We start from the raw sequence: 144,179 nt of genomic DNA on the forward strand, positions 1-144,179 counted from the left end.
TATGTTTAATGAATATGATATTTCTAGCCTCCCAAGTTTTGATATTCTCCTACAAAGGAAGCAAGACTAGGACTCCACTTGTAATAGAGTAATCCTAATCCTAATAGTACAGGTCATGTAACCCGCCCCTTCAACATATATAAGGAGGGGCAGGGCATCCCAAGAGGGGGAGAAAAATAATCTTAAGGCTAGACACAACTAGGAGAGTCGGTTTACGGCGACTTCCTCATGAGCATAATGAGACCTAGCCACAAACAGCATGTAGGGTTATTACCGGATGATGTTTCCTGGGGCCCGAAGCTGTCTAAATCCTTGTCTTGTGTGTTGCGTCTCTCGACTCCGATCAACCCCTCTCAAGCTACCACATAGATGCGTTGGTCTCACGACTAAGTTCTCACACTAGGACATCTGCCGTGACAATTCCACAACAATCTCCAAATTCAAGAACGAGAACCCCGCCAAGAAACAACACAGTGCCTTTGTAAAAAGAAAATGATATTGTGGCGTTGTCGCCGTCCGGTCCAACAAGCCGGACCTAGGGCTCCCCGGATGATGGAAAACGGCACAGATATGGGTCATGATAGCGCCTCCAAGAAGGGGACGACACCCCTAGGTTTCGCTGTTGCAAGCATCCAACACACTCGCGCGCATTCATCTCAGCATGCATACTTTCCTCTCAAGAGGCGCGCAAGTGTCTTTTCCTCACGAGAGCTTCCCGCAAGCGAGGGCTGGGACTGTGTATGTGTATGGGTCGCTACTGTACAATGTACACAACACCTCGCCAAGTCCTTTGGCGTAGGTCTCCTCACGAGATGCTCATGTAGGAACAGACAAACGCGCTCCGTTGTAAAAAATACGAATGATTGCAGGCGAGTACATCCCTCCGGAGCAAGTACATAACCCTCCACGAGGAAACCAAGGAGATCCTCCACAAGAATCCTGAAAGATTCCCCCAAGGAGCAACAAGAAGTCCTCCACGAGGGACATAAGCAAAGTTTCTCGAGAGATCCCCCACAGGCACTACCTCGGCTAGATTTGAACTCTCATCAGTTTGCATATTAACTAGATTTGGACTGTCATCTACAAGAGGTTGCTCCTCCCCATATTCTTTTGCATTTTCAGCAATAGATTCAGCAGTAATTTCAGCGCTTAAAGTTGAACCGATCCGCTTGAAAAAGAATTCCATTTCCCTTTTCCTATCTCTTCATTCTTTTAGCACGTCAAATTGATAAAAGATAGAAATTAATAACTAATCCATTCATTTGCCGAACACCAACGCACACAGCAGTAGGGAGGCAGAATTACCTTCATGAGTTCAGGTGTCCCGGAGCAGACGACAGAACGACGGCGAGCAGCGAGCACCCTAGCCAGATGCTCAGATGAGGAGACCTGGAGACGAAGAGGCAGACAATGCGTAACTTCCAATCGATTAATTTGCCGCTTGGTCTACCTACTCCACGGTGCAAACCCTATTTATCGCCCGTTGCGAGTCGTAACTCGGACTCGCCCGCTTACGAGTTCGAAGCAGGTCGACCCATTAGTTTTTCTTTAAAGAGAAAAGATAAGAAAACATGATGGAAATGAGGGATTTGAACTTCGGATCTCGGCATCGAGGTCATAGGGGCACAGCGACTGGGCTACGATGCGTTCATGTCCAACTTTCTTTTTTAATCTTTTTATTGTCTACTTTTTTGTTTTCATTTTTTCCCATTTTCTTCTCTATTTATGTTTTTCTTTTCTGTTTTTCTTTTCCGTTTTATTCCTTCTTTTTTATTTCTTTTTCTGTTTTATTATTTATTTTTAGTTTTATTTTTTCTTTATGTGAAAATATTCGTTTTTAAAATCTTAAAAATCTGAATCATTTTTTCGTTTCTATTTAACTGAACTATTTTCAAATGTGGAACTATTTTAAAAATTGAACCATTTTCAGTTTGGAACCATTTTTAAAAATTCAACCATTTTCAGTTTGGAACCATTTTTAAAAATTCAACCATTTTCAGTTTGGAACCATTTTTAAAAATTAGAACCATTTTGGTTCACCGAAAATTTTGGTTCACTACTTTTTTTGGTTGATCGGCATTTTTGGTGCACCGAAAATTTTGGTTCACTATTATTTTTGGTTCACCAAATTTGTTTGGTTCACTATTAGTTCTGGTTTCCATAAATTTTGGTTCACTATTATTTGGTTCACCATTATTTTGGTGCATCCGCATTCTCTGTTCAGTATTATTTGTGATTGACCGAAAATTTTGGTTCGCTATTATTTTTGGTTCATCGACATTTGTGGGGCACTGATGGTTTCACTATATTTTTGGGGTTCACCAAAAATTTTGGTTCACTATTTTTTTGGTTCATCCGCATTTTTGGTTCACTATTAAATTTGTTTCACTATTTGTTTGGTCCGAAAGTTTTGGTTCGCTATGTTTTTGGTTCATCAGCATTTTTGGTTCACCGAGGATTTTGGGTCACTATTATTTTTGGTGCATCGGTATTTTTGGGTCACTATAATTTTTTGTATCTGAATTTTAGTTCATTTCGAAGTACCGACTCGCCCACAGGGATCAACTAGGTGGGTTGGCCCATCATCAGGTTCGTCCTTTTTTCTCCATTTCTTTTTCGTTCTATTTTTCTATTTCTTTTTACACCTTTTCTAAGTTCTTGTTGTCTTTCATCTTTTTTCTTTTTCCATATTTTGAAAATCTGAACCATTTTCGTTTTCAGTTTTTCCTAAACCTTTTTAAATGTGAACCATTTTCGATAAGGATAACTTTTTAAAAATCTGAACCATTTTGAAAAAATAAATCTATACATTTAAAAAATGGTAGAAAGGTCGGAATTATTTTTTCTCACGCACTGACTAGTTTTTTGTTTGAAGAAGGCACTAACTAGTGTGGCGATCTAACTTCCTTAATAAAAGTATGTGCATCGTTACATAGCTGTGGACGTGCACCAGAGAATGATGGGCCGAACCTTCCAGCTCGCAGAAGGCGATAGGTAGGGTATCCCCTCCACGGTGGCCTAAGCCTGGTACGTGGGCTTGTATGTAGTGTATTGGGCCTGTATGCAATGCCCAATGGGCCAATGGATTTTTTTCCAATGAAATAATTATTAACAATAGGCTAATTTAGTGACCTGCCTAGTATTACCTACTGAAAATTGTGTGGGTGGGTGGGTGTGTGTGTGTGTGGGGGGGGGGGGGGGGGGGGGGTGGGGGGGGGGGGGGGGGGGGGGGGGTCTGAACCAATAATGCTAAACATACAAAGAGTTACACATAATTACACGCTGACTAGAATTCTTTCTTTCTAACTAACCACTTCCCCCTGATTTTCATGGGGGTGGGGCCCTCCTCCCCCTTAACCTTCAATCACAACTCACCTGTTTGTAAAACCCATGTAAACTTATGTATATGTAGCATTACTCGGGTCTGACCCCTGCTAGCATCCCCGGATCCGCCCCTGGTTAATACGGTACCAGGATTATCCGAGACGCTAAAAGTCCACATGATTGTATATATCTCAAATAACTAAACTTCAGTGCATGTTGTGTTCCGTTAGTCATTAGTTCTTGCTAGTTGATGGCTGGTACCAGACAATTCTCAGTTTTTTTTAAAACAACAGTATTCCAATAATGAGGTATTTGAGTGATTGGGCAACGAATATTTCAATTTTATATAATACTTCAGTTTACAGAAAAAGTAGTCTGGATTGAAGTTTTTATTATGGCAAAAAAACTTCTGTTTTTATACCATACCTTAGTTTATAAAACACAATATTTATTGGATCCAAACGCTATGAAGTATTTCAATATTTTAAAGAAACTGAAGTATTACAAAGTTCTTGAAAAAAAGGGAGCTCCCAAACGGACCCTACAATGATACCGGAAAGGTGAGACAGCAGTCCAGTTTTTTAACATATGTACATTACAGGATATAAAATGTAGGCATAAGAATATACCTATCAAGTATCAACTAGCTTACAAACGAACAATCAAACCTATACAATATCAATTAACGGCTAGTCTATAGTAGTTTTCGGGCAAACGTACAGTGGCCGTCCATCGACTTAGTTTGTGTCGATCAAGGGTTATACGTAAGTATCAAGTTGATATTAGTACAACCGGCATCTGTAGTAACACAATATCAAATCAAAGTACGTCAAAACAATCGATACTTTACACAACTAAATTATTTAAAAAGAATAAAGACATGTTGAAAAAAAATCCATCTAACAAAAAGTATCGGCAGAAACCATCACTTAACAACACAATAACCGTGAGATGGTTTTTCAAAAGTAACGCATACAGAAAGAGAACGATGAGGAAGCGACATCATCGTTTGATGCAACCATGAAAGGCTAGAACTGTCGGCTGGTCTAGCTACCCACGGCTAGGGGTGGGCGTTCGGTTCCCCCGAACCGAAAGGTTCGGTACTTCGGTGATTTACATTTATCGGTTCCTGAAAAACGAGCACCAATCGGTCTTCAGGAATTAGTGGAACCGAGCCTTCGGTGGACCGATCGATCGGTTCGATACTCGGTTATGTACCGAAGAGACCAAAGTGGGCTCTGGGCTGGCACCTGGGCACAGCAGCGCTGCGTTGGGCTGTGTTGGCCGGCTGCTTGTCTGGGCTGGTTTGTGTGGGCTATAGAACAGGGCTTCTACAGACCAGGTTAGCGATCAAAGCTGCCTGGGCCGGTCGGGGTCAGGACGTCGCTAGCTGCCCTGTTCTGCGAGCTGTGAGATGTGGAAAGGAGGAGATAGTGGAGGGCCTCGACGGTTTTCGGTCTGTTCGGTTGACCGAGCATGGGGACCGAAACTACCGAAACAAATTCGGTTTCTACAAATCACTAACCGATCTCAGTACCGAAAAAATCGGTGTCGGTCACTTCAGCTTCGGTCCAGGTCAAAACGGTTCGGTCCTTCGGTTTCCGGTTTATATGCCCACCCCTACCCATGGCTTCTCCAGTGATCAACGTAAACATGAGCACACGATCGATGAGCCAACTCGTTTCAGTTTGTTGTATACATATAATAGCTAGGCGACAATGGATCAGTTACTCATTACTTAACCTACATTTTGGTGGATAATGAAGCAAGTAAAATTGGTCCTCTATTGTCTTTTGTGGAGGGCAAGAAAGAGTACAAAGGGGGGGGGGGGGGGGGTGTTGAGGAACGTAGTAATTTCAAAAAAAATCCTACGCACACGCAAGATCATGGTAATGCGTAGCAACGAGAGGGGAGAGTGTTGTCTACGTACCCTCATAGACCGGCAACGGAAGTGTTGACACAACGTAGAGGAAGTAGTCGTACGTCTTCCCGATCCGACCGATCCAAGTACCGAACGTACGGCACCTCCGAGTTCTGCACACGTTCAAATCGGTGACGTCCCTCGAGCTCCGATCCAGCCGAGTGTTGAGGGAGAGTTTCGTCAACACGACGGTGTGATGACGGTGATGATGTTCTACCGTCGCAGGGCTTCGCCTAAGCACCTCTACGATATGACTGAGATGGAATATGGTGGAAAGGGGCACCGCACACGGCTAAGGAACGATCACGAAGATCAACTTGTTTGTCATGGGGTGCCCCCTTGCCCCCGTATATAAAGGAGGGAGAGGGGGAGGTGCGGCCAGCCCTAGGGGTGCGCCTGGAGGAGTCCTACTCCCACCGGGAGTAGGACTCCCCCCTCTTGCCTTGTTGGAGAAGGAAAGGGGAAGGGGGAAAGAGGAAAGGGGGGCGCCCCCCCCCCCCTTCCTTGTCCTATTCGGACTAGGGGGGGGGGGGCGCGCGGCCTGCCCTGGCCGACCCTCCTCTTCTCCCTTAGGGCCCATGTAGGCCCATTAACCCCCCGGGGGGGTTCCGGTAACCCCCGGTATTCCGGTAAATTCTCGATTTCACCCGGAACGTTTCCGATATCCAAATATAGGCTTCCAATATATCAATATTTATGTCTCGACCATTTCGAGACTCCTCGTCATGTCCATGATCACATCCGGGACTCCGAACAACCTTCGGTACATCAAAACACAAAAACCCTAATTACGATCGTCACCGAACTTTAAGCGTGCGGACCCTACGGGTTCAAGAAGTATGTAGACATGACTGAGACACGTCTCCAGTCAATAACCAATAGCGGAACCTGGATGCTCATATTGGCTCCTACATATTCTACGAAGATCTTTATCGGTCAGACCGCATAACAACATGCGTTGTTCCCTTTGTCATCGGTATGTTACTTCCCGAGATTCGATCGTCGGTATATCAAATACCTAGTTCAATCTCGTTACCGGCAAGTCTCTTTACTCGTTCCGTAATACATCATCCCGCAACTAACTTATTAGTTGCAATGCTTGCAAGGCTTGAGTGATGTGCATTACCGAGAGGGCCCAGAGATACCTCTCCGACAACCGGAGTGACAAATCCTAATCTTGAAATACGCCAACCCAACAAGTACCTTTGGAGAAACCTTTAGAGCACCTTTATAATCACCCAGTTATGTTGTGACGTTTGGTAGCACACAAAGTGTTCCTCCAGTAAACGGGAGTTGCATAATCTCATAGTCATAGGAACATGTATAAGTTATGAAGAAAGCAATAGCAACAAACTAAACGATCAAGTGCTAAGCTAATGGAATGGGTCAAGTCAATCACATCATTCTCCTAATGATGTGATCCCGTTAATCAAAGGACAACTCATGTCTATGGCTAGGAAACATAACCATCTTTGATCAACGAGCTATTCAAGTAGAGGCATACTAGTGACACGCTGTTTGTCTATGTATTCACACATGTATTATGTTTTCGGTTAATACAATTCTAGCATGAATAATAAACATTTATCATGATATAAGGAAATAAATAATAACTTTTATTATTGCCTCTAGGGCATATTTCCTTCAGTCTCCCACTTGCACTAGAGTCAATAATCTAGATTACACAGTAATGATTCTAACACCCATGGAGCCTTGGTGTTGATCATGTTTTGCTCGTGGAAGAGGCTTAGTCAGCGGGTCTGCAACATTCAGATCCGTATGTATCTTGCAAATTTCTATGTCTCCCACTTGGACTAAATCCCGAATGGAATTGAAGCATCTCTTGATGTGCTTGGTTCTCTTGTGAAATCTGGATTCCTTTGCCAAGGCAATTGCACCAGTGTTGTCACAAAAAAATTCATTGAACCCGATGCACTAGGTATGACACCTAGATCGGATACGAACTCCTTGATCCAGACTCCTTCATTTGATGCTTCCGAAGCAGCTATGTACTCCGCTTCACATGTAGATCCCGCCACGATGCTTTATTTAGAACTGCACCAACTGACAACTCCACTATTCAATGTAAACACGTATCCGGTTTGCGATTTAGAATTGTCCGGATCAGTGTCAAAGCTTGCATCAACGTAACCATTTACGATGAGCTCTTTGTCACCTCCATATACGAGAAACATATCCTTAGCCCTTTTCAGGTATTTCAGGATGTTCTTGACCGCTGTCCAGTGATCCACTCCTGGATTACTTTGGTACCTCCCTGCTAGACTTATAGCAAGGCACACATCAGGTCTGGTGCACAGCATTGCATACATGATAGAGCCTATGGCTGAAGCATAGGGAACATCTTTCATTTTCTCTCTATCTTCTGCGGTGGTCGGACATTGAGTCTTACTCAACTTCACACCTTGTAACACAGGCAAGAACCCTTTCTTTGCTTGATCCATTTTGAACTTCTTCAAAATTTTGTCAAGGTATGTGCTTTGTGAAAGTCCAATTAAGCGTCTTGATCTATCTCTATAGATCTTAATGCCCAATATGTAAGCAGCTTCACCGAGGTATTTCATTGAAAAACTCTTATTCAAGTATCCCTTTATGCTATCCAGAAATTCTATATCATTTCCAATCAATAATATGTCATCCACATATAATATCAGAAATACTACAGAGCTCCTACTCACTTTCTTGTAAATACAGACTTCTCCAAAAGTCTTTACAAAACCAAATGCTTTGATCACACTATCAAAGCGTTTATTCCAACTCCGAGAGGCTTGCACCAGTCCATAAATGGATCGCTGGAGCTTGCACACTTTGTTAGCTCCCTTTGGATCGACAAAACCTTCTGGTTGCATCATATACAACTCTTCTTCCAGAAATCCATTCAGGAATGTAGTTTTGACATCCATCTACCAAATTTCATAATCATAAAATGCGGCAATCGCTAACATGATTCGGACAGACTTAAGCATCGCTATGGGTGAGAAGGTCTCATCGTAGCCAATCCCTTGAACTTGTCGAAAACCTTTCGCAACAAGTCGAGCTTTGTAGACAGTAACATTACCGTCAGCGTCAGTCTTCTTCTTGAAGATCCATTTATTCTCAATTGCTTGCCGATCAACGGGCAAGTCAACCAAAGTCCACACTTTGTTCTCATACATGGATCCCATCTCAGATTTCATGGCTTCTAGCCATTTTGCGGAATCTGGGCTCACCATCGCTTCTTCATAGTTCGTAGGTTCATCATGATCTAGTAGCATGACTTCTAGAACAGGATTACCATACCACTCTGGTGCGGATCTTACTCTGGTTGATCTACGAGGTTCAGTAGTAACTTGATCTGAAGTTTCATGATCATTATCATTAGCTTCCTTACTAATTGGTATAGGTGTCACAGAAACCGGTTTCTGTGATGTACTACTTTTCAATAAGGGAGCAGGTACAGTTACCTCATCTAGTTCTACTTTCCTCCCACTCACTTCTTTCGAGAGAAACTCCTTCTCTAGAAAAACTCCGAATTTAGCAACAAAAGTCTTGCCTTCGGATCTGTGATAGAAGGTGTACCCAACAGTCTCCTTTGGGTATCCTATGAAGACACATTTCTCTGATTTGGGTTCGAGCTTATCAGGTTGAAGATTTTTCACATAAGCATCGCAGCCCCAAACTTTCAGAAACAACAACTTTGGTTTCTTGCCAAACCACAGTTCATAAGGCGTCGTCTCAACGGATTTTGATGGTGCCCTATTTAACGTGAATGCGGCCATCTCTAAAGCATAACCCCAAAACGATAGCGGTAAATCTGTAAGAGACATCATAGATCGCACCATATCTAGTAAAGTACGATTATGACGTTCGGACACACCATTACGTTGTGGTGTTCCGGGTGGCGTGAGTTGCGAAACTATTCCGCTTTGTTTCAAATGTAGACCAAACTCGTAACTCAAATATTCTCCTCCACGATTAGATCGTAGAAACTTTATTTTCTTGTTACGATGATTTTCAAATTCACTCTGAAATTCTTTGAACTTTTCAAATGTTTCAGACTTATGCTTCATTAAGTAGATATACCCATATCTGCTTAAATCATCTGTGAAGGTGACAAAATAACGATATCCGCCACGAGCCTCAACATTCATTGGACCACATACATCTGTATGTATGATTTCCAACAAATCTGTTGCTCTCTCCATAGTACCGAATAACGGCGTTTTAGTCATCTTGCCCATGAGGTACGGTTCGCAAGTACCAAGTGATTCATAATCAAGTGGTTCCAAAAGTCCATCAGTATGGAGTTTCTTCATGCGCTTTACACCGATATGACCTAAACGGCAGTGCCACAAATAAGTTGCACTATCATTATCAACTCTACATCTTTTGTTTCAACATTATGAATATGTGTATCACTACTATCGATATTCATAAAAAATAGGCCACTCTTCAAGGGTGCATGACCATAAAATATATTACTCATATAAATAGAACAACCATTATTCTCTGATTTAAATGAATAACCGTCTCGCATCAAACAAGATCAAGACATAATGTTCATGCTCAACGCTGGCACCAACTAACAATTATTTAGGTCTAATACTAATCCCGAAGGTAGATGTAGAGGTAGCATGCCGACCACGATCACATCGACTTTGGAACCATTTCCCACACGCATCGTCACCTCGTCCTTAGCCAATCTTCGCTTAATCCGTAGCCCCTGTTTCGAGTTGCAAATGTTAGCAACAGAACCAGTATCAAATACCCAGGTGCTACTGCGAGCATTAGTAAGGTACACATCAATAACATGTATATCACATATACCTTTGTTCACTTTGCCATCCTTCTTATCCGCCAAATACTTGGGGCAGTTCCGCTTCCAGTGACCAGTTTGCTTGTAGTAGAAGCACTCAGTCTCACGCTTAGGTCCAGACTTGGGTTTCTTCTCCTGAGCAGCAGCTTGTTTGCTGTTCTTCTTGAAGTTCCCCTTCTTCTTCCCTTTGCCCTTTTTCTTGAAACTGGTGGTCTTATTGACCATCAACACTTGATGCTCCTTCTTGATTTCTACCTCCGCGGCTTTTAGCATCGCGAAGAGCTCGGGAATAGTCTTATTCATCCCTTGTATATTATAGTTCATCACGAAGCTTTTGTAGCTTGGTGGCAGTGATTGAAGAACTCTGTCAATGACACTATCAACAGGAAGATTAACTCCCAGTTGAGTCAAGTGATTATGATACCTAGACATTTTGAGTATATGTTCACTGACAGAACTATTCTCCTCCATCTTGCAGCTATAGAACTTATTGGAGACTTCATATCTCTCAATCTGGGCATTTGCTTGAAATATTAACTTCAACTCCTGAAACATCTCATATGCTCCATGACGTTCAAAACATCGTTGAAGACCCGGTTCTAAGCCGTAAAGCATGGCACACTGAACTATCGAGTAGTCATCAGCTTTGCTCTACCAGACGTTCATAACATCTGGTGTTGCTCCTGCAACAGGCTTGGCACTTAGCGGTGCTTCCAGGACGTAATTCTTTTGTGCAACAATGAGGATAATCCTCAAGTTACGGACCCAGTCCGTGTAATTGCTACCATCATCTTTCAACTTTGCTTTCTCAAGGAACGCATTAAAATTCAACGGAACAACAACACGGGCCATCTATCTACAATCAAACATAAACAAGAAAGATACTATCAGGTACTAAGTTCATGATAAATTTAAGTTCAATTAATCATATTACTTAAGAACTCCCACTTAGAAAGATATCCCTCTAATCCTCTAAGTGATCACGTGATCCAAATCAACTAAACCATGTCCGATCATCACGTGAGATGGAGTAGTATCAATGGTGAACATCACTATGTTGATCATATCTACTATATGATTCACGCTCGACCTTTCGGTCTCCGTGTTCCGAGGCTATATCTGTTATATGCTAGGCTCGTCAAGTTTTAACCTGAGTATTCCGCGTGTGCAACTGTTTTGCACCTGTTGTATTTGAACATAGAGCCTATCACACCCGATCATCACGTGGTGTCTCAGCGCGAAGAACTTTCACAACGGTGCATACTCAGAGAGAACACTTATACTTTGATAATTTAGTGAGGGATCATCTTATAATGCTACCGTCAATCAAAGCAAGATAAGATGCATAAAAGATAAACATCACATGCAATCAATATAAGTGATATGATATGGCCATCATCATCTTGTACTTGTGATCTCCATCTCCGAAGTACCGTTATGATCACCATCGTCACCGGCGCGACACCTTGATCTCCATCGTAGTATCGTTGTCATCTCGCCAATCTTATGCTTCCACGACTATCGCTATCGCTTAGTGATAAAGTAATGCATTACAGCGCGATTGCATTGCATACAATAAAGCAACAACCATATGGCTCCTGCCAGTTGCCGATAACTCGGTTACAAAACATGATCATCTCATACAATAAAATTTAGCATCATGTCTTGACCATATCACATCACAACATGCCCTGCAAAAACAAGTTAGACGTCCTCTACTTTGTTGTTGCAAGTTTTACGTGGCTGCTACGGGCTTAGAAAGAACCGTCTTTACCTACGCATCAAAACCACAACGATAGTTTGTCAAGTTGGTGCTATTTTAACCTTCGCAAGGACCGGGCGTAGCCACACTCGGTTCAACTAAAGTTGGAGAAACTGACACCCACCAGCCACCTGTGTGTAAAGCACGTCGATAGAACCAGTCTCGCGTAAGAGTACGCGTAATGTCGGTCCGGGCCGCTTCATCCAACAATACCGCCGAACCAAAGTATGACATGCTGGTAAGCAGTATGACTTATATTGCCCACAACTCGTGTTCTACTTGTGCATAACATCAACGCATAAAACCTGGCTCTGATACCACTGTTGGGGAACGTAGTAATTTCAAAAAAATCCTACGCACACGCAAGATCATGGTAATGCATAGCAACGAGAGGGGAGAGTGTTGTCTACGTACCCTCGTAGACCGGCAATAGAAGCGTTGACACAACGTAGAGGAAGTAGTCGTACGTCTTCCCGATCCGACCGATCCAAGTACCGAACGTACGACACCTCCGAGTTCTGCACACGTTCAACTCGGTGACGTCCCTCGAGCTCCGATCCAGCCGAGTGTTGAGGGAGAGTTTCGTCAACACGACGGTGTGATTATGGTGATGACGTTCTACCGTCGCAGGGCTTCGCCTAAGCACTGCTACGATATGACTGAGGTGGAATATGGTGGAAAGGGGCACCGCACACGGCTAAGGAACGATCATGAAGATCAACTTGTTTGTCATGGGGTGCCCCCTTGCCCCCGTATATAAAGAAGGGAGAGGGGAGGTGCTGCCGGCCCTAGGGGTGCGCCTGGAGGAGTCCTACTCCCACCGGGAGTAGGACTCCCCCCTCTTGCCTTGTTGGAGAAGGAAAGGGGAAGGGGGAAAGAGGAAAGGGGGGCGCCCCCCCCTTCCTTGTCCTATTCGGACTAGGGGGGAGGGGGCGCATGGCCTGCCCTGGCCGGCCCTCCTCTTCTCCCTTAGGGCCCAGGTAGGCCCATTAACCCCCGGGGGGGTCCAGTAACCCCCTATATTCCGGTAAATTCTCGATTTCACCCGGAACATTTCTGATATCCAAATATAGGCTTCCAATATATCAATCTTTATGTCTCGACCATTTCGAGACTCCTCGTCATATCCGTGATCACATCCGAGACTCCGAACAACCTTCGGTACATCAAAACACAAAAACCTTAATTACGATCGTCACCGAACTTTAAGCGTGCGGACCCTACGGGTTCGAGAAGTATGTAGACATGACCGAGACACGTCTCCGGTCAATAAACAATAGCGGAACCTGGATGCTCATATTGGTAGCATTCTATGGTGTTGTGCTTGAAGGACCTAGTGGTTCTGTTGCGACAGTAACAGAATACATCAAGGATGGTTCCCTTCGACAAGTTCTGCAAGGAAAGGGGAAGTAAGTTTCAAACACACCAACACTCAATTAGTTCAGACATCAATTTCATCTTGGATTTTTTTTGTCTGTAGGATGAATTAGCATAGACGGCTGCTTGTGGCAATGGCCATTGCAATCTCTATGGAATATCTGCACGCAAAAAAATCGTGCACTTTGATTTGAAGAGTGACAACCTTCTGCTCAATCTGAGAGACCCATTGTTAGGGATCGTTGCAGAAATTAAAATTTTCTACGCATCACCAAGATCAATCTATGGAGAGACTAGCAACGAGAGAGAGGGGAGTGTATCTTCATAACCTTGAAGATCGCAAAACGGAAGCTTTACAAGAACGCGGATGAGGGAGTCGTACTCGTGGCGATTTAGATCGCGGTTGATTCCGATCCAAGTGCCGAACAATGACAGCTCCGCCTTCAACACGCATGCAGCCCGATGGCGCCTCCCACGCCTTGATCCAGCAAGGAGAGAGGGAGAGGTTGGGGAAGACAACTCCAGCAGCAGCACGACGGCATGGTGGTGTTGGAGCAGCGTGGTACTCCGGCAGGGCTTCGCCAAGCATTGCGGGAGGAGGAGGAGGTGTTGGGGAGGGGGAGGGCTGCGCCTTGGATGTGGTGCGGCTGCCCTCCCACCTCCCCTCTATTTATAGGGGCAAGGGAGAGGGAGGCCGGCCCCCTCCAGATGGATCTAGAGGGGGGCAGCGGCCAAGGGGGGGATGCTTGCCCCCCAAGTCAAGGGGGGCGCCCCCTTTAGGGTTCCCCCAAACCCTAGGCGCATGTGCCCTAGGGGGTTTCACGCTCGGCCCACCTAGGGGCTGGTCCCCCTCCATATTCAGCCCATATGGCCCTCCGGGGCAGGTGGACCCTCTCGGTGGACCCCTGAAACCCTTTCGGTGGTCCCGGTACAATACTGATAAACCCCCGAACACTTCCGGCGACCGAATAAGGACTTCCAATATATAAATCTTTGTCTCCGGACCATTCCGAAACTCCTCGTTATGTCTGAGATCTCATCCGGGACTCCGAACAACATTCGGTAACCACTTACAGACTTTCCCTATAACCCTAGCATCATCGAACCTTAAGTGTGTAGACCCTACGGGTTCGGGAATCATGCACACATGACCGAGACATCTCTCCAGCCAATAACCAACAGCGGGATCTGGATACCCATGTTGGCTCCCACATGTTCAACGATGATCTCATCGGATGAACCATGATGTCGTGGATTCAATCAATCCCGTATAAAATTCCCTTTGTCAATCGGTATGTTACTTGCCCGAGATTCGATCATCGGTATCCCATACCTCATTCAATCTCGTTATCGGCAAGTCACTTTACTCGTTCTGTAACACATTGATGAACCACAAGTATAGGGGATCTATCATAGTCCTTTCGATAAGTAAGAGTGTCGAACCCAACAAGGAGCAGAAGGAAATGATAAGCGGTTTTCAGCAAGGTATTCTCTGCAAGCACTGAAATTATAGGTACCAGATAGTTTTGTGATAAGGTAATTTGTAACGAGAAACAAATGACAAAAGTAAATAAAGTGCAGCAAGGTGGCCCAATCCTTTTTGTAGCAAAGGACAAGCCTAGCCAAACTCTTATATAGGGAAAAGCGCTCCCGAGGACACATGGGAATTATCGTCAAGCTAGGTTTTATCACGATCATATGATTCGCGTTCGGTACTTTGATAATTTGATATGTGGGTGGACCGGTGCTTGGGTACTGCCCTTACTTGGACAAGTATCCCACTTATGATTAACCTCTATTGCAAGCATCCGCAACTACAACAAAAGTATTAAGGCAAACCTAACCATAGCATGAAACATGTGGATCCAAATTAACCCCTTACGAAGCAACGCATAAACTAGGGTTTAAGCTTCTGTCACTCTAGCAACCCATCATCTACTTAATACTTCTCAATGCCTTCCTCTAGGCCCAAATAATGGTGAAGTGTCATGTAGTCGACGTTCACATAACACCACTAGAGGAGAGACAACATACATCTCATCAAAATATCGAAAGAATACCAAATTCACATGACTACTAATAGCAAGACTTCTCCCATGTCCTCAGGAACAAACGTAACTACTCACAAAGCATATCCATGTTCATAATCATAGGGGTATTAATATGCATATAGGATTGATACGTCTCCAACGTATCTATAATTTTTGATTGCTCCATGCTATCTTATCTACTATTTTGGACATTATTGGGCTTTATTATCCACTTTTATATTATTTTTGGGACTAACCTATTAACCGGAGGCCCAGCCTAGAATTGCTGGTTTTTGCCCGTTTTAGGGTTTCAAAAAAAGGATTATCAAACGGAGTCCAAACAGAATGAAACCTTCGGGAACGTGATTTTCTCAACGAACAAGACCACGGAGACTTGGACCCTACATCAAGAAAGAAAAGAGGAGGCCACGAGGTAGGGGGCGCGCCTACCCCCCCCCCCCCCGACGCGCCCTCCACCCTCGTGGGCCCCATGTTGCTCCACCGACGTACTCCTTCCTCCTATATATACCTACGTACCCCCAAACGATCAGATACGGAGCCAAAACCCTAATTCCACCGCTGCAACTTTCTGTATCCACGAGATCCCATCTTGGGGCCTGTTCCGGAGCTCCGCCGGAGGGGGCATCGATCATGGAGGGCTTCTACATCAACACCATAGCCCCTTTGATGAAGTGCGAGTAGTTTACCTCAGACCTACGGGTCCATAGTTAGTAGCTAGATGGCTTCTTCTCTCTTTTTGGATCTCAATACAATGTTCTCCCCCTCTCTTGTGGAGAACTATTCGATGTAATCTCCTTTTTGCGGTGTGTTCGTTGAGACCGATGAATTGTGGGTTTATGATCAAGTCTATCTATGAATAATATTTGAATCTTCTCTGAATTCTTTTATGTATGATTGGTTATCTTTGCAAGTCTCTTCGAAATATCAGTTTGGTTTGGCCTACTAGATTGATCTTTCTTGCAATGGGAGAAGTGCTTAGTTTTGGGTTCAATCTTGCGGTGTCCTTTCCCAGTGACAGTAGGGGCAGCAAGGCACACATTGTATTGTTGCCATCGAGGATAACAAGATGGGGTTTTCTTCATATTGCATGAGTCTATCCCTCTACATCATGTCATCTTGCTTAAGGCGTTACTCTGTTTTTAACTTAATACTCTAGATGCATGCTGGATAGCGGTCGATGAGTGGAGTAATAGTAGTAGATGCAGGCAAGAGTCGGTCTACTTGTCTCGGACGTGATGCCTATATACATGATCATACCTAGATATTCTCATAACTATGCTCAATTCTGTCACTTGCTCAACAGTAATTTGTTCACCCACCGTAGAATACTTATGCTCTCGAGAGAAGCCACTAGTGAAACCTATGGCCCCCGGGTCTATCTTTATCATATTAATCTCCTACTACTTAGTTATTTCCTTTGCTATTTACTTTGCCTTTATTTTACTTTGCATCTTTATCATAAAAATACAAAAAATATTATCTTATCATATCTATCAAATCTCACTCTTGTAAGTGGCCTTATAGGGATTGACAACCCCTATTTGCATTGGTTGCGAGGATTTATTTGTTTTGTGCAGGTACGAGGGACTCAGGCGTAGCCTCCTACTGGATTGATACCTTGGTTCTCTAAAACTGAGGGAAATACTTACGCTACTTTGTTGCATCATCCCTTCCTCTTCGGGGAAAACCAACGCAGTGCTCAAGAGGTAGCAAGAAGGATTTCTGGCGCCGTTGCTGGGGAGGTCTACGCAAAAGTCAACATACCAAGTACACATCACATACCCTTATCTAATGCATTACATTATTTGCCATTTGCCTCTCGTTTCCCTCTCCCCTACTTCACCCTTGCCATTTTATTCGCCCTCTCTCTCTCTCTATCCTCCCTCTCTTTCTCTATTTGCCTCTTTTTTCCGCTTGCTTTTTGTTTGCTTGCTTGTCACGATGGCTTAAGATAATACTAAATTGTGTGACTTCACCAATACCAACAACAATGATTTTATTAGCACTCAGATTGCTCCTCTTACCGATGCTGAATCTTGTGAAATTAATACTGCTTTGCTGATCTTGTCATGAAAGGTCCGTTTTCCGGCCTTCCTAGTGAAGATGCCACTACCCATCTAAATAGCTTCATTGATTTGTGTGACATGCAAAAGAAGAAAGATGTGGATAATGATATTGTTAAATTGAAGCTATTTCCTTTTTCGCTTAGAGAGTGTGCTAAAGCTTGGTTTTCGTCTTTGCCTAAAAATAGTATTGATTCATGGAATAAGTGCAAAGATGATTTTATCTCTAAGTATTTTCCTCCCGCTAAGATCATCTCTCTTAGAAACGATATTATGAATTTTAAGCAACTTGATCATGAACATGTTGCACAAGCTTGGGAGAGAATGAAATTAATGATACGTAATTGACCTACTCATGGTTTAAATTTGTGGATGATTGTTCAGAATTTTTATGCCGGATTGAATTTTGCTTCTAGAAATCTTTTAGATTCGGCCGCGGGAGGCACTTTATGGAAATCATTTTAGGAGAAGCTACTAAACTCCTAGATAATATTATGGTTAATTATTCTTAATGTCACACTGAAAGATCTACTAATAAAAAGGTGCATGCGATAGAAGAAATTAATATTTTGAGTGGAAAGATGGATGAACTTATGAAATTATTTGCTAATAAGAGTGTTTCTTCTGATCCTAATGATATGCCCTTGTCTACTTTGATTGAGAATAATAATGAATCTATGGATGTGAATTTTGTTGGTAGGAACAATTTTGGTTACAACGCGTATAGAGGAAATTTTAGTCCTAGGCCTTATCCTAGTAATCCCTCTAATAATTATGGTAATTCCTACAACAATTCTTATGGAAATTATAATAAGATTCCCTCTGATTTTGAATCTAATATTAAAGAATTTATTACTTCGCAAAAGAATTTTAATGCTATGATTGAAGAAAAATTGCTTAAGATTGATGATTTGGCTAGGAATGTTGATAGAATTGCTCTTGATGTTGATTCTTTGAAACTTAGATCTATTCCACCTAAGCATGATATCAATGAGTCTCTCAAAGCCATGAGAATTTCCATTGATGAGTGCAAAGAAAGAACCGCTAGGATGCGTGCTAAGAAATATGCCTTTATAAGAGCGTGTTCTTCTAGTTCCTCTGAAAATAAAGATGAAGATCTAAAAGTTATTGATGTGTCCCCTATTGAATCTTTGTTTTGAAATATGAATCTTCATAATGATGGGACTGAATATGATCCACCTTTACCTAGAAGGCGTTCCAAGAATTCGGAATTTGTTGATCTTGATGCTAAAATTGATAAAAGTCGGATTGAAGAAATTAAAACCCTAGATGTTGCTAAACCCACTATTATGGATTTCAAGGAATTTAACTATGAAAATTGCTCTTTGATTGATTGTATTTCCTTGTTGCAATCCGTGCTAAATTCTCCTCACGCTTATAGTCAAAATAAAGCATTTTCTAAACATATCGTTGATGCCTTGATGCAATCTTATGAAGAAAAACTTGAATTGGAAGTTTCTATCCCTAGAAAACTTTATGATGAGTGGGAACCAACTATTAAAATTAAAATTAAAGATCATGAATGCTATGCTTTATGTGATTTGGGTGCTAGTGTTTCCACGATTCCAAAGACTTTGTGTGATTTGTTAGGTTTCCATGATTTTGATGATTGCTCTCTAAACTTGCACCTTGTGGATTCCACTATTAAGAAACCTATGGGCAGAATTAATGATATTCTTATTGTTGCAAATAGGAATTATGTGCTCGTAGATTTTATTGTTCTTGACATAGATTGCAATCCTTCATGTCCTATTATTCTGGGTAGACCTTTCCTTAGAACAATTGGTGCAATTATTGATATGAAGGAAGGAAATATTAGATTCCAATTTCCATTAAAGAAAGGCATGGAACACTTTCCTATAAAGAAAATTAAATTAGCTTATGAATCTATTATGAGAGCCACTTATGGATTGCCTACCAAAGATGGCAATACCTAGATCTATTCTTGCTTGTTATGCCTAGCTAGGGGCGTTAAACGATAGCGCTTGTTGGGAGGCAACCCAATTTTATTTTTATTCCTTGCTTTTTGCTCCTGTTTAGTAATAAATAATTTATCTAGCCTCTGTTTTGGTTGTGTTTTTTTGTGTTTAATTAGTGTTTGTGCCAAGTAGAACCGTTGGGAAGACTTGGGGAAAGTCTTGTTGAACTTGCTGTAAAAAACAGAAACTTTAGCGCTCGCGAGAACTGCTGTCATTTTTATTTGGAACGTGATATTTAGTTAATTCTTTTTGCAGATGATTAATAGATAAATTCCTCACGTCCAGAAATTTATTTTAGAATTTTTGGGGTTCCAGATCTTGCGCTAGCTACATATTACTACAGACTATTCTGTTTTTGACATATTCTATTTTCCGTGTGTTGTTTGCTTATTTTGATGAATCTATGGCTAGTAAAATAGTTTATAAACCATAGAGAAGTTGGAATACAGTATGTATAACACCAATATAAATAAATAATGAGTTCATTACAGTACCTTGAAGTGGTCTTTTATTTTCTTTCGCTAACGGTGCTCATGAGATTTTCTACTTTAAGTTTTGTGTTGTGAAGTTTTCAAGTTTTGGGTAAAGATTTGATGGATTATGGAGCAAGGAGTGGCAAGAGCCTAAGCTTGGGGATGCCCATTGTCGTGGTTCTAAGTCTGACAGTAATGTAGGGGGGTAGGTATGGAGAGGCAAGATCTTAGCTATGGAGAAGTTGTAAGCACACGAGGTTTACGAGTTCAGACCCTTCTTGGAGGAAGTAATAGCCCTACGTCTCGGAGCCCGGAGGCGGTCGACTAGATTATGCGTGTATGAATTACAGGGGTGCGAACCCTTTACACTGAGGAGGGGGGTGGCTTATATAGAGTTCGCCGGACCCCTCCGGCCCTCAGTTGTGCAGGGTTTTAAATACATTAAGGTCGGGCGTTACTGGTAACGCCTCTAATAAAGTGCTATGATGACCATAAAAGCTACTTAATAACCGACCGTTAGCATGCGGAGTGCCTTTAGGTCTCCTGGCCATCGAGTGGTTGGATCTTGGTCGAGTGATTGCTTCTTGGTCGAGTGTCTTCGAGTCTGCCGAGTGGAACACCTCCAAGTCGATTGAAAGGTGATTTCTTCTTGAGATGTCCTTGGGTAGGGCAGCTGGGACAGGTCCATGACCCTACCCTAGGTACATAGCTTCATCATTAGCCCCCGAATGGATCGAGTTTTGAGTGGGGAAGGAGTTGAGAACTTCTCCGACTCATTCTTCATGCCATGATCATATCTTGTTTCGGATCAATGAACCCGAGTGATGAGAGCAACTTCCTTTTCAATCGCCTTGATCCATTCTTAGTATTTTGTCGAGTGAGTTTCTTTACTTGAAAGGCTCCGAGTGACGGCGTGGAGGAGATCTTCGGTCTGACAAGTTGTTCTGCTGCCCGCAGATTTTGCGGGATCCGAATTTTGGGAAGCGCGCGAGACGGGGGAGGCCGCAGTAATCGGATGGGATAGGGCGGAGCCGCCTCGATCCCCGCGCCACCTTTTTCGCCATGTATCGCGCGCGTGATTGTTACGGGATTTGACAGGACCGCCCGGGCCTACCAGTCAGCCACTTGGAAGCGACCTCATATAAGGCGTCAGACCGGGGTCTCTTGAACAATGCGTTCCCATTCTCTCCTCTCCTCTTCAGGCTTCTTCGTCGCACTCGCTCTCGCCCCAGCGCCACCGCTCCATACGCGTCTCGCCGGTGACGATGGGGAAGGAGAAGACGGCGGCTCTGGAGCGGGCGAAGAAGGTGACGGCAAAGGCGAAGGGGAAGGCGACCAGTTGGGGTGGATCTTCCTCGTGAGCTGGCCTGCCGAAGGGCTGGATCCAGGGCGACTGGATCCGCTCGATGATCACCCAAGAAGACCTCGACGATCTAGCCGAAGGAGGGCTGATCCCCCATGGATCGGCGCGGCTTCTGGGGAAGGAATCTGAGCCGCAACCTCGGGAGGGTGAGCGCGTTCTCCTTGCCACCCACATTGACCGTGGATTTTCCTTGCCTCCTCACCCTTTCTTTCGGGGATTTCTGAATTTCTTTGGGGCACAACTCCACCACTTCACTCCCAACACAATCGTGTATCTCGCTGCTTTCGTGTCTTTGTGTGAGAATTTCCTGGGTTGTCGGCCTCACTGGGGTCTTTTCAAGCACATTTTCACCTGTCTTTCCCAGACGGTGAAAAAGGCCAGTCCGAGTGACGAGAGAACACAAGTGATTCAGATGTGTGGGGGTCTTGGTGTTCAGATGAGAGGAAAAAGTTCCTTTCCAGCCATGATTCTTCCCGACTCGGTTCGCGGATGGCAGTCGACCTGGTTTTACTGCAAAGACCAGTCGACGCCAGGACAGTCGACTGGCCTCCCTCTTTTTACCATGGACCGAGTGAGGAAACCCTCCTCTTTGAAGGTGCTCCCTGAGGAGAAGGCGCAGGTTAGGGTGCTGGTCGAACGAGTGGTCCAGCTTATCCGTGACGGGGTCACCGGTATGGATCTCTTGGAGGTTTTCCTTCAGCGGCGCATCCAGCCTCTTCAAGCCCGAGACTATCCGATGTGGATGTATTTGGGTCTTGACGACTCCACTCGGATTCACCCGGAGGAGGTCGATGACGACACACTGGAGAAGTGGCTGTCGGGCATGACCGGAAACAAGGACAACCCCAGGGGAGCCAGGAGAGTTCCTCCATTCGACCAGTCCCATGTGCCAGAGAAGGTCCGATTCTGAGCTTTGATTGTAATCTGAATTCACTCGCGCAACTGTCCATATTGTGTCGACTGACTTTATTCTTCCTGCTTTCTTTCAGGCCCTTATCGAAATGTATTCAATGCCCAATGGAGAGCAAGAGCAAGATCTGGAAGGAGAGGCGAGCGGCGGTGACAGTGGCGAATGGACTTCTGACGGTGAAGGGGACGAAGAAAGCGATGACCCAAGTGACGAAGAAGAAGTCGAGTCGCCTCCTCGCAGGGAGAGGCGATCCAAGCTTGACCAAGAACGACCGAGCGCCCGTGAAAAGGCGACTGCTCAGGCTGGTCAGTCTTCAAAGCGTCCTCGGACCTCTTCACCAACCCCGACCGAAAAAGCGTCAAAGCATCCCAAAGTTGCAGAGCCGAAGCCTCGAAAGGCATTGCCGAAGATTAAGATTGACATCCCCGTCGCTTCTGCGTGAGTGTCTCCCTTTGTATTCACTCGACGCCCTGTGCTGTTTATTTTTTCTTGATTTAACCGGACGAACTTTGGAACTGGCAGCGCTGCTACTTCCGAGACCTCAGCTTACAGGGACGATGATGAGGTAATGGAGGATGTGGTCACTTCCAATCTGGGTATGATTTCTGCCATTCTGTCTTTATTTGGTCGACTCAACTGCAATGTGTACCATTGGGTGATGTGATTTTGGCGATTGAACTTTGAACAACTCCTAACATTATTGACCTCCCCGATGATGATGATGAAGAGCTCGAGAGGCCTTTGATGAGGAAAAATAGGCAAGCTCCTACAAGCAAGGTGTCACAGTCGACGCCGAGGGCGGAACCAGTCGTTCAGGACGCTGGTGATGCCAATCAGGGTTCTGTTACCTTCGCCGTGCCATTGTCGAGTGCCTTGCCTTCTTCGTCGAATGCTCAGGCCCCTGTCGACCCACCTTCAATTTTTGCGACCCATCATGTCCCAGAGGACGAAGTGAATGCTGCCAAGGAAGCCATACGCTAGGCGGGCATTATGATGGAGAAGATGAAGACGGTGCAGGACGCCAGTCAGGCCGCCTACGACGCCAGCTCGGCTCTCCAAAGCAACATTCAGGTTAGTTGGTTGCCGCTTGTTCTGTTAGGATATGCTATTTGAAGTCTCTCTTTCCGAAAATCTTTGCATCTGTACACCCACTGGGTGCGTCGATTGAATTTTTGAACTAGTGGGGGCACGCTGAGTGCACCCACTGGGTGTAGTCCCCGAGACTACGGTGGACTGCGGGCAGTCGACTGTAGTCTTTGTATTTTGATTCTTTCGCTCGCTGTGGTTTGGCCGCGTCGAGTGTAAACCGAACTGGTAGTTTGTCTCTTCTGCTCGGTCTGGTCGAGTGGGATCAGAACCGGTGGGGGCACGCAAAGTGCACCCACTGGGTGTAGTCCCCGAGACCGCGGTCAGCTGCTGGCAGTCGACTGTGGTCTGAGTTCTATGGTCTGAGTTCTTCTTTCTCTCCCTTTTTTACTCCCTGCACTCGACTCCGGCGGGCCGGTCGAGTGGGATCATAACCGGTGGGGGCACGCAAAGTGCACCCACTGGGTGTAGTCCCCGAGACTATGGTGGACTGCGGGTAGTCGACCGTAGTCCTAGTATTTATTGTCTTTGTCGTTTTTCGCTGTAAAATAACTTCTCCTCCCTGATTGCAGAAATCTTGTGATCTTGGAGCTCGCTTTGCTGACTTGGAGAAACAGCAGATCCAGCTGAACCTTGACTCGGAATTGGCCAAGACAGAGCTGCAGAAGGCCAAGGATGACGCCAATGGTAAGACGAGTTTGTCGACTGGTTTGTCTTAGGCTTGAGTACCCTTCTGCTCTTTTTGAATCAAGCACCATTTCTTTGTAGAGAAACTGAGAGAAGCTCTGGAGAAGAAGGATCAGGATTTGGCTGCTGCTCAAAAGGAAGCTGACGACAGAACCGCTCTGGCTGAACAGAAACTGGCTTCGGTCGGCCAGTTGGAAGAAGAGAACACCAAGATGAAATCTACTCTGAACAAAGCCAACAAGGAGTGCACACGCTTGAAGAAGGACAATCTCACCCTGTACGAGAAGATGGAAGGCATCGCTCGCAGGAGGGACGATCCGGAGAGCTATCTGAGGAGCCTTGCCAAGAAGTTGTTCATCAAGCTTGAAGGTACACATTTTGTTCCGACTGATTTTTTTTTGTGTCGACTCAGCGTACGAAAATTGACTTATCCCTGGATCGTGAATGCAGAGCTTTGCCAGAACTTCGAGGAGGAGACTGGGCGGATTGAGCCAGGTTTGGACCCAATCAATTCTCCCATGAAAGATGAAACTGCCATGAATCTGCTCCGACTGGAATCCCGCATTGACGGTGTTGTGGACTACTTGGCTCGACTGAAGGTCGCCACGTCACGGATCGACCCGGCACTTTGGCCAGAGGCCACGCTCCGGAATGATCTTGAGTCCCAGATGACTCGACTTAACGAGATCCCTGATCGAGTGCAGGAGTGGAAGAAATCTTCTGCCCGGTGCGGTGCTGATGTGGTTCGTGTCCACTACAAGGAGGTGCGCCAAGATAAGCTGGCAGCAATCAAGGTCGCCAACACCCAGAAGCATGACTTCCGATCTTTTATGGAGACTTTCATTGCTGCAGCCACTCGGATCGCCGATGGCGTCGACCTGGACAAGTTCGTCGAGCCTGCCAGTCCTCCTCCTGTAGAGTGAACAAACTTTTATGCCCCACCTTAAATTTGCCTCGGAATGCCGAGTGGTTTTTGTAACCGTTAAACTCTTTCGGGCTGAATGCCCGAGCACTTCGATCTGTGGTCCGGAACCTTTAGGATTTATCTGAACTTGGTTTATCGTTGATTATCTTCATGAATCCTCCGTCGAGTGGAACTTGTTCTTCACTCGAGACAACTTTTGTATTTGTGGCGCAGCTCCGAAGGAGAAGGTAGCAGTCGACCTGCACCTCGTCGTCCTTGCGGGTCGGCGATGGAGCGCACGTTGTATTTGTGGCGAAGCTCCCAAGGAGAAGGTGGCAGTCGACCTGCACCTCGTCGTCCTTGCAGAGTGGGATGGAGCGCATGTTATATTTGTGGCGAAGCTCCCAAGGAGAAGGTAGCAGTCGACCTGCACCTCGTCGTCCTTGCAGAGTGGGATGGAGCGCACGATGTATTTGTGGCGAAGCTCCCAAGGAGAAGGTGGCAGTCGACCTGCACCTCGTCGTCCTTGAGGATTGAGACGTGTTTCGTACTTAGGCGAGTACTGGACTGCAGCTAAGCCCCCGAGTGGGAGGCTGGCCCACCACTCGGTAGGATTTTCAAATACTTAGGCGAGTACTGGACTGCAGCTAAGCCCCCGAGTGGGAGGGTCGCTCACCACTCGGTAGGATTTTCGAATACTTAGGCGAGTACTGGACTGCAGCTAAGCCCCCGAGTGGGAGGGTCGCTCACCACTCGGTAGGATTTTTCAAATACTTAGGCGAGTACTGGACTGCAGCTAAGCCCCCGAGTGGGAGGGTCGCTCACCACTCGATAGGATTTTTCAAATACTTAGGCGAGTACTGGACTGCAGCTAAGCCCCCGAGTGGGAGGGTCGCTCACCACTCAGTAGGATTTTCAAATACTTAGGCGAGTGCGGGACTGCAGCTAAGCCCCCGAGTGGGAGGGTCACTCACCACTCGGTAGGATTTTTCAAATACTTAGGCGAGTACTGGACTGCAGCTAAGCCCCCGAGTGGGAGGCTGGCTCACCACTCGGTAGGATTTTTCAAATACTTAGGCGAGTGCCGGACTGCAGCTAAGCCCCCGAGTGGGAGGGTCGCTCACCACTCGGTAGGATTTTTCAAATACTTAGGCGAGTACTGGACCGCAGCTAAGCCCCCAAGTGGGAGGGTCGCTCACCACTCGGTAGGTTTTTCAAATACTTAGGCGAGTACTGGACTGCAGCTAAGCCCCCGAGTGGGAGGCTGGCTCACCACTCGGTAGGATTTTCGAATACTTAGGCGAGTACTGGACTGGAGCTAAGCCCCCGAGTGGGAGGCTGACTCACCACTCGATAGGATTTTCAAATACTTAGGCGAGTACTGGACTGCAGCTAAGACCCCGAGTGGGAGGCTGGCTCACCACTCGGTAGGATTTTCAAATACTTAGGCGAGTACTGGACTGCAGCTAAGCCCCCGAGTGGGAGGCTGGCTCACCACTCAGTAGGATTTTCAAATACTTAGGCGAAACGGGTTCGCAGCTAAGCCCCCGAGTGGGAGGCTGACTCACCACTCGGTAGGATTTTCAAATACTTAGGCGAGTACTGGACTGCAGCTAAGCCCCCGAGTGGGAGGCTGGCTCACCACTCGGTAGGATTTTCAAATACTTAGGCGAGTACTGGACTGCAGCTAAGCCCCCGAGTGGGAGCCTGGCTCACCACTCAATAGGATTTTCAAATACTTAGGCGAAACGGGTTCGCAGCTAAGCCCCCGAGTGGAAGGCTGGCTCACCACTCAGTAGAAAATTATTTTTACAAACTTAGGCGAAACGGATTCGCAGCTAAGCCACCCACTGGGGGATTTCCCACGCAAACAAAAACAATAACAATCACTGGGAAAATTATAACGCTCTTGTCTTTGATAAATAAACTACAGAAGTTTTTCTTATTACATCTCATCCGAGTGAGAATTCAAGTATAAAAGGGGCAGAGCAGCTCCGCATTCCAAGCTCGTGGCTCATCAATCTGGCGATCGACATTATAAAGGTGGTATGCTCCATTGTGGAGGACTCTGGTGACTATGAAGGGACCTTCCCAAGTAGGAGCGAGTTTGTGTGGTTTCTGTTGATCCACTCGGAGGACCAAGTCTCCTTCTCGGAAGGCTCGACTCTTCACATTTCTGGCATGGAATCGACGCAAGTCTTGCTGATAGATGGTCGATCGGATCATGGCCATTTCTATTTCTTCTTCCAGGAGGTCGACTGCGTCCTGCCGGGCTTGTTCTGCTTCATCTTCAGAGTAGAGCTCGACTCGGGGTGCATTGTGAAGCAGGTCACTCGGCAAAACTGCTTTGGCCCCGTAGACCAGAAAGAATGGGGTTCTTCCAGTCGATCGGTTCGGGGTTGTCCTCAATCCCCAAAGAACTGATGGAAGCTCGTCGACCCATGCACCTGCCGCGTGCTTGAGATCGCGCATCAATCGAGGTTTCAGTCCTTTGAGAATTAAGCCGTTTGCTCTTTCCACTTGTCCATTCGACTGGGGGTGGGCGACCGAAGCGTAGTCGACTCGTGTGCCCTGAGAGGTGCAAAAGGCCCTGAATTTGTCGGAATCGAAGTTTGACCCATTGTCAGTGATGATGCTGTGCAGAACTCCATATCTGAATATCAACTCTCTGATGAAACTGATAGCAGTGCAAGCATTAAGATTCTTGATAGGCTTAGCTTCAATCCATTTGGTGAACTTGTCGGCTGCTACTAGCACATGAGTGAAGCCGCTCCTGCCCGTTCTCAGTGGTCCAACCATGTCCAGCTCCCAAACAATGAAGGGCCGGACGAGTGGAATGGTTTTCAGGGCTGACGCGGGCTTGTGCGACATATTGGAGTAATACTGACATCCTTCACATTTGTCGACTATCTCTTTCGCCATTTCATTCGCTCTTGGCTAGTAGAATCCCGCTCGGTATGCTTTAGCCACAATGGTCCGAGAGGACGCATGATGACCACAGGTCCCCGAGTGGATATCATCAAGGATCATCTGACCTTCTTCTGGTGTTATACACTTCTAACTGACCCCAGTCGCGCTTTCTTTATACAACTGTCCCTTTATGACTATAAAGGCCTTGGATCGACGGACGATCTGTCGAGCCTCTTCTTCGTCCTCTGGGAGTTCTTTCCTTAGGATGTACGCGATGTACGGTATTGTCCAGTCGGGAGTGATGACCAAGACTTCCATGACCAGGTCGACCACAGCTGGAACTTCAACTTCAGTCGGATCCATGGCACTTTTTGGCTGCGGGGCTTCTTCAGTGAAGGGATCCTCCTGAACTGATGGTGTGTGGATGTGTTCCAAAAACACATTGCTGGGAATGGCTTCTCTTTTGGAACCTATTTTCGCCAAATCATCGGCTGCTTGATTTTTCAGTCGGGGTATGTGATGAAGTTCTAACCCCTCGAATTTCTTCTCCAGCTTTCTCACTGCATTGCAATAACTAGTCATGGCTGGACTCCTGACGTCCCACTCCTTCATCACCTGATTAACCACCAAATCTGAGTCGCCATAGACCATGAGGCGACGGACGCCGAGTGAAATGGCCATGCGCAACCCATATAAAAGTGCTTCATATTCTACCTCGTTATTGGAGGAATCAAAGTGGATTTGAAGAACATATCTGAGATTATCTCCTCGGGGGGAGACCAACACCACCCCGGCACCGGAACCATTCAGCATTTTGGAACCGTCGAAGAACATGGTCCAATGCTCCGAGTGAACCTGAGTCGGCAGTTGCTGTTCAATCCACTCGGCGATGAAATCTGCTATTGCCTGGGACTTGATAGCTTTCTTTGTCTCAAACTTGATATCTAGAGGAAGGAGTTCAATCGCCCATTTTGCCACTCGACCAGTTGCATCTCTGTTATGCAGGATCTCTGACAATGGAGCATCGCTGACGACTGTAATGGAATGATCAGAGAAGTAGTGAGCAACCTTCTTTGTGGTCATATAAATCCCATATACAAGCTTCTGATAATGAGGATATCTTTGCTTCGATGGGGTCAAAACTTCAGAAATATAATATACAAGGCTCCTTGCTGATTGGGGCAGCAAGCACCGGCTGGGTGGAGAGCAGAGCTTTGAGCTCTGCAAACGTTGCATCAGCTTCAGGAGTCCACTCGAACTTGTCGGACTTCTTCATCAATTGGTAAAGAGGTAATGCCTTTTCACCGAGATGAGATATGAATCAACTTAAAGCGGCCAAGCAACCAGTAAGCTTCTGGACGTCGTGCACTCGCACAGGATTTTTCATTCGGAGTATAGTACCGACTTTTTCTGGATTGGCGTCGATTCCCCGTTCGGAAACGAGAAAACAGAGTAACTTTCCGCCAGGAACTCCAAATGTGCACTTTGATGGATTAAGCTTGATATCATACCTCCTGAGGTTGGCAAAGGTTTCAGCAAGGTCAGTCAGCAGGTCGGAACCCTTCCGTAACTTGACCACAATATCATCCATGTATGCTTCCACATTCCGACTGATTTGAGTGAGCAAACACTTCTGAATCATCCTCATGAATGTGGCTCCGGCATTCTTGAGGCCGAACGGCATGGTAACATAACAGAAGCACCCGAATGGAGTGATGAAAGCTGTTTTGATCTCGTCAGGTCCATACAGACGGATCTGATGGTACCCGGAATAGGCGTCTAAAAAAGACAGTCGCTCACATCCCGCAGTCGAGTCGACTATCTGGTCGATGCGGGGAGAGGAAAATGATCTTTCGGGATATGTTTAAAGTCAATGCACATGCGAAGTGACTTGTCCTTCTTGGGGACCATGACAACGTTGGCGAGCCACTCGGAGTGGTAGATCTCTCGGATGAACTCTGCTGCTAAGAGCCGAGCCACCTCCTCGCCAATAGCCTTTCTCTCCTGGACGGCGGACCGTCGAAGATGTTCTTTGACAGGTTTTACTTTTGAGTCGACTCTTAGGTGGTGCTCAACCAGCTCCCTGGGAACACCCGGCATGTCAGAAGGCTTCCATGCGAAAATGTCCCAGTTCTCACGGAGGAACTGGATGAGCGCTTCTTCCTATTTGGAGTCGAGTGTTGTTGAGATATGAGTCGGAGCAGCACTGGGATCGGTCGGGTGGATGTGAGCCGGTTTCGTTTCGCCAGACGACTGAAAAGCTGATTCTGTAGCGGGCTTCTTGGCTCGCAACAAATCACTCGGGTCTGCAGTCTTCTGGTATTCCTGCAGCTCCACCACTACCATTTGAGCATCAGCGATCTTTGAACCTTTCTGAAAACACTCTTCTGCTTTCTTCCGATTGCCTGTAACAGTGATCACACCTTTGGGGCCAGGCATCTTTAATTTGAGATACACATAACATGGTCGAGCCATGAAGCGTGCATAAGCCGGCCTGCCCAAAATAGCATGATACGCACTCTGGAAATCTACAACTTCAAACGTCAACTTTTCTTTGCGGTAATTCTAGGAATCACCGAAAACCACATCAAGAGCAATCTGGCCGAGTGACTCAGCCTTCTTTCCAGGAATGACTCCATGAAAACTCATGTTGCTGGCACTGAGTCTGGACATCGGAATGCCCATCCCTTTCAACGTCTCAGCATACAGTATGTTCAAACCACTGCCACCATCCATCAAGACTTTGGTCAGTCGAGTGCCTTCAACAACTGGGTCGACCACCAAAGCTTGCCTCCAGGGGTGGCAATGTGCGTTGGGTGATCGGGCTGGTCGAATGTGATGGAAGTCTGAGACCACTTCAGATAACTGGGTGTTGCCGGAGCAACCATATTCACCTCACGGTTGATAACTTCCAGTCGACTTTTGCTTTCAACATCAGCAAAAATCATCAGGGTGGAATTGACCTGGGGGTACCCATCATCGCTGTCTTCCTTGTCCTCGACTTTGTCTGACTCCTTTTCCTTATCTTTGGGCTGCTTGCCCTGGAACTGCTGGATCAAGAGCCGACACTGTCGAGTGGTATGTTTCGGGTAAATGAACTTACCCTCTTCATCTTTCTTGGTGTGGATGTGACATGGCAAATCCAACACATCATTTCCGTCTTGGTCTTTAACTTTCTTGGGGTTCCAAGGTCCTTTGGGTTTCCCCTTAAACTTTCCTTGAGTTACAGCCAACGCTTCCCCAGGAGCAGTTGGCTCGGCTTTCCGCTTCTGTTTCCGATTGGAATTTCCTTCGGTTTCTTGAGCGACTGGCTTGAGCTTGCCACTCCTGAGTCGATCCTCATCTTCACCATTGGCGTACTTGGTGGCAATCTCCATCATCCGATTCAGAGACATGTCTCCGGTTCGACCGAATTTCAGATTCAGTTCTCTGTACTTGACGCCTTCTTTGAAGGAACAGACTGCTTGGTGGTCAGGCACATTCTCTACCGTGTGATGTAACATGATCCATCTCTGGATGTAATCCCTCAAAGTTTCATTCGGCTTCTGCACGCAAGACCGCAGTTCCGTCAGCCCTGCCGGTCGCTTGCATGTTCCTTCAAATGTGGCGACAAACACTCGGGCGAGATCTTCCCAAGTGTAAATGCTACTGGGTGCTAACTGATTCAGCCACGCTCTGGCCGAGCCCTCCAACATGAGAGGCAGGTGCTTCATGGCCACTTCATCATTGCCACCGCCAATCTGGACGGCCACTCGGTAGTCTTCAAGCAAAGTATCAGGCTTGGACTCACCAGTGAACTTACTGACTCTAGTCGCCAACCTGAAGTTGGGAGGAATCTCAGCGGCCCTGATGGCTCTACTAAAGCACTCTGGCCCTGAAACATGTACTCTGCTGCTGGTAGGTGCATCTCTGTCGTGACCTTCTCGGCGAGCTCTGTTCCTGTCGACCAAACCTTGAACGAGAACGGATCTCGCATCAAAGCCTGGTTCCCTGGGGTCGACTGGAATCCTTCGCCCAACACTATGAGGGCGCCTGTCATCCTGCTGTCGAGGCACATACGACCCGCTCCTCGGGGGAGGGGTGGGCACTCGACGTCGATCGTCACGATCGAATCGGTGATCATACTGCTCACGGCTCCCGTACTGATTACGTCAGTCCCCACGTCCCTCACGCCTCGGGGGCGATCTTGGGCTATGAGCCGACTGGATTGTGTCTGTAGCAATGGATCTGCTATGAATCCTGTTCCGCGACTGAGAAACAGCAGAGTTCTGGTCTCCTACTGCCCGGAGTAACGCTCTGATCTGCAACAAGCCTCTGCTGGCCTCCGACTGGGAAGGCTGAATCGACTCTGCTATACGGGCTGCAGCTGCTAAATTCTGAATTGGAGTTCGATATACCTGTGGGGGCGGAAAGAGCTGCCGCCGACTGGATTCTGGAACCCGTTGTCGTGCACGCTCGTCGAGTGCTCGCTGGAGGTTCTCCAGTCGAGTGCGCTCGGCCAAGTTTGCCAGGCGCGCGTCCTCCAAGGCGCGAGCCTCGGGGGTTTCTCCAACAATAGGAGTGTGCAGTGCATCCATGTTTCGGCGATGAAGTTCTTCTTTCTGCAGTGACGTGAGAGGCTCGGGGAGATATTCCTCATGGGGACGCGATGGGTCGCCTCCACCCACGCCTCCGTCGGTGCGGGGAAAACCGGGAGGACTGGGCGGTCCATCGACCATCAGAACCTTCGCCGCCGGATCACTGCTGTCGCACTCAGATGCGATCTCCGCGGAGCCAGTCGAACAGGCCGTAGAGGGATTCGTCGGGCTCGGTCGCCGCGACTTGAGGGGTGGCCGACTGGCGTGCCACCGCATGTCTCACCCACCGCTGAAGTCTCGACCGACCGGAGCGCTTGCGCCGGCGGGAAACAGGAAGGGAGGACAACACAGGAACCGACCGATAGTGGGTCGACGGTTGCCGCAAGAGGACGCCGCGGACACACGCGCGAAAGTGCGTTGCCCCGCGGACAGGGAGTGTGTCCACGTCGAGCGGAGCCTCCTGAAGACAAGTGGAGTCGTCGGCGATGAACGTGAGCGCGCCGAGACGGATCTCGCGGCCCTCCACCAAAACTCCGCCAGAAACCATGATGATTTGGATCGAAAAAGATCGCAACTCCTCCAACAAATCGCTAAAACACCTGCCCCACGGTGGGCGCCAACTGTCGTGGTTCTAAGTCTGACAGTAATGTAGGGGGGTAAGTATGGAGAGGCAAGATCTTAGCTATGGAGAAGTTGTAAGCACATGAGGTTTACGAGTTCAGGCCCTTCTCGGAGGAAGTAATAGCCCTACGTCTCAGAGCCCGGAGGCGGTCGACTGGATTATGCGTGTATGAATTACAGGGGTGCGAACCCTTTACACTTAGGAGGGGGTGGCTTATATAGAGTTCGCCGGACCACTCCGGCCCTCAGTTGTGCAGGGTTTTAAATACATTAAGGTCGGGCGTTACTGGTAACGCCTCTAATAAAGTGCTATGATGACCATAAAAGCTACTTAATAACCGACCGTTAGCATGCGGAGTGCCTTTAGGTCTCCTGGCCGTTGAGTGGTTGGATCTTGGTGGAGTGATTGCTTCTTGGTCGAGTGTCTTCGAGTCTGCCGAGTGGAACACCTCCAAGTCGATTGAAAGGTGATTTCTTCTTGAGATGTCCTTGGGTAGGGCAGCTGGGACAGGTCCATGACCCTACCCTAGGTACATAGCTTCATCACCCATGGCACCGCCAAGATAATCTAAGGACACCTAAAAGCCAAAGCTTGGGGATGCCCCGGAAGGCATCCCCTCTTTCGTCTACTTCTATCGGTAACTTTACTTGGAGCTATATTTTTATTCGCCACATGATATGTGTTTTGCTTGGAGCGTCTTGTATTATTTGAGTCTTTGCTTGTTAGTTTACCACAATCATCCTTGCTGTACACACCTTTTGAGAGAGCCATACATGATTTGGAATTTGTTAGAATACTCTATGTGCTTCGCTTATATCTTTTTGAGTTATATAATTTTTCTCTAGTACTTCACTTATATATTTTAGATCACGGTGGTGGATTTGTTTTATAGAAACTATTGATCTCTCATGCTTCACTTAGATTATTTTGAGAGTCTTAATAGCATGGTAATTTGCTTAAAATCCTAATATGCTTGGTAATACTATGATAAGTTATATAAGATTAATAATAAAACTTTCTTATGAATGTGTTGAATACTATGATAAGTTTGATACTTGATAATTGTTTTGAGATATAAAGATGGTGATATTAAAGTCATGCTAGTTGAGTCGTTGTGAATTTGAGAAATACTTGTGCTGAAGTTTGTGATTCCTGTAGCATGCACGTATGGTGAACCGTTATGTGAAGAAGTCGGAGCATGATTTATTTATTGATTGTCTTCCTTATGAGTGGCGGTCAGGGACGAGCGATGGTCTTTTCCTACCAATCTATCCCCCTAGGAGCATGCACGTAATACTTTGCTTTGATAACTTGTAGATTTTTGCAATAATTATATGAGTTCTTTATGACTAATGTTGAGTCCATGGATTATACGCACTCTCACCCTTCCACTTCTGCTAGCCTCTCTAATACCGCGCACCTTTCGTCGGTATCATACACCCACCATATACCTTCCTCAAAACAGCCACCATACCTACCTATTATGGCATTTCCATAGCCATTCCGAGATATATTGCCATGCAACTTTCCACCTTTCCGTTTATTATGACACACTCCATCATTGTCATATTGCTTAGCATGATCATGTAGTTGACATCGTATTTGTGGCAAAGCCACCATTCATAATTCTTTCATACATGTCACTCATGCATCATTGCATATCCTGGTACACCGCTGGAGGCATTCACATAGAGTCATATTTTGTTCTAAGTATCGAGTTGTAAATGTTGAGTTGTAAGAAAAATAAAAGTGTGATGATCATCATTATTAGAGCATTGTCCCAGTGAGGAAAGGATGATGGAGACTATGATTCCCCCACAAGTCGGGATGAGACTCCGGATGAAAAATAAAAAAAGAGAAAGAAAAGAGGCCATAAAAAAAAGAGAAAAGGCCCAAATAAAAAAATAAAAAAATGAGAGAAAAAGCGAGAAGGGACAATGTTACTATCCTTTTACCACACTTGTGCTTCAAAGTAGCACCATGATCTTCATAGTAGAGAGTCTCACATGTTATCACTTTCATATACTAGTGGGAATCTTTCATTATAGAACTTGGCTTGTATATTCCAATGATGGGCTTCCTCCAAATGCCCTAGGTCTTCATGAGCAAGCAAGTTGGATGCACACCCACTTAGTTTCTTTTTGAGCTTTCATATACTCATAGCTCTAGTGCATCTGTTGCATGGCAATCCCTACTCACTCACATTGATATCTATTGATGGGCATCTCCATAGCCCGTTGATACGCCTAGTTGATGTGAGACTATCTTCTCCCTTTTTGTCTTCTCCACAACCACCACTCTATTCCACCTATAGTGCTGTATCCATGGCTCACGCTCATGTATTGCGTGAAGATTGAAAAGGTTTTGAGAATGTCAAAAGTATGAAACAATTGCTTGGCTTATCATCGGGGTTGTGCATGATTTAAATATTTTGTGTGGTGAAGATAGAGCATAGCCAGACCATATGATTTTGTAGGGATAACTTTCTTTAGCCATGTTATTTTGAGAAGACATAATTGCTTTGTTAGTATGCTTGAAATATTATTATTTTTATGTCAATATGAACTTTTGTCTTGAATCTTTCGGATCTGAATATTCATACCACAATTAAGAAGAATTACATTAAAATTATGCCAAGTAGCACTCCGCATCAAAAATTCTGTTTTTATCATTTACCTACTCGAGGACGAGTAGGAATTAAGCTTGGGGATGCTTGATACGTCTCCAACGTATCTATAATTTTTGATTGCTCCATGCTATATTATCTACTATTTTGGACATTATTGGGCTTTATTATCCACTTTTATATTATTTTTGGGACTAACCTATTAACCGGAGGCCCAGCCCAGAATTGTTGTTTTTTGCCTGTTTTAGGGTTTCGAAGAAAAGGAATATCAAAGGAGTCATAACGGAATGAAACCTTCGGGGGACGTGATTTTCTCAACGAACAAGACCAGGGAGACTTGGACCCTACGTCAAGAAAGAAAAGAGGAGGCCATGAGGTAGGGGGCGCGCCTACCCCCCCCCCCCCCGGCCCCCCCCCCCCCCCCCCGACGCGCCCTCCACCCTCGTGGGCCCCCTGTTGCTCCACTGACGTACTCCTTCCTCCTATATATACCTACGTACCCCCAAACGATCAGATACGGAGCCAAAACCCCAATTCCACTGCCGCAACTTTCTGTATCCACGAGATCCCATCTTGGGGCCTATTCCGAAGCTCCGCCGGAGGGGGCATCATCACGGAGGGCTTCTACATCAACACCATAGCCCCTCCGATGAAGTGTGAGTAGTTTACCTCAGACCTACGGGTCCATAGTTAGTAGCTAGATGGCTTCTTCTCTCTTTTTGGATCTCAATACAATGTTCTCCCCCTCTCTTGTGGAGAACTATTCGATGTAATCTCCTTTTTGCGGTGTGTTTGTTGAGACCGATGAATTGTGGGTTTATGAATCAAGTCTATCTATGAATAATATTTGAATCTTCTCTGAATTCTTTTATGTATGATTGGTTATCTTTGCAAGTCTCTTCGAATTATCAGTTTGGTTTGGCCTACTAGATTGATCTTTCTTGCAATGGGAGAAGTGCTTAGCTTTGGGTTCAATCTTGCGGTGTCCTTTCCCAGTGACAGTAGGGGCAGCAAGGCACGTATTGTATTGTTGCCATCGAGGATAACAAGATGGGGTTTTCTTCATATTGCATGAGTCTATCCCTCTACATCATGTCATCTTGCTTAAGGCGTTACTTTGTTTTTAACTTAATACTCTAGATGCATGCTGGATAGCGGTCGATGAGTGGAGTAATAGTAGTAGATGCAGGCAGGAGTCGGTCTACTTGTCTCGGACGTGATGCCTATATACATGATCATACCTAGATATTCTCATAACTATGCTCAATTCTGTCACTTGCTCAACAGTAATTTGTTCACCCACCGTAGAATACTTATGCTCTCGAGAGAAGCCACTAGTGAAACCTATGGCCCCCGGGTCTATCTTTATCATATTAATCTCCTACTACTTAGTTATTTCCTTTGCTATTTACTTTGCCTTTATTTTACTTTGCATCTTTATCATAAAAATACAAAAAATATTATCTTATCATATCTATCAAATCTCACTCTCGTAAGTGGCCTTATAGGGATTGACAACCCCTATTTGCGTTGGTTGTGAGGATTTATTTGTTTTGTGCAGGTATGAGGGACTCGCGCGTAGCCTCCTACTGGATTGATACCTTGGTTCTCAAAAACCGAGGGAAATACTTACGCTACTTTGCTGCATCATCCCTTCCTCTTCGGGGAAAACCAATGCGGTGCTCAAGAGGTAGCAAGGATCTGAACATATGATCTTCCACCAAATAAACCAACTAGCATCAACTACAAGGAGTAATCAACACTACTAGCAACCCATAGGTACCAATCCCACACTTGGAGACAAGAATTGGATACAAGAGACGAACTAGGGTTTGAGAGGAGATGGTGCTGGTGAAGATGTTGATGGAGATTGACCCCCTCCCGATGAGAGGATCGTTGGTGATGACGATGGCGATGATTTCCCCCTCCCGGAGGGAAGTTTCCCCAGCAGAACAGCTCCGCCGGAGCCCTAAATTGATTTCGCCAAGGTTCCGCCTCGTGGCGGCGGAGTCTCGTCCGAAAAGATGGCTTATGATTTTTTTCCTCATCGAAAGACTCCATATAGCAGAAGATGGACATCGGAGGGCCACCAGGGGGCCCACGAGGTAGGGGGCACGCCCATGGGGTAGGGCGCGCCCCCACCCTCGTGGGCAGGGTGTGGCCCCCCTTCGGAACTTCTTGCGCTCAGTATTTTTTATATATTCTGAAAATGACTTCCGTGAAGTTTCAGGACTTTTGGAGCTGTGCAGAATAGGTCTCTAATATTTGCTCCTTTTCCAGCCCAGAATCCCAGCTGTCGGCATTCTCCCTCTTTATGTAAACCTTGTAAAATAAGAGAGAATAGGCATACATATTGTGACATAATGTGTAATAACAACCCATAATGCAATAAATATCGATATAAAAGCATGATGCAAAATGGACGTATCAACTCCCCCAAGCTTAGACCTCGCTTGTCCTCAAGCGAAAGCCGAAATCGAAAAATATGTCCACATGCTTAGAGATAGAGGTGTCGATAAAAATAAAATACGGACATGAGGGCATCATGATCATTCTTAGAACAGCAACTTATATAATTCTTGTCATGTGATCTCTTATTCTAGAGTAACAATTCAATCACAATTTCAAGTATGAATCATAAACTTCATTGAAAACTAACAAACTATAATCTCAATCATTGGAGCAATTGCAATTTATCATAACATAGGAAAGAGTCAATATAAGAGCTTTTCAGCAAGTCCACATACTCAACTATCATATAGTCTTTCACAATTGCTGACACTCACGCAATACTTATGGGTATGGAGTTTTAATCGGACACAAAGAAATATGGGGGCTTATAATTTTGCCTCCCAACGTTTTACCTCAAGGGTAATGTCAACAATAATGGTTCATGAAAACTCACATCCAATTAGCCATATATACCAGGATCTTTCCAACATATTGTGCTGGCCAAAAGATAAAATGTAAAAAGGAGGGGTGAAGATAACCATGACTCTTTTTATAGATAGGATATAAAAGTAAATGATAGGCCCTTCGCAGAGGGAAGCAGAGGTTGTCATGTGCTTTTATGGTTGGATGCACAAAATCTTAATGCGAAAGAACATCACTTTATATTGCCACTTGTGATATGGACCTTTATTATGCAGTCCGTCGCTTTTATTTCTTCCATATCACACGATCGTATAAAGCTTATTTTCTCCCACACTAATAAGTCATACATATTTAGAGAGCAATTTTTATTGCTTGCACCGATGACAACTTACTTGGAGGATCTTACTCAATTCATAGGTAGGTATGGTGGACTCTCATGGCAAAACTGGTTTAAGGGTGTTTGGAAGCACAAGTAGTATCTCTACTTAGTGCAAAGAATTTGGCTAGCATGAGGGGGAAAGGCAAGCTCAATCATGTTGGATGATCCAAGACAATATAATTTATCTCAGATGCAAGAGAACATAACCCATTATGTTGTCTTCCTTGTCCAACGTCAACTATTTAGCATGTCATATTTTAATGAGTGCTCACAATTATAAAAGATGTACAAGATAGTATATTTATATGTGAAGACCTCTCTTTCTTTATTAGTTCCTATTAATTGCAACGATGACCAAAACTATGTTTGTCAACTCTCAACAACTTTTATTCATCATACTTTTTATATGTGAGCTCATTACTCTCCATAAGATCCATATGATCTCTTTTATTTCCTTTTTATTCTTTCTCTTTTCTTTTATTCCCTCAAGATCATAGCAAGATAATCAAGCCCTGGACTCAACACTAATCTTTATTATATATAGCTCACGGACTCGATTACATAGAAGGATCATAAAGCAAAACTCACAACTAGATCAAACTAAGAACTTTTATTCTACTAGATCAAAATATTATCAAAAGGATCAAACTAAGAAAAGCGGTAAAGATAAAAGTGATGGTGATACGATACCGGGGCACCTCCCCCAAGCTTGGCAGTTGCCAAGGGGAGTGCCCATACCAGATACTCAGTTCTTCTTTGGGTGAAGAAGGTGATGGTTTTGTTGATGGCGTAGGCTTCTTCCTTAATTTGCGCTTGAGGACAAAATTTTGGTCCCTTAGGTCCTCGATCTCCTGCTCCATGCTCAGTATCTTTTTGCATAGTTCCTGCTTGTTTTCCTGCAAGAGGCGAAAATGGATAAACTTGATCTTAGGTTTCTTTACTCTATCTGGGAGGCTTGATTTTTTGAACTCCACATGCATGTCCCCAGGTTGAGGTAATGTGACTTCATCTTCTTTTGAGCTCGTCTCCTCCCTTCCCTTGGGTTCATAGTCCTCTTCTTCTTCCATAGTCCAACCACCATGCTCCACATCCCCATAGACCTTAGGATTTGCAAGGTAGTCAGCCACATAGCTTTCTCCTTCCGAATCCTGGGATGACATGTTGCTCTAATCTGCAACAGGACAGCTCGAAACAAAGACAGGAGATTTTTGCGTGATACAGGAGTCAAAACCTCCGGGAGATTATATAATGAATTTTTACCGACCAAAATAGATATCGTGCAAGAAAACGGAGTCCGGAGAGCACACGAGGTGCCCACGAGGTAGGGGGCGCACCCAGGGGGGTAGGGCGCGCCCTCCACCCTCGTGGAACCCTCGTGTCCTTCCCGGACTGCTTCTTATTTTTCTATTTTTCTAAATATTCCAAAACGGAAGAAAATTGCCATTAGAACTGTTTTGGAGTCGGTTTACTTACCGTACCACATACCTATTCCTTTTTGGAGTCTGAAACGTTCCGGAAAGTGTCCCTTATGTATTCCTCTGGGGTTACGGTTTCAATAACATTGGTTTCAACATTTATAGGATTACCTGGGATATAATGTTTAATTCTTTGACCATTCACCACCTTTGGATTTGTGCCTTCGAAGTTGTTGATTTTTATGGCACCGGAATGATAGACCTCCTCGATAACGTAAGGACCTTCCCATTTAGAGAGAAGTTTTCCTGCAAAAAATCTTAAATGAGAGTTGTATAGCAATACATAATCACCTACATTAAACTCACGCTTTTGTATTCTTTTGTCATGCCATCTTTTAACTTTTTCTTTAAACAATTTGGCATTCTCATAGGCTTGGGTTCTCCATTCATCGAGTGAGCTAATGTCAAATAACATCTTCCCACCGGCAATTTTGAAATCATAATTGAGTTCTTTAATAGCCCAATAAGCCTTATGTTCTAGTTCGAGAGGTAAGTGACATGCTTTTCCATAAACCATTTTATACGGAGACATACCCATAGGATTTTTATATGCAGTTCTATAGGCCCATAATGCATCATCAAGTTTCTTGGACCAATTCTTTCTAGATCTATTAACAGTATTTTGCAAAATTAATTTGAGTTCTCTATTACTCAATTCTACTTGACCACTAGACTGTGGGTGATAAGGAGATGCAATTCTATGATTAACATCATACTTAGCAAGCATCTTACGAAAAGCACCATGAATAAAATGTGAACCACCATCAGTCATTAAATATCTAGGGACTCCAAACCTCGGAAAAACAACTTTTTAAGCATCTTAATAGAGGTGTTATGATCAGCACTACTAGTTGGAATAGCTTCTACCCACTTAGTAACGTAATCAACAGCAACTAAAATATGTGTGTATCCATTGGAGGCAGGAAAAGGTCCCATATAATCAAAGCCCCAAACATCAAATGGTTCAATAACAAGTGAATAATTCATAGGCCTTTCTTGACGTCTACTAATATTACCAAATCCTTAACATTCATCACAAGATACAACAAACTTACGGGCATCCTTAAAGAGAGTAGGCCAATAAAAACCGGATTGCAATATCTATCTCCAGCGTGGTGTCCTCCATAAGCTTCGGAGTGATGCTTTCTCCTTCGCGAGGCCAAAAATTATATATGTAATTACGATCACGATGAACAAGATGCATAGGATAAAACTTCTGATGAAATTCCAATTTCAATCGTTTGTAGTTCCATGATCCCATATCATCACATAGCCTATACCATGCCAATGCATCTCCCTTCAAAGATAAAGGGAAGACCTTCTTCTTAATAACATCATCGGGCACACCTGCAAGCTTAAATAATCCACAAACTTCATCCACATATATTAGGTGCTCATCAGGATGCATTGTTCCGTCTCCTGCAAAAGGATTAGCTAGCAGTTTTTCTATCATACCCGAAGGAATCTCAAAATAGACATTTTCATTTTCAGTAGGTTCAGTAGGTTGAGGAGCAACTCTTTGCTCTTCTGGTCGGGGTGAAGATACCCCGAACAAGCCCCTCAGAGGATTACTTTCCATAGCAACAAGTGACAGTAAATTTCATCACACTATATAAATTTTTCCTTACTAAATTCCACCTATCAAAGGCGCTTCACTCCCCGGCAACGGCGCCAGAAAAGAGTCTTGATGACCCACAAGTACAGTGGATCTATCATAGTCCTTTCGATAAGTAAGAGTGTCGAACCCAACGAGGAGCAGAAGGAAATGATAAGCGGTTTTCGGCAAGGTATTCTCTGCAAGCACTAAAATTATAGGTAACAGATATTTTTGTGATGAGGTAATTTGTAACGAGCAACAAATAACAAAAGTAAATAAAGTGCAGCAAGGTGGCCCAATCCTTTTTGTAGCAAAGGACAAGCCTGGACAAACTCTTATACAGAGAAAGCGCTCTCGAGGACACATGGGAATTATCGTCAAGCTAGGTTTCATCACGATCATATGATTCGCGTTCGGTACTTTGATAATTTGATATGTGGTGGACCGGTGCTTGGGTACTGCTCTTACTTGGACAAGTATCCCACTTATGATTAACCTCTATTGCAAGCATCCGCAACTACAACAAAAGTATTAAGGTAAACCTAACCATAGCATGAAACATGTGGATCCAAATTAGCCCCTTACGAAGCAACACATAAACTAGGGTTTAAGCTTCTGTCACTCTAGCAACCCATCATCTACTTATTACTTCCCAATGCCTTCCTCTAGGCCCAAATAATGGTGAAGTGTCATGTAGTCGAAGTTCACATAACACCACTAGAGGAGAGACAACATACATCTCATCAAAATATCGAACGAATACCAAATTCACATGACTACTAATAGCAAGACTTCTCCCATGTCCTCAGGAACAAACGTAACTACTCACAAAGCATATTCATGTTCATAATCAGAGGGGTATTAATATGCATATAGGATCTGAACATATGATCTTCCACCAAATAAACCAACTAGCATCAACTACAAGGAGTAATCAACACTACTAGCAACCCACAGGTACCAATCCCAGACTTGGAGAGAAGAATTGGATACAAGAGATGAACTAGGGTTTGAGAGGAGATGGTGCTGGTGAATATGTTGATGGAGATTGAACCCCTCCCGATGAGAGGGTCGTTGGTGATGACGATGGCGATGATTTCCCCCTCCCGGAGGGAAGTTTCCCCGACAGAACAGTTTCGCCGGAGCCCTAAATTGATTCCGCCAAGGTTCCGCCTCGTGGCGGCGGAGTCTCGTCCGGAAAGCTGGCTTATGATTTTTGTCCTCATCGAAAGACTCCATATAGCAGAAGATGGACATCGGAGGGCCACCAGGGGGCCCACGAGGTAGGGGGGCGCGCCCAGGGGGGTAGGACGTGCCCCCCACCCTCGTGGGCAGGGTGTGGCCCCCCTTCGGAACTTCTTGCGCTCAGTATTTTTTATATATTCTGAAAATGACTTCCATGAAGTTTCAGGACTTTTGGAGCTGTGCAGAATAGGTCTCTAATATTTGCTCCTTTTCCATCCCAGAATCCCAGCTGCCGGCATTCTCCCTCTTTATGTAAACCTTGTAAAATGAGAGAGAATAGGCATAAATATTGTGACATAATGTGTAATAACAGCCCATAATGTAATAAATATCGATATAAAAGCATGATGCAAAATGGACGTATCACACATCATCCCATGACCAACCCCTTAGTCACATTGAGCTCATTACGATGATGTCTTACCGAGTGGCCCAGAGATACCTCTCTGTCATACGGAGTGACAAATCCCAGTCTCGATTCGTGCCAACCCAACAAATACTTTCGGAGATACCCGTAGTGCACCTTTATAGCCACCCAGTTACGTTGTGACGTTTGGCACACCCGATGCATTCCTACGGTATCCGGGAGTTGCACAATCTCATGGTCTTAGGAAAAGATACTTGACATTAGAAAAGCTTTAGCAGACGAACTACACGATCTTGCGCTATGCTTAGGATTGGTTCTTGTCCATCACATCATTCTCCTAATGATGTGATCCCGTTATCAATTACATCCAATGCCCATGGTCAGGAAACCGTAACCATCTATTGATCAACGAGCTAGTCAACTAGAGGCTTACTAGGGACATGTTGTGGTCTATGTATTCACACATGTATTACGATTTCCGGATAACACAATTATAGCATGAATAATAGACAATTATCATGAACAAGGAAATATAATAATAACCATTTTATTATTGCCTCTAGGGCATATTTCCAACAGTCTCCACTTGCACTAGAGTCAATAATCTAGTTACATTGTGATGAATCGAACACCCATAGAGTTCTGGTGTTGATCATGTTTTGCTCGTGGAAGAGGTTTAGTCAACGGATCTGCGACATTCAGGTCCGTATGCACTTTACAAATATCTATGTCTCCATTTTGAATATTTTCACGAATGGAGTTGAAGCGACGCTTGATATGCCTGGTCTTGTTGTGAAACCTGGGCTCCTTGGCAAGGGCAATGGCTCCAGTGTTGTCACAGAAGAGAGTCATCGGCCCGGACACATTGGGAATAACTCCTAGGCCGGTAAGAGATATCATAGATCGCGCCATATCCAATAGAGTGTGATTGCGATGTTCGGACACACCATTATGCTGAGGTGTTCCAGGCGGCGTGAGTTGTGAAATAATTCCACATTTCCTTAAGTGCGTGCCAAATTCGTGACTCAAATATTCTCCCCCATGATCTGATCATAAGAACTTTATTTTCCTGTCACGTTGATTCTCAACCTCACTCTGAAATTCCTTGAATTTTTCAAAGGTCTCAGACTTGTGTTTCATTAAATAGACATACATATATCTACTTAAGTCATCAGTGAGGGTGAGAACATAAGGATAACCACCGCGAGACTCAACGCTCATTGAACCGCACACATCAGTATGTATGATTTCCAATAAGTTGGTTGCTCGCTCCATTGTTCTGGAGAATGGAGTCTTGGTCATTTTGCCCATGAGGCATGGTTCGCATGTGTCAAATGATTCATAATCAAGAGACTCCAAAAGTCCATCTTCATGGAGTTTCTTCATGCATTTGACACCAATGTGACCAAGGCGGCAGTGCCACAAGTATGTGGGACTATCATTATTAACCTTACATCTTTTGGCATTCACACTATGAATATGTGTACCATTACGTTCGAGATTAAATAAGAATAAACCATTGACCAGTGGGGCATGACCATAAAACATATCTCTCATATAAATAGAACAACCATTATTCTCAGATTTAAATGAGTAGCCATATCGCATTAAGCGAGATCCATATACAATGTTCATGCTCAAAGCTGGCACTAAATAACAATTATTGAGGTTTAAAACTAATCCCGTAGGTAAATGTAGAGGTAGCGTGCCGACGGCGATCACATTGACCTTGGAACCATTCCCGACGCGCATCGTCACCTCGTCCTTCGCCAGTCTCCGCTTATTCCACAGCTCCTGTTTTGAGTTACAAATATGAGCAACCGCACCGGTATCTAATACCCAGGAGCTACTACGAGCGCTGGTTAGGTACACATCAATAACATGTATATCACATATACCTTTGGTATTGCCAGCCTTCTTATCCGCTAAGCACTTGGGGTAGTTCCGCTTCCAGTGACCATTTCCCTTGCAATAAAAGCACTCAGTCTCAGGCTTGGGTCCATTCTTTGGCTTCTTTCCGGCAGCTTGCTTACCGGGCGTGGCAACTCCCTTGCCGTCCTTCTTAAAGTTCTTTTTACCCTTGCCTTTCTTGAACTTAGTGGTTTTATTCACCATCAACACTTGATGTTCCTTTTTGATCTCCACCTCCGCTGATTTCAGCATTGAATATACCTCAGGGATGGTCGTTTCCATCCCCTGCATATTGAAGTTCATCACAAAGCTCTTGTAGCTAGGTGGAAGCGACTGAAGGATTATGTCAACGACCGCGTCATCCGGGAGATTGACTCCCAGCTGAGACAAGCGGTTGTGCAACCCAGACATTTTGAGTATGTGCTCGCTGACAGAACTGTTCTCCTCCATCTTACAACTGTAGAACTTGTCGGAGACTTCATATCTCTGAACTCGGGCATGAGCTTGGAAAACCATTTTCAGCTCTTGGAACATCTCATATGCTCCGTGTTCCTCAAAACGCTTTTGGAGCCCCGGTTCTAAGCTGTAAAGCATGCCGCACTGAACCAGGGAGTAATCATCACTACGCGACTGCCATGCGTTCATAACGTCTTGAGTTGCTGGGAAAACAGGTGCGTCACCTAGCGGTGCTTCAAGGACATATTCTTTCTTGGTAGCTATGAGGATAATCCTCAGGTTACGGACCCAGTCCGTGTAGTTGCTGCCATCGTCTTTCAGCTTGGTTTTCTCTAGGAACGCGTTGAAGTTGAGGGCAACATTAGCATGGGCCATTTGATCTACAAGACATATTGCAAAGTTCTAGACTATGTTCATGATAATTAAGTTCATCTAATCAAATTATTTAATGAACTCCCACTCAGATTGACATCCCTCTAGTCATCTAAGTGATACATGATCCGAGTCAACTAGGCCGTGTCCGATCATCATGTGTGACGGACTAGTCATCATCGGTGAACATCTTCATGTTGATCGTATCTTCTACACGACTCATGTTCGACCTTTCGGTCTTCCGTGTTCCGAGGCCATGTCTGTACATGCTAGGCTCATCAAGTCAACCTAAGTGTATTGCGTGTGTAAATCTAGCTTACACCCGTTGTATGCGAATGTTAGAACCTATCACACCTGATCATCACGTGGTGCTTCGGAACAACGGACCTTAGCAACGGTGCACAGTTAGGGGGAACACTTTCTTGAAATTATTGCGAGGGATCATCTTATTTATGCTACCGTCGTTCTAAGCAAATAAGATGTAAAACATGATAAACATCACATGCAATCAAATAGTGACATGATATGGCCAATATCATTTTGCTCCTTTTGATCTCCATCTTCGGGGCACCATGATCATCACTGTTACCGGCATGACACCATGATCTCCATCATCGTGTCTTCATGAAGTTGTCTCGCCAACTATTACTTCTACTACTATGGCTAATGGTTAGCAATAAAGTAAAGTAATTACAAGGCGTTTTCAGTGACACGCAGGTCATAAATAATTTAGACAACTCCTATGGCTCCTGCTGGTTGTCATACTCATCAACATGCAAGTCGTGATTCCTATTACAAGAACATGATCAATCTCATACATCACATATATCATTCATCACATTCTTTTGGCCATATCACATCACATAGCATACCCTGCAAAAACAAGTTAGACGTCCTCTAATTGTTGTTGCATGTTTTTACGTGGTTGCTATGGGTTTCTAGCAAGAAAGTTTCTTACCTACGCAAAACCACAACGTGATATGCCAATTTCTATTTACCCTTCATAAGGACCCTTTTCATAGAATCCGATCCGACTAAAGTGGGAGAGACAGACACCCGCTAGCCACCTTATGCAACTAGTGCATGTCAGTCGGTGGAACCTGTCTCACGTAAGCGTACGTGTAAGGTCGGTCCGGGCCGCTTCATCCCACGATGCCGCCGAATCAAGATAAGACTAGTAACGACAAGTAAATTGACAAAATCAACGCCCACAACGACTTGTGTTCTACTCATGCATAGAAACTACGCATAGACCTGACTCATGATGCCACTGTTGGGGATCGTTGCAGGAATTAAAATTTTCTACGCATCACCAAGATCAATCTATGGAGAGACTAGCAACAAGAGAGAGGGGAGTGTATCTTCATACCCTTGAAGATCGCAAAATGGAAGCGTTACAAGAACACGGATGAGGGAATCGTACTCGTGGCGATTCAGATCGCGGTTGATTCCGATCCAAGCGCCGAACAACGGCGCCTCCGCGTTCAACACACGTGCAGCCCGATGACGTCTCCCACGCCTTGATCCAACAAGGAGAGAGGGAGAGGTTGGGGAAGACAACTCCAGCAGCAGCACGACGACATGGTGGTGTTGGAGCAGCGTGGTACTCCGGCAGGGCTTCGCCAAGCGTTGCGGGAGGAGGGGGAGGGCTGTGCCTTGGATGTGGTGCGGCTGCCCTCCCACCTCCCCTCTATTTATAGGGGCAAGGGAGAGCCCCCCCCCCTCCAGATGGATCTAGAGGGGGGCAACAGCCAAGGGGGGGATGCTTGCCCCCCCCCCCCCCCCCCCAAGTTAAGGGGGCGCCCCCTTTAGGGTTCCCCCAAACCCTAGCCACATGGGCCCTAGGGGGTTTCGCCCTCAGCCCACCTAGGGGCTGGTTCCCCCTCCATATTCAACCCATATGGCCCTCCGGGGCAGGTGGACCCTCCCGGTGGACCCCCGGAACCCTTTCGGTGGTCCTGGTACAATACCGATAAACCCCCGAACACTTCCGGCGACCGAATAAGGACTTCCCATATATAAATCTTTGTCTCCGGACCATTCTGGAACTCCTCGTTATGTCCAGGATCTCATCCGGGACTCCGAACAACATTTGGTAACCACTTACAAACTTTCCCTATAACCCTAGCGTCATCGAACCTTAAGTGTGTAGACCCTACGGGCTCGGGAATCATGCAGACATGACCGAGACATCTCTCTAGCCAATAAACAACCGCGGGATCTGGATACCCATGTTGGCTCCCACATGTTCCACGATGATCTCATCGGATGAACCACGATGTCGAGGATTCAATCAATCCCGTATACAATTCCCTTTGTCAATCGGTATGTTACTTGCCCGAGATTTGATCATCGGTATCCCAATACCTCGTTCAATCTCGTTACCGGCAAGTCACTTTACTCATTCCGTAACACATCATCCCGTGACCAACCCCTTAGTCACATTGAGCTCATTACGATGATGTCTTACCAAGTGGGCCCAGAGATACCTCTCCGTCATACAGAGTGACAAATCCCAATCTCGATTCGTGCCAATCCAACAAATACTTTCGGAGATACCCGTAGTGCACCTTTATAGCCACCCAGTTATGTTGTGACGTTTGGCACACCCAAAGCATTCCTACGGTACCCGGGAGTTGCACAATCTCATGGTCTAAGGAAAAGATACTTGACATTAGAAAAGCTTTAGCAGACGAACTACACGATCTTGAGCTATGCTTAGGATTGGGTCTTGTCCATCACATCATTCTCCTAATGATGTGATCCCGTTATCAATGACATCCAATGCCCATGGTCAGGAAACCGTAACCATCTATTGATCAACGAGCTAGTCAACTAGAGGCTTACTAGGGACATGTTGTGGTGTATGTATTTACACATGTATTACGATTTCCGCATAACACAATTATAGCATGAACAATAGACAATTATCATGAACAAAGAAATATAATAATAACCATTTTATTATTGCCTCTAGGGCATATTTCCAACACCCACGACGCCCCATATGCAAGGTATGCGATCTGGGCCTCGCAAAGGTAAAATGTCGAACATTTGTTTCAGGGGGGGTGCATGGCACCCGAGCTCATGGATGGGAGCAAAGTTTCAGAGAAGGTTTGTTTGGTTCCTCACTTTGGAAATGTGATGTGGTTCCCCTCTCTGAAAAACCTCCATCTATTATGATTCATGTTTTTTAATCAAAGAAGGGCTTTCCCCTTCCGATTTTCATTACTGATGTTGTGATTCATGTAGGTGGATGTGTACTCGTTCGGCATCGTCATGTGGGAGCTTATAACAGGGAAAGAGTCGTATTCTGATTTGCACTACATGCAGATCATAGGTTAGTTCTTCTCAGTATACACGCAAGAATTAGAATACCTATTTTCTGTATACTGTTTAGTTCTGTACACTAATCATTTTTTTCCAGCCAGCAGGAGTACACACGCGGCAGGCCCTGGGACGAACTTCACCAATGGGCACAACAAAGAAAAATCCGATTCTATACATGAATGAAAATCTAAATAAAGATATAAACGGTGAGACCCCTTGGAGGCTCCTTAGCGATTTGGGCTTTCTGGCCGTCCAATTCTCCCCGCTCCGTGCCTCCGCTCGCTGCCGGCTCCTCGAGTCGGAATGAACAGGGATTCGCAAAGTCGCTAATTGTACCAGCCTTATTGCACCCACTCTCGCTGGCATCCTACGTGGATCGTCCTTGTAGCCCGAGGGCCCGCCCGTCAGCCTCACAGTTCGTGTTTAATAAGTGTGGCGGACTGTCTAGATTCGCACAACGTTCCTCCCATTGGTCGATTTTGTTCATTTACCGTAGTGGGTACGTATTATGGAATGCGTTGCATGCCCCTCTGAGAGACCTTTCTTCATACGTCCTTTCAGCCCCCTCCTTCTCGCTAACGATGGGCCCCGTCCCTTACGTGGCCCGCATGTCGGTTGCTCAGGACCCGATGTTTCCCTTCGACGTGTCGCTGTTGCGTATTTTCTACAGTATGTCAGGGCAAGCTGGGTATTTCACTCGATCGTCGGGTACGTTGCACTGTTCTTGATGTCAGGGAGAATTCGGGCCCGATTTCTCCATTCGAGCTGGCCTCTCTCCATTCGTCGGCAGGTACGTTGCAATGTGCCGGTCGTCAGAAGGCATGATTTCGTTGTTGCTGGCGGCTCACCATTGGTTCATTAAGACGATAGCGGGTACGTTGCACTATGCTGGTAGTTAGAACGAATTTGGGCCCGATTTCGGTGTTGCTGGTGGCTCGCCATTGGTTCCGAGTGGTTATCGACTTAATGGAGTTGTCGTGTACACCATGCTGGGGAACGGGGAGTTCTGGATCAGATGGTTATTGCAGCTCTCATTTCCCCTCTTTTCTTCTTCCTCTTTGTTCTTGCTCCACCGTGTTTTCTCGAGCTCTGGCCCCTGTTATTTCTTCCTCGGTGTTCTTGCTCCGTCGGCCGGTTAGCTCCGGGTTGGGTTGTTTTTGGGTTCTTTTGTTTGTTCTTCACTGTGCTTTCTGGTTTGCTGCTGTTCTGTTCGATTTGTTTGTTTCTTGTTTTCGTTTTTGTTTTCAACGTGCTATTGTTTGATTTTTTTGTTTTTAATGGGTTTTGTTGTCCATGTGCTTACTCTCATGTTGTTTTTTGTGTTCCTTTTCTATTTACATGTCATTCTTTTACTTCGTTCCTAGTTTTTCAATCGTTTCCGAGTTTTGCTTAAAAAGGGTTTCTAATGTTATTCTCCATTTTTATCTGTGCAGGTCGTCATATTGCTCGATCTCTCTTGGTTGGGCACGCGTTATTCGACGTGTTCTGTTTGGGCAGGTGTGCTTCCGGTGAGTTTTGGTGCTATGTATTTCGTATGGTTAATCGTTTACTATTTTCCTTGGTTTTCTTTAGAGTTTTGTTTGTTTTCTTTTTTGATTTTCTTATTCAAGTCGATATCTTTGTACAGATCTACGATCTTGGTGTTTAGGCGTGTTTTTTCTGTGTCTACAATCTTCCCCATTATTTGTGAGTTTTAACGTTTCATGTTTTTTCTATGGTTTTATTATCCTCGGGTTTTTTAGTGGGTTTATTATGTGTGTTTATATTTTTAATATTCATATGCGTCGTTGTTTTCGTGTTTTGGTTTGTTTGATTCTGTTTATTTTTCATGTTTTTATATGTTGTTAATCATTGGGGTTTAAGGTACGGCTCTTTTTACGATGTGTCTGACTTTCGTGTATACATGTATTGTTTTTTCCCGTGAATTTGATTTTTAATTGTCTGGTGATTCCTCATGCATATGTTTCTTACGTGTTCCTCTTCTATTTTTTTCATTTATGGATTATTTGTTTTTTGTGGATGTGTATGCTCTTGGTTTTTTTGGTTTGATGACCCTGTATTTTTCGTTCTTTATCGTTCTTGCCTTTCGATTGTTTTGGGCTTTGATCCTTTTCTTTTGTATCCTCGCTGTGTTTGTAATTTGTCCGGTTCAATTTTCGTATGCTTTCTATTGTTGTTCGTTGTATTGATCTTTATCTATTTTCTTGTGTTCGATTCATTTTTCACCCGGCTGTGAAAGCGTGTTGGAGTCGATCACCTGAGCCGTCCGAGAGTATCTTTACTTGTTGCTGGCTTAGTTTTTTAGATCATCTTCTCCCGTACAATAGGGTTGTTTCGGCTGTTACAATAGGTTTGATTGATTACACGGTTTTGGCTGTGATGATGGGCTAGTCGTTCAGTAGTGGTGTTGTTGATTAGCTTTACTTTTGTGTACATTAGGCTCTGTAGGCTGTTATTAGTGTCCATGTCCTTTTGTGGGTCTGATGTGCTAAGTAGATCTGCGAGTGACAAGATTGGTTTTTTTCTTTTGAATCGCGTGTGTTCTATAGTCGTGTGTCACGTCGTACCGCATTAGTTTGTGCTTCTGTTATGGTATTCCTTCACGTGTTCGTCAGGTTGTGCTTTCTTCTTTTAGCCATGATAGTGTTTTCAACCTTGAGCCTTGTTTTGACGACACGCCTTACCCATTGCCGACTCCCTAGAGTCGGTTTCAACTTACATCCATTTACCCATCCATCGCCGCCTCACCCTCCATTAGCATCGGCGTGGCCGCCACGACCGCGTCTGGATCCGCCTGCCATGGATCTACCATCGACAACGAAAAAGAAGAGGGGAGGCGCAGCTAATTGCTCGCCAGAGTGCTTTAAACCTAGTGGCGGAGGAGACGTTTCACAATGGAGGGGATCCGATTTGCTAACCCCAAAAGCCCCCTGACCCCATACATATAGCAACGGAGAGGCGCATATGCGGGTCGCCTCATAAATTTTTATGGGCCGTCAACTTTTAGTAGATTTGTCCGGGCCGAAAAAAGCCAAAACCCGCATGACAGATGGAATTTTACACGTCGACGAGCTATTAGCGAATCTGCTAGAGATGCTTTTATGCCCCAACTCATCGGTAGAGTGGGGGAGATGAAGGAGGGGGCGGGGTGTTCGAGAGAAGAGAGCAGCACAACATGACTATGGGAGTTGATATCATTGACTGAGGTGATGTATGAAAAAAGAGATTTTTTTGCTACATGAACATGACCTCAATGGCGAGATGTAGTGCAATGGAATAAGGCGAAGTATTAGATGAAAATAGGTGCTCACTGAAAATCTGGATTTTCGCATGGTCTATCAGATCTATAATGAACAACACTGATCAAAAGGTGGGATCACTAATGATCCACTTAAACACAATTAGCAGAAAAACCCCTGACTCGTTCACCATTAAGGATGAAAAATCTTATACGCCTCAATCTTATATGCCGCCACGTTTCATGGGCCATGATGGAATTTTCAGGTTTTCACTGAATACCTATTTTCACTGGATACTTTGCCAGGAAATAAAGTTATCCATATCCCAAAAATATGTTACTCCTAATTTATTCCTTGAATTCACCCGCAAAATAATAATAATAATAATTTCTTGATTTTTTTGTTTGATTTTAAGTCGGTTCACTCCGTCCTAAAAAAAAGCCGGTCATATTCCGTGCCCCAGAAAAGAAGGCGGTTCCTTTTTTTGCCAGATCAATCAACGGCCCAGAGGCCAGACTTCTCTGCGATCTACTCGTACTTTGCCAGATCCCAAACTTCCCAAGTCCAAACCATCCCTTCCACCCAATCCCCCCCCGCGTCCCCCCACCCCTCTCTCGCGAAACCCTAGCCCCGCGCCGCCGCCATGGACGGGATCGACGCGGAGCTCGCGCGCGCGCAGGACGAGCGCCGGAAGCTGGAGGAGGCCCTGGCGGCCGGCGCGCCCATGGCCGTCTCCTCCGTCACCTTCGACAAGGACCTCTACGGCGGGGGCGGCTCCGGCTCCGACCGCTTCGCCGGCTACGACACCTCCATCCCGGCCTCCGAGGACGACGCGCCCGAGGACGACAGCGCCGAGCCCTCCGCCGCCAACCCCGCGGTGCGCCGCCTCGCGTCCTACACGGGCCACGCCGTCGCCGCCGCCGACATCCCCCGCTCGGAGGACGACGACGGGATGCCCGCCAAGAGGTCCCAGCGCATCATCGACCGCGAGGACGACTACCGCCGCCGCCGCCTCGACCGCATCATCTCGCCCGAGCGCCACGACGCCTTCGCGTCCGGGGAGGCCACCCCGGACCCCTCCGTCCGAACCTACGCCGATGCCATGCGCGAGAGCAAGGTGCAGCAGGAGAAGGAGCACGTGCTGCGGGAAATCGCCAAGAAGAAGAAGGAGGAGGAGGAGAAGGCCAAGGAGAAGAAGGCTGCGCCTCAGCCACAGCCAGCCGCGACCAAACGGCGCAATAGGTGGGATCAGTCGCAGGACGGCGATGCTGCTGCTGGGGCCAAGAAGTCCAAGACCTCAGACTGGGATGCCCCTGATGCAACTCCTGGGATTGGGCGCTGGGACGCCACTCCTGGCCGTGTTGGAGATGCAACGCCCTCTGTGAGGAGGAATAGGTGGGATGAGACTCCAACTCCAGGGAGGATGGCTGACGCAGATGCAACTCCTGCAGCCGGTGGCATTACTCCAGGAGCCACCCCTTCTGGGGCATGGGATGCTACTCCTAAGCTGCCTGGTGGGCTTGTCACACCAACACCCAAGAAGCAGAGATCTAGGTGGGATGAGACACCAGCAAGTATGGGGAGTGCAACACCTGGTGGTACAGCAGCGACACCTGCTGGGTTCAACACTCCTGGGCAAACACCATTCGGAGCAGAGAACCTTGCCACGCCAACACCTGGTCACCTTGCTGCTCGTGGCCCGATGACTCCGGAGCAGTACCAGCTCTTGCGGTGGGAGCGGGACATTGAGGAGCGGAACAGGCCTCTCACTGATGAGGAGCTTGACTCCATGTTCCCGCAGGAGGGATACAAGATTCTTGAGCCTCCAGCTTCATACCAGCCCATACGTACCCCAGCAAGGAAGCTGCTTGCTACGCCAACACCTCTGGGCACACCAATGTATGCTATTCCAGAGGAGAACCGTGGACAGCATTTTGATGTGCCCAAGGACTTGGGTCCTGGTTTGCCCCTCATGAAGCCAGAGGACTACCAGTACTTTGGGACGTTGCTGAATGAGGACGAGGAGGAGCAGCTAACGCCAGAGGAGCAGAAGGAGAGAAAAATCATGAAGCTCCTGCTCAAGGTAAAGAACGGCACACCCCCACAGCGGAAGACAGCACTCCGGCAGCTCACGGACAAAGCACGCGAGTTTGGTGCTGGCCCATTGTTCAACAAAATCCTGCCATTGCTCATGCAGCCAACACTTGAGGACCAGGAGCGGCATCTCCTGGTGAAGGTCATTGATAGGGTGCTGTATAAGCTGGATGAGCTGGTCCGTCCATTTGTGCACAAGATTCTTGTTGTTATCGAGCCACTTTTGATTGATGAGGATTACTATGCTCGTGTTGAGGGCAGGGAGATTATCTCAAATCTTAGCAAAGCTGCCGGTCTTGCTACTATGATTGCTGCCATGAGACCGGATATTGATAACATTGACGAGTATGTGAGGAATACGACTGCTAGGGCATTCAGTGTGGTGGCTTCTGCTTTGGGTATCCCGGCCCTCCTCCCATTTTTGAAGGCTGTTTGTCAGAGTAAGAAGTCCTGGCAAGCTCGGCACACTGGTATCAAGATTGTTCAGCAGATTGCTATTCTCATGGGCTGCGCTGTTCTGCCTCACCTTAAGAACCTAGTTGAGATCATTGAGCATGGTCTAAGCGACGAGAACCAGAAAGTGCGGACAATCACTGCCCTATCTCTTGCTGCACTTGCTGAAGCTGCCGCACCCTACGGTATTGAAAGTTTTGATAGTGTGTTGAAACCTCTCTGGAAGGGTATCAGATCTCACCGTGGAAAGGTCCTTGCTGCCTTCTTGAAGGCTATTGGTTTCATCATCCCTCTTATGGATGCTCTGTATGCCAGTTACTACACGAAGGAGGTGATGCAAGTCCTGATTAGAGAGTTCCAGTCACCAGATGAAGAGATGAAGAAGATTGTCCTGAAGGTTGTTAAGCAGTGTGTCAGTACAGAGGGTGTGGAGGCTGATTATATCCGGAGTGACATCCTTCCAGACTTCTTCAAACACTTCTGGGTTAGGAGAATGGCCCTAGATCGTAGGAACTATAAGCAACTTGTGGAAACAACAGTAGAGATGGCAAACAAGGTGGGAGTTACTGGTATCGTTGGGAAGATTGTTGAGGATCTGAAAGATGAAAGTGAGCCTTATAGGAGAATGGTGATGGAAACAATTGAGAAGGTGGTGGCCAACTTGGGTGCCTCGGATATTGATCCTCGTCTGGAGGAGCTGCTTATTGATGGCATCCTGTATGCTTTCCAAGAGCAGACAAGTGATGATGCAAATGTCATGCTTAATGGTTTTGGAGCTGTTGTGAATGCGCTCGGCCAGAGGGTCAAGCCTTACCTTCCTCAGATATGTGGTACCATTAAGTGGCGGTTGAACAACAAGAGTGCGAAAGTTAGGCAGCAAGCTGCTGATCTGATCTCAAGGATAGCTATTGTTATGAAGCAGTGCCAGGAGGAGCAGCTTATGGGTCACCTGGGTGTTGTGCTATATGAGTACCTGGGAGAGGAGTATCCTGAGGTGCTGGGTTCAATTCTCGGAGCATTGAAGGCTATCGTGAATGTTATTGGTATGACTAAGATGACGCCTCCGATCAAGGATCTCCTTCCTCGTCTGACTCCCATCTTGAAGAATAGGCATGAGAAGGTCCAAGAGAACTGCATTGATCTAGTTGGTAGGATTGCTGATCGTGGAGCAGAATTTGTTCCAGCTAGGGAGTGGATGAGGATTTGTTTTGAGTTGTTAGAAATGTTGAAGGCTCACAAGAAGGGTATCAGAAGAGCCACTGTGAACACATTTGGTTATATTGCCAAGGCAATTGGGCCACAGGATGTGTTGGCCACTCTGTTGAATAACTTGAAGGTGCAGGAGCGACAGAACCGTGTCTGCACCACTGTAGCAATTGCTATTGTTGCTGAAACTTGCTCGCCTTTCACAGTTTTGCCCGCCCTCATGAATGAGTACCGAGTTCCGGAGCTAAATGTTCAGAATGGTGTATTGAAGTCTCTCTCTTTCCTCTTTGAGTATATTGGCGAGATGGGCAAAGATTACATATATGCTGTCACTCCCTTGCTCGAAGATGCCCTAATGGACAGGGATCTGGTTCACAGGCAGACTGCTGCATCTGCTGTTAAGCATATGGCTCTGGGAGTTGCTGGCTTGGGTTGTGAGGATGCTCTTGTCCATTTGCTTAACTATATCTGGCCCAACATATTCGAGACATCTCCCCATGTTATAAATGCCGTCATGGAGGCTATTGAGGGGATGCGAGTTGCTCTAGGTGCAGCTGTGGTTCTGAATTATTGCCTCCAAGGCCTTTTCCATCCAGCAAGGAAAGTACGTGAAGTATATTGGAAGATCTATAACTCGCTGTATATTGGTGCACAAGATGCACTTGTTGCCTCTTATCCTGCACTAGGCGATGATGGAGACAATATCTTCAGCCGTCCAGAGCTAGCCATGTTTGTGTGATCAATGTGAGTCTTATTTCTTATTTTGTATTTCTCACTGTAATATCTGTAATGTTTGAGTAGCTACTGAAAAATTCTGCCAAGATATGAAATAAGTTTGTAATATTGGTTGATGCATTTTATGTTTACTAGTTTTGGGTGCTTAATTCAGCAATTCCTTTTGATCCAGACTATACTTGTAGGAGTTAGCTGTTCTTAAGCTTTTGGAGTAATGTTTACTCCAATACGGACAACAACTTTTAACCTGCAGTTATTGAACACTATGCTCAGTAGGTCTCTCCCTAGTATTTCAAGAGAAAAAAAAACTCAGCCAGAAATGGATCGAAACTCTGATAATAGGTTATTATTTAATTTCATTCAGCTCCCTCAGAATTTGCAACTATAGTTTGAAGTGCAAAATCTAGAACAGGAACACATTCAGATCGATTTTACATTGTCAAGACTTGAGCATGAAAATCTTTAAACTCCAAACATGTATGTTGTCCTGTTTAACAAAAGGTGGATGCAGGTAGTAAAACAAATTCTGTTAGTGGGTAGTTGTTTCTTTTCCTCTTCTTTCACATCTACTTTCTTGCCTTTGTATTCAACTGGTGTCAAGATTCTTTGTTTCATGCTCATTTATCTATTTGCGTAGATTCTTAAAATATTACACAGTCTTCTATTGTATTACTTTCAGTTTTACATTAGTCCCGAACTCTTAATAAATATCTAAGATTGGTGTCATTTTGTTGTGTTGTCCTGTAGATTTACATATCCTGCTTTGTGAAGACTTCACATTTTGAGGAGTATCTTATGTCCAGGTAACGAATCTGTATATGATGCTGTACATTCTGCTTGCAGTTCATCATGGACATGTATTTTTGTATGGCATATGCATGTTTTCTGCTAAAATGTATAAATTCTGTCAAGGCAGTAAATTGCTGCTCGGTTAAAGTAGAATCAGCTGTACAGGGAGTAGCACTCTGACCCATTGAGTGTATGTTTAAATAAATAGCTGCTCAGTTTAAGTAGAATCAGCTGTACATGTCATTTTAGCATGTGAGCAGTAGCAGAAGTGGTGTTTAATTTGTGTCGTCGTGTTTCCTTTTGCATTTTCTGTATGTTGTATTTTGTTGCTCTATTACAAATAATACAAAAGCAAGAATCTGATATACAAACGCATTGACAGGCAGGATGTGCATGTCCATGTATCGTCATCCACATGCATCAATGCAGATGCATGTGAAACTTGAACTGGGGTGGTATTTGATTTAGTGCTCACATTTATTTGAACTGGTGCTGTTTGTTCTTGCGAAGTCTGTTTTTATGAAGCTGCATTTTTGTATTTGCAGGCTTGTTGCTTCCTGAAGGGGGTGCAATCTTTAAGAAATACATTTTTTTGTCCTGGTTTACTGTACTGCTTTAACCTACTGCTGGAGTCCTATGGACTAACTGTTGCAGAACTGTTTTGTTTTCAGGGTACTTCTTTCCAAGTGTTACGCCGAAGAGTCTTCTTATCTGGATCTGCGGCCAGGCGACGTAAGGGCAGAACAGCATGTTAATTTCGCCGCAGCTGATAATATGTGAAATCAAGTCGTTAGTAGTGAAGACAATAAAATCACAGTAGCACCAATATCATCTTATTTATCATGTATATTTGGTTATGATGGCCAGCCTCTGCTGTCAAAACTCTGTTTTAGCGATGTTTTGTAACGCTGTAAACCATCAAGCTCTGTACTATGTGTGCTGTGGCATGATTATGTCTGGAATGCTTGCCTAGCTTGCGCTGTTTTACTGTTGATCACCTTTTGTGTTAAACACCTCTGCTGAATCCATGTTTCTCACGGAGTATTCTTGGACTGATGTTCAATTTGCTTGAACCATAGCAAAATGCATCGTGTGTGTATTTATCACTCTTCTGACGATTTCTCAAGCAGTAGTTTAGTTATGATACTCCTTTCGTTCCAAAATAAATGACTCAACTAGTACAATCACTTATTTTGGGACGGAGGGAGTACATTTTAGATAATTTCACCGGATATGTGTGTAGCCCATGCAGTGCCACCACCAGCAAATTCGCGATCTTCAGCGACGCAAACGCCGATATGTCGTGTTTGAGCGGCATGCTGTTGTGGTGGGAAGGAGCGAGCGGCCGTGGTGACCTGGTCTCGCCGACCGCCAATTCTGACCGAGACCGAACCGTGACCCACCGCACCACCCAAAACCAAGCGTCCCAGCCAAACCAAACCAAGCTACCCAGAAACCACGCGCACGCGGCGCGCGAGCGCAACCAACTGCTGGCCAGCCCGCCCATCACCGGCCGTGTCTCCGACGCCACTTCCCTCCCCGCCCGGATCGGGCTCGCCGGCACCGCCCATGGCGTCCTCCTCTGCGCTGCTCACGGGGGAGCGCCTCGTCGTCTTCCTCTTCGCCGCGCGCGTCGCGCTCGCTGCCCCGGCCCGCCTCGCGGCCCCGCTCGCGCTCCTCGCGGGGGCCGCCCTCGCCGTCGAGCTCGCGGTGGACCGCTCCGCCGCGGCCCCTTCCTCCCCGCTCCGCCGGTTCAGGACAAGGTGCGGCCGCTCTCCCTCGCCTCGTTCCTATCCCATCCCACGGGATTAAACAAAATCATCGCGATTCGGCCACCCAGGCGGATTTCCCAGAGTGTAAATTTCGTCTCGTTCGGTTCCTCCGCCAGAAGAATGTGTGCGTATAGATGAGCTCGAATTGCTGGCAGGCGCATGCGGTTCTCCTGCAAAAAAAAAATAAAAAAATCTCTAGTGCGAATTGGTCAAGACGAGCCTCATTTCAATGGGTTGCCAACACGATTGGGGAATAATCGGTGGTGTGGTTAGGGCATTGGCAGATGCGCTGGGGATGATGGTGGTGCAGATAGGAGCTTAATCCTCGGTCGATTCGAGTCATTGATTTAGCATACGCAGTAGAAATGCGGCTTGCCCTTGGCTTAGCGACCATCCCTGAGTAGAATGTAAAAGTTCAGGGGTCTGTTGAAATTTAGTCTAGATCTTATGATGCGCAATCCCAATTGTGCACCTTCACTCTACATCGTGTTTGAGTTATGTGGCTATTTCATTTTATCGCCTCTTTTGTGGCAAGCTACAAAATAAAATTGCACCTAGCGCTTGTTGTCTGATGCATATACCCTCCAGGCCAGGTGCTTCATCAGGCATTCTTCTTGGCGCAACTACTTTGCCTTGTGTTATGCTTGCACGGTTAATCCAGCTTTCGAGGATCTTACCGACAGATCCTAATGGAGCACAAGGTATGTTCCTAAATTTATTGTTTTCATCAACAATTCACAAGTCAGATGCCTTGTGAAGTGCAGTTATCCTCTATTTTATCCATGTGTATTGAACACCTTTTTTTCGTGATGCATACAGTTCACTAACCACATATATTTTGGTTTATGTGGCCAGAATTTGCATACCTCGAAATGCAGTATTGGGCAGTATCCATCAGCTGTGTCAGTGTGCTGGCTTTCTTCCTTTGGCATCTATGTCAGTCTGCCAACAATGAGATTTCTAAAACTTTGAAATATGGTTCATTGATGGTAGTTTTATATCTAGTGACATTCTTGCTGTTCTTCCTAGTGAAGACTGATGGAGGTAACGTGCAAGTATTTATCTGCATTCAATGATAATTACATTGTGTTTTTTAAATCTAATTCAAGTCGAAAGATGAGAAGGATTTGACAAAATAATTGTGTTGAATTTATTGTAGGTCTGTTAGCGATGACCAAAAATGGGTATCTGCTCTGCCATGGCGTGGCTGCTGTGATCTTGATCAAGCACATTCTAGAGAAGTTCCCTTCATGTTCATCTTTTGGTTTGTACCTGAAGTCTAAGATGTAATTAGATCTTTATTTCTATTCTTCTGTTTATATCTGATTGCATATCCTTACATGCATTTATACATTTTTCCAAGATACCTTATGGATTAAGATGAATCCCATGCAGAAATATATATGCACATAAGAACGATTGCAATTGCCCTCACTTTGTTTAGTATCTTTTGCATGTAAGGCCAACTATTTTGTATGGATCTTGTTTAGTAGTGCAATTTATTAGTATATCTCCTCTTCATTTTGACTTGGAAGTGCAACCTTTTTCTTATTCACACTCTTCTGTTTATTCCAGGGGAGGGACTTCTGGTGTCAAGTGGTCTCGTTGTTTACTTCGGTGATATTCTGGCTCGTACTCTTTCAAAGGTGTGAATTGTTCGTAAATCCTAACTATATCTTTGCTATAAAAAAGAGCAAATCTGATGGCCTGTATCATTTTAATTGCACTGGCAGATGGAGTTCTCTGCATCACCAGGGGCATTCATACACACACCTGGAACTCAAAGCGAGATAGCCACCGTTATTCAGGTAGGGTATTTGTTATTTTGATCGTCTGGCTTGAGCTTTATAGCATTTCCATCTCGTACTTCCTTTGGCACGGGTTTTTGCTTGGTCTTTTTCTACTTCCCTGTTATTTCTTACGTCTGGCTTGAGCTTAATAGCATTTACATCTCGTACTTCTTTTGGCAGGGTTTTTTGCTTGGTCTCTTTCTACTTCCCTTGCTGTACAAAAGTTCTCTTCAAGTTTGGGTTTACTGTCGAACATTGGGCAAGCAACGAACACAAGCAATTGAGAAACGAGTAGAAAAAAGAGCAGGCTCTGCTGTATTTTATGTCTCGTTGTTGTTGGTGTTACTGTTCTTAGTGCCGTCATGGACGCGGCTTGTTCAAGGTCTTGAAGTCCATCCGTTTGTTTGGTAAGAATCACCGTTTGACTTTCATGGGAAGAGCATACCACTCATCAGTAGTGGAATTAACATTTTAACTTTGCACTCTGTTCTTTCTCGGAAAATCTTCTGTATATTTACAGATACTGATTTTGTTGTTTGCTTAATGGCTCATTATTTCACAGGGTTCTTAACTACATGTTCACCAATTCAGATGAACGGCTTCTTTTATGCGCATACTGGATATTTGTCATATGTGTATCAATTAGAAGGTTCTACAGTATATCAAAGCAAAGCAAAACAGAGAGAATTCTTTTGCGCAAGTATTATCATCTTGTTGCTGTCCTGATTTTCTCTCCTGCCGTTATATTTCAGGTAATGTATACATCTTCTCTAATCTAATCCCACTAGTATATTTCGAAAGTTATTGTAATAAATTTTGATCTATGCTTTGCAGCCTGCTTTCTTGGACTTGGCATTTGGTGCCGCATTTGCTCTTTTCTTAATACTGGAGATGATTCGTGTAAGAATCTTTTGATTCTCCTACGTCCTTCCTCACTCTCTTCCCTTTTCCCTTTCAATAGTATCTATTATGCCAAGTTGTGCTCATTTTTCCACAAATGTTCAACTATGTCCTCAGGTTTGGGAAGTATACCCTCTTGGGCATACCATACATCAATTCATGAACGCTTTCACTGACCATCGCGATTCTGAGATTCTAATTATTAGGTAAGTGTGCTTTAGTAGTCTTTCTTTTCCATATTTTACATCTTTCACTGTAGGATATAACGTATTTTATTGGATTTTTTCAGTCATTTCTCACTCTTACTGGGCTGCGCACTTCCTAAGTGGATGTCATCTGGATTCAATGATCGACCCCTAGCCCCTTTTGCTGGAATTCTCAGCTTAGGGATAGGTGATACAATGGTAGGTCCAGTGGCCTGTTAATATTCCTTACTCTACGCCTTCTTCTAATACAAAATGACGTGCACTTTGGTGCATGTCTGAGGAAAAACAATCCCTATTGTACTGTGTTATATCTGATGTATTCTCTGATTTGCACCCAGGCATCAATGATAGGGTACAAGTACGGTGTCCTAAGATGGAGCAAGACAGGAAGTGAGTTCGGTTTTCTTATATTTCTTTGGTCCTTCCGCACTTGTCTGCTGATCACTTATGCATGTTTCCTGAAATGTTAGAGAAAACAATTGAAGGCACGGCAGCAGGCATAACTTCTGTACTGGCAGCCTGCTCAATCTTGGTGACACTCTTAGCTTCAAGCGGATACATTCTTTCACAGGTTCGATCTCTTAATTTCGTGCACCGAACCGACCAAAGCTTTATGCTAGAACATGCAACACAATTTAGATAAAAACTCCCACTGACCGTTTTCTTATGTTGGCACAGCACTGGTTGTCACTTTCATTAGCTGTGACTTTGAGCTTATTACTTGAAGCGTATACGACACAGCTGGATAACGCTTTCATACCCCTTGTATTCTATAGCCTTCTATGTCTATAAAGCAAGAGCAACCTGTTATACATCCAACTGACCTTGAGGTCCTCTTTTTGGTTCCTGCTAATATATATAGTACAGCAAGGCAATAGCTAGTCATTTGATCTCTTTGCCTCCTTGGTACTCCTTTGTACCACCTCTGATCTAAAGTGTAGGCTTAGGTATAAGAATACGAAAATAGAATTAGTGAATATGGAGTACTTCAGTAGAGGACATCTTTGGTACAGATGAAGCTCTATGCTGTAACTGTAAGTTTGTAACAGCTTATCTTGGAGTGGTTCCGTTCCATCAACTCTTTTGATCTTCTGTTGGGCGCATCAAAATACGAGTTGTATGAAGTAATGATGAGTGTGGATATTATGGTCATGCTGTTGTGAAAACCGTTGATTTTACAATCTGTTGGGCTGAGAAATGAAAGCGAAGTCGAGCCATCATTTCCCCCTTCTTTATTGAAGCAAGAAGGTAGACCAATTGCAAAACAGCACCATAAGTTCATTTTAGCAACTACTATAGCATAAGCTTAATTATTAATTACTAGCCATAGAACAAATATAAGTTACTACTTAATAAATTAGAAGAGTAGCATATAAAAGCCATTTAACAGTGGCATTATTGCATTTGTTTGCTAGCGATAGCAAAAATTACTTAGTTAGCAAAATGATTGTATAAAATCATTTGTAAATGACATTACATGAATTAACTACTAACCATGGAAAAATTCAACATTAGCAGTAGGTGAATTTAGCTACTCCCTTTGTTCACTTTTGTAAGTCGTTTAAGAGAGCTGAAATTGAACTATTTTAGGTGCTGTCTTAATAAATGTCTAAAAGGTTTTGCAAAAGTGAATGGAGGGAGTACTAAAGATATAACAAAACTTAATATGGCAATCAATGGCTTGATGGTTGGTTCACAAGCAAGATCATCGACATGAAGGTCGGTAAGTATCTCGGCGAATTTCAGGAGGTGGCTTAGGGGCAGGGTCAGGTTCATCGCGACCATTCTCGTCCTTCGGTCTAGTTGCCGGCTCCGGTAGCAGGCACAAGACCACTGCGCTGCCCACGAATCGCCCTGCAATGGGGGTGATGGAGGCATCGATTTTCTCTCCTATGGCACTTGCTTCAGCCTCACAGTCCCATGTCCTCCTGGTGTCTTCTTACACGAGCCGCCCGATCGTCCGACCTCCTTGCGTCCTCTTGTGCTGGGGACCTCATGTTGCGCCACACCCTCCTACTCTTTGACGTGTCACTCGACATTTTCCTTGGGGCCAGATGTGGCAAGCCAGATGAAGAGGCGTTGTTCCACTCACATCACACCATCATGTTTAGACAGAGAAAGAGAAAGGCATTGTCTCGTTGAGAGGGATGTGTCAGAGTAAGAGGTTTATGGTTTCTAATGTGAGCCGAGCTTACATAATGTCCAGACACATCAGATATTGTAGTTACTGAAAATCGTGTGCGATGTGCCACAACATAGCAAACGAGCGCCAGAAACGATTGTGTGTGATGTGGGATTTCACATAGCAAACAAGCGTTACAACTGTAACTGTGAGCCATTTGCTCACATGGCACTTCACACACTGGCCCAACGTGTAACTTCCTATGCAATAGCCATATCACACGCATTTCTGACTCAACCAGACCATGTGCGACGAGCTTATGTGCAGTATCTTCATCTCCTTACACATACAACATCTCTCTCTGAGATATTAGTTCATCAACAATTTCCATGCCATATCCATTGCTCCGTCTTAAGCGGTACCTCCACTGGCCGACCCAACTCCACTACCCCCTCCGCTTCCGGTAGAACCATTTGCGCTACCAGACCCTCCGCCACCGCCCATTGCATTACCAGCACGGCCAACGCCACTACCACCACCGGAGTTGCCACCGCCACTACCCCCACTTCCACCTCCAACACCACCGCCTCCTCCGTTGCTCACACTCACCCCACCACGCCCGATGTGAACACCGACACCGACACCACCTCCAGCTCCAGCCCCTGCATGCACACCGCCGGCGCCACCGGCCCCACCCCACCTCCGCCGATCCCCACATCGATACCACCACGCCCCACGTCAATGCCAACGCCTCCACCCGAGCCACCGCCGGCACTTGCACCGCCACCACGGGTAGTGCCAGCTCCGCCTCCAAGCCCACCGCCGACAGCGATGGACACGTCGTGCCCGCCATGGCCTATGCTGATACCGAAGCCCCGGCCGCCACCCTCCCCGCTGCCACCTTTGATGGAGAACGACTTGCTGTCATCCAGCGTGGTTTTATCCTCCCGTAGGAGCCTTGCTTGGGCAAGCTGGAGAAGTGAAACGCACAGCAGCACTATAGCTGAGACGGCCAGACGGCGGCAGGAGGTGGGAGCGGCCATGGAGGAGCTGCAAGGATGAACGGCACAGTTGCTTGTGTAGGTGTGCTGAACTGCTGATGACCCTGCTGTGCGCAGTGCGTGGATTTTTATAGAACAAGTAAAGCCGATGTCTCATAGTCCATACTGGAATAAGCAGCCACAAAGTAAAGGTGATCTGATCCTAGTGAGGTGTATAGCAATTGCCAACTGGCCAAGAGAATTCTCAGGTGCACATGTTTGTGCTACCAGAAAACAAAAACAAGCTTAAGCCACATGATCATCTATGGGATTAGAACTTTGATCTCCAGTTAAGTAGCATATAGCCAGGTTTGAGACATTTTTTGGCTGGATTGAAGGGGAAATGCTACTGAATTGTTGTTTCGGGTAAGATTTTTGCTCACAACGTTCCATGATGTGGTGCACACAGATTTTCGTAAAAGTCAAGCTCCATAAACTTTGACCAAGTTTATATAAGAAAAAAATATCTGCATCTGGAGTACCTACTAAATATAAAATTATGTCTCATGATATATCTAATGATGTGTATTTAGTACCGTGGATGCAAGTGCCCATAAACATGGTCAAAATTTATGAAGTTTGACTTTTGAAAAATATTATACACACTACATTATGAGAGAGAGAGAGAGAGAGAGAGAGAGAGAGAGAAAGAGTATAAAGCAGACCACTCAGGTCTTTGGGTCTGTCGATATGAAATGTCCTTCATATTTGTTTGCGTAACGTGAAAGACATCAAGGCCAGACAAATCGACTTACAATAATGAAGATAAAAATGAAATGGCGCACAAATGATCAAAAATGTGAGTATATGGCCAGACAAGTGGCACTAGCGCTGAATATGTATACACAAAATCTTTAATTGTAGACCAGTACAAAAATAATCACAGTTGAGCGTGTGTACGGAATGATTTCATTAGCCGTCATATTCGGGCAAGGAGTATGTTGCTTTGGTCTTTAGAAAACATGGACACAACCGTTCCCACATACTTTGACGATTCACGATAGCGTACTTTCACATGACCTTTACGGCTTGTTTTCATGTAACTTCCTATGTATAGAAATATAAGATCATTTAGATCACTAAATTAATGATCTATAAATGCTTAGTGATCTATAAATGCTCTTATATTCATTAGAGAGGAAGTACTAGATTTACATATCCGTTCAAGCTGCTTTGCAGGTGTGTCACCGCCTGCAAGAATCTTCTGCCTGAAAGGGCAGTGCTATTGTGCTAAGCAGGGAATGCCGGCTTAAAGATTGTTAGGCGATGGGCCAGGTCAGCGCAGGAGTCAGCGCAGGAGCGTCCCACGCTTCTGCCCACGATCCCATGATCGCTCACGGCGTCTGCTATATGTATCCTCCCATGTACTTTTTGTATGGCAATGAAAATCAAACCACAACAGTTTTACTGTTGGGGAACGTACTAATTTCAAAAAATTTCTTACGCACACGCAAGATCATGGTGATGCACAGCAATGAGAGGGGAGAGTGTCGTCCACGTACCCTCGTAGGCCGTTAAGCGGGAGCGTTATGACAACGCGGTTGATGTAGTCATATGTCTTCACGATCGACCGATCCTCAGTACCGAACGTACGGCACCTCCGCGTTCAGCACACGTTCAGCTCGGTGACGTCCCGCGAACTCACGATCCAGTAGAGCTCGAGGGAGAGTTTCGTCAGCACGACGGTGTGGTGACGATGTTGATGAAGCTACCGTCGCAGGGCTTCGCCTAAGCACCGCTACAGTATGACCGAGGTGGATTATGGTTAAGGGGGGCACCGCACACGGCTGGGAGAGATCAATGATCAACTTGTGTGTTCTAGGGTGCCCCCTGCCCCCGTATAAAAAGGAGCAAGGGGGAGGCCGGCCGGCCCTGTAGGGCGCGCCAGGAGGAGGAGTCCTCCTCCTAGTAGGAGTAGGACTCCCCTCTTTCCTACTCCTACTAGGAGGGGGAAAGGAAGGGGGAGAAGGAGAAGGAAAGGGGGGCGCCGCCCCCACCTTCCTAGTCCAATTCGGACCAGAGGGGGAGGGGGCGCGCGGCCTGCCCTGGCCGGCCCCCCCTCTCTCTCTCTCTCCACTAGGGCCCAATAAGGCCCATTAACCCCCGGGGGGTTCCGGTAACCCCTTCGGCACTCCGATAAAATCCCGATTTCACCCGGAACTCTTCCGATGTCCAAATGTAGGCTTCCAATATATCAATCTTTATGTCTCGACCATTTCGAGACTCCTTGTCATGTCTGTGATCATATTCGGGACTCCAAACTACCTTCAGTACATCAAAACATATAAATTCATAATACCGTCACAGAACTTTTAGCGTGCGGACCCTAAGGGTTCAAGAACTATGTAGACATAACCGAGACATGTCTCCGGTCAATAACCAATAGCGGAACCTGGATGCTCATATTGGTTCCTACATATTCTACGAAGATCTTTATCGGTCAAACCGCATAACAACATACGTTGTTCCCTTTGTCATCGGTATGTTACTTGCCCGAGATTCGATCGTCGGTATCTCAATACCTAGCTCAATCTCGTTACCAGCAAGTCTCTTTACTCGTTCTGTAATGCATCATCCCACAACTAGCTCATTAGTTGCATTGCTTGCAAGGCTTATAGTGATGTGCATTACCGAGAGGGCCCAGAGATACCTCTCCGACAATCGGAGTGACAAATCCTATTCTTGATCTATGCCAACTCAACAAGTACCATTGGAGACACTGTAGATCACCTTTATAATCACCCAGTTACGTTGTGACGTTTGGTAGCACACAAAGTGTTCCTCCGATAATCGGGAGTTGCATAATCTCATAGTCATAGGAACATGTATAAGTCATGAAGAAAGCAATAGCAGTAAACTAAAACGATCAAGTGCTAAGCAAACAAAATGGGTCAAGTAAATCACATCATTCTACTAATGATGTGATCCCGTTAATCAAATGACAACTCATGTCTATGGCTAGGAAACTCAACCATCTTTGATCAACGAGCTAGTCAAGTAGAGGCATACTAGTGACACTATGTTTGTCTATGTATTCACACATGTATTATGTTTCCGGTTAATACAATTCTAGCATGAATAATAAACATTTATCATGATATGAGGAAATAAATAATAATTTTATTATTACGTCTAGGGCATATTTCCTTCAGTCTCCCACTTGCACTAGAGTCAATAATCTAGGTTACACAGTAATGATTCTAACACCCATGGAGTCTTGGTGCTGATCATGTTTTGTTCGTGGAAGAGGCTTAGTCAATGGGTTCGCAACATTCAGATCCGTATGTATCTTGCATTTCTCTATGTCTCCCACCTGGACTTGATCCCGGATGGAATTGAAGCGTCTCTTGATGTGCTTGGTTCTCTTGTGAAATCTGGATTCCTTTGCCAAGGCAATTGCACCCGTATTGTCACAAAAGATTTTCATTGGACCCGATGCACTAGGTATGACACCTAGATCGGATATGAACTCCTTCATCCAGACTCCTTCATTTGCTGCTTCCGAAGCAGCTATGTACTCCGCTTCACTCGTAGATCCCGCCATGACGTTTTGTTTAGAACTGCACCAACTGACAGCTCCACCGTTCAATATAAACACGTATCCGGTTTGCGATTTAGAATCGTCTGGATCAGCGTCAAAGCTTGCATCGACGTAACCATTTACAACGAGCTCTTTGTCACCTCCATAAACGAGAAACATATCCTTTGTCCTTTTCAGGTATTTCAGGATGTTCTTGACCGCTGTCCAGTGATCCACTCCTGGATTACTTTGGTACCTCCCTGCTAAACTAATAGCAAGGCACACATCAGGTCTGGTACACAACATTGCATACATGATAGAGCCTATGACTGAAGCATAGGGAACACCTTTCATTTTATCTCTATCTTCTGCAGTGGTCGGGCATTGAGTCTTACTCAACTTCACACCTTGTAACACAGGCAAGAACCCTTTCTTTGCTTGATCCATTTCAAACCTTTTCAAAACTTTATCAAGGTATGTGCTTTGTGAAAGTCCAATTAAGCGTCTTGATCTATCTCTATAGATCTTGATGCCCAATATATAAGCAGCTTCTCCGAGGTCTTTCATTGAAAAACTTATATTCAAGTATCCTTTTATGCTATCCAGAAATTCTATGTCATTTCCAATCAGCAATATGTCATCCACATATAATATTAGAAATGCTACAGAGCTCCCACTCACTTTCTTGTAAATACAGGCTTCTCCAAAGGTCTGTATAAAACCATATGCTTTGATCACACTATCAAAACGTTTATTCCAACTCCGAGAGGCTTGCACCAGTCCATAAATGGATCGCTGGAGCTTGCACACTTTGTTAGCTCCCTTTGGATCGACAAAACCTTCTGGTTGCATCATATACAACTCTTCTTCCAGAAATCCATTCAGGAATGCAGTTTTGACATCCATTTGCCAAATATCATAAAATGCGGCAATTGCTAACATGATTCAGACAGACTTAAGCATCGCTACGGGTGAGAAAGTCTCATCGTAGTCAACTCCTTGAACTTGTCGAAAACATTTCCAACAAGTCGAGCTTTGTAGACAGTAACATTACCGTCAGCGTCAGTCTTATTCTTTAAGATCCATTTATTCTCGATGGCTTGCCGATCATCGGGCAAGTCAACCAAAGTCCATACTTTGTTCTCATACATGGATCCCATCTCATATTTCATGGCCTCAAGCCATTTTGCAAAATCTGGGCTCACCATCGCTTCTTCATAGTTCGTAGGTTCTGTTGGAAATATGCCCTAGAGGCAATAATAAATTAGTTATTATTATTATATTTCATTGTTCATGATAATCATTTATTATCCATGCTAGAATTGTATTGATAGGAAACTCAGATACATGTGTGGATACATAGACAACACCATGTCCCTAGTAAGCCTCTAGTTGACTAGCTCGTTGATCAATAGATGGTTACGGTTTCCTGACCATGGACATTGGATGTCGTTGATAACGGGATCACATCATTAGGAGAATGATGTGATGGACAAGACCCAATCCTAAGCCTAGCACAAAGATCGTGTAGTTCGTATGCTAAAGCTTTTCTAATGTCAAGTATCATTTCCTTAGACCATGAGATTGTGCAACTCCCGGATGCCGTAGGAATGCTTTGGGTGTACCAAACGTCACAACGTAACTGGGTGGCTATAAAGGTTCACTACAGGTATCTCCGAAAGTGTCTGTTGGGTTGGCACGAATCGAGACTGGGATTTGTCACTCCGTGTAAACGGAGAGGTATCTCTGGGCCCACTCGGCAGGACATCATCATAATGTGCACAATGTGACCAAGGAGTTGATCACAGGATGATGTGTTACGGAACGAGTAAAGATACTTGCCGGTAACGAGATTGAACAAGGTATCGGGATACCGACGATCGAATCTCGGGCAAGTATCATACCGATGGACAAAGGGAATTGTATACGGGATTGATTGAATCCTTGACATCGTGGTTCATCCGATGAGATCATCGTGGAGCATGTGGGAGCCAACATGGGTATCCAGATCCCGCTGTTGGTTATTGACCGGAGAGATGTCTGGGCCATGTCGGCATGACTCCCAAGCCCGTAGGGTCTACACACTTAAGGTTCGATGACGCTAGGGTTATAGGAATAGATGTACGTGGTTACCTAATGTTGTTCGGAGTCCCGGATGAGATCCCGGACGTCACGAGGAGTTCCGGAATGGTCTGGAGGTAAAGATTTATATATGGGAAGTCATCATACGGTCACCGGAATAATTCGGGGGTTACCGGTATTGTACCGGGACCACCGGAGGGGTTCCGGGGGTCCACCAGGAGGGTCCACCTGCCCCGGAGGGCCCTATGGGTTGTATTTGGAGAGGGACCAGCCCCTTAGTGGGCTGGGCGCCTCCCCCCTAGGGCCCATGCGCCTAGGGTTTGGGGGAACCCTAAAGGGGGGGCGCCCCCCTTGCCTTGGGGGGCAAGGCAACCCCCCTTGGCCACCGCCCCCTCCTCAGATTGGATCTGAGGGGGCCGGTCCCCCTCTCCCTTGCCCCTATATATATGTGGGGGTTGGGAGGGCAGCCGCACCCAAGTTCTGGCGCAGCCCTCCCCCTCTCCCAAGTCCTCATCTTCTCCTACGGTGCTTGGCGAAGCCCTGCAGGATTACCATGCTCCTCCTTCACCACCATGCCGTCGTGCTGCCGCTGGATGGAGTCTTCCCCAACCTCTCCTTCTCCCCTTGCTGGATCAAGGCGTAGGAGACGTCACCGGGCTGTACGTGTGTTGAACGTGGAGGTGCCGTCCGTTCGGCACTAGGATCATCGGTGATTTGGATCACGACGAGTACGACTCCATCAACCCCGTTCACTTGAACGCTTCCGCTTAGCGATCTACAAGGGTATGTAGATGCACTCCCCTTCCCCTCGTTGCTAGATTACTCCATAGATTGATCTTGGTGATGCGTAGAAAATTTTAAATTTCTGCTACGATCCCCAACAGGTTCATCATGGTCAAGTAACATGACTTCCAGAGCAGGATTACCGTATCACTCTGGTGCAGATCTTACTCTGGTTGACCTATGAGGTTCGGTAGTAACTTGATCTGAAGTTTCATGATCATTATCATTAGCTTCCTCACTAATTGGTGTAAGTGTCACAGGAACTGGTCTCTGTGATGAACTACTTTCCAATAAGGGAGCAGATACAGTTACCTCATCAAGTTCTACTTTCCTCCCACTCACTTCTTTCGAGAGAAACTCCTTCTCTAGAAAGGATCCATTCTTAGCAACGAATGTATTGCCTTCGGATCTGTGATAGAAGGTGTACCCAACAGTCTCCTTTGGATATCCTATGAAGACACATTTCTCCGATTTGGGTTTGAGCTTATCAGGTTGAAGCTTTTTCACATAAGCATCGCAGCCCCGTACTTTAAGAAATGACAACTTTGGTTTCTTTCCAAACCACAGTTCATAAGGAGTCGTCTCAACGGATTTTGATGGTGCCCTATTTAACGTGAATGCAACCATCTCTAAAGCATAACCCCAAAACGATAGCGGTAAATCAGTAAGAGACATCATAGATCACACCATATCTAGTAAAGTATGATTACGATGTTCAGACACACCATTATGCTGTGGTGTTCCGGGTGGCGTGAGTTGCGAAACTATTCCGCATTGTTTCAAGTGTAGACCAAACTCATAACTCAAATATTCTCCTCCACGATCAGATCGTAAAAACTTTATTTTCTTGTTACGATGATTTTCCACTTCACTCTGAAATTCTTCGAACTTTTCAAATGTTTCAGATTTATGTTTCATTAAGTAGATATACCCATATCTGCTCAAATCATCTGTGAAGGTGAGAAAATAACGATACCCGCCGCGAGCCTCAGTATTCACCGGACCACATACATTAGTATGTATGATTTCCAATAAATCTGTTTCTCGCTCCATTGTTCCGGAGAACGGCGTTTTAGTCATCTTGCCCATGAGGCATGGTTCGCAAGTTCCAAGTGATTCATAATCAAGTGATTCCAGAAGTCCATCAGTATGGAGTTTCTTCATGCGCTTTACACCAATATGACCCAAACGGTAGTGCCACAAATAAGTTGCACTATCATTATCAACTCTGCATCTTTTGGCTTCAACATTATGAATATGTGTATCACTACTATCGAGATTCAACACAAATAGACCACTCTTCAAGGGTGCATGACCATTAAAGATATTACTCATATAGATAGAACAACCATTATTCTCAAATTTAAATGAATAACCGTCTCGAATCAAACAAGATCCAGATATAATGTTCATGCTTAACGCTGGCACCAAATAACAATTATTCAGGTCTAAAACTAATCCCGAAGGTAGATGTAGAGGTAGCATGCCGACGGCGATCACATCGACTTTGGAACCATTTCCCACACGCATCGTCACCTCGTCCTTAGCCAGTCTTCGCTTAATCCGTAGTCCCTATTTCGAGTTGCAAATATTAGCAACAGAACTAGTATCAAATACCCAGGTGCTACTGCGAGCTCTAGTAAGGTACACATCAATAACATGTATATCACATATACCTTTGTTCACCTTGCCATCCTTCTTATCCGCCAAATACTTGGGGCAGTTCCGCTTCCAGTGACCAGTCCCTTTGCAGTAGAAGCACTTAGTTTCAGGCTTAGATCCAGTCTTGGGTTTCTTCTCTTGAGCAGCAACTTGTTTGCCGTTCTTTTTGAAGTTCCCCTTTTTCTTCCCTTTACCCTTTTTCTTGAAACTGGTGGTCTTGTTGACCATCAATACTTGATGCTCCTTCTTGATTTCTACCTCTGCCGCTTTTAGCATTGCGAAGAGCTCGGGAATTGTCTTATTCATCCCTTGCATATTATAGTTCATCACGAAGCTCTTGTAGCTTGGTGGCAGTGATTGAAGAACTCTGTCAATGACACTATCAACAGAAAGATTAACTCCCAGTTGAGTCAAGTGGTTATGATACCCAGACATTCTGAGTATATGTTCACTGACAGAACTATTCTCCTCCATCTTGCAGCTATAGAACTTATTGGAGACTTCATATCTCTCAATCCGGGCATTTGCTTGAAATATTAACTTCAACTCCTGGAATATCTCATATGCTCCATGACGTTCAAAACATCATTGAAGTCCCGGTTCTAAGCCGTAAAGCATGGCACACTGAACTATCGAGTAGTCATCAACTTTACTCTGCCAGATGTTCTTAACGTCATCAGCAGCATCTGCAGCAGGCCTGGCACCTAGCGGTGCTTCCAGGACAGAATTCTTCTATGCAGCAATGAGGATAATCCTCAAGTTACGGACCCAGTCCGTGTAATTGCTACCATCATCTTTCAACTTTGCTTTCTCAAGGAACGCATTAAAATTCAACGGAACAACTACACGGGCCATCTATCTACAATAACATAGACAAGCAAAATACTATTAGGTACTAAGTTCATGATAAATTTAAGTTCAATTAATCATATTACTTAAGAACTCCCACTTAGATAGACATCCCTCTAATCATCTAAGTGATCACGTGATCCATATCAACTAAACCATAACCGATCATCACGTGAGATGGAGTAGTTTTCAATGGTGAACATCTCTATGTTGATCATATCTACTATATGATTGACGCTCGACCTTTTGGTCTCAGTGTTCCGAGGCCATATCTGCATACGCTAGGCTCGTCAAGTTTAACCCGAGTATTCTGCGTGTGCAAAACTGTCTTACACCCGTTGTAGATGAACGTTGAGCTTATCACACCCGATCATCACGTGGTGTCTCGGCACGATGAACTTTGGCAATGGTGCATACTTAGGGAGAACACTTTTTACCTTGAAATTTAGTGAGAGATCATCTTATAATGCTACCGTCAAACAAAGCAAAATAAGATGCATAAAGGATAAACTTCACATGCAATCATTATAAGTGATATGATATGGCCATCATCATCTTGTGCCTTTGATCTCCATCTCCAAAGCACCGTTATGATCACCATCGTCACCGGCACGACACCTTGATCTTCATCATAGCATCATTGTCGTCTCGCCATCTATTGCTTCTACGACTATCGCTACCACTTAGTGATAAAGTAAAGCAATTATAGGGCGATTGCATTGCATACAATAAAGCGACAACCATATGGCTCCTGCCAGTTGCCGATAACTCCGTTACAAAACACGATCATCTCATACATTAAATATAGCATCATGTCTTGACCATATCACATCACAACATGCCCTGCAAAAACAAGTTAGACGTCCTCTACTTTGTTGTTGCAAGTTTTTACGTGGCTGCTACGGGCTGAGCAAGAACCGTTCTTACCTACGCATCAAAACTACAACGATAGTTCGTCAAGTTAGTGATGTTTTAACCTTCACAAGGACCGGGCGTAGCCACACTCGGTTCAACTAAAGTTGGAGAAACTGCACCTGCCAGCCACCTGTGTGCAAAGCACGTCGGTAGAACCAGTCTCACGTAAGCGTACGCGTAATGTCGGTCCGGGCTGCTTCATCCAACAATACTGCCGAACCAAAGTATGACATGCTGGTAAGCAGTATGACTTGTATCGCCCACAACTTACTTGTGTTCTACTCGTGCATATAACATCTACGCATAAACCTGGCTCGGATACCACTGTTGGGGAACGTAGTAATTTCAAAAAAATTCCTACGCACACGCAAGATCATGGTGATGCATAGCAACGAGAGGGGAGAGTGTCATCCACGTACCCTTGTAGACCATTAAGCAGAAGCGTTATGACACCGCGGTTGATGTAGTCGTACGTCTTCACGATCGACTGATCCTCAGTACCGAACGCACGGCACCTCCGCGTTCAGCACACGTTCAGCTCGGTGACGTCCCGCGAACTCACGATCCAGTAGAGCTCGAGGGAGAGTTTCTCAGCACGACGGTGTGGTGAGGATGTTGATGAATATACCATCGCAGGACTTCGCCTAAGCACCGCTACAGTATGACCAAGGTGGATTATGGTGGAGGGGGGCACCGCACATGGCTGAGAGAGATCAATGATCAACTTGTGTGTTCTAGGGTGCCCCCTGCCCCCGTATATAAAGGAGCAAGGGGGGGGGGAGGCCAGCTGGCCCTGTAGGGTGCTCCAGGAGGAGGAGTCCTCCTCCTAGTAGGAGTAGGACTCCCCTCTTTCCTACTCCTACTAGGAGGGGGAAAGGAAGGGGGAGAAGGAGAAGGAAAGGTGGGCGCCCCCCTTCCTAGTCCAATTCGGACCAGAGGAGGAGGGGGGGGGGCGCCCTGCCCTGGCCGGCCCCTCTCTCTCTCCACTAGGGCCCAATAAGGCCCATTAACCCCCGGGGGGTTCTGGTAACCCCTCCGTCACTCCGGTAAAATCCCGATTTCACCCGGAACTCTTCCGATGTCCAAATGTAGGCTTCCAATATATCAATCTTTATGTCTCGACCATTTTGAGACTCCTCGTCATGTCCGTGATCATATGTGGGACTCCAAACTACCTTCGGTACATCAAAACATATAAACTCAAAATACTCATCGTCACCGAACTTTAAGCGTGCGGACCCTATGGGTTCAAGAACTATGTAGACATAACCGAGACATGTCTCCGGTCAATAACCAATAGCGGAACCTGGATGCTCATATTGGTTCCTACATATTCTACGGAGATCTTTATTGGTCAAACCGCATAACAACATACGTTGTTCCCTTTGTCATCGGTATGTTACTTGCCCGAGATTCGATCGTCCGTATCTCAATACCTAGCTCAATCTCGTTACCAGCAAGTCTCTTTACTCGTTCTGTAACGCATCATCCTGCAACTAGCTCATTAGTTGCATTGCTTGCAAGGCTTATAGTGATGTGCATTACCGAGAGGGCCCAGAGTGTAACACCCCGGATGTAACTTTCCCAATTTGCACTCCAACTCTTGCCGTTTCCGGCGTTAAGTTATTTTATTTTCTCGGGTTCGGGTTTTTGTCTCCGTGTGTTGTTATCGTTGTCATGCATCTCATATCATGTCATCATGTGCATTGCATTTGCATACGTGTTCATCTCATGCATTCGAGCATTTTCCCCGTTGTCCGTTTTGCATTCCGGCGCTTCGTTCTCCTCCGGTGGTCATTTCTACCTTTCTTTCGTGTGTGGGGATTAAACATTTCTGGATTGGACCGAGACTTGCCAAGCGGCCTTGGTTTACTACCGGTGGACGCCTGTCAAGTTTCGTATCATTTGGACTTCGTTTGATACTCCAACGGTTAACCGAGGGACCGAAAAGGCCTCGTGTGTGTTGCAGCCCAACACCCCTCCAATTTGGCCCAAAACCCACCTAAACCTGCTTCATCATCTAGAGTGTTCGATTACGATTGCGTGGCCGAAAACCGCACCTCATTTGGACTCTCCTAGCTCCCTCTACCTCTATTTAAGTCCCCTCCCGAAATTCGCGGATCTTCCCCTTCCTCTAACCCTAAAAATCGTCTCCGCGCGGCCGGACATTGTCCGCACCGCACCGGACGCCCCGCCGCCGCCGCCCCGGACCAATAGGCAAGCGCCATGTGGCCCATCCGGCGTCCGCCGCCGCCGCGGCCCGGGAAGCCCGCTTCGGGCCCCCGAGCCCATCGCCCGCGCGCCGCCCTCCTCGCGTCTGGCCGCAGCACCCCGCCGCCCGCTCCCTCCTTTGCTTCGGTCAGCACCGGTCGGCGCCGCCGCGGGCCACCACGCCAACCATCGCCGGACTTCGCCGCCAAGACCTCCGCTGCCGCCCGGAGCTTCCTCGTCGCCGGCGCGCTCCAGATCCGGCGGGATCCAGCCCTCTCCGGCGCACCTCGTCCTCCCCTCGCCGGATCAAGCTCACTGCCTCGCCGGAGACCTCGAGTTTCTTTGTCGCTACAGTGCCCCGACCGCGCCTCGATCCGCGTGCTCAGATCTGATTCGGTTGCTACAGTAACCCTAGGTCGTTTTTTCGTCTAAGTCCCTAATTTTTAGATCCATGTGCTCCTGTTCATGGCCTCGTAACTTTGCATCCGTAACTCCAATTCATGCATATAGCATATCAAAATGTTCATCTCAGAGAGTACATCATTTCATTCCATTGCATCATTTTCATTTGAGGTCATCTTGATGCCCAAAATGCTGTTAGAAGAGGGCTACTTGAGTTAATTGTCAGATCTGCTACTCCATTTAGAGATTTGTCATTTTTGCCATGATTATTGTGTGCATGATATGCCATGATGCTCTACATATGTTTTGTTAAGGGTTTTGTCATCTCTCCAGAGGTGCAACCCATGTATTTTTGTGATGTGTGTGGTGACTAATGCAAGCTTGCAAAGTGGTGCACTTGGTAATTCTGTTTCCAGGGACTTAGCATTTCCACTAAGTCCTTGAGCTGTTTAGTTCATGTTGTCATATGTTCATGTTGTTTTCTAGTGATTCGTGCCTCTTTTGAGGATGGTCAATAAGGATGGTTTGTTAATCTTGTAGTTCTCTATCCATCCATGTCTTTGTTTGCAATTATGGAGCAGCTTAGCTTGAGTCAATCGAGCTCTACTTTTGCTACTTTGTGAATCTGGGCAGATTGTCAACTTGTTTGCAATTTTGCCGATGATGTTGTAGTTGATCCGTGCATGCTATGCTATTGTTCTTGCCATTTCTAGCTTGAAGTTTGTGTGTTTTTATTAGATGTATGCTTAGTTTATCATGACTTGCTCCATAGTGAGTGCATCGAGCTCGTAAACATGCCTACTTGATATCTGTTTTCAGCATGTTCCAGTTTTCACTAAGTCTGTGATCTGATTATGTTTTTGCCATGTTCACATGCTTGCAATTATATTTTGTGATCCCTTTTGGATCAAGGTCACTAAGGGACTTTTGTTAAGCTCTTTGAGTAGCTCCATGAAATGCTTTACTTTGCCATGTTCAGGTCATGTAGCATGTAGTTTTGTTGCTCCAAAGAGGGCTACCTGATCTGAAATTCCAGACAAGTGTTAATTTCACTAAGTCTGAGATCTGTTTGCCATATGCATTTTTGCCATGCTTGTTTGAACCTGTTAATGGATGAATTGGCCGTAGCTGAGTGCTAGATTTTTGTTAAGCATCTTGAGTGCATCCCTGCCATGTATTTTGTTGTCATGCTTGGGTGCTGTAGCATGTTCATCTCATTGCATTTAGATGGCTACTTGCTGTAAATCGCAAACCGATGTCATATTTGAATCGCTTGCCATTTCCAAACCGTAACTCCGATTCCGATGATCTTTATATCGTTTTCAAGAGATTTCATCTCATATTTCCAGTGGCACACTTGGAATTCCAAGTTGAGGCCAGGTTCATGCGTTTCCTGTCATATCTTGCATTTTGCATCCCGCATCGCATCCCGCATAGCATATCATCATTGCATCATCTTGTTTGATCCTTGCACGTGGTTGATTGTGTCCTTGTTGCTTGTTTGTCTTGTTTGGATAGAGCCGGGAGACGAGTTCGCTAACGAGGAGCCCGTTGAGTTTGCTTTCGAGGATCTAGTCAACTCTGACAACTTTGCAGGCAAGATGATCATACCCTCGAAATCACTACTATCTTTGCTATGCTAGTTTGCTCGCTCTTTTGCTATGCCAATGCTACAATGCCTACCACTTGCTTTCAAGCCTCCCAAATTGCCATGTCAAACCTCTAACCCACCATGTCCTAGCAAACCGTTGATTGGCTATGTTACCGCTTTGCTCAGCCCCTCTTATAGCGTTGCTAGTTGCAGGTGAAGATTGAAGGCCGTTCCTTGTTGGAACATTTATTTACTTGTTGGGATATCATTATATTATCTTGTTATTTTAATGCATCTATATACTTGGTAAAGTGTGGAAGGCTTGGCCTCTCGCCTAGTGTTTTGTTCCACTCTTGCCGCCCTAGTTTCTGTCATATCGGTGTTATGTTCCCGGATTTTGCGTTCCTTACGCGGTTGGGTTATAATGGGAACCCCTTGATAGTTCACCTTGATTAAAGCTTTTCCAGCAATGCCCAACCTTAGTTTTACCATTTGCCACCTAGCCTTTTTCCCTTGGGTTTCCGGAGCCCGAGGGTCATCTTATTTAAACCCCCCCGGGCCAGTGCTCCTTTGAGTGTTGGTCCAACCTAGAGCCCCTTGCAGCGCCACCTCGGGGAAACTCGAGGGCTGGTTTTAGTTGTACGGATTGCTTATCTGAGTGTGCCCTGAGAACGAGATATGTGCAGCTCCTATCGGGATTTGTCGGCACATTCGGGCGGTGCTGCTGGTCTTGTTTTAACCTGTCGAAGTGTCTTGAAGAACCGAGGTACCGAGCCTGATCGGAACGTCTCGGGAGGAGGTCTATTCCTTCGTTGACCGTGAGAGCTTGTCATGGGCTAAGTTGGGACTCCCCTGCAGGGATTTGAACTTTCGAAAGCCGTGCCCGCGGTTATGGGCAGATGGGAATTTGTTAATGTCCGGTTGTAGATAACTTGAAACTTAACTTAATTAAAATGAATCAACTGAGTGTGTTACCATGATGGCCTCTTCTCGGCGGAGTCCAGGAAGTGGACACGGTGTTGGAGTAATGCTTGCGCTTGTTGTTCTCTAGTTTCTCGCTCGCGCTTTGCCTCCTCTTCTCGCTCTCTTTTGCGGATAAGTTAGCCACCATATATGCTAGTCGCTTGCTGCAGCTCCACATATATTTTTTACCTTGCCTTACCTATAAGCTTAAACAGTCTTGATCGCGAGGGTGCGAGATTGCTGAGTCCCTGTGGCTCACAGGTTACTATTACACCAGATGCAGGGCCTGATGATTCCGCTCCAGGTGACGCGCTCGAGCTCAAGTGGGAGTTCGACGAGGACTCTCAACGTTATTATGTTTCTTTTCCTGATGATCAGTAGTGGTGCCCAGTTGGGGGTGACCGGGACCGTGTCGCATGTTGGGTTATCTTTTATTTTGGCGCCGTAGTCGGGCCATGAGTGTTTGGATGATGTAATGTTACTTATGTACTTGATTGACGTGGCGAGTGTAAGCCAACTATGTTATCCCTTTTTATTATCTATATTACATGGGATGTTTGTGATGATTGCCTGACTTGCGACATATGCCTTCAATGCGATTATGCCTCTAAGTCGTGCCTCGACACGTGGGAGATATAGTCGCATCGAGGGTGTTACAAGTTGGTAATCAGAGCCTTCCCCGACCTTAGGAGCCCCATTGCTTGATCGTTTTTAGCAGCCGAGTTGTGTCTAGAAAAATGTTTTGAGTCTTTTAGGAATTATATATCGGAGAGTTTAGGAATTCTTTTTACTTCCCAGTCTCTTCATCGCTCTGGTAAGGCATCCTGACATAGAGTTTTGACTCTTCTCTTCTCAAATTTCACTAAACTTTTTTTTAGGATCACGTGGGTATCTTGGAATCGTTCCGATGGTTTTATGATGAGAACATTGTCTTGGTGCCTCCTGTCAGGGGTTTAGTGGAAGTGTCCCGGGGATTTGAGCTCTGAGGTGTTGTCGTCATAATTTTATCGTTGCAGTTCTGGAATACCTGAGTTTAGAACGCCGACATCGAAAATCTCTTTTATGCAGTTCGTTGGTGAGATAACCTCGACGCCACCCAGTATTGGGGCGGGAGTTCGGGAGTATCGCCATAACTTGATAACGGATGCTTTTCGAAGGTTGAGGTAGATGGTTTCCGAAGGTTTCTTGGTTATGTGTTGAAGGATGGATACAGCTGGATGTAGGATTTGCTAGTTTGGTGAGATATTATGTTTCCCCTGTATCCCCAACACCTGATTGCATATCCGGAAAGGTTCGGGAGTTTCATAGGTGGGAATTCTCGTAGCTCTAGTTCTTCTTCCACGGATATTTGGTTTGAGATTGGGATTTCTTACCGATTATTCGTTCTTGATTCGTACCTTGTTGATTTATTTCTCTACCTTAATTCTATGTGGCTTCTCAATTTATGGATATGTGACCATTTCAAGAGGAATGCATTCGTTCATTTTGTTCGGATGTGAAGACTATATGTTGCAATTTTTATTCCGTTGGATTCAACTTCAATATTCATCTGTCTATGTGCTAACGGTGGTCAACCTCTTCAGGATGGCTCCCGCTAAGAGCACCAATCAGAGTCAGAATCAGAATCAAGATCCACCTCCACCTCCACCTCCTCCGGAGGCATGGCAAGCTGTGATGGCCACAACCAATGCAAACACACAGTTGATCATGCAAATTCTTCAAGAGCGCAATCAAGGCAACCAAGGGAATCAAGGCAACAATCAGAATCACTTTGCTACACTCAACCAGTTCCTTGCTAATGGGCCAAAGACTTTCAGCAATTGTGTTGAGGAAACCGATGCTGACGATTGGCTTGTGGATCTGTGCAAGCATTTCGAGTGCAGTAACGTCAGGCCTGAGGACTTTGTCAAGTTCGCTTCCTTCCAACTCAAAGATCAAGCTGCAGAATGGTTCCAGCAGTACAAGGACTCCAGAGGTGGACGTGTGATCACTTGGGATGAATTCCGTCAAGATTTCAGAGCTCACCATATCCCTCAGAGCATGGTTGAAAGCAAGCGTGAGGAATTCCACAATCTGAAGCAAGGCTCTTTGTCTGTCTATGACTACAACAAGTTGTTTCAGAAGCTCGCCCACTTTGCCAAGCAGGACGTCCCTGATGAGAAGAGCATGATATACCAGTTCAGGGGTGGTCTCAGAGAAGAAATCCAGCTCGCTCTTGTTCTCTTTGAGCCCTTGAGGTACGATGAGTTCTACAACATGGCATTGAAGCAAGAGGCCGCTCAATTGAGGTGTGATGCTTCCAAGAAGCGAGTCAGAGATGTTACTCCTTCTTCCTCTACTCAAGTGGCCAAGTAGCAGAAGTATTGGCTTCCTCCTCCTCTGTTCCGTCAGCCGTATCAGCAGAAGAGCAAAGGTGGCAGTGGTTCTTCCCACCCACCCAACCCTGGCTTTCAGAACAAGACTTCGTCTCAAGCTCCAAGATTGAGTGCTCCGCACCACTGTCCGCTTTCAGAGGTCACGTGCAACAAGTGCCAACAGAAGGGTCACTATGCCAACAAGTGTTTCAACCAGAGGCGTCTTCCTCCTCCTCCTGTGAGATCGGCAAGTACAGCTGTGGTCAAGCATAACCCCAAGTACGCCAAGGTCAATATGGTGAATGCAGCTCAGGCAGAGCATTCATCAGATGTCATCATGGGTAACCTTCCTGTTAACGATATTCCTGCAAGAGTTCTTTTTGACACTGGTGCATCACATTGTTTCATCTCGAGACCTTTTGCATCTAAGCATGATTTTGTTACTCAAGTGTTGCCGAAACCGTTGGCTATTGTCTCTCCGGCCCGTCAAATGACATCTCGAGTATGCGTTCCGGATGTCACAATCACTTTGGGTGACTATAAGTTCTTGTCCTCTCCAAATGTTCTTGGCGACTCGGATATTGATCTTATTCTCGGAATGGATTGGCTTTCCAAGCACAAGGCTCAGCTTGATTGTGCAGCCAGGCAGATTCAATTGACTCATTCGTCTGAGGATGTAATTGTCTTTGCCGCTCGTGATGATACCATCCGTTTGTTTTCTCTCAATGAGAAGGGTGAACTGGATGCTATCTCGCAAATTCGAGTCGTTTGCGAATATCAAGACGTCTTTCCAGAAGAGCTTCCAGGAATGCCTCCGCACCGGCCAGTTGAATTCGTTATTGATCTTGAGCCCGGCACGGAACCTGTGTGCAAGCTTCCTTACAAGCTCGGACCTGAAGAGTTGAAGGAGCTGAAGAAGCAACTCGATATTCAAGAGAGAATGGGTCTCATTCAGCCTAGTTCTTCTCCATGGGGTTGTGGTGTTCTTTTTGTGAAGAAGAAGGATGGAACAGACCGACTTTGTGTTGATTACCGTCCATTGAACAAGAAGACCATCAAGAACAAATACCCACTTCCCAACATCAATGAGCTGTTCGAACAACTCAAAGGTGCCCAAGTATTCTCCAAGCTTGATCTCCGTATGGGTTATCATCAGATTCGAATCCGTGAGCAAGATATTCCCAAGACGGCTTTCAGGACAAGCTATGGTTCATATGAATACACTGTCATGTCTTTTGGCCTCGTCAAGCTCCTACGACGTTCTCTCGCATGATGAACTTCATCTTCAATGCCTACACCAATGACTTCGTTTTGGTCTATCTCGACGACATTCTGGTTTTCTTGAAGAACAAGGAAGATCATGCCAAGCATTTGAGTTTGGTGCTTGATAAGCTCAGAGAACATCAGTTCTACGCCAAGTTCTCCAAGTGTGAATTTTGGCTCGATGAGGTTCTTTATCTTGGTCATATCATCTCTGCCAAGGGCATTGCCGTGAATCCTGAGAAGGTGTCTGCAATTGTGAATTGGGAACCTCCTCAGAACGTGAAGCAACTCCGTAGCTTCCTCGGTCTCGCAAGCTATTGCCGAAGATTCATTGAAAACTTTTCTAAGATCGCGAAGCCTCTCTCAAATCTTCTTCAGAAGCACGTCAAGTACGTTTGGTCTCCGGAGTGTGACATTGCTTTCAACACTTTGAAAGAGAAATTGATCACTGCTCCAGTTCTGACTCCGCCTGATGAATCCAAACCGTACGAGGTCTTTTGTGATGCCTCTCTCCAAGGTCTTGGCGCAGTATTGATGCAAGAGAAGAAAGTTGTTGCTTATACCTCTCGCCAGTTGAAGCCTAATGAGAAGAACTACCCCACTCATGATCTCGAGTTGGCGGCAGTTGTGCATGCTCTTTTGACTTGGAGACATCTCTTATTGGGAATAAAAGTGGACATCTTCACTGATGACAAGAGTCTCAAGTACATCTTCACTCAGCCTAATCTCAACCTCAGACAAACTCGATGGGTCGAAATGATTCAAGAGTATAATCCGAGTATCGAGTATACTCCAGGCAAGGCCAATGTGATTGCTGACGCATTGAGCAGGAAGGCTTACTGCAACAGTCTTATTCTCAAGCCTTATCAACCCGAGCTTTGTGAAGCTTTCCGCAAACTTAATCTGCAAGTTGTTCCTCAAGGTTTCCTCGCCAACCTTCAAGTCTCTCCTACCTTAGAAGACCAGATTCGCCAAGCCCAGCTTCTTGATGCTATGGTGAAAAAGGTGAAGATTGGGATTGCCAAGAGTCAACCCAAGTACAAGTGCTACCGCCTTGATGACAAGGATACTCTCTTCTTCGACGATCGTATTGTTGTGCCCAAAGGTGAACTTTGTAAAGTGATCATGAACGAGGCTCACAATTCTCTCCTCTCCATCCACCCTGGGAGTACGAAGATGTATCAGGACCTTAAGCAGGCTTATTGGTGGACTCGAATGAAGGGCGAGATTGCTCAATTCGTGAATGAATGTGATGTCTGCAGAAGAGTGAAGGCAGAACACCAAAGGCCAGCTGGTCTCCTCCAACCTCTTGCCATTCCAGAATGGAAGTTTGACCACATTGAAATGGACTTCGTGACTGGGTTTCCAAAGTCCAAACGTGGCAATGATGCTATATTCGTTGTCATCGACAAACTCACCAAAGTGGCTCATTTTCTGCCTATCAAAGAGTCAATCACTGCAGCTCAATTGGTGGAACTCTATACCTCTCGAATTGTCTCTCTGCACGGTATTCCATAGGTGATCTCTTCAGACCGTGGCAGCATCTTTACCTCCAAGTTTTGGGATTCTTTTCAGAAGGCCATGGGCACCAACATCCGCTTCAGCACAACTTTCCATCCTCAAACTAGCGGTCAAGTCGAGCGTGTCAACCAGATTCTTGAAGATATGCTCAGGGCTTGTGTGATCTCCTTCGGCATGAAGTGGGAGGATTGTCTTCCTTATGCTGAATTCTCCTACAATAACAGTTTTCAAGCAAGTTCGGGCAAGGCCCCATTTGAAATTCTGTATGGCAGGAAATGCTGTACCCCTCTCAACTGGTCTGAAACCGGTGAATGTCAGCTACTTGGAAATGACTTAATTACAGAGGCAGAGGAAATGTGCAAAGTCATTAGAGATAACCTCAAAGCAGCCCAATCCCGTCAGAAGAGCTACTATGACAGTAAGCACCGTGATTTGGCTTTCGAGATCGGAGATCATGTTTACCTCCGCGTCTCTCCTATTAAAGGTACTCGTCGCTTCGGTATCAAAGGGAAGCTTGCCCCTAGATACGTGGGACCTTCCAAGATTGTCAGCAAGAGAGGCGATCTCGCCTATCAACTCGAGATTCCTTCAAACTTTGCAAATGTTCATGATGTGTTCCATGTCTCTCAGCTTCGAAAGTGCTTCAAGACTCCTGACCGCATCGTCAACTTCGAGGACATTGAGCTCCAAGAAGATCTTTCTTATCATGAGCACCCAGTTGCTATTCTTGAAGAGACTGAACGCAAGACTCGCAATAAGTCAATAAAATTTCTCAAAGTCAAGTGGTCACATCATTCCGACCGTGAAGCTACCTGGGAACGCGAGGATCACCTCCGTTCTGAGTACCCGGCGTTCTTTCAGTCCGAGATCTCGGGACGAGATCCTTTCGTAGTGGTGGAGTGTTGTAACACCCCGGATGTAACTTTCCCAATTTGCACTCCAACTCTTGCCGTTTCTGGCGTTAAGTTATTTTATTTTCTCGGGTTCGGTTTTTTGTCTCCGTGTGTTGTTATCGTTGTCATGCATCTCATATCATGTCATCATGTGCATTGCATTTGCATACGTGTTCATCTCATGCATTCGAGTATTTTCCCCGTTGTCCGTTTTGCATTCCGGCGCTTCGTTCTCCTCCGGTGGTCATTTGTACCTTTCTTTCGTGTGTGGGGATTAAACATTTTCGGATTGGACCGAGACTTGCCAAGCGGCCTTGGTTTACTACCGGTGGACCGCCTGTCAAGTTTCGTATCATTTGGACTTCGTTTGATACTCCAACGGTTAACCGAGGGACCGAAAAGGCCTCGTGTGTGTTGCAGCCCAACACCCCTCCAATTTGGCCCAAAACCCACCTAAACCTTCTTCATCATCTAGAGCATTCGATCACGATCGCGTGGCCGAAAACCGCACCTCATTTGGACTCTCCTAACTCCCTCTACCTCTATTTAAGTCCCCTCCCGAAATTCGCGGATCTTCCCCTTCCTCTAACCCTAAAAATCGTCTCCGCGCGGCCGGACATTGTCCGCACCGCGCCGGACGCCCCGCCGCCACCGTCCCGGACCAATAGGCAAGCGCCACGTGGCCCATCGGGCGTCCGCCGCCGCCGCGGCCCGGGAAGCCCGCTTCGGGCCCCCGAGCCCATCGCCCGTGCGCCGCCCTCCTCGCGTCTGGCCGCAGCACCCCGCCGCCCGCTCCCTCCTCTGCTTCGGTCAGCACCGGTCGGCGCCGCCGCGGGCCACCGCGCCGACCATCGTCGGACTTCGCTGCCAAGACCTCCGCTGCCGCCCGGAGCTTCCTCGTCGCCGGCGCGCTGCGGATCCGGCGGGATCCAGCCCTCTCCGGCGCCCCTCGTCCTTCCCTCGCCGGATCGAGCTCACTGCCTCGCCGGAGACCTCGAGTTTCTTTGTCGCTACAGTGCCCTGACCGCGCCTCAATCCGCGTGCTCAGATATGATTCGGTTGCTACAGTAACCCTAGGTCGTTTTTTTCGTCTAAGTCCCTAATTTTTAGATCCATGTGCTCCTGTTCATGGCCTCGTAACTTTGCATCCGTAACTCCGATTCATGCATATAGCATGTCAAAATGTTCATCTCAGAGAGTACATCATTTCATTCCATTGCATCATTTTCATTTGAGGTCATCTTGATGCCCGAAATGATGTTAGAAGAGGGCTACTTGAGTTAATTGTCAGATCTGCTACTCCATTTAGAGATTTGTCATTTTTGCCATGATTATTGTGTGCATGATATGCCATGATGCTCTACATATGTTTTGTTAAGGGTTTTGTCATCTTTCCAGATGTGCAACCCATGTATTTTTGTGATGTGTGTGGTGACTAATGCAATCTTGCAAAGTGGTGCACTTGGTAATTCTGTTTTCATGGACTTAGCATTTCCACTAAGTCCTTGAGCTGTTTAGTTCATGTTGTCATATGTTCATGTTGTTTCCTAGTGATCCGTGCCTCTTTTGAGGATGGTGAGTAAGGATGTTTTGTTAATATTGTAGTGTTCTATCCATCCATGTCTTTGTTTGCAATTATGGAGCAGCCTAGCTTGAGTCAATCGAGCTCTACTTTTGCTACTTTGTGAATCTGGGCAGATTGTCAACTTGTTTGCAATTTTGCCGATGATGTTGTAGTTGATCCGTGCATGCTATGCTATTGTTCTTGCCATGTCTAGCTTGCATTTTGTGTGTTCTTATTAGATGTATGCTTAGTTTATTATGACTTGCTCCGTAGTGAGTGCATCGAGCTCGTAAACATGCCTACTTGATATCTGTTTTCAACATGTTCCAGTTTTCACTAAGTCTGTGATGTGATTATGTTTTTGCCATGTTCACATGCTTGCAATTGTATTTTGTGATCCTTTTGGCTCAAGGTCACTAAGGGACTTTTGTTAATCTCTTTGAGTAGCTCCATGCCATGCTTTACTTTTCCATGTTCAGGTCCTGTAGCATGTAGTTTTGTTGCTCCGAAGAGGGCTACCTGATCTGAAATTCCAGACAAGTGTTAATTTCACTAAGTCTGAGATCTGTTTGCCATATGCATTTTTGCCATGCTTGTTTGAACCTGTTAATGGATGAATTGGCCGTAGCTGAGTGCTAGATTTTTGTTAAGCATCTTGAGTGCATCCCTGCCATGTATTTTGTTGTCATGCTTGGGTGCTGTAGCATGTTCATCTCATTGCATTTAGATGGCTACTTGCTGTAAATCGCAGACCGATGTCATATTTGAATCGCTTGCCATTTCCAAACGTAACTCCGATTCCGATGATCTTTATATCGTTTTCAAGCGATTTCATCTCATCTTTCCAGCGGCACACTTGGAATTCCAAGTTGAGGCCAGGTTCATGCGTTTCCTGTCATATCTTGCATTTTGCATCCCGCATCGCATCCCGCATAGCATATCATCATTGCATCATCTTGTTTGATCCTTGCACGTGGTTGATTGTGTCCTTGTTGCTTGTTTGTCTTGTTTGGGTAGATCCGGGAGACGAGTTCGCTAACGAGGAGCCCGTTGAGTTTGCTTTCGAGGATCCAGTCAACTCTGACAACTTTGCAGGCAAGATGATCATACCCTCGAAATCACTACTATCTTTGCTATGCTAGTTTGCTCACTCTTTTGCTATGCCAATACTACGATGCCTACCACTTGCTTTCAAGCCTCCCAAATTGCCATGTCAAACCTCTAACCCACCATGTCCTAGCAAATCGTTGATTGGCTATGTTACCGCTTTGCTCAGCCCCTCTTATAGCGTTGCTAGTTGCAGGTGAAGATTGAAGGCCGTTCCTTGTTGGAACATTTATTTACTTGTTGGGATATCATTATATTATCTTGTTATTTTAATGCATCTATATACTTGGTAAAGGGTGGAAGGCTCGGCCTCTCGCCTAGTGTTTTGTTCCACTCTTGCCGCCCTAGTTTCCGTCATATCGGTGTTATGTTCCCGGATTTTGCGTTCCTTACGCGGTTGGGTTATAATGGGAACCCCTTGATAGTTCACCTTGATTAAAGCTTTTCCAGAATGCCCAACCTTGGTTTTACCATTTGCCACCTAGCCTTTTTCCCTTGGGTTTCCGGAGCCCAAGGGTCATCTTATTTAAACCCCCCCGGGCCAGTGCTCCTCTGAGTGTTGGTCCAACCTAGAGCCCCTTGCAGCGCCACCTCGGGGAAACTCGAGGGCTGGTTTTAGTTGTACGGATTTCTTATCTGAGTGTGCCCTGAGAACGAGATATGTGCAGCTCCTATCGGGATTTGTCGGCACATTCGGGCGGTGTTGCTGGTCTTGTTTTAACCTGTTGAAGTGTCTTGAAGAACCGAGGTACAGAGCCTGATCAGAACATCTCGGGAGGAGGTCTATTCCTTCGTTGACCGTGAGAGCTTGTCATGGGCTAAGTTGGGACTCCCCTGCAGGGATTTAAACTTTCGAAAGCCATGCCCGCGGTTATGGGCAGATGGGAATTTGTTAATGTCCGGTTGTAGATAACTTGAACCTTAACTTAATTAAAATGAATCAACTGAGTGTGTTACCGTGATGGCCTCTTCTCGGCGGAGTCCGGGAAGTGGACACGGTGTTGGAGTAATGCTTGCGCAGGTTGTTCTCTAGTTTCTCGCTCACGCTTTTCCTCCTCTTCTCGCTCTCTTTTGCGGATAAGTTAGCCACCATATATGCTAGTCGCTTGTTGCAGCTCCACATATATTTTTTTACCTTGCCTTACCTATAAGCTTAAACAGTCTTGATCGCGAGGGTGCGAGATTGCTGAGTCCCTGTGGCTCACAGGTTACTATTACACCAGATGCAGGGCCTGATGATTCCGCTCCAGGTGACACGCTCGAGCTCAAGTGGGAGTTCGACGAGGACTCTCAATGTTATTATGTTTCTTTTCCTGATGATCAGTACTGGTGCCCAGTTGGGGGTGATCGGGACCGTGTCGCATGTTGGGTTATCTTTTATTTTGGCGCCGTAGTCGGGCCATGAGTGTTTGGATGATGTAATGTTACTTATGTACTTGATTGACGTGGCGAGTGTAAGCCAACTATGTTATCCCTTTTTATTATCTATATTACATGGGATGTTTGTGATGATTGCCTGACTTGCAACATATGCCTTCAATGCGATTATGCCTCAAAGTCGTGCCTCGACACGTGGGAGATATAGTCGCATCGAGGGTGTTACACAGAGATACCTCTCCGACAATCGGAGTGACAAATCCTATTCTTGATCTATGACAACTCAACAAGTAGCATCGGAGACACCTGTAGAGCACCTTTATAATCACCCAGTTACGTTGTGACGTTTGGTAGTGATAACCCGCAAGTATAGGGGACTGCAACAGTTTTCGAGGGTAAAGTATTCAACCCAAGTTTATTGATTCGACACAAGGGGAGCCAAAGAATACTCTCAAGTATTAGTAGCTGAGTTGTCAATTCAACCACACCTGGAAACTTAATATCTGCAGCAAAGTGTTTAGTAGCAAAGTAATATGATAGTAGTGGTAACGGTAACAAAAGGTAACGGTAGTAAAAGCAATGTTTTTGGTATTTTGTAGTGATGATAGCAACAGCAACGGGAAAGTAAATAAGCGAAGAACAATATGTGGAAAGCTCGTAGGCAATGGATCAGTGATGGAGAATTATGCTGGATGCGGTTCATCATGTAATAGTCATAACCTAGGGTGACACAGAACTAGCTCCAGTTCGTCAATATAATGTAGGCATGTATTCCGAATATAGTCATACGTGCTTATGGAAAAGAACTTGCATGACGCTTTTGTCCTACCCTCCCGTGGCAGCGGGGTCCTTACGGAAACTAAGGGATTTTAAGGCCTCCTTTTAATAGAGAACTGGAACAAAGCTTTAATACATAGTGAATACATGAACTCCTCAAACTACGGTCATCACCGATAAGTATCCCGATTATTGTCACTTCGGGGTTAATGGATCATAACACATAATAGGTGACTATAGACTTGCAAGATAGGATCAAGAACACTCATATATTGATGAAAACATAATAGGTTCAGATCTGAAATCATGGCACTCGGGCCCTAGTGACAAGCATTAAGCATAGCAAAGTCATAACAACATCAATCTCAGAACATAGTGGACACTAGGGATCAAACCCTAACAAAACTAACTCGATTACATGATAGATCCCATCCAACCCATCACCGTCCATCAAGCCTACGATGGAATTACTCACGCACGACCGTGAGAATCATGAAATTGGTGATGGAGGATGGTTGATGATGACGATGGCGACGGATTCCCCTCTCCGGAGCCCTGAACGGACTCCAGATCAGCCCTCACGAGAGGTTTTAGGGCTTGGCGGCGGCTCCGTATCGTAAAACGTGATGATTTCTTCTCTCTGATTTTTTTCTCCCCGAAACTCAATATATGGAGGTGGAGTTGGAGTCGGAGAGGCAACAGGGGGCCCACGAGGTGGGAGGGCGCCCCCTAGGGGGGTAGGCGCGCCCCCCACCCTCGTGGAGAGGTGGTGGGCCCCCTGGCCTTCATCTTTTGCAGGTATTTTCTTATTTTCTGAAAAGTGGCTCCATGAAGTTTTAGGTCATTCCAAGAACGTTTGCGCCTGCACATAAATAACACCATGGTAATTCTGCTGAAAACAACGTCAGTCCGGGTTAGTTCCATTCAAATCATGCAAGTTAGAGTCCAAAACAAGGGCAAAAGTGTTTGGAAAAGTAGATACGTTGGAGACGTATCAACTCCACCAAGCTTAAACCTTTGCTTGTCCTCAAGCAATTCAGTTGACAAACTGAAAGTGATAAAGAAAAACTTTTACAAACTCTGTTTGCTCTTGTTGTTGTAAATATGTAAAGCCAGCATTCAAGTTTTCAGCAAAGATTATAACTAACCGCATTCACAATAACGCATAGGTCTCAAGTTTACTCATATCAATAGCATAATCAACCAGCGAGCCATAATAATAAATCTCGGATGACAACACTTTCTCAAAACAATCATAATATGATATAACAAGATGGTATCTTGCTAGCCCTTTCTGAGACCGCAAAACATAAATGCAGAGCACCTTTAAAGACCAAGGACCGACTAGACATTGTAATTCATGGTAAAAGAGATCCAGTCAAGTCATACTCAATGTAAACTAACAGAGTAACAGTAATGAATGCAAATGACAACGGTGCTCTCCAACTGGTGCTTTTTAATAAGAGGATGCTGACTCAGCATAAAAGTAAATAGATAGGCCCTTCACAGAGGGAAGCAGGGATTTGTAGAGGTGCCAGAGCTCGGTTTTGAAACAGAGGTGAATAATATTTTGAGCGGTATACTTTCATTGTCAACATAACAACCAAGAGATGGCGATATCTTCCATGCTACACACATTATAGGCGGTTCCCAAAAAGAATGGTAAAGTATATACCCCCTTCCACCAACAAGCATCAATCCATGGCTTGCTTGAAACAACGAGTGCCTCCAACTAACAAGAGTCCCAGGGGGAGTTTTGTTTGCAATTATTTTGATTTAGTTTGCATAAAGCATGGGACTGGACATCCCGGTGACCAGCCATTTATCTCGCGAGTGAGGAGCGGAGTCCACTCCTCTTGAGAATAACCCGCCTAACATGGGAGATACAGAAAACCCTAGTTGATACATGAGCTATTAGAGCATACAAAATAGGATATTTTTTTGAAGGTTTAGAGTTTGGCACATACAAATTTACTTGGAACGGCAGGCAGATACCGTATATAGATAGGTATAGTGGACTCATGTGGAATAACTTTGGGGTTTAAGGAGTTGGATGCACAAGCAGTATTCCCTCTTAGTACAGGTGAAGGCTAGCAAAAGACTGGGAAGCGACCAGCTAGAGAGCGACAACAATCATTAACATGCATTAAAATTAATCAACACCGAATGCAAGCATGAGTAGGATATAATCCACCATGAACATAAATATCGTGAAGGCTATGTTGATTTTGTTTCAACTACATGCGTGAACATGTGCCAAGTCAAGTCACTTAAATCATTCAGAGGAGGATACCACCCTATCATACCACATCACAACCATCTCAATAGCATGTTGGCACGCAAGGTAAACCATTATAACTCATAGCTAATCAAGCATGGCATAAGAAACTATGATCTCTAGTTGTCATTGCAAACATGTTTATTCATAATAGGCTGAATCAGGAACGATGAACTAATCATATTTACAAAAACAAAAGAGGTCGAGTTCACACCAGCTTTTCTCATCTCAGTCAGTCCATCATAGATCGTCATAATTGCCTTTCACTTGCACGACCAAACGATGTGAATAATAATAATAGTGCACGTGCATTGGACTAAGCTGGAATCTGCAAGCATTCAATAAACAGGAGAAGACAAGGCAATATGGGCTCTTTTGTCAGATAAACAATAATGCATATAAGAGCCACTTCAACAATTTAATTATGGTCTTCTCCTATCGACCCCAAAGAAAAGAAAAGAAATAAAACTATTTTCACGGGAAAGCTCCCAACAAGCAAAAGAAGAACATGAAATCTTTTTGGGTTTTCTTTTTAATTACTACTACAAGCATGGAAATTAAACTAACTAAAAGTTACAACTATTTTTTTTTCTTAAGGTTTATTAAACACATAAGAAGAAAGCATAGAAAGGAAAATAAACTAGCATGGATGATACAATGAAAAAGTATGAGCACCGACATCTAGCAATGAGTGTGTGAACATAAATGTAATGTCGGTGAGAAATACGTACTCCCCCAAGCTTAGGCTTTTGGCCTAAGTTGGTTTATGGCCACGGCTGGCCTGGCGGATATCCATAATAATAGTTGGGGTCGTACAGAGAAGAAGAAGAGGAAGACTCCGATTGCCATTGGTTGACAATCATCTCCGGATCCCACTGATAATTAGATTGTCGTGAAGGATCAACTTGTGGTTCCGGCTCTGGATCCTCGGCTGGTGTAGGGTTCCGGTAGGCGTGGATAACCTTCAACGGAACAAGGTACGTGCCTGAAGATAAATCAAACAAAGAAGGACCAGGCAGGGTAATAGTCTCAGGATGATGCTTATTAAAGAACAATTGATATTTAAGCTCTCCTTCCCTATTCTTAACAATAAAATCATGTGCCACCATACTTTTATAATCTAGATAAAAACGAGGCAACACTTTTTCTTCCTTCTCATAATGCCTAATAGGTATGTTAAAATGTGCAGCTAGGCGTGAAGCATAGATGCCTCCAAAGATGGGGCCCTTTGTACGGTTCAGACTTAACCGTTTGGCAATAATGCCGCCCATACTAAAAGTGTTATCACTGTATAAACCTTGGATCAAAATAATAATATCAGGGATACTAAGGTTTCCACAGTTTCCGTGACCAATTAAACAACGACTAGCAAATAATGCAAAATAGTGTAAAACAGGAAAATGTATGCTAGTGATTCGTGCATCGGAAACCTTCCTTGTTTCCCCTACAGTGATAGTATCAATAAACCCCTCCACATCATCACGATGTGGTTCTTCTGTCTTGCCCTCAAAAGGGACTAAACAAATCCGACAAAAATCATAAAGTGACATCTCCTTATGCTCATCATATAAATGAAACTCCACCGTAGGTGGTGAGTTCCTAGAATGAAAATGAAAGTTTTGCACAAAGGTATTTGTGAGTAAGAGATACTGATCGCATTGGTTTTGGAGGAAAGCGGTGAGGCCTGCATTTTTAGCCAATTCATGAAAATCTTCATAAATCCCGGCTGCTCTCAAGAAATCATCGGAAGGCCATTCACATGCCCGAATCTCCGCGGTGCGAGGCAGATTATACTTAGGCTTTGGTGCCTTTTCCTTCGAGATTTGGCTCGTTGAGCCCCTCAAAAGTCTCCTCATCATTTTCTGAAAAATTCTAAATTTTTAGTAACTTCAAAATAAAAGTAGACCAAACTCAATAATATTGATAGCAACTACTCCTACAAGTGCCTAGGGCCTATATCATGCATCAAAACTACTTTTGACCATATAAATTTGACATGAAAGCTCAAGAACAGGGTCACCTAAGCAACAAAAATTTGCAATGAATAAAGCACTAGAACAAAAACTAATTAGACCAATGGAGGAGTCACATACCAAGGAACAATCTCCCCAAACAGTTTTGTGAGAGGTGCTTTGAGCAAGGAGATCGAAAATGGCAGCAAGATGAGCTAGAACTCGTGCTTGAGCTAGATATTCGTGTTTGTGAGAGGAAGATGAAGTGTGTGTGTGCAGGAATAAGTGGAGGAGGGCCACCGTGGGCCCACGAGGCAGGGGGGCGCGCCCTCCACCCTTGTGGGTAGGTGGTTGGCCCCCCTGCTGTGTTCTTTGTGCCAAATATTCTCAAATATTCTAGAAAAAAAATCATATTTAAATTTCAAGGCATTTGGAGAACTTTTATTTTCGAGGTATTTTTATATTGCACGGATAATCAGATAATAGATAGAAAAATATTTATTTTAATTTTATTTAATATAAATAACAGAAAGTAAAAGTGGGGTATAGAAGGTTGTGCCTTCTAGTTTCATCCATCTCATGATCATCAAAAGGAACCCACGAACAAGGTTGATCATGTCTTGTTAACGAACTCATTCCGAATAACATGGAACCGGAGAAATTTTGAATAACACTATGTTACCTCAACGGGGATATGCACATCCCCAATAGTAAGAATATCATATTTCTTCTTGACAGTAGGAAGAGGAAATTCAAAACCTCCAAATATAATCGATGGAATTTTTCCAATAGAATTGATACTATGAACTTGAGGTTGTTTCCTCGGAAAGTGTATCGTATGCTCATTGCCATTAACATGAAAAGTGACATTGCCTTTAGTGCAATCAATAACAGCCCCTGCAGTATTCAAAAAGGGTCTTCCAAGAATAATAGACATACTATCGTCCTCGGGAATATCAAGAATAACAAAGTCCGTTAAAATAGTAACGTTTGCAACTACAACAGGCACATCCTCACAAATACCGACAGGTATAGCAGTTGATTTATCAGCCATTTGCAAAGATATTTCAGTAGGTGTCAACTTATTCAAATCAAGTCTACGATACAAAGAGAGAGGCATAACACTAACATCGACTCTAAGATCACATAAAGCAGTTTTAACATAATTTCTTTTAATAGAGCATGGTATAGTGGGTACTCCTGGATCTCCAAGTTTCTTTGGTATTCCACCCTTAAAAGTATAATTAGCAAGCATGGTGGAAATTTCAGCTTCCGGTATCTTTCTTTTATTTGTAATAATATCTTTCATGTACTTAGCATAAGGATTGGTTTTGAGCATATCAGTTAATCGCATACGCAAAAATATAGGTCTAATCATTTCAGCAAAGCGCTCAAAATCCTCATCATCCTTTTTCTTGGATGGTTTGGGAGGAAAAGGCATGGGTTTCTGAACCCATGGTTCTCTTTCTTTACCATGTTTCCTAGCAACAAAATCTTTCTTATCATAACGTTGATTCTTTGATTGTGGGTTATCAAGATCAACAGCAGGTTCAATTTCTATGTCATTATCATTACTAGGTTGAGCATCATTATGAACATTATCATTAACATTACCACTAGTTTCAGGTTCGTTACCAGATTGAGTTTCAGCATCAGAAATAGAAATATCATTTGGATTCTCAGGTATTTCAACAATAGGATCACTAGAAGCATGCAAAGTCCTATCATTTTTCTTTTTCTTCTTTTTAGAAGAACTAGGTACATCTATATTATTTCTCTGAGAATCTTGCTCAATTCTCTTAGGGTGGCCTTCATGATACAAAGGTTCCTGAGTCATCCTACCAGTTCTAGTAGCCACTCTAACAGCATTATCATTATCTTTACTATTCAATTCATTGAGCAAATCATTTTGAGCTTTAAGTACTTGTTCTACTCGAGTGGTAACCATAGAAGCATGTTTACTAATAAGTTTAAGTTCACCTTTAACATTAGCCATATAATCACCCAAGTGTTCAAGCATATTTGAATTGTATTTCAATTGTCTACCAAAATAAGCATTAAAGTCTTCTTGCTTAGCCATAAATTTATCAAACTCATCTAAACATGGGCTAGCAAATTTAGTAAATGGGATTTCAGCTTTATCATATCTATAGAGAGAATTTACCTTTACTACCTGTGTCGGGTTATCAAGACCATGAGTTTCTTCAATAGGTAATGGATTAAGATTATATGTTTCTTCAACAGGCGGTAAATTAAGACCATGCATTTCTTCAATAGGAGGTAAATTCTTAACATCTTCAGCTTTAATACCTTTTTCTTTCATAGATTTCTTTGCCTCTTGCATATCTTCACGACTGAGAAATAGAATACCCCTTTTCTTCGGAGTTGGTTTAGGAATAGGCTCAAGAATTGGCTCCGGAGGTGTCCAATTATTTTCATTTGTCAACATATTATTCAATAGAATTTCAGCATCATCCGGTGTTCTTTCCCTGAAAACAGAACCAACACAACTACCCAGGTAATCTCTGGAGGCATCGGTTAGTCCATTATAAAAGATATCAAGTATTTCATTTTTCTTAAGAGGATGATCAGGCAAAACATTAAGTAATTGGAGAAGCCTCCCCCAAGCTTGTGGGAGACTCTCTTCTTCAATTTGCACAAAATTATATATATCCCTTAAAGCAGCTTATTTCTTATGAGCAGGGAAATATTTAGCAGAGAAGTAATAAATCATATCCTGGTGACTACACACACAACCAGGATCAAGAGAATTAAACCATATCTTAGCATCACCCTTTAATGAGAACGGAAATATTTTAAGGATATAAAAGTAGCGAGTTCTCTCATCTTTAGTGAACAGGGTAGCTATATCATTCAATTTAGTAAGATGTGCCACAACAGTTTCAGATTCATAACCATGAAAAGGATCAGATTCAACCAAAGTAATTATATCAGGATCAACAGAGAATTCATAATCCTTATCAGTAACAAAGATAGGTGAAGTAGCAAAAGCAGGGTCAGGTTTCATTCTAGCATTTAGAGATTGCTTACTCCATTTAGCTAATAACCTTTTGAGTTCATTTCTATTTTTGCAAGCTAGAATAGCTAAAGAAGCTTCTTGATCAAAAACATAACCCTTAGGAATAACAAGTGATTCTTCATCATCACTTTCATCAGTATCATCAGATTCAATATTTTCAATTTCTCTAGCTCTAGCAAGTTGTTCATCAAGAAAGTCACTAAGTGGCACAGTAGTATCAGGCATAGAGGTAGTTTCATCATAAGTATCATGCATAGCAGAAGTGACATCATCAATAACATGCGACATATCAGAACGAATAGCAGAAGCAGGTGTAGGTGTCGCAAGCTTACTCAAAACAGAAGGCGAATCAAGTGCAGAGCTAGATGGCAGTTCCTTACCCCCCTCGTAGTTGAGGGATAGATCTTGGTTTTTGGATCTCTCAAATTCTTCATAATGATAAGCAGATATATATCCCAAGTGACTCAAAGAATAAAGCTATGCTCCCCGGCAACGGCGCCAGAAAATAGTCTTGATAACCCGCAAGTATAGGGGATCGCAACAGTTTTCGAGGGTAAAGTATTCAACCCAAATTTATTGATTCGACACAAGGGGAGCCAAAGAATACTCTCAAGTATTAGCAGCTGAGTTGTCAATTCAACCACACCTGGAAACTTAATAACTGCAGCAAAGTGTTTAGTAGCAAAGTAATATGATAGTAGTGGTAACGGTAACAAAAGGTAATGGTAGTAAAAGCAATGTTTTTGGTATTTTGTAGTGATGATAGCAATAGCAACGGGAAAGTAAATAAGCGAAGAACAATATGTGGAAAGCTCGTAGGCAATGGATCAGTGATGGAGAATTATGCCGGATGCGGTTCATCATGTAACAGTCATAACCTAGGGTGACACAGAACTAGCTCCAGTTCGTCAATATAATGCAGGCACGTATTCCGAATATAGTCATACGTGCTTATGGAAAAGAACTTGCATGACATCTTTTGTCCTACTCTCCCGTGGCAGCGGGGTCCTTACGAAAACTAAGGGATTTTAAGGCCTCCTTTTAATAGAGAACCGGAACAAAGCATTAACACATAGTGAATACATGAACTCCTCAAACTACGGTCATCCCCGGTAAGTATTCCAATTATGTCACTTCGGGGTTAATGGATCATAACACATAATAGGTGACTATAGACTTGCAAGGTAGGATCAAGAACACTCATATATTGATGAAAACATAATAGGTTCAGATCTGAAATCATGGCACTCGGGCCCTAGTGACAAGCATTAAGCATAGCAAAGTCATAGCAACATCAATCTCAGAACATAGTGGACACTAGGGATCAAACACTAACAAAACTAACTCGATTACATGATAGATCCCATCCAACCCATCACCGTCCAGCAAGCCTACGATGGAATTACTCACGCACGGCGGTGAGCATCATGAAATTGATAATGGAGGATGGTTGATGATGACGATGGCGACAGATTCCCCTCTCCGGAGCCCCGAACGGACTCCAGATCAGCCCTCCCGAGAGGTTTTAGGGCTTGGCAACGGCTCCGTATCGTAAAACGCGATGATTTCTTCTCTCTGATTTTTTCTCCCTGAAACTCCATATATGGAGGTGGAGTTGGAGTCGGAGAGGCAACAGGGGGCCCACGAGGTAGGGGGGCGCGCCCTAGGGGGGCAGGCGCGCCCCCACCCTCGTGGAGAGGTGGTGGGCCCCCTGGACTTCATCTTTTGTAGGTATTTTTCTTATTTTTTGAAAAGTGGCTCCGTGAAGTTTCAGGTCATTCCGAGAACGTTTGCTCCTGCACATAAATAACACCATGGTAATTCTGCTGAAAACAACGTCAGTCCGGGTTAGTTCCATTCAAATCATGCAAGTTAGAGTCCAAAACAAGGGCAAAAGTGTTTGGAAAAGTAGATACGTTGGAGACGTATCAGGTAGCACACAAAGTGTTCCTCTGGTAATCGGGAGTTGCATAATCTCATAGTCATAGGAACATGTATAAGTCATGAAGAAAGCAATAGCTATAAACTAAAACGATCAAGTGCTAAGCTAACAAAATGGGTCAAGTCAATCACATCATTCTACTAATGATGTGATCCCGTCAATCAAATGACAACTCATGTCTATGGCTAGGAAACTCAACCATCTTTGATCAACGAGCTAGTCAAGTAGAGGCATACTAGTGACACTATGTTTGAATATGTATTCACACATGTATTATGTTTTCGGTTAATAAAATTCTAGCATGAATAATAAACATTTATCATGATATGAGGAAATAAATAATAACTTTATTATTGCCTCTAGGGCATATTTCCTTCATTTACATGGTATCAGATATCGATCCACCTTTCCTTCCCTCGCCATGACAAACTCCGGCGGCCCACCGCCGCCTCCTCCCCTTCCTTCCTTTGGCAAATTGTCCAATGATGACCCACAAGTATAGGGGATCTATCGTAGCCTTTTTGATAAGTAAGAGTGTCGAACCCAACGAGGAGCAGAAGGAAATGATAAGCGGTTTTCAGCAAGGTATTTTCTGCAAGCACAGAAATTATCAGTAACAGATAGTTTTGTGATAAGGTAATTGGTAACGGGTAACAAATTGTAAAAGTAAATAAGGTGCAGCCCTCCCGAGGACACATGGGAATTATCGTCAAGCTAGTTTTCATCACGTTCATATGATTCTCGTTCGGTACTTTGATAATTTGATATGTGGGTGGACCGGTGCTTGGGTACTTCCCTTACTTGGACAAGCATCCCACTTATGATTAACCCCTATTGCAAGCATCCGCAACTACAACAGAAGTATTAAGTTAAACCTAACCATAGCATGAAACATATGGATCCAAATCAGCCCCTTACGAAGCAACTCATAAACTAGGGTTTAAACTTCTGTCACTCTAGCAACCCATCATCTACTTATTACTTCCCAATGCCTCCCTCTAGGCCCAAACAATGGTGAAGTGTCATGCAGTCAACGTTCACATGACACCACTAGATGGATGACAACATACATCACATCAAAATATCGAACGAATACCAAATGCACATGACTACTTATAGTAAGACTTCTCCCATGTCCTCAGGAACAAACGTAACTACTCACAAAGCATATTCATGTTCATAATCAGAGGGGTATTAATATGCATAATGGATCTGAACATATGATCTTCCACCAAGTAAACCAACTAGCATCAACTACAAGGAGTAATCAACACTACTAGCAACCCACAGGTACCAATCTGAGGTTTGGATACAAAGATTGGATACAAGAGATGAACTAGGGTTTGAGATGAGATGGTGTTAGTGAAGATGTTGATGGAGATTGACCCCTTCCCGATGAGAGGATCGTTGGTGATGACGATGGTGATGATTTCCCCCTCCCGGAGGGAAGTTTCCCCGGCAGAACAGCTCCGCCAGAGCCCTAGATTGGTTCCGCCAAGGTTCCGCCTTGTGGCGGCAGAGTTTCATCCCGTGAGCTTGCTTATGATTTTTTTGTTGGATGAAAGACTCCATATAGACAAACATGGGCATCGGAGGGCCACCAGAGAGCCCACGAGGTAGGGGGCGCGCCCCCACCCTCGTGCACGGTGGGTGGCCCCCTCTGGTACTTACTTTGCCCAATATTTGTTATATATTATGAAAATAATTCCCGTGGAGTTTCAGGACTTTTGGAGATGTGCAGAATATGTCTCTAATATTTGCTCCTTTTCCAGCCCAGAATTCCAGATGCCGGCATTCCCCCTCTTCATGTAAACCTTGTAAAATAAGAGAGAAAAGGTATACATATTGTGACATAATGTGTAATAACAACCCATAATGCAATAGATATCGATATAAAAGCATGATGCAAAATGGACGTATCAACTCCCCCAAGCTTAGAACTCGCTTGTCCTCAAGCGAAAGCCGAAATCGAAAAATAGGTCCACATGTTTAGAGATAGAGGTGTCGATAAAATAAAAATACGGACATGAGGGCATCATGATCATTCTTAGAACAACACACACACACACACACTCACACACACATATATTGTCATATGATCTCTTATGCTAAAGTAACAATTCATTCACATACTCAAGTATGAATCAAAAACTTCATTGAAAACCAACAAACTATAATCTCAGTCATTGAAGCAATTGCAATTTATCATAAAATAGGAAAGAGTCAATATAAGAGCTTCTCAGCAAGTCCACATACTCAACCATCATTTAGTCTTTCACAATTGCTAACACTCACGCGATATTTTTTTGGTTATGAAGTTTTAATCGGACACAAAGAAAGATAGGGGCTTATAGTTTTGCCTCCCAACTTTTTACCTCAAGAGTAATGTCAACAATAATAGTTCATGAAAACCCACATCCAATTAGCAATATATATCTGGATCTTTCCAACACATTGTGCTTGCCAAAGGATAACATGTAAAAAGGAAAGGTGAAGATCACCATGACTCTTATATAAAGTAATAGACAAGCAATAAAAGATAAGCCCTTAGCAGAGGGAAGCAGAGGTTGTCATGTGCTTTTATGGCTGGATGCACGAAATCTTAATGTGAAAGAACGTCACTTTATATTGCCACTTATGATATGGACCTTTATTATGCAGTCCGTCGCTTTTATTTCTTCCACATCACAAGATCGTATAAAACTTATTTTCTCCACACTAATAAATCATACATATTTAGAGAGCAATTTTTATTGCTTGCAACGATGACAACTTACTTGAAGGATCTTAATCAATCCATAGGTAGATATAGTGGACTCTCATGGCAAAACTAGGTTTAAGGATATTTGGAAGCACAAGTAGTATCTCTACTTGGTGCACATAATTTGGCTAGCATAAGGGGGAAAGGCAAGCTCAACATGTTGGATGATCTATGCAAATATAATTTATCTCAGATGCAAGAAAACATAACCCATTACGTTGTCTTCCTTGTCCAACATCAAATCTTTAGCATATCATACGTTACTGAGTGCTCACAATCATAAAAGATGTCCAAGATAGTATATTTATATGTGAAAACCTCTCTTTGTTTATTACTTCCTATTAATTGCAACGATGACCAAAACTGTGTTTGTCAACTCTCAACAACTTTTATTCATCACACTCTTTATATGTGAAGTCATTACTCTCCATAAGATCCATATGATCTCTTTATTTCTTTTTATTTCTCCTCTTTTATTCTATTCCTTCAAGATCATAGCAAAATAATCAAGCCCTTGACTCAACACTAATCTTTATTATATATGGCTCACGGACTCGATTACATAGAAGGATCATAAAGCAAAACTCAAAACTAGATCATACTAAAACTTTATTCTACTAGATCAAGATATAACCAAATGGATCGAACTAAGAAAAACGGTAAAGATAAAAGTGTGATGGTGATACGATACCGGGGCACTCCCCCAAGCTTGGCAGTTGCCAAGGGGAGTGCCCATACCCATGTGTTTATGTTTCCTTCCCCGGGGGTGGTGATGATGGAGTTGTTGATGGCGTGTGCTTCTTCCTTAATTTGCGCTTGAGGATATAATTTTGCTCCCTTAGGTCCTCGATCTCCCGCTCAAGGCTTAATACCTTTTTGCATAGTTCTTGTTTGTTCTCCTGCAAGAGACGAAAAGGGATACACTCAATTTTAGGTTTCTTTGCTCTATTAGGGAGGCTTGACTATTTGAACTCCACATGCATGTCCCCAGGTTGAGGTAATGGGACTTCATCTTCATCTGAGCGCGTCTCCTCCTTTCCCCTAGGCTCATAGTCTTCTTCTTCCTTCGTGGTCCAACCACAATGCTCCACGTCCCCGTAGACCTTATTATCTGCAAGGTAATCAACCACATAGCTTTATCCCTCCGAATCTTGAGAAGACATATTGCTCTAATCTGCAGCAGAAACAACTCGAAACAAAGATAGAGGATATTTGCGTGATACGGTGGTCAAAACCTTTGGGATATTATATAATTAATTTTTACCGACCAAAAGAAGTATTGTGCAAGAAAACGAAGTCCGGAGGGCACACAGGGTGCCCACGAGGCAGGGGGCACGCCCTCCACCCTCGTGGAAGCCTCGTGTCCTTTCCGGACTACTTCTTAATTTCCTATTTTCTTAAATATTGCAAAACGGAGAAATATTGCCATTAGAACTATTTTGGAGTCGGTTTACTTACCGTACCACGTACATATTCCTTTTCGGAATCTGAAACATTCTGAAAAGTGTCCCTTATGTATTCCTCCGGGGTTACAATTTCAATAACATTAGTTTCAACATTTATGGAATTACCTGAGATATAATGTTTGATTCTTTGACCGTTCACCACCCTCAGATTTGTGCCTTCGAAGTTGTTGATTTTTATGGTACCGAAACAATAGACCTCCTCGATGATGTAAGGACCTTCCCATTTAGAGAGGAGTTTGCCTGCAAAAAATCTTAAACAAGAGTTGTATAACAATACATAATCACCTACATTAAACTCACGCTTTTGTATCATTTTATCATGCCATATTTTGACTTTTTCTTTAAACAGTTTGGCATTCTCATAGGCCTGGGTTCTCCATTCATCAGGTGAGCTAATGTCAAAAAGTCTCTTCTCACTGGCAAGTTTGAAGTTATAGTTGAGCTCTTTAATGACCCAATATGCCTTATGTTATAATTCAAGAGGTAAGTGACATGCCTTTCCATAAACCATCTTATACGGAGATATACCCATAGGATTCTTATATACAATTCTATAAGCCCATACTGCATCATCAAGTTTCTTGAACCAATTCTTTCTAGATCTATTAACAGTCTTTTGCAAAATTAATTTAAGCTCTATATCACTCAGTTCTACTTGACCACTAGACTGTATGTGATAAGGAGATGCAATTCTATGATTAACATCATACTTAGCAAGCATTTTACAGAAAGCATCATGAATAAAATGTGAACCACCATCATTCATTAGGTATCTAGGGACTCTAAACCTCGGAAAATAACTTCTTTAAGCATCTTAGAGGTGTTATGATCAGCACTACTAGTTGGAATAGCTTCTACCCACTTAGCGTAATCAACAGCAACTAAAATATGTGTATACCCATTAGAGGAAGGAAACGGTCCCATATAATCAAAGCCCCAAACATCAAATGGTTCAATAACAAGTGAATAATTCATAGGCATTTCTTGACGTCTACTAATATTACCAATTCTTTGACATTCATCACAAGATAAAAACAACTTACGGGCATCCTTGAAGAGAGTAGGCCAATAAAAACCGGATTGCAATACCTTATGTGCAGTTCTGTCTCCAGCATGATGTCCTCCATAAGCCTCAGAGTAACACTTGCATAGGATCTGTTCCTGTTCATGCTCAGGTACACAATGTCTAATAACACCATCTGTCGGGGATATACCCTGTGGTGTAACCCGGTTGGATGTATGACCCGGATGGAACTTGGCGATCACTGATGACCCGCTCGGATCTCTCCACTCACTGATGACCCGGCCAAGCCAGGTGGCTCATTGGTGACCCGGCAGGCGGGTCAGAGGAGTGACAAGACCCAGTAGGCGGTTCAAGAAAGGCCGGCTCGTGTTATGGTGGGCCGGCTTAAGAGGAAAGCATAAGGAATATTTCCTTACAAAGGAAGCAAGACTAGGACTCCACTTGTAATAGAGTAATTCTAACCCTAATAGGACTAGCCATGTATGCCACCCCTTCAACATATATAAGGAGGGGCAGGGCTCTCCAAGAGGGACATGTTCCACAAGTTTCACATGTTAGGTTTAGACAGACAAGTCAACAGCTCTCGAGATAGAGCACCCTTGTAATCGTGATCATCATCATCAATATCAATGAAGCAGAATGTAGGCTTTTACCTCCACTGTCAGGGGCTGAACCTGGATAAAATCTCGCGTTTCTCGTCCCGCTCAACCCCTCTCAAGCTATCACATAGATGCGTTGGCCTCACGACTAAGTCATTTCAACAAGGACATCTGCTGTGACAATTCCACGATAGTTGGCGACCATCGTGGGGCATGCGCACGGTGGTGTTAAAGTTCTTGGAGGGCACTCCTCCGGGGATCGAGGGATACACAATTCGCCGAATGAAGAAGAATTGGAAAATTCATTGTTTTTTTAAACAGATCGGCGGACAGAATCTACTATGCGTGGAAGTCGCTCAAGGCTGCGACGTCTTTGCTATTCCGCCGAGCACCGCCACCGGTCGCTGAGACCGATTGGGTTTTCCGCTGCGGCGATCATACTGCAGCACTACACCGAGGCCGGTTCGAACTTGTACTGCGCCGCTGTCAAATCTAAGCCGCCGTGTCCGATCCACCGGGTTGCTTTGGCTGCTCTACGTACAGCTGTCCAAGTCCGAGGTGATCAAAGACAGCTAAACACGCGTCAAGAGCATCATCTGTTGGTACAACGGTAACCGAAGCTGTTGCTTCAGCCCCGTGGAAGTTTCCGGATCGATCTAGCACACGCACAGGAATCAAGGGTCCGAGTGTTGATCAAACACAAAAAACGAAGCTTGATGGATTCCCTAGCTCTTGCACCTCAAGAGACATCAACTAGTACATCCATTGTACACGTATGAAATTCAAGGAAGGATTTAATAGCCAGCTCACACGCAGACCCCAAGATGGGTTAAAAATCAAAGTCTAGTGGGTTTTCTACAACGGTCCGGCCATGCTGTTGCCTGGCACGAGCGGCTAACCACCGCTGGACGTCTTGCCGCTCCTGTTACTCTGTCGTCCAAGGAAGGTTATGGAAAAATTGTGCATCGGCCACACGTGTAACAGTCAGAGTTATTGCCAAAGGATATGCGTGATCCGTCGAGTTATTCACGCAAAAAAAGGGAGGCCACGAGCCCACGACCTGGCAGACACGGATCGGGGATGGTCAAAACAACAATGACCAGGACGAGCACAGGGACGGGGGGATCGACTCGCACTCTGCAGGCCTCACCGCCCCGCCTCCGCCACTGGGTTCCACCCACGCCGGTGCGCCTTCGAGCCACCTGCCTCCGCCTGCGAGCCGTGCCAACGCGCCAAGCCGCCTCCCATGGCCGACCTCGAGCTCCGCGGCCGTCGCCCTTGCCGCGCCCCCACTCCGCTGTGGTCAGGCCACTGCTGGCCTGCGCCAGCTGCCCTTGAGCCGCCGTGCCTGAGCCGCGGATGCCTGCCCTTCTGCTCGTGCGCAGCCATGCTCCTCCCTGTTATCTTCACTGTCGCCATGGCCCTGGTACTGCTGGGTTCCGAGCCGCCGTGCTCTACTTCGTACACTACCTTGTGTCGCTGCTGTCGTTTCAAATCGCCAGTCAGCTCTGTTGAGCCGCCCAGCTCGGGCCCTGCCGTGACCTACCTCGCCTGCTGCGAGCTATCTTCGTTGCCTCGGGCCGCCGTTGCGGGCTCACCGGTGCGCTGCCGTTCCTCACGGCCATGGCTCCACCTCTGCCTGTACGACTCGGAGGAGGATCGGGCCGCAGGGACTCGGACTCTGACGCCGATGCGGTCTCTGCCTCTGCTGCAGCTGCGTTTGTGCCTCGACCTGCCCGGTTCGCCCGCGCCGTCGACTCGCCAGTGCGCGTTGGCTGCTGTACTCCAACACCGGCTCGCCGCGGCCCCCGGCTCATCTCAGCCTCCGTACGTCTTCGCTGACACGCCATCGGCTACCATGGAACCACGCTGAGTTGCCTTCGCTCACTGGCCTGCCATGCTGTTGGGCCATTCTAAGCCGCCATCAACCGCGAGCCGCCCTGCCGCTCTGAGCCGCCGTTACAAGCTCCGCCTTTATTACTGCGACCCGCCGTCTTTTTTAACGAGCTGCCCTGGTCCCGCCTCGCAGGCGCTTCTCCGTCCCTGCTTTGACCCGGACGGCTTCGAGCCTCCTCGGCCGCAGAGCCGGTCATACCTGCGAGTTGTCTTGCCGAGCCGCTACTGCAACCACGTTGTGATGCCTTCGTTGGTTGGGTCAGATGCTTGTTCTCTGAATGTTTTGTGAAATTGCTATACCGTGGCTTCAGAAAAGTACAGGATGGAGCGTATAAATTGGACCCACATCAGTACAAAAGGCAGTACGGAGTACTATCATTACTACGGGCAAAGATTCTACAAACAGATCATCTGTCATTTAAGAGAAATCAGGTGATATGCATCTAAGTCTATTTTATTAGCACATATTGTTGTTTGTCAAAAAACAATTACTTTGATCCGTATATTTTGATATGCAGGATAGTTATTTATTATAAACGTGGTTTATGCCATGGGTGTGGAGTATGGGCTGACAATATTCCGCCCGGCGATAGTCCGTAACATATTACCCGATGAATGGACGCGCACAAGCCGCTGCCCGTGCGGCCCGGTCTACATCGATCTGCAGGGATCACATTTGCTCGTTGTTAAATGGACATGTGCAAACCATTGCCCCTGCGATCTGGTCTACATCAACACAACGCGACTGACTCGCTTGATCGTGCGGTTTACCGCGCCTGCAATCAACTTCACCCCTCCGTGCGGTTTACTGTGCCGACTCTCCTGTGCCGGCTTACAACACCGTGGCCGGCTCATCTGTCTGCTGCCCCGGCCGACTCAGCCATGATTGATTTCAGCTTCACCATGGTGATCATCAACTCTGCGGTGATAATTACTGACCTGACGCATCAGGTGAAGTCCATTCAGCATATTTTTATATATTATATATTCCTTTCTTTAAAAGAGCAATTACTCCGGTTTGCAAGTTGTCCCATGCAGGATTCAAACCGGTCTATATCACAGTTAATTATGAAGAATCTCAAGCCAACTCCTCAAGTCGCCTTGAGACTCGGGAGCTACGATGACATGACTCAGTAAATAATTGCCAGTTTAAAGCAGATTCAAGAACTCCGGGTCATTGGAGGGAAAAATAACCCGGCCCCGGAGACTACTGCTATATTGATAAAAATTTAAAGGTCGTTAGAAAATTTCCGGTCCAAAATGAAGAATGCCGGTTTAAAATTCGGCTCAAGGTAAACCTGTCTCCCACCTCTCAATATCCGGTTTGAAATTCCGGTTTAAAAAGAATTCATCTCTCGCAAGTTCGAGTTTTCAGGAAAAATTATAGGGACCAAAGAGAGTTTGTTGCACAGCACAACTCAAACATAGGCACCCGGCGAGCATAGCTCAGAAACATATCACTTGGGAGCTTCTGGCTTATTGAGCTAAGCTATGATTACCCTTTGATCCGGCTCATAGCCACAGTTACAGGTCATTTGGGGGCTTCCTGTTCAAACATAGGTCGTATTCGAACCAAAGAGAACATAGCTGTCGGTACCCTCTTGATCGGCGCAATGCCAAACTCACTAGAGGGCTTCTTGATCGTATTCGAATCATAGCTTAAACCCTTTTGGGTCCGACTTGGATCATATTCGAATCAGGGTCGTTAAAAACCGATCAAGGTCATTTAGGGGCTTCCTATTCAAACATAGGTCGTATTCGAACCAAAGAGAACATAGCTGACGGTACCCTCTTGATCGGCGCATCGCCAAAGCCACTGGGGGCTACATGATCGTATTCGAATCCTAGCTTAACCCCTTTGGTCCGGTTTACTAATCGTATTCGAATCAGAAGCCTCAAATTCTTCTTTCTATTTTGCTTAAGTTTTTTGAAAACAGTCTTTTGGGTTTGTCTTGAGACTTTTTGTTCATATCTGAAGCATATATGTGGTTTCGATTAACCCGGCTTGACTTTGGGTGATAAGTCGCCATATATGACAATCATAAACATTTGGAAGTTTTTGGCTTCTAAAGATTGGGTTATCACCCTTACTGCACATGTATCCTAAACCAGCAATACGATTCAATATCATAGGAATCGGTTTTTCAAATCGGATTATATTATTCAAATCTTTAATAGCCAACATGTCTGGATTTTTCTTATGGTTATCAATAACCAATATTACGATTGAGGTTTTCAAAGTTGCTTTAGCGCAATGGATATCATTTTATCAATGGATATAATTTATTCTACAATGGAAGGAATAGTCCTGAGTCGCTGCAGGCTTATGACCCGGCACTTGGGGGCTAGATTATTCAAGTTGAGATTACATCAAATATGCGAGTCCCATGTCACTGCCAGCATGTACCATGGCACTTGGGGGCTAATGCAAAGTCATTTTTTACTGGCCTTATTATTGAAGACCCGACTCATCACATCATAATGAGCCGGCCCTTGGGTGCTACCAATTGCTCCTGTCAAAAATTCAAGATACACAAGCCTCAGTCCATTATATTAAAGGATCAACTTCTCAGTTGATAAAGCACAAGGCTCTTAATCTTGTGGACGTGGGTTCAAGCACCATGATGGGGGTTACATCATATGATATTATTGTCAATGAAGTATATATAAAGTCCCAGCTCAGTATTATCTTATTAAGCCAGCCCGTGGGGCTACACGTTGCTGCTCAAAATCTACATGATCATATCTACAAATTCCCTGCTCATTGTTGCATAATGACCCGGCCCTTGGGGGCTACACTTGTTGAAATTTTTATGAGCATCAGGCAATTACAAGTCCCAGGTTGCTGCAAGCATGACAACCCGGCACTTGGGGGCTACGCATATGGAGTATTCAGTATGTACTAGTGACTGAGATGAACAACATGGATTTCTTCAAAGTGGCAATATTTATATTGAAGAAAGTCTTAAAGCCATCACTTTGTTCTGCTCAAGACTTGGGGGATACATGTAATATGGATATAAGGGAGAAAAAATCTTCAAATTCTCAGTTTTGAGTAAAAAATCATGACCCGGCATTGGCAACAATCATAACCCGGAATTATCAGTTTTTATAACCCGGTGATTTTGGAAGTCGTAGCTCAGCAAGATCTACAAGCCGACTGAATATCAGTTGAATATTTCAGAACCAATATTTTTGTCAAGTCAGAGCATTGAAGGCCGAATCAAATGGATTATTTATTCATTTACAACATTTCTTCTACAAGCAAGTTGATTATGAAGCCGGCCTATTGACCCGGATTTTCTATAAGGAGGAAATGACAAGGACTTAAGGATGATCAGGTGCCGCCTTACAAGAATATTTAACCCGGATCACAACCTGTCAATTTTCTCTTGTTTTTATATTGCAGATCAGTTTAACATGGATAAATCCAAATTAAACTGGGGGCTAATGTCGGGGATATACCCCGTGGTGTAACCCGGCTGGATGTATGACCCGGATGGAACTTGGAGATTCACTGATGACTCGCCCGGATCTCTCCACTCACTGATGACCCGGCCAAGCCAGGTGACTCATTGGTGACCCGGCAGGCGGGTCAGAGGAGCGACAAGACCCAGTAGGCGGTTCAAGGATGGCCGGTGTAACGCCCCGGACACACCCGCCGGTGGTTGTTACTCCTGGCGGGATCTAGACTGGCCCCACAGATCAATACTAGTCTTTTCTGTGCACTTTGTCCTCACTCGTGCGCACCCGGGAGCAACTCCCGGTCGGTCATCCATCCTGAAATTACTCCAAGCTGAGCACGCTTAACTTTGGAGTTCTGTCCGAATGGGCTTCCGAAAAAGAAGGAATTCTTTATTGATATGATTAGTCTATCATCCCTATTAAGCGATGCTATCACATACACCCCACTCAGAGGAACCAGCGTCCTCGTCGGGCCACAGGAACGTTCCCTCTTGGCACTTACGTCCGTGCATCCAGTCCAGTACAAGTGCCATGCCGGGTGCCACGACGGGTCACAAACATCATGAACAACATGACCGTGCACCTGTCCGCAAACATCCGTGTAACCGCGAGGGTCGGCTCTGATACCAACTTGTAACGCCCCGGACACACCTGCTGGTGGTCGTTACTCCTGGCGGGATCTAGACTGGCCCCACAGATCAATACTAGTCTTTTCTGCGCACTTTGTCCTCACTCGTTCACACCCGACACTTTGTCCTCACTCGTGCGCACCCGGGAGCAACTTCCCGGTCGGTCACCCATCCTGAAATTACTCCAAGCTGAGCACGCTTAAGTTTGGAGTTCTGTCCGAATGGGCTTCCAGAAAAGAAGGAATTCCTTATTGATATGAGTAGTCGATCATCCCTATTAAGCCAGGCTATCACAGCCGGCTCGTGTTATGGTGGGCCGGCTTAAGAGGAAAGCATAAGGAATATTCCCTTACAAAGGAAGCAAGACTAGGACTCCACTTGTAATAGAGTAATCCTAACCCTAATAGGACTAGTCATGTAAGCCGCCCCTTCAAAATATATAAGGAGGGGCAGGGCTCCCCAAGAGGGACGGGTTCCACAAGTTTCACAAGTTAGGTTTAGACAGACAAGTCAACAGCTCTCGAGATAGAGCACCCTTGTAATCGTGATCATCATCATCAATATCAATGAAGCAGGATGTAGGATTTTACCTCCACCGTGAGGGGCTGAACCTGGGTAAAACCTCGTGTCTCTCGTCCTGCTCAACCCCTCTCAAGTTACCACATAGATGCGTTGGCCTCACGACTTAGTCCTTTCAACAAGGACATCTGCCGTGACAATTCCACGACACCATCTACTCCTTCTTTATAAAGGTGTGGGTCATCCCAAAAGTAATGTCTTAAATCATAGAAGAACTTTTTCTTTTGCTGGTATGTGAAACTAGGTGGTATAAATTTAGCAACAATATAATTAGCATAATCAGCATACCATGGAGCAGTACGAGAAGCATTTATGACAGCTAATTGTTCATCGGGAAAGCTATCATCAATAGGTAGTGGGTCATCAAGAGCATTTTCTAACCTAGACAAGTTGTTTGCAACGGGGTTCTCAGCTCCCTTTCTATCAATAATATGCAAATCAAATTCTTGTAGCAAAAGAACCCACCTAATAAGTCTAGGTTTAGCATCTTTCTTTTCCAGAAGATATTTAATAGCAGCATGATCAGTGTGAATAGTTACTTTAGAATCAACAATATAAGGTCTGAACTTATCACAAGCAAATACAACTGCTAAAAATTCTTTTTCAGTAGTGGCATAATTTCTTTGGGCACTGTCTAGAGTTTTACTATCATATTGAATAATGTTTAATTTCTTATCAACTCTTTGTCCTAGAACAACCCCTACAACATAATCACTAGCATCATACATAATTTCAAATGGTAAATTCCTATCAGGAGGCTGAACAATAGGTGCAGAAATCAAAGCTTTCTTAAGTATTTCAAATGCTTCTACACAATCATCATCAAGGGCAAAAGGGACATTTTTTGTAAGAGATTAGTTAGAGGCCGAGAAATTTTAGAGAAGTCCTTGATGAACCTCCTATAAAAACCGGCATGACGAAGGAAACTTCTTATACCTTTTATGTCCTTAGGACACAACATCTTTTCAATAGCATCAACTTTAGCTTTATTAACTTCAATACCTCTTTCAAAAATTTTATGACCCAAGACAATACCTTCATTAACCATTAAGTGGTACTTCTCCCAATTCAAGACAAGATTAGTTTCTTCACATCTCTGCAAAACTCGATCAAGGTTGCTTAAGCAATCATCAAAAGAAGTTCCGTAAACGGAGAAATCATCCATGAAAACCTCAACAATCCTTTCACAAAAGTCAGAGAATATAGCAGTCATACATCTTTGAAAGGTAGAAGGTGCATTACATAAACCAAAAGGCATACGTCTATAAGCAAAGGTACCGAAAGGGCAAGTAAAAGTTGTCTTTTCTTGATCCTCTTTTTACACATGTATTTTAGAGAAACCAGAATAACCATCTAGAAAGCAAAAATGTGTATGCTTGGATAATCTTTCTAGCATTTAATCAATAAAAGGTAAAGGGTAATGATCCTTTTTAGTAGCTTTATTTAATTTACGGAAATCAATTACCATTCTATAACCTGTAACAATTCTTTGTGAGATCAATGCATCTTTATCATTAGGAACAATAGTAATACCTCCCTTCTTAGGGACACAATGGATAGGACTTACCCACTGACTATCAGTAACGGGATAAATTATACCTGCCTCCAGAAGCTTTAGTATTTCTTTTCTTACCACTTGTTTCATATTAGGATTTAACCGTCATTGGTGATCAACAACCGGTTTCACGTCTTTCTCCAATTTTATTTTGTGCTGGCATAGAGTGGGACTAATGCCCTTAAGATCATCAAGAGTATATCCAATAGCAGCACGATGCTTCTTCGGAGTTTTCAATAATTCATTTTCTTCATGCTCTGAAAGGTTAGCACTAATGATAACAGGATATATCTCTTTCTCATCAAGATAAGCATATTTAAGAGTATTAGGTAAAGGTTTAATCTCAAACACGGGATCACCCTTAGGTGGAGGAGGATCCCCTAGGATTTCAACAGGCAAGTTGTGTTTCAAAGTAGGTCCCCATTTAAAGAATACTTCATCTATTTCCCTTCTTTCATTCATAAACATACCATTTTCATGGTCTAGCAAATATTGTTCTAAAGGATCACTAGGAGGCACGTCAATAGAAGCAAGACCAATAATTTCATCTTTACTAGTCAATTCTTTATCATGGGGTTGTCTACGAAATTTGGCAAAATTAAACTCATGAGACATATCCCCTAAACCAACAGAAACAATATCCTTATTGCAGTCTATCTTAGCATTAACAGTATTCAAGAAGGGTCTACCAAATATAATGGGACAAAAGTAATCTTGTGGGGAACCAAGAACAAGAAAATCAGCAGGATATTTAACTTTCCCACATAAGACTTCAACATCTCTAACAATCCCAACTGGTGAAATAGTATCTCTATTGGCAAGCTTAATTGTAACATCTATCTCTTCTATCTCAGCAGGTGCAATATCATGCATAATTTCTTTATATAAGGAATGAGGTATTGCACTTGCACTAGCACCCATATCACATAAGCCATGATAGCAATGATCTCCTATTTTAACAAAAATAACAGGCATGCCTATGCTACCTCTTTTAGCACTGCGTTGGTTTTCCCCGAAGAGGAAGGGATGATGCAGCAAAGTAGCGTAAGTATTTCCCTCGGTTTTTGAGAACCAAGGTATCAATCCAGTAGGAGGCTACGCGCGAGTCCCTCGTACCTGCACAAAACAAATAAATCCCCGCAACCAACGCAAATAGGGGTTGTCAATCCCTATAGGGCCACTTACGAGAGTGAGATATGATAGATATGATACGATAATATTTTTGGTATTTTTATGATAAAGATGCAAAGTAAAATAAAGGCAAAGTAAATAGCAAAGTAAATAACTAAGTAGTAGGAGATTGATATGATAAAGATAGACCCGGGGGCCATAGGTTTCACTAGTGGCTTCTCTCGAGAGCATAAGTATTCTACGGTGGGTGAACAAATTACTGTTGAGCAATTGACAGAATTGAGCATAGTTATGAGAATATCTAGGTATGATCATGTATATAGGCATCACGTCCGAGACAAGTAGACCGACTCCTGCTTGCATCTACTACTATTACTCCACTCATCCACCGCTATCCAGCATGCATCTAGAGTATTAAGTTAAAAGCAGAGTAACGCCTTAAGCAAGATGACATGATGTAGAGGGATAGACTCATGCAATATGAAGAAAACCCCATCTTGTTATCCTCGATGGCAACAATACAATATGTGCCTTGCTGCCCTTACTGTCACCGGGAAAGGACACCGCAAGATTGAACCCAAAGCTAAGCACTTCTCCCATTGCAAGAAAGATCAATCTAGTAGGCCAAACCAAACTGATAATTCGAAGAGACTTGCAAAGATAACCAATCATACATAAAATAATTCAGAGAAGATTCAAATATTATTCATAGATAGACTTGATCATAAACCCACAATTTATCGGTCTCAACAAACACACCGCAAAATAAGATTACATCGAATAGATCTCCACAAGAGAGGGGGAGAACATTGTATTGAGATCCAAAAAGAGAGAAGAAGCCATCTAGCTACTAACTATGGACCCGTAGGTCTGAAGTAAACTACTCACACTTCATCGGAGAGGCTATGGTGTTGATGTAGAAGCCCTCCGTGATCGATGCCCCCTCCGGCGGAGCTCCGAAATAGGCCCCAAGATGGGATCTCGTGGATACAGAAAGTTGCGGCGGTGGAATTAGGGTTTTGGCTCCTGTTCTGATCGTTTGGGGGTACGTGGATATATATAGGAGGAAGAAGTACGTCGGTGGAGCAACAGGGGCCCCACGAGGGTGGAGGGCGCGCCTGGGGGGGGGGGGGGGGGGCGGGGGGGGGGGGGGGTAGGCGCGCCCCCTACCTCGTGGGCTCCTGTTACGTGGCTTGTCGTAGGGTCCAAGTCTCCTGAGTTGTATTCGGTGAGAAAATCACGTTCCCGAAGGTTTCATTCCGTTTGGACTCCGTTTGATATTCCTTTTCTTCGAAACCCTAAAACAGGCAAAAAACAACAATTCTGGGCTGGGCCTCCGGTTAATAGGTTAGTCCCAAAAATAATATAAAAGTAGATAATAAAGCCCAATAATGTCCAAAACGGTAGATAATATAGCATGGAGCAATCAAAAATTATAGATGCGTTGGAGACGTATCAAGCATCCCCAAGCTTAATTCCTGCTCGTCCTTGAGTAGGTAAATGATAAAAACAGAATTTTTGATGTGGAGTGCTACTTGGCATAATTTTAATGTAATTCTTCTTAATTGTGGTATGAATATTCAGATCCGAAAGATTCAAGACAAAAGTTCATATTGACATAAAAATGATAATACTTCAAGCATACTAACTAAGCAATTATGTCTTCTCAAAATAACATGGCCAAAGAAAGTTCATCCCTACAAAATCATATGGTTTAGTCATGTTTCATTTTCGTCACACAAGAATGCTATCATCATACACAACCCCGATGACAAGCCAAGCAATTGTTTCATACTTTAGTAATCTCAAACCTATAAACTTTCACGCAATATATGAGCGCGAGCCATGGACATAGCACTATAGGTGGAACCGAATATAATGAGGGGGGTTATGTGGAGAAGACAAAAAAGGAGAAAGTCTCACACCAACGAGGCTAATCAATAGGCTATGGAGATGCCCACCGATTGATGTTAATTCAAGGAGTAGGGATTGCCATGCAACGGATGCACTAGAGCTATAAATGTATGAAATCTCAACAAAAGAAACTAGTGGGTGTGCATCCAACTTGCTTGCTCACGAAGACCTAGGGCACTTGAGGAGGCCCATCGTTGGAATATACAAGCCAAGTTCTATAATGAAAAATTCCCACTAGTATATGAAAGTGACAAAACAAGAGACTCTCTATCATGAATAGGAACCCGTGGTATTGCCTCTGGATGAACAGGACCCCGGTCGATCAAGCCGGTTAGGGCTGGATGAACAGGACCCCGTGGAGGGCAGGATGAACAGGACCACCCCCTGGAGGGCAGGATGAACAGTAGACGGTGGATGGCTGGATGAACAGTAGCCCGTGGAGGGGTGGTTGAACAGGAGCCCGTGGAGAGGGCTGGTTGAACAGTAGCCGGTGGAGTAGCGCGTGGTGGAGGCTGGATGAACAAGAGCCCATGGATGAACAGTCGCAGGTGGAGGCTGGAGGAGGTCAAGGGTGGATGAACAGTAGCCCGTGGAGGCTGGAGGGGGTCGACGGTGGAGATGAACAGTATCCCGTGGAGTCCCGTTTTGCGGTACGCCACACCCCTCCCGATGAACAGGACCCCCGTTTCGACCGTAGCGCTCCAACACAAGTACGTTTCCTCCGTTTTGCGGTACGCCACACCCCTCACGATCAACAGGACCCCCATTTCGACCGTAGGAGGTCCGTTTCCTCTGTTTTGCGGTACGCCAGACCCCTCCCGATGAACAGGATCCCGTTTTGAACGTGGCCGGTCGAACACAAGGCCGTTTCCTCCGTTCTGAAGTACGCCAGGCCTCGTTTCCATCGGCTATTTCGTCCAAGCCCTCCCGATGAACACGACGACGCATTCCGTTCTGACCCAGCCGGTTGGCTCTCCATGAACACGACGACGACGCTGTTTCTCCGTTCCGACCCAGCCATGTACACAAGCTCTGGCCCTACATATGCGCGAGTAGGCGTTCGAGACCCCGCCCGTATGTACGTACGTGTCCGTATTTACTTTCTTGCACCCTAGCCGCTGTAAGTACGTGTACATGCTACGTGCGCGCCTCTACTACGACACGTGCGCGCCTCTACATTGATCAGTATGTACGTACACGTTCGCGACCAGAATGACAACGCTACATACGCTTCGACCAGGGGGGTCCCGACTGTCAGGCACTTCCTTGCGTGCGAAGATGTAGCTGGTGGGTCCCAGCAGTCAGGGGGGCGAATCATTTTTTTGTTTTTTTCCCGAACGCACTTCCTTGCGTGCGAAGATGTAGCTGGTGGGTCCTAGCAGTCAGGGGGAAACGTTTTTTTTCATGAAATACGGTGGCCCGTCCGGTGGGTCCCCGCTGTTAGGTGGAGGAATAATTATTTTGCGCGTAATAAGGAGGCACTTCCTTGCTGCGGCCGTCGACCCAGCTGTCAGTCTCTCCACGTACAGTCCACATCCGATGGAAGCCGTTCCTTAATCACGTTGACCACGCCGCGCCGAGAGCACCAGGGCGGTGGACGACGGCGAGGCCTAGGAAGGGGACAACGCGGTGCCGGGGAAGACACGGTAGTGGATGCCCACACGTAGAGGAGTATGAGGGTTCACTGGTTCGCTGCAGTGTGAGGCTGTCGTCGCCGCAGAATAACAGGGGGTGTGGGTGAGTAGAGGGATGGCCTGGCCATCGGTGGGAATAGTAGGGGTGGTGAGGCCTCCGGGGCAGCAGGCAGGAGCATGCGGCACGACCAGCGCTGCTTTGGGCGGCTGGAGCAACAAGACCAGAGGTTGAAGAAGCACTACGGCCGTTGGATGGACATCGTACGGTCACTCGAGCTAGAATCATTCATATTGACTAAGTTGATAAAGCACTCCGTCCCCGTCAACTTAGTAGGCCCACAAGTCAGCCTCCCACCAAGGTGGGTCCCAACTAGCAGGAGGAGTATTCATTTTTTTTGTGCGTAATAAGGAGGCACCTCCGGTGGGTCCGAGCTGACAGCGGGGGAAACGTTTTTTCGCGAAATACGTTGGCCCATCCGGTGGGTCCCAGCAGTCAGGGGGGAAACGTTTTTTCACCAAATACTGTGGCCCGTCCGGTGGGTCCTCGCTGTCAGGTGGAGGAATAATTATTTTCCGCGTAATAAGGAGGCACTTCCTTGCGGCTGCCGTGGACCTAGCTGTCAGCCTCTCCACGTATAGTACTCTTCCGATGGAAGTCATTCCTTGACCACATTGACCACGCCGCGCCGAGAGCACCAGGGTGATGGACGATGGCGAGGCCTAGGAAGGGGACGACGCGGAGCTGGGGAAGACGCGGCAGCGGATGTCCGCGTGGAGAGGAGTATGAGGGTTCACTGGTTCGGCTGCGGTGTGAGGCTGCCGTCGCCGCAGAATAACAGGGGGTGTGGGTGAGTGGAGGGATGCCCTGGCCAGCGGCGGGAGTAGTAGGGGGCGATGAGGCCTGCGCAGCAGCACAGCCGGCCACGGGAGGCAGGAGCAGGCGGCACGACCGGCGCTGCTTTGGGCGGCTGGAGCAAGAAGACCAGAGGTTGAAGGAGCACGACAGCCGTTGGATGGACATCGTACAATCAGTGCAGCTAGAATCGTTTATATTGACTAAGTTGACAAAGCCCTTGGTACGCGCCAACTTAGTAGGCCCACAGGTCAGCTTCCGAAACGGTGCGCCCCAGATGACAGGGGGAGGAATCATTTTTTGGGCGGGTGAAGCTAGAATATCCGAGATTGAAGAAGAAGCATGGCATCCGTTGGATGGACATCCAATGGCCACTGCTGCTAGAAGCATGTGTTGACTATAAGTTGACAAAGCCTTGCATACGCGTCGACTCTTTTTTTTGGGGACGCGTCAACTTAGTAAGACCACAAGTGTGTGGCAGAGAACTTATAGCCCATTTGAGATTTGTAACAATGTGCAACCAATTTTTGAATTCTAATGGAATTTGCTGCAGCCCATTTACAGATTGTTAAAAGTACAACCAATTTCAACCAACCATTCAAAACAGAATTCAATAAAATTTCCCACATTTTGATGGGATCCAAAATATTTTTATCCCGAAATTTCTTGTTAGATTAAATACAATTTCAATATAAATTTATATTACGTAAAAATCCAACGAAACATTGCGGTCGCAAAAATTAATGAAATTAAAATTTTCAATATCCAAAAATAATATTTTATAAAGTAATTACGTGTTTGGTGCATTTTTTATAGTTACTGTCCAGTTTTTATAATTGCATCCCATTTATTTTTTCTTAAAGTCCATTTTCTTGTTAAGCCCAATGCATCCCTCCTAGGAAAGATTTGCAGCCCAGCGGGGCGGAGAATAACAACTTGACCTTACCTGGGTATTCCTAAAAAAGTATAGCTGGGCTAGCCATTTTCAGCTTAAAAAAATTAATATCTGGGCTGGATATCTAGCCTGGGCTAGATGGGCCACAGCCCGCCCAGTTAATAGCTGCAACGATGTTTTTGTTGTTGTTCATAGGAGAAAAATTAATATCTGGGCTAAACATCTCTCAAGAAAAACTCCGAAGTGCTCACACCTCAAAAACACAAATACTTCTCGAACTGCTTGGTCCCAGCTGTCGGCCGCTTCTTGTGCAATTCTCTCGTTTATTGACTACATAGGTTGACAATGGTGTGGGACCCTGATGTTAGGAAACCAGGAGGAAACAAAAAAAATATTGTTTTATATACTAATAAGGAGGCACTTGCGTACGTGCAGCTATGGCCCTGGTGGGTCCCCACTGTCATCCACTCCAAGTAAAGTCATCTCCTCATCCTCATGTCCGTTGACCATGTTGACAATGCAAGACGGCGGCGCCACGGCGAGCGCAACAACAAGGACGATGGAGAGGGCCTCGTGGGCCCTACGGATGGTCTGATACAGCACCCACTGCTCATTCGGGAAGCCAGGATCATAGGGCCACATGTCCACGACGGCATTGTCGTTCGCTTGTTCACCGGTGCTCGTTGAGGAGACAGAGGTTGCAGCACAGGTCCTCCTGCGCTGGTAGCTCTTCCGCCATTAGGGCATCGAAGTGCGGCCGCACCTGTTGTAACACCCACGATGCGGCTATATCTCCCACGTGTCGAAGCACGACTTAGAGGCATAACCGCATTGTAAGCAATGTCGCACGAGGGGTAATCATTACACATCCCATGTACTGAATAAGGAAAGAGGAACATAGTTGGCTTACAATCGCCACTTCACACAATACATGAATAAAGCATTACATCATCTAGATACAAACAAGGTCCGACTACGGAACCAAAATAAAAGAGGACTACCCCTAATGCTACAGATCCCCAATCGCCCCAACCGGGCTCCACTACTGAACAACTGGAAACGGAAACAACATAACGAACACGATCTTCATCGAGCTCCTCCTTGAGCTCGGTTGCGTCACCTGCACGGTATCATCGGCACCTGCAACTGGTTTTGGAAGTAAACTGTGAGTCACGGGGACTCAGCAATCTCACACCCTCGCGATCAAGACTATTTAAGCTAATAGGTAGGGTAAAAGGTATGAGGTGGAGCTGCAGCAAGCACTAGCATATATGGTGGCTAACTTACGCAAATGAGAGCGAGAAGAGGAGGCAAAGCACGGTCGAGAATCTATGATCAAGAAGTGATCCTAGAGTACTTACGTTCAAGCATAACTCCAACACCGTGTTCACTTCCCAGACCCCGTCGAGAAGAGACCATCACGGCTACACACGCGGCTGATGCATTTTAATTAAGTTAAGTTTAAGGTTATCCACAACCAGACATTAACAAATTCCCATCTGCCCATAACCGCGGACACGGCTTTCAAAAGATCAAATCCCTGCAGGGGTGTCCCAACTTAGCCCATCACAAGCTCTTACGGTCAATGAAGGATATTCCTTCTCCCAAGACAACCCGATCAGACTCAGAATCCCGGTTACAAGACATTTCGATAATGGTGAAACAAGACCAGCAAGACCACCCAGATGTGCCGACAAATCCCGATTTGAGCTGCACATATCTCGTTCTCAGGGCACACCGGATGAGCCAGACGTCGGGTAGGCCAGCCCAGAGTTGGCCCTGGTAGCCCCGGACATCGCTCAGGTTGGACCAACACTTAGAGAAGCACTGGTCCCGGGGGGGGGGGGTTAAAATAAAGATGACCCTTGAGTCTGCAGAACCCAAGCGAAAGATCATGGATGTCGCCTAGAGGGGGGGGGGTGAATAGGCGCTTTAAAATAATTACGGTTTAGGCTTGAACAAATGCGGAATAAACCTAGCAGTTAATTTGTCAAACACAAAACCTACAACAACTAGGCTCACCTATGTGCAACAACAACTTATACTAAGCAAGATAAACAACTATGTGATAGCAAGATGTATGACAAGAAACGATACGGCTATCACAAAGTAAAGTGCATAAGTAAAGGGCTCGGGTAAGAGATAACCGAGGCACACGGAGACGATGATGTATCCCGAAGTTCACACCCTTGCGGATGCTAATCTCCGTTTGGAGCGGTGTGGAGGCACAATGCTCCCCAAGAAGCCACTAGGGCCACCGTAATCTCCTCACGCCCTCGCACAATGCAAGATGCCGTGATTCCACTAAGGGACCCTTGAGGGCGGTCACCGAACCCGTACAAACCCGTACACTTTGGCAACCCTTGGGGGCGGTCACCGGTACCCGTCAAATTGCTCGGGGCGATCTCCACAACCTAATTGGAGACCCCGACGCTTGCCCGGAGCTTTACACCACAATGATTGAGCTCCGAACAACACCAACCGTCTAGGGCGCCAAGGCACCCAAGAGGAACAAGCTCTAGGGTGCCCAAACACCCAAGAGTAATAAGCTTCTCAAACTTCACTTCCACGTATCACCGTGGAGAACTCAAACCGATGCACCAAATGCAATGGCAAGGGCACACAGAGTGCCCAAGTCCTCTCTCAAATCCCACCGAAGCAACTAATGCTAGGGAGGAAAATGAGAGAAAGAACAAGAAGGAGAACACCAAGAACTCCAAGATCTAGATCCAAGGGGTTCCCCTCACATAGAGGAGAAAGTGATTGGTGGAAATGTGGATCTAGATCTCCTCTCTCTTTTCCAAAGTGATTGGTGGAAATGTGGATCTAGATCTCCTCTCTCTTTTCCCTCAAAAACTAGCAAGAATCCATGGAGGGATTGAGAGTTAGCAAGCTCGAAGAAGGTCAACAATGGGGGAAGAACACGAGCTCAAAGGATAAGGTTCATTGGGGAAGAAGACCCCCTTTTATAGGTGGGGAAAAATCCAACCGTTATGCTCACAGCCCGCACAGAGCGGTACTACCGCTCCAAGGAGCGGTACTACCGCTAGGGCGGAAGTACCCCTTTGAAAAACAACAGCGAGGAGGCAAAAGGCCAGTAGAACCGCCGGAGCGGTACTACCGCTCGTCCTCACGGTACTACCGCTCGACCTCACGGTACTACCGCAAATGGTAGCGGTACTACTGCTTGCGAGCGGTACAAAAAAAATACTTCCGTGCCTACTTCCGCTGAGCAAAACACGAGATTTTGGTCCGGAGCGGTACTACCGCTTAGGAGCCGCGGTAGTACTGCTCTGGAGCGGTAGTAAAAAATTACATCCGCTCTAGCCACGGTAGTACCGCTGCAGCCTTTACAAAACAGCCAACTTCTGCAAACGGACTCCGAATTCGACGAAACCAAGTTTGTTGGAAAGCTAGCGACAAGGGCTAACACAATCTTGATAGAAATACCAATAAGAAGCAAATGAGAAAAGGCCCAAAAGAAAATGGTGAGAACCCTTCCTCGGATAAGACCGGTAAAACCTCCAACACCGAAAACATCATAGAAGACGCATGCAAACTCCGTTTTCGATGAACTCAAGCTTGTCATCAAGATGACCATAAGCTCTAAGACTCACAAAGAGAACCAAACAAGAACCAAGAAACATGATGCAAGGATGCAATGGTTTGAGCTCTCGACGAACGATACGATCAAGCTACTCACTTGAGAGCCCCCCTTGATAGTACGGCTATCGATCCTATAACCCGGTCTCCCAACTACCACCATGAGACCGGTAAAATAGAAAACCTATCAAGGGCAAACCTTTGCCTTGCACATGATCCACTTGAGCTAGATGATGACGATCTTGTCCTCTCAAGATGGACCACCTTTCTTGATTGCGTTGGGTCGATGGAGACTAGATGATTGCTCCCCCATACTCCACTATGGGTGAGCCACTCTTCGGCACATCTTCACAAGTCCATTGACACCACAATGGATGGCAAGCTTCAAGCACTTGATCTCTTCGTGATTCTCCACTTGAACTTGCACACGGCAATCTTGATGACGATCACCACTTGATGTCATCCTTCCATGGGTTGTATGATATCATCCTCTTGACGCAAGCCCATGGACACGTACCTAACCCCACATAGACTCTCACATAGACCATGGGTTAGTACACAAAGTGCAATGGACAATGCTTACCATACCATGGGATCACTTGATCCCTCTCGGTACATCTTCTACTCTTTGTGAGTTGATCAACTTGATTCACTCTTGACTTAGTCTTGATCAACCTTGAATCTTTCCAACTCTCTTCGTTTGGATGATGTCTTGAAGGTAAACATGAATGATCACACAATCTTCTTCTTCAAGACATGCTTGCAATAAGCTCAACACTCACATGACCAATCTTTGGATAATTCCTTAATAGCACCTTGGTCAACCCATAAACTCCTTGAAACCAACACATGGACTTCAAGAAATGCCTATGGAAAAATCCTTCAAATATAACTCAATGCAACCATTAGTCCATAGAGAATGTCACTTCAAATATAACTCAATGCAACCATTAGTCCATAGAGAATGTCATCAATTACCAAAACCACACATGGGGGCACCGCATGTCCTTTCAATCTCCCCCATTTTGGCAATTGATGACAATCACTTTCAAGAGAGTTTATATAAGTAATTATGCATCACCATGCAATGCAATAACCAATAATGCATGCGTAGGAGATGCGTATGCTTAGGAACAAACCAAAGCCAGAAGAGACAACTCTCTAAACTTCTCCACAAAACTCTCTGAAACTTCTCCCACATTGGCATCGATTGCCAAAATGGGCTAAAAGCTTAGAAGGCCAGTATAAAATGTGTTCCTCCATAAATTGTGTATTTCTCAAAAAGAGAGTGGAATGCAATACACATATCCAACGGTAAATACTTGGAGGAAGACAAACTATATTGAGGCCCAAAGATTGCAAAAGGAAGATATGCCACAAGGACATAATCAAAGAGAGAAACAAGCAATCTAGCAATCAAAAGATACCAATTGAAGCAAGCTATCAAAAGATACCAATTGAACCAACTAGGCCAATGATCCTACGAGCCACATGAATAAAGGATATTATGATAAGAGCGGAGCAGAGTTCTAAAGAAACTAGAGAAGCTCCCCATGATTTGTGCACAATTTAGTTTTGTAATTGGATACAAAGTGCACAAAATAGGATCATAGCTCCCCCAAAATCAATAGAAACTTACAACAAGTGCAAGAGAGCATATAGGAAACTAAGCCTAGTACTTGCAACAAACACATGGTTGAGCAACAAGTAAGAGAGGCAACTTAAGAGTGGGCTCAACCAAAAAGATGTGTGTGAGTCAAGGCAATGCACTTAAGAAGACTAATGTACAGAAGAGCATTAAGCATCAATAAAGTCTTCAAAGAATGAGGCACACGGTGCAAGGCCTATCATTCCCACACACAACTAGCAAATGGGTTCACAAGCTTACTAATAAGCATATAGAGAACCTATGCTTGTGACAACCCGCGGTGAAGATAGAAGATGAAAGGCGCATCAAGACGAGGGATGCCAATTAAGATGACAAAAACCTCGTAAAGATAAGCATGAGGAAAATAATCTTCACCACACAAGAGCGCATCAAGATGCAACGATAGAAGACACACACTCAAGGCAAAAGCTTTCACGGAGACACCAAAGAAATAACATAAGAAAGACAAGGTGGACGTGAAAGAAAGGATATCATCTAGATATGCAACTTCTCTCAAATGTATAAGATTCTAGGTAGACGGAATCATGATGATATATATATATATATATATATATATATATATATCTACAAAGAAGGATGTACACCCGAAATAGTTACAACACGAAGGAACAAGATATCCAAAAGGAAGTCATACATATACCAATAAGATATTTGCTTGAGAGCATAGCACATGGCTAGATATGGTCTTATTGTATATAAATGAATTCCAACCACACGAACATCAAAGACATCACAACTAGCAACAAGACATCATTGTTGGGATGCTTTGAGAAAGGAAACAAGTATCACAAGAAAGAATGGATAACATGCCATGATACAACCTACACAAGGTTGATGCAAGAAATGTGTGCATGAAGTATATGAAGATACTTGTTACCGAGATAACATTGGAAGGATGTAGTAGATACCAATTGAAGGTACAAAGTAGTTCATTGATCATCCTAGCTTGACTCCAATAAGCACATGGTGACAACACCTTCCTTGTGAGTGAGCCGAGCATCCAATGCATCTCCACTTGTTCCTAGAACAACAACACAAACAAAATGGTACCCAAACTCATTGGGACCAAAGAGTTAGAGAACCAACAACACATAGGACAAACTCCACATAAATATGTGCATATAGATATGAAAATGAATTTCATGCACATCTCATCCAATTTGAGACTTGGTGGAGTTCCCCCTATATATTGGGTCAAAGAAAGAAAACATGCCAAAGAAACTACAAGAAGTAAATATGCATGCTCAAGACTTTCAAGAACCGAGACCAAAAGACAAAGAAATACCAAGCGAAGAAAAGATACCAAATGAATAAATCATCACTTGGAGGATATCCATAAAAGATACATCAAGGAATGAGATATCCATTGATACACTCAAAAAGAAAGATGTCAAACTCCCAAAAGAGAGAATGGTTCCAAACAAACCAAGCCCTCTACAAAGTTTCATGATGGCACAAAGCACCAAAAAGAAACGGCTTGCCTTCCACAAACACACACTTGATAAGGATCACAAGATGAGTGTTTTATAGAGAATAGGATAGCTCCCCCAAGACTAGTGCATTATAGAGAATTTGCATTTGAATACAAAATGCACGAGGTGGGATCACCACTTTCACTATATCTAGAAAACACTAGACAAGGTCAAGAAATTAACAAGATCCACAAGTGGTATGGAATACAATGGGAGTTGACACAATCCTAGGCAAGAGATAAAGCAAATAAAAGCAAAGGCCAATGTAAAGATGATCAATAATTTCTACCACACATAAGTGAGTACCAATTGTCAAAAGACAAGAAGTATTTGGAAATAATTCCCGGTGGTAGATAACAAGGATATCCGACATCATCTTCACACCAAACAAAAAGCAAATTGCAACTTGTAGAGCTAACATGCCACCTAGGAACAAGATAATTTACAATATCAACACTAGGTGACAATATCTCAAATGTACACATTTTCTAGGCTAGTAATATACACATAGCATATTACTCCCCCATAATGTGATACCAATTAAGGATAAACAAGAGGCAAATAAAAGGATCCAACAAGAGATAATTAATGGACTCTTTAGAATTTGAATTTCTCATGAGAAGACATACCACATAGTGACTAGATAATCTTGAAATATCAATACTAGATGGTATTACTCATGTACACACATTTATAGGATTGTGAGGTGCACAAAGCACATCACTCCCCCATAATGGGATATTCCATTAATCTCTCACAAGAGCCAACTAAGAAATAAACAAGATGCAAAAAGGCTCAACACACAACACACACGTACATGATGTGCAAACCAACATACACATACTTGATTTCTCAAGATAAGCAAATTGGAAGCACAACATATACAAGCACATGCAAGTACAAAACCACAACATGCAAGGGGCAAGTAACTTTCAATGTAAACAATTTAAGCTACGAGTTACCGCAAGGAGGAACATTGGATATAAGATAGAAACTTGATAACCGAATGACTTGGCTTGAGACAATAAGAATGATGAAGTCCCCTTAATTCTTCATAATGTAGCCAAGTCTCCAATGACCTCCACAACACCTATTGATCAAGTATGAGCTAGTTGGTCCCCAACCAAGTTGGGTCCTAAGAGGTTAGTCACAATAGGCTTGGCTACCCAAATGGTTCTTTTCTTGACACCACTTTGAGCACCAACAAATTTGGCAAACACATTGCCAACCTTATCCTTCCCAAGAGAATAGATATCATCAATTAGAATAGGGTTGGATAAGGTACCATTTGTGCATGAAGAAGCGACGTGACCTTTTTCACGACATAGGTAGCAACGTCTACTCTTTACTTTCTTCTCACTTGATTTCTCAACTTGAGAAGCATTAGCTTGAGTTTTCTTGGGAAGAGGCCTTTCTTCAACTTGAGGTTGAGAATGAGAGTGAACTTGTGGCCGCTTCCCTTGTTGCTTGTCACTAATGGGCTTCTTCTTCAATGGGCAAGATCTAACATGATGCCCTTCTACTTTGCACTTGAAGCAAACAATCTTGGCCGAATTCTTGACTTGTTCTTGGCCCTTCTTTTTGTTCACCTTGGACTTCTTCTTCTTTGTTGGAGTTGAATCCAAGTCCACCTTTGTCATTGGGGGATTTTTGCACACTCAAGATATTGTTGAGTGTGAATTTTCCCTTCATGACTCTTTTCCAAGTCTTTCTTCAAAGAAGTGACTTGGGCCTTGAGCTCTTTGATTTCCTCTACATGGTTAGTCTCAACACAAGTACTAGAGGAAGTATAAGCTTCATCGTTAGAGCAACAAGGCAAGGAAAGCAATTCATCACAAGATGTACCAATGTTATGCATGGATGAATCGCGAGGACTAGCACAAGGCAATATAGCATTTTGACAAAAGTAGTGCTAGTATCCACATGAGGCTCACTAGATGTTACCTTAGCAATCATGGCCTCATGAGCTATCTTTAGCACATTATGGGATACTAGAAGATCATCATGAGAGCTTGAGAGCTTTTCATGACTTTCTTCCAATTTCCCATAATTGCTAGATAGCAACTCAAGTTGAGCCCGTAGCTCAACATTCTCCTTCAAAATGGATGCTTCACAAGTAATAGAGTTAGTAGCACAAGCATCATCATTAACAACAAGAGGAGAGGACAACTTGGAAGCTCTTTTAAATAAGAAGCTTCAAGTTGAGCATGAGACTCGGTGAGTTTGATGAGCTCACCCTTAATGACCCTTGAGCCATTTTCGAGGTGCTCAAAATCCTCAAGGAGTCTAGCATGAGCAACTTCAAGCTTAGCATTTTTAGTTTCAAAATCATTGGCCACCACAAGAGCTCTATCACGAGATTCCCTCACTCTAGATAATTCTAGAGCAAAAGTCTCCTCAAGAGATTCCTTGGTGGTTTGTTCAAGTTCAAGAGCTTGAGAGAGGTCCGCAATCTCATTAGCGTAATCACGCTCATGACCTTCCATTTTATCAATGGTGACCTCATGCTCCTCAAGACGAGATTCCAACTCATCAATATATTTCTTGCCCTCAGTAGCAATAGACATGATTTCCATGAAGTTGGAACGAGCAATTTTATTCTTAAGAAGAGCTTTAAAAATCATTTCCCCCTTAATTTTTAAGGAGGCAACATCATCATTCTCTTCATCATAATCAACATCATCATCACTCTTGCCATCATCAATATCATCACAAGATATATTGGGATTCAAAGTGGGAGATACCTTTGAAGCCTTGGCCATAAGGCAAAATGCAATAGATGATGATGTAGGATCCCTTGAAGCACCATTAAGACCACATCTTGTTCCATGGAGTGTTGGGTTTCCTCTACATTGTTAGCACAACAATCGAGGAAATAGATGCATTTTTATCATGGCAACAAGACATAGCAAGCATATCATCATGAGATTTAGTCAAGCAATTTCTACATGATATGCAAGGACTATCAACACAAGCATGTGAAACATTTGGAGTGCTCGAAGTGCTAAAGTCCAAAGATGAAGCATTGCAATAAGAAAGTGATGAAGGATTATCAACAATAGCCCACTATCATCATTGCAATGAACACCACTACTCACCATGTCATTACCTTCTGGAAAACCACATGTAGGTGAAGTAGAAGAAGTTGAGAACGCAACACGGTCGGAGGTGGAGGGAGAACGATCATCCTTACAAATCTTGGACACACCATATTTATCTTGAAGCTTTGTACACAACTCATGAGCATCCCGGAACGACATGAGTTCAAATATAACTACATTGCTCAAAGCATCGAAAAGCACATTAGAAGCTTGAGCATTGAGATAAGAGTTTTTCTCATCCTCTAAAGATAATCTTTGGGGATCCTTTGGAGGAGAAAAACCCATATCTACAATTCGCTCTAAATTTGGGTCCATGACCCTAAAGAGATTAAGCATGCGAATTACCCAAACATCAAAATTTGTGCCATCGAAACTAAGAGTGTCAGAGAATCCTAATCCCCTAGTCGACATCTTTACTCTCTAGGCGGTTAAGCCTAACAAGAGAGACGAGGCTCTGATACCAATTGAAAGATCGTGGATGTCGCCTAGAGGGGGGGTGAATAGGCGCTTAAAATAATTACGGTTTAGGCTTGAACAAATGCGGAATAAACCTAGCGGTTAATTTGTCAAACACAAAACCTACAACAAACTAGGCTCACCTATGTGCACCAACAACTTATGCTAAGCAAGATAAACAACTATGTGATAGCAAGATATATGACAAGAAACAATATGGCTATCACAAAGTAAAGTGCATAAGTAAAGGGCTCGGGTAAGAGATAACCGAGGCACGCGGAGACGACGATGTATCCCGAAGTTCACACCCTTGCGGATGCTAATCTCCGTTTGGAGCGGTGTGGAGGCACAATGCTCCCCAAGAAGCCACTAGGGCCACCGTAATCTCCTCACGCCCTCGCACAATGCAAGATGCCGTGATTCCACTAAGGGACCCTTGAGGGCGGTCACCGAACCCTACAACCCGTACACTTTGGCAACCCTTGGGGGCGGTCACCGGTACCCGTCAAATTGCTCGGGGCGATCTCCACAACCTAATTGGAGACCCCGACGCTTGCCCGGAGCTTTACACCACAATGATTGAGCTCCGAACAACACCAACCGTCTAGGGCGCCAAGGCACCCAAGAGGAACAAGCTCTAGGGTGCCCAAACACCCAAGAGTAATAAGCTTCTCAAACTTCACTTCCACGTATCACCGTGGAGAACTCAAACCGATGCACCAAATGCAATGGCAAGGGCACACGGAAGTGCCCAAGTCCTTCTCTCTCAAATCCCACCGAAGCAACTAATGCTAGGGAGGAAAATGAGAGGAAGAAACAAGAAGGAGAACACCAAGAACTCCAAGATCTAGATCCAAGGGGTTCCCCTCACATAGAGGAGAAAGTGATTGGTGGAAATGTGGATCTAGATCTCCTCTCTCTTTTCCCTCAAAAACTAGCAAGAATCCATGGAGGGATTGAGAGTTAGCAAGCTCGAAGAAGGTCAACAATGGGGGAAGAACGCGAGCTCAAAGGATAAGGTTCATTGGGGAAGAAGACCCCCTTTTATAGGTGGGAAAAAATCCAACCGTTATGCTCACAGCCCGCACAGAGTGGTACTACCGCTCCAAGGAGCGGTACTACCGCTAGGGCGGAAGTACCCCTTTGAAAAACAACAGCGAGGAGGCAAAAGGCCAGTAGAACCGCCAGAGCGGTACTAACGCTCGTCCTCACGGTACTACCGCTCGTCCTCACGGTACTACCGCAAATGGTAGCGGTACTACTGCTTGCGAGCGGTACAAAAAAATACTTCCGTGCCTACTTCCGCTGAGCAAAACACGAGATTTTGGTCCAGAGCGGTACTACCGCTTAGGAGCCGCGGTAGTACTGCTCTGGAGCGGTACTACCGCTCAGGAGCCGCGGTAGTACTGCTCTGGAGCGGTAGTAAAAAATTACATCCGCTCTAGCCACGGTAGTACAGCTGCAGCCTTTACAAAAACAGCCATAACTTCTGTAAATGGACTCCGAATTCGACGAAACCAAGTTTGTTGGAAAGCTAGCGACAAGGGCTAACACAATCTTGATATAAATACCAATAAGAAGCAAATGAGAAAAGGCCCAAAAGAAAAAGGTGAGAACCCTTCCTCGGAAAAGACCGGTAAAACCTCCAACACCGAAAACATCATAGAAGACGCATGCAAACTCCGTTTTTGATGAACTCAAGCTTGTAATCAAGATGACCATAAGCTCTAAGACTCACAAAGAGAACCAAACAAGAACCAAGAAACATGATGCAAAGATGCAATGGTTTGAGCTCTCGACGAACAATACAATCAAGCTACTCACTTGAGAGCCCCCCCTTGATAGTACGGCTATCGATCCTATAACCCGGTCTCCCAACTACCACCATGAGACCGGTAAAATAGAAATCCTATCAAGGGCAAACCTTTGCCTTGCACATGATCCACTTGAGCTAGATGATGACGATCTTGTCCTCCTCAAGATGGACCACCTTTCTTGATTGCGTTGGGTTGATGGAGACTAGATGATTGCTCCCCCATACTCCACTATGGGTGAGCCACTCTTCGGCACATCTTCACAAGTCCATTAACACCACAAATGGATGGCAAGATTCAAGCACTTGATCTCTTCGTGATTCTCCACTTGAACTTGCACACGGCAATCTTGATGACGATCACCACTTGATGTCATCCTTCCCATGGGTTGTATGATATCATCCTCTTGACGCAAGCCCATGGACATGTACCTAACCCCACATAGACTCTCACATAGACCATGGGTTAGTACACAAAGTGCAACGGACAATGGTTACCATACCATGGGATCACTTGATCCCTCTCGGTACATCTTCTACTCTTTGTGAGTTGATCAACTTGATTCACTCTTGACTTAGTCTTGATCAACCTTGAATCTTTCCAACTCTCTTCATTTGGATGATGTCTTGAAGGTAAACATTAATGATCACACAATCTTCTTCTTCAAGACATGCTTGCAATAAGCTCAACACTCACATGACCAATCTTTGGATAATTCCTTAATAGCACCTTGGTCAACCCATAAACTCCTTGAAACCAACACATGGACTTCAAGAAATGCCTATGGAAAAATCCTTCAAATATAACTCAATGCAACCATTAGTCCATAGAGAATGTCATCAATTACCAAAACCACACATGGGGGCACCGCATGTCCTTTCACCAAGGGAAAAAGAGGCTAGGTGGCGAATGGTAAAACCAAGGTTGGGCCTTACTGGAGGAGTTTTATTCAAGGCGAACTGTCAAGGGGTTCGCATTATAACCCAACCATGTAAGGAACGCAAAATCAAGGAACATAACACCGGCATGACGAAAACTAGGGCGGCAAGAGTGGAACAAAACACCAGGCATATGGCCGAGCCTTCCACCCTTTACCAAGTATATAGGTACATTAAAGTAAATAAGAGATATTGTGATATCCCAACAAATATCCATGTTCCAACATGGAACCAAACTCCAATCTTCACCTGCAACTAGCAATGCTATAAGAGGGGCTGAGCAAAGCGGTAACATAGCCAAACAACGGTTTATTAGGACAAGGTTGGTTAGAGGCTTGACATGGCAATATGGGAGGCATGATATAGCAAGTGGTAGGTATCGCAACATAGGCATAGCAAAAGAGCGAGCAACTAGCAAGCAAAGATAGAAGTGATTTCAAGGGTATGGTCATCTTGCCTGAGATCCCGCAAGGAAGAAGAACGAGTCGATGAAGGAGACAAACGGGCATAGTCGAACGGATCCTCACAACTCCGGAACGAAACCGAAGCTAACGCGAGAAGTAACCCGGAAAGAAGCAAACAACATAGTAAACAACCATCACATGAACATGGCATGATGCACAACCAAGTATGATGCATGTCCGGTTTAATCAGGCATGGCATGGCAAAATGCACAAGCAAAACTACAAGTTAAGTGGAGCTCAATATGCAACAAGTTGCATATTAACGAAACACCACGTGACTTATTTAGTTCTCTCTCGTTTAGGTACTCAACAAAATTAGATGTTGGTTAGCATGGCAAGAGGTGAAGCACAACAAAACTACCTATCTAGGCAAGTTTAAATGAGGCCGGAAACAACGAACAAAAAATCTGGAAACTCCTCATGTGCATATATTAGGTTTGGTCCTTTTCTGTCCTAAACAAAATTTTAGAGTTATTAAGCATGCAAATTAAAGCCACCATGTTAAACTAGGCAAAATTCTACCCCATTAACATATAAAGATTAAATAAAACCGAGCTACAGTTAAATAGTTATGAATTAACTCATTTTAACATGCTATATGAGCGAATTTAAACAAACATCATTTTAAGCATTTCAAACATGGATGAAAGTGACATATTATGAAACTAGACGAATTTCTAAGCATGTTTCATATATAAGGTTTTTACATGTGATGCATAGTTTGTGAGTTATTAAATGTATGAACATGATGGCCTTTTCTGTAAAACTGCGCAATCTGTGGATAATTAGGAAAAACCTCCAGAACTGAAAAAAACATAACGGGCCGAATCAGAGGCCGGCCCAACAGTGCACAGGGGGCTGGAAGGGCTGCTCACATTGGGCTTGGCCCGACAGAAGAAAAACAAAGGGGCGCTGGGGAGGGGGTCTCTCCCCATGGGCCATGGCCCAGTTCGGAGATGAGGTGAGGCCGGAAAGGGGGATGCAGGCTGAGGCGAGGCCGGCCCAGGCGAAGTCAACGCGCCTGGTTCCTTCACTGCAGGGAAGCAGGGGATCGAGCCCGTGCTCGACAGGAGGAAGCTATGGCGCAGGGACGTGGTCAACGTAGACGGTCGAGGCAGAGGCGATGCAGGTGAGGTCCGGCAGGGGCGCTGAGATCGACTAGATCCGATGCTCGGGCGTCGGACTTGGCAAGGCGGCGACCTGCGAGATTCACTAGCGTCTGCACTCGCGGCAACAGGGCGACGCAGGCGCGACAACAGGGAGGCCGGCGAGACTTGCCGCAGCAGGACCGGTCGGAGGAGGAACTTGGTGCATCAGGGCTTCACGGGAGGGCGGAGGAGGACCGGACCCGTGGCCGGGGATGCAGTATCTGGTGAAGAACAATGGCGAACGGCAACGACCGCGGACGCTGGCGCGACGCTCCACTTCTCCTGTGCTCGTGAACAGAGAGAGAGAGAGAGACATGGGAAAGAGCAGGGAGATGGATAAAAGAGAGAGGGGGAGGAAGGAGAGCGGGACGCCCTGGTCGCTGGCAGCTCGAACCGGTGGCCGGAGGGCGGGGCACGGATGTTTGAGGAGCTCCTAGATAGGGGCTCGGGCGGCTGCAGGCGCGAGTGAGCGGGAGGCTCCCAGCTGAAGAGCTTGGGCAGGGGAAGGCATCCATGGGGATCGGGAGGTGGCTGGGTTGGTGGATGGCTGCGGGCGCACTGGTTGGGTGGAGTTGGATCGATGGCTGGTTCGGGTGGATCGAGGGGAGGAGATGGTTGGTACTTGCTGAAAACGAGGGAGATGGTCGGCTCGGCTAGATCGGGAGGGATCCCGAGGAAAACAAGGTGGTGGCGGCGCGAGGGAAGGGAGGATGGGACAGGCTAGGACTAGGGTTTAGGATAATATATATAGCGAGGGGATTAGGGTAGGGTTATCTGGACCCTCCGATTTAGATCGGGCGGTCGAGAAAAATAGGTTAGGGAGCCCAATAAACAAAACGGAGATGTTTTGTAGACGTTTGGGGATGATCCGGATCCAACGGTGACGACTGCCCGGTTCGGGTCCGGGACAGCTCTCGGACGCGCACGTGAGGAGGGCCATGGGCTGACGAGAGAGCTTAGGGTAGGCCTGGCGGTAGGTAGTGGACTGTGCAGAAGGCCTCATGCTGAGAGAAGAGAAGAGAGAGAGGCCCGGCGACTGTTTCCGAAGACAGAAAACGTCCGACGTGTGCCCGGCTATAATGCCGCTATAGTTTAACAGTTGGGCTATCAAACGAACTCCGAATGCGATGAAACTTGACAGGCAGTCTATCTACACTATAATAAGACCACACGCCAACTCTCATCCCATTCCGAGAACATTTTCCAGCCACTTATCAAATACAATTTCGGACATGCCGTGGGCGCGTGCAAGTGTGTCTGGACTCAGAACGGACAACAGAAGGAACGGGGAGACCCGGACGGATGCAAGTTTTGAAAACATGCAGATGCAATGCGGATGATGACATGACAAGATGCAACACGTAAGCAAATGACAAGGCAACGACAGTGAATAGTTGTAAGACACCTGGCATATCGGTCTCGGGGCGCCACACCTGCCCTATGGTGAACACGGCATGAACCGGCTTGGATAGTGGCGCCGACTCCTGGTCGGAATCTACGTCCATCGTCTGATTGTCGTCGCTCAGCTCGGCGAGGTAGCTGGCGAGCCAGCATGTCTGGCTGCTGGACCGACCCGCTGCCAAGCACGGGTATGACTGCCCTGGCCCACCTAGACCGCCTCCCTTGCCCACGCGCGCTTTCCGCCCGAAACAGTCAGCGCCGCCCGCCCCGCTTCCCGGTGCATGCGATTGCTCCGCCTTCAAACGACACAAGTGTCATCCGTCCGTCCTTCTGCCGCCCACATTAATGATACATGGTTGCCGAGGCGGCTACTCCGGCGCCACATGTCCGTCCCTCCACCACCCACCATTGCTATATAAACTGCTGCGCCGGCCATAGCCGCAGTCATCCGCATTCGTTCCTATTCTCCTGTCCACACCAATACTGCCCACCATGGCTTCCTCGTGCTCCAGCGCTCTTCGGGATAGGCGGACGACGGACCACAAGGAGATGGCAGCCATTGCTGCCGACTGGCTGGCCGGCAGGCAGCCTGAGGACGACGACGTCCCAATGGAGAACATGGTAGTCGACGATCCGGCGCCAACCACCTCCTCCGTGCCATCCTCGCCGGTGCATTGCACCATGACCATCGGCGAGGCCTGTGCCCAATATATGGACACGGTGAGGCAGAAGCGTGAGGAGCAGTTCCGGGAGGCGCAGGCCGATGCCGCCTACAACCACCATCTCCTCCAGGAGCACCTGCAGGCGGAGGAGAAGATCGCCGCGGAGCGGGTGGAGCAGGAGGTGCTGCTCGACTCGTACCGCTCCGCCCGTGAGGGCCGCCTCGAGCACTGGCGGTACCGCATGCGGGTGGTGGAGGCTGCGGCCGCCTACAAAGAGGGCGATGAAGCGGGTGAGGCGCTGTTTGGCGAGACCGAGGACGAGGCAGAGGACAATGCCGGCTCCGACGAGTCCCCGCTCCGTTGGCGTCGACGAGGCCCTCCTCCGCCGAGGCCCCGCGATGCCAACAACAAGGCAGAGGACACCGCAGGCTCCACCGAGGCCCCACCCTGCCGGCAATGAGGGGGAGGATTTCCCCCGCTCCGCCGAGGCGCCGTCCGCCGGCAACGAGACACATGACATCGCCGGCTCCGCCGAGGCCCCGCCCCACTGCCAGCGAGGCCGCGCCACACAGAAAACGAGGAAGAGTAGAACACGGTAGGTCGCCGCCGCTCGGGTCCAAGTAAAGCCACCGCTGCTACCCTCGGTTAAAGCCAAGCTAGGCGGGTTGACCACTGACGGCCGGTTAGCTTCTTGGTGGCGACGTGGAGTCGGAGAGCTATGTTGGAGAAGGACGCTGCTTCTACTTAACTGCTGGTGCAGTTGGCTGACTGACACATGGGCCCAACAGGCATCTGGGCCACATGTCAGTTACGCAACTGCACCTGCAGTTAAGTCACTGAAGCTTCTGTTCGGCTCAGCAGGACACAGGTGGGTAGCTTCAGTTGATTAATTATACCTCCAGTGCACCCCTTTTTAGTTGAAGAATGTATGAAATGTAATGAAATCCGGCATGTTTATATGAAATCCGACTGTGTATGAATGAATTTATTTCGATTAGTTCGAATTCTTGTATCACTGGCATTGGATGAACATGCAAAACAATACGTACTAGCATTATTCCCAGGGTGATCACCTCGTTTGCAGCAGCTTCACATGTACTCCCTCCGGCCCTTTCTAGTCAGCATACAAGTTTTGTCTACAGTCAAAGTATCTCTATTTTGACCAATCTTATAGAAAAAAGTATGCACTTTCACAATGTGCGAAGTAAAAAGGAACAAAAGGAGTACAAAGAGTTTGAGCAACTTTTTAGTGTTCCTGTACATTGCAATCAAACACACAGGCCTGACAATTCATAGAGAACATTCAAAACAATCAATGATTATGCATCTCAGCGATTCACATGTCAGAGCCAATATTTACTTCACAACTAAAGAATAAATAAAAAATGGATCGACGCTGCTGACAGCAAAGGGCGTCCCATTCGAAAATATCAAACGCATGTCTTCTTGCTAAAATCAATGAGCAAAATTTGACAAGGTTTTCCCATTCCAAAATATCAAATGCCTATGATTGTGGAATGGGTAGGGTTTGCCATCAGTTCGGACATTGACATGGCACCTCATGCTAAATAAACCAGCTATTCTTTTTGTGCAGTTCCACCAAAATCAACCAAATTCGCGCGTAGCTTGTATGATTTCGCCCATATATGTTGCAACACCTTGAACTTATCGGCACCTCCTTTCTTGTGGTGGAAATGAATGATTCGATGTATTCATGAACATTTTGTGCAGTTCCCATTGAAATCAAGCTGAGCACCCTATTTGCACAAATACAAAAAAGTGATTAGTATAAAGCAAACTGTACTATGAATTGACAGTTTAAACAGGCACCGACATGGTCCCTGTAGAGCACACTTTTCAAAAAATGGAACTCACCGGAGAGAATCCTAGAACAACATTGTACTCACGCATCACAGCAAGAAAATGGAGATTTGTCAGTCCTTCTGAGCTGAAGTTAGTTTGGTCTTGTTGGGGGGGGGGGGTAATGTAACCATCCTTCAACTGCTCCTTCTGATGAGAAGATAGACAGGGCTTCTTCATCCTGGCATAATCGGAACTAGTCACTTCACGTACTCCATATTATTCTTCAGAGGAGGATGATCCTGTTGTGCAAAGACAAGAGGATAACTAAATGCTAGCATCCCTGTTTGCTTGAAAAAAGGAAAGGAAATATTTAAAACAGCACAGATGAAGCACTTCTCAAGGACAATACCACTTTTTGATGACAATATCTAAATAGTAGCACAACACCAATAGAGATGACAAAGCTCAATCATATGGATGAAATCAGTGGGCGAGTACCAACCTTTATCAGGAGGCTTATTGTGTAGAGCATACAAATGAAGCACTTCTCCAGAACCATCTGTTGCTATCTACTGTGGTGGGCATGCTTACTATATACTCCTCGATTAGATTAATGTTTCCAACATCTTCTTGTGTAGTTCCACTAAAATATATGGTATCTTCAAAGAAGATCCCTGTTTGCACAAGTAGAGATAATTACGTATTACATTAAGAGTGGCATCAAATCAGTGGCAAAACAATTGATCGTTCCAGCCATAGAAATAAATTAAGATGCAAAACTATATCATTACTTGTGTTATCATAGTTACAGTGCTTCATTACAGCACCAGGAGTTTATTTTTGTTTTTCTTCCGCTTGTTCTTCCCCTTCATCACTTGGTTCAATAACAGACAAGCTTCGCCTTCAATGTAAGATTTGGCATGTCAATTAGGTTGCACAAGTATAGCACTAAACAATGAAATTAAATTTCTGATGAAAGTGGCAAAATACAGGCCAACAGTTGTGAAATATCCTTATCTTAGCTCAATGGGATATTGCGGTGCACATACGGATTGGAAGTCTTGTCTCCATTTGTGCAGTTCACTAAAATCAAGCAACATTACCGTACAAGTAGCACAACATATGAAAGCACACTACAGAATCATGTGAAAGAAGGCTAGTACTGACCTATGATGACGCGGAATTCAAACAACTCACAAGAAGAAGATCTGAACCAAATTTGCCAACACGGATAGGAAGTAAGATCTCCTTTTGTGCAGTTCCACTAAGATCAAGCAATAAACCAACGTTGTCGGTGTGACATTTTGGTTGAACTGCACAAAACACTCTTAAAACAGAAGTGTTTTGTGCAGTGCAACAAAAGGTCACAATGGCAACGAGGTGAAGTAGATAACCCTGTTTACACAGAGGTGCAAAGGAAACAACTAGTGGTCAATAACTGTGGATGACATAGAAGCCAACAAAAAGAAGCATCTACCTTACCTAAATGGGAAAGAAAGCAAGACCGTAGCATTTCTCAAACGGTGGCATTGATTAATATTAACAGAGAGATTACATTAACAATAAAATTCGTTAAACATGTAATTTGCTTTTAACTGTGGCATTGCATAAATTTTCCAGCGGCATTATTAGAGGGTGCTTGTTTACAGGGACATTTTGGTGGAGAGACTAAAAAAACTCTGTGTCAGTCCCATCTAAACCAAACAGGAGGGACTTTCAGGGACTAAAAGTGGTCATTTGGGACTAAAGAAAGAAGACCCCGAGGGAGTCTTTTTGGGACTTCTTCCAACAGTTGCCCCTGCCACGCATCGCACCTTGTCTCTATTAGTTCATTACTAGGGGTAACATGGTCTTTTGGCATGTCATTTAATAAACTCTAGTCCATGTTTAGTCCCTGGAACCAAGCAGGTAGGGACTAGGGAGTTTTTAACCAAACAGGGCCTTAGATTAACAACAGCTAAAGAGTTGCACGGGACAGTGGACGCACTAGCACCATGTGCATATACCGATGTACTGGGGTGATGCACAGTCTATTGCAACAAAGAACAAGCAACCAAGGAGCATATTTGTGTTGGTCCTAGTTTTGTTATCTTTAGACACCTTTCCCTATGTGAGCGTAGCAAATCTAGTCCTGCTCAAACTCTATAGCCTTGTCCCCCAAAACAAAAGATCGGTTCGTTACAGATGTGTGTACTGCGTTTGTCATTGTTTTCCCTTTGCGACCAACGTAGGTGCTGGATAGCCAGTCTATACTAGTACTTTCCCCACTTCCCTTCCTCTGTGAACCACGTCCTAGATTTATGCTATACAACTTTCCCCAGTACTTTCCCCCATTCCTGTCCTCTTCGAACCATGTCTTAGATTCATGCGGTACAACTTTCCCCACTACTTTCCCCCTTCCTTTCCTTTTTGAACCACGTCCAAGATTCATGCTATACAACTTTTCCCACTACTTTCCCCCATTCCTTTCCTCTTTGAACCATGTCCTAGATTCATGGTATACAACTTTCCCCACTACTTTCCTGTTTGATCCAACACCTAGATTCGAGTGCAAAAGCGAAAAAAGCCCACATGCAGCTAGAGCAATGCATGTGGAATAAGTAAATTATACCTTAAGGTTCTTGGGGTGTGGTTCGGTGGGCGACCCGAGGCCGTTCGACCCACACTATGTACGGCGGCGAAGAAGAAGGGGTCGGAGGCCCTCCCGCGCCACCGCTGGGTGAAAGTGAACAGCTGCGCCAGTAGTGGATTCCCTCCTCCCTCGCCGACGGCGACAACGTTAAGCCTCCTTCCCTTCCCGGCGGACGGATCCTGCCGGCTCTTTGACCAGCAGTGAGGGGAGAGAGAGAGGCCAACGAAGTCTTGTTTAGATCTGGAGAGGGTGAGAGAGTGTGAAGAGAGCAACTACAAGCAGACCAGCAGTGAGGGGAGAGAGAGAGGCCAACAAAGTCTTGTTTAGATCTGGAGAGGGTGAGAGAGTGTGAAGAGAGCAACTACAAGCGTTGAGGCTCCAGCGTGTATATATATACTGGAGAGTGTGTGAAGAGTGCAAACCCTAGAAAACAAGCGCTGAGGCTGCAGCTTATACGTGATGAGGTGATTATACGGTCACTACGAGATCGTATAGCTCCGTATCCATCCATTTTGACCAATAGTACGTTACCTCTCTCCACGTAGTACATTGGGTCCCATCAGTCAGAGGGTGAAACAAACAAATTAATAAGAAAAAATAAAAGTGCTAGCGGTGTATCTTACCTCACACATCTCGCTACTGCTCGGGAACACTGTCCAATTGATGCCTTTGTTCGCTCATGTACTATTTTAAGTGAATCCTTATTATAACAAGCACACAATTTTGGGCACTTGTATTCGACCTAAGTCTGTGTGCCACCGTATCTCGTATGACTCCCTCCGTCTAGGTGTAATAAGTCACGTTAGAAGGTGCAGCGGGACCAAGGTGCAAGCAGATTGGAGGAGAAGGAGAAACTTGACCGGTCATTCCTCTAAACAAAGCCCTGATTTCTGTCTCTAAATGCAACAATTAATCCAAACAACTAAGAGATGCCGTTTTAGCTACCATGCAGGGCCACGTATTAACTCGCATGCAAACCGACTTTGATTTCTTGACTGATCAACGCGTAGTTGCGCTCCATGCATTGGGTTTCCGGGGGAGATAACAAGGTAGAGTAAGGAACATTTTGTTACATTGCTTAGGATAGTCATAGTGGTGAGTAACTTGGACTAGTACAACATGCATATGTTACTAGTCTATGTTACTACTACGCGAAGTTTGCCATCGGAAGCGAGCCGATCTGGCTCTCCTAAGCTAGCAAGGTTTTTCTAGCCCACCCAAGCTAGCTGGCCCACAAAAGCTAACATATTTTAACAATTAAAAACGCCTAGCCTTGCCCGGCTATGCTATAAGCTGTTCTTGCTAAGGATCCAAACGCTCCCTAAGTAACAACGCTCGCTAGCAACAAGGCCAGGAGGGGATTGAGATGCGAAGTTAATGGACGACGCCTAAACATTTTGGGAATATCTGATTTCCGTAGGATGACTTAACACCTGGATGGAGGGAGTACTACTCCTCAGTCCAAGTTTGATGGAATATCCGCCACCTCTTCTCTTCTTGTACATACTCCATTTGTGTCTCACTTCCCGTGGCTTCGCACTCGCATGATTTTCCTATTCTATGAACCTGTGTGTGCGTGTGCGTGTTTAACAACATGTGTGTGTTAGAGAGAGCGACAGATCGACCTACTCCTACAGAGATATGGTGTGTAGTGTATGATTTTAGCTGCCAGAGTCAGTGCATCCTCTCGTTTCTGGGCGTCCGGTAGGGACAGGCGGACAGCTGCCACGCCCGCTCCTGACCAGCCT

At 45.1% G+C, this 144,179-nt stretch overlaps 2 protein-coding genes and 2 pseudogenes across 5 annotated transcripts; 3 read left to right on the top strand and 1 right to left on the bottom strand.

The window, feature by feature from the left end:
- Positions 1-13,110: 13,110 nt before the first annotated feature.
- LOC125516587 lies at positions 13,111-49,490 on the top strand (annotated as a pseudogene).
- Positions 49,491-53,264: 3,774 nt separating this feature from the next.
- On the top strand, positions 53,265-58,988 carry LOC125514145 (splicing factor 3B subunit 1-like). Of its 4 annotated transcripts, none has more exons than XM_048679420.1 (4): positions 53,265-57,211; positions 57,950-58,005; positions 58,374-58,446; positions 58,537-58,988. In XM_048679420.1, the coding sequence occupies exon 1, from the start codon at positions 53,358-53,360 to the stop codon at positions 57,204-57,206; it is 3,849 nt and encodes a 1,282-aa protein (XP_048535377.1). In that variant the 5' UTR covers positions 53,265-53,357; the 3' UTR covers positions 57,207-57,211; positions 57,950-58,005; positions 58,374-58,446; positions 58,537-58,988. The 4 variants fall into 4 exon arrangements, with proteins under 4 accessions (XP_048535377.1, XP_048535376.1, XP_048535375.1 ...); XM_048679419.1 differs by having other exon boundaries at positions 58,374-58,443; XM_048679418.1 differs by having other exon boundaries at positions 58,374-58,663.
- Positions 58,989-59,410: 422 nt separating this feature from the next.
- On the top strand, positions 59,411-63,811 carry LOC125514146 (dolichol kinase EVAN). Its single transcript, XM_048679421.1, has 14 exons — positions 59,411-59,754; positions 60,352-60,464; positions 60,619-60,807; positions 60,923-61,027; positions 61,339-61,409; positions 61,497-61,571; positions 61,734-61,960; positions 62,116-62,305; positions 62,388-62,453; positions 62,571-62,659; positions 62,743-62,857; positions 62,998-63,049; positions 63,130-63,230; positions 63,338-63,811. Exons 1-14 carry the CDS (start codon positions 59,561-59,563, stop codon positions 63,449-63,451), a joined length of 1,701 nt encoding a protein of 566 aa, XP_048535378.1. The 5' UTR covers positions 59,411-59,560; the 3' UTR covers positions 63,452-63,811.
- On the bottom strand, positions 63,717-66,013 carry LOC125514147 (annotated as a pseudogene).
- Positions 66,014-144,179: the final 78,166 nt, after the last annotated feature.

The sequence above is a fragment of the Triticum urartu genome, chromosome 6 (genome assembly GCF_003073215.2).
Source record: "Triticum urartu cultivar G1812 chromosome 6, Tu2.1, whole genome shotgun sequence".
NCBI classification, from domain to species: domain Eukaryota; kingdom Viridiplantae; phylum Streptophyta; class Magnoliopsida; order Poales; family Poaceae; genus Triticum; species Triticum urartu.

What these genes read in the sequence shown, in the direction of transcription:
- LOC125514145 (XM_048679420.1), top strand. Translation starts at nt 53,358, where the DNA reads ATGGACGGGATCGACGCGGAGCTCGCGCGCGCGCAGGACGAGCGCCGG.
- LOC125514146 (XM_048679421.1), top strand. Translation starts at nt 59,561, where the DNA reads ATGGCGTCCTCCTCTGCGCTGCTCACGGGGGAGCGCCTCGTCGTCTTC. An exon ending in GAAGTCCATCCGTTTGTTTG is followed by an intron (nt 61,961 to 62,115) that starts GTAAGAATCACC and finishes ATTATTTCACAG; the next exon opens with GGTTCTTAACTACATGTTCA. An exon ending in GCGGATACATTCTTTCACAG is followed by an intron (nt 63,231 to 63,337) that starts GTTCGATCTCTT and finishes ATGTTGGCACAG; the next exon opens with CACTGGTTGTCACTTTCATT.